Source organism: Oncorhynchus kisutch, linkage group LG4 (assembly GCF_002021735.2).
Source record: "Oncorhynchus kisutch isolate 150728-3 linkage group LG4, Okis_V2, whole genome shotgun sequence".
Classification (NCBI taxonomy): domain Eukaryota; kingdom Metazoa; phylum Chordata; class Actinopteri; order Salmoniformes; family Salmonidae; genus Oncorhynchus; species Oncorhynchus kisutch.
In genome coordinates, this window is record NC_034177.2 from 75,813,265 (window position 1) to 75,957,443 (window position 144,179).

The following is a 144,179-nucleotide window of genomic DNA, read 5'->3' on the forward strand; positions in this document are numbered from 1 at the left end:
TTGCAGATATAATAGAAACATATAGTTAATATGCAGTTCATAAACAGCACCAAAACTGAAGTGGTTTACAATGGATCACACCTACAAAATGTACCTAGACCCGGTGTGGATGTTGGTATTTACTACATGGTGTGTTTTGCCATCATCCAGACATGAAAATAGCATTGTGGTGGTTCATAACAAGGGGTGGGAGGTTGATAAGAAGAGATTCATTATTTTCTCTGAAATTCTGGTGGAACCAAAATACTATTTTGTTTCGTAACTACAAATAAAAATGATGTTGAACAGAGAACTCACTTCTGACAATAATAGGCAAGGAATTCTATCCAGACACATTGTTCCATCCAGTCTGTTCCAAGGAAAACAACATAATGACACCGATAAATGACCAAGGTCAAATAAAATAAAATAGTATTTGTCACATGCTCCGTAAACAACAGGAGTAGACGAAAGCCTCGTTCACAATACCCATAAGCACTCCGTTAAGTTGCACTGAATGTCTTGCATTTCAATGGGGACGTCCATAATGGAGTGGAAACACAACGCCACCTTGCGGTTGAAGGCTCTGTTGCGAAGACGGACGCGGCATAATTAGACATTTTTCAAACTTTGCGTCATCTCCAGTCCAGCCAGAGTCCGTCAAAGAACAGAAGGACATGAAACTATGTGGTTTTTGGTGATTGCTTTATGGGATAGCTAGCAACTTGTAAACAATTACCCATTCCTATAAGTGAGTACTATTTTAATAGTGATGTTAAATAATTCGCATTCTCTGTTAAGCCAATTATATTATATGACTGTTGCCTCCCGTTTAAGTTTATTGTGATGTCAATGATGTTTGTTTTTGATGATAATTATTAGGTGAAGGTCGCTAGCTCCAATGGCATCTCCAACCTAGCCTAGCCTTTAGCTAGCTAGCTAACTGCTCCGCAGTGCTAGCTAGCTTGACTTGCTTTAAAGATAGACAAACAAGTTGAGGAAAAAGTAACTAAACAAAACACGTTTTATTATCACCTGAAACAATATATTTATCCTATCTTGAATAAAAAAGGTAATATTTTGCAATCTCCCAAAATAAATGTGATCTCTGACAAGAGACAGGCTCTCCTTACAAACACTACACTTGTCCATTCAGTAGCGGGGCAAGACTCTGTGAAGATGACGTACGGTGTAATGAAACACGTCAAGATGTAAATGGGGCAAAACAGGGAAATGATTTTCAACAATGGGCACAGAGAAAATAGAAATATAGACAAAAAATAATAGAATAATAAATACACAATGATGATAACTTGTCTATATACAGTTGTAGTCAGACGTTTACATACACCTTAGCCAAATACATTTAAATTCAGTTTTTCACAATTCCTGACAGTTAATCCCTGTAAAAATTACCTGTCTTAGGTGAGTTAATATCACCACTTTATTTTAAGAATGTGAAATGTCAGAATAATAGTAGAGAGAATGATTTATTTCAGATTTTATTTCTTTCATCACATTCCCAGTGGGTCAGAAGATTACATACACTCAATTAGTATTTAGTAGCATTGCCTTTAAACTGTTTATAAAGTAAGTTGGGTGAATTTTGGCCCATTCCTCCTGACAGAGCTGGTGTAACCGAGTCATTTTTCCCCCTTGCTCACATACACTTTTTCAGTTCTGCACACACGTTTTCTATAGGATTGAGGTCAGGGCTTTGTGATGGCCACTCCAATACCTTGACTTTGTTGTCCTTAAGCCATTTTGCCACAACTTTGGAAGTATGCTTGGGGTCATTGTCAAATCAAATAAATTTATATAGCCCTTCTTACATCAATTGATATATCAAAGTGCTGTACAGAAACCTAGCCTAAAACCCCAAACAGCAAGCAATGCAGGTGTAGAAGTGTAACAGTATAGCTTCCCCCCCCTCCTCTCCTCGCCCCGAACCAGGGACCCTCCGCGCACATCAACAACTGACACCCTCGAAGCATCGTTATCCATCTCGCCACAAAAGCCACGGCCCTTGCAGAGCAAGGGGAACAACTACTTCAAGGTCTCAGAGTGAGTGACTTCACCGATTGAAACGCCATTAGCGCGCACCACCGCTAACTAGCTAGCCATTTCACATCGGTTACACTCACCCCCCTTATGACCACCTCCAGTACCGTAGCAACCAGTGATCCGGGTCAACAGCATCAATGTAACAGTTTAGCTTCCTTCCCTCTCCTTGCAAAACCACTGGAGTCTTTAAATCTCTGCCCTTTGCCCGCAGCTTTTGTGGAGTGATTGGTAACGACGCTTCGATCGTGACTGCTGCCTGGGTGCAGAGGGTCCATGGTTCGGGGCGAGGAGAGGGACGGAAGCTATACTGTTACAAAAGCACGGTGGCTCGGAAAGACTCCCTAGAAAAGCTGAAACCTAGAGAAGAACCAGGCTATGAGGGGTGGCCAGTCCTCTTCTGGCTGTGCCATTTGGCTTTGTCCATTTGGAAGACCCATTTGCGACCAAGCTTCAACTTCCTGACTGATGTCTTGAGATGATGCTTCAATATATCCACATAGATTTCCTCCCTCATGATGCCATCTATTTTGTGAAGTGCATCAGTCCCTCCTGCAGCAAAGCACCCCCACAACCTGATGCTGCCACCCCCGTTCTTCACAGTTGGGATGGTGTTCTTCGGCTTGCAAGCCTCCCCATTTTTCCTCCAAACATAACGATGGTCATTATGGCCAAACCGTTCTATTTTTGTTTCATCAGACCAGAGGACATTTCTTCAAAAAGTATGATCTTTGTCCCCATGTGCAGTTGCAAACCGTAGTCTGGCTTTTTATGGTGGTTTTGGAGCAGTGGCTTCTTCCTTGCTGGGTGGCCTTTTAGGTTATGTCGATATAGGAATAATTTTACTGTGGATATAGATACTATTGTACCTGTTTTCTCCAGCATCTTTACAAGGTCGTTTGCTGTTGTTCTGGGATTGATTTGCACTTTTCGCACCAAAGTACGTTCATCAGGTTAACTTGGCGTTCTTGGGCACAGGGACTATGGTGGTCTGCTTGAAACATAGACATGGTCAGGGAGAGGTTGAAAATGTTGGTGAAGACACTTACCAGCTGATCAGCGCATGCTCTGAGTACGCGTCCATTTAATCCACCTGGCCCCGCGGCCTTGTGAATGTTAACCTGTTTAAAGGTCTTACTTACATCGGCTGGGGCGAGCGAGATCACACAGTTGTCTCGAACAGCTGGTGCTCTTATGCATGGTTCAGTGTTAATTGCCTCGAAGCGAGCATAGAAGGCATTAACAGTGCCTTCAGAAAGTATTCATAGCTCTTGACTTATCCACATTCTGTTGTTACAGCCTGAATTTAAAATGGATTAAATATATATTTTTCCTCTCACCCATCTACAGTACACACAATACCCCATAATGGCAAAGTGAAAACATGTTTTTAGACATATTTGTAAACGTATTAAAAATGAAATGCAGGAATATAACATTTACATAAGTATTCACAACCCTGAGTCAACACTTTGTAGAAGAACCTTTTGCAACGATTACAATCTGTCACGTTCGTCTTAAAGAGGAGAAAAGCGCAGCGTGATTAGAATACATGTTATATATTTTATGGGCTCTGCACCAAAGGGCTCTGCACCATGAGAACTGAATGCCACAATTAATCTACCTACATACAGTGTTGGTTGAAATTTACAGAAGGGGCCCATGCTGTTAAGTGGTGAATAGCAGTCAATCTAAAGCCAAATACATTACAATAATGAAGTGATACAGCTGTATGATGAAGCATTCCATACCACAAATCTTAAAAGCCTGCACCTAACCCATCACATCTTTTAGGTTAGATTCTAGGTTTACCTTGCATTTACATTTTATTATCCAAAAACGGAGACACTGCAAATACCAATAATGTAACATTGGTTAACCTTGCAAACACGCTGTAAATATCCTGGCTGGGACAAGCTTCAGTGTTGTCTATTGCAGCCTGTTTGGATTTATAACCCCACAGTAAAAAATAGGTCAAATTTGAGTAAGGCCCGGGGGGGGGGGGGTTGTTTTTGCTCAACCATGTCACTCCCTCCCCTGTCTCCAGTCCCTGGACTGAAACTATTTGGAGTCCATCTAGAAAAAAGAAGACAAAAGAGGTATTGTTTCAGTAGTTGGTTCAGGCTATTTTGGCCAACACAGTAAAATGTGTTCAGGGTCCTCTGTGTATCTGATAGGTACCAGTTTAACAAGCCCAATGGAAACTAGTTCCTCTTAAGACCAAATGAACAGAAAAGGAAAAAGTGATCGGTGGCGGCTAGTAGACCGGCGACCACGACCGCCGAGCACCGCCCGAACAGGCAGGGGAGCCAGTACCCCCCTCCCCCCCCCCCCCGCCACCGGGCTCGAGGGCGACCCGGGGGGCGAGGCGCTGGGTGATCCTGGGGGAGGCGGTGGAAGTCCCTCAGTAGTGACGGGTCCAAAATGTGCCCCACTGGTACCCAGCACCTCTCCTCCGGACCGTACCCCTCCCAGTCCACGAGGTACTGTAGGCCCCTCACCCGGCGTCTCGAGTCCAGAATAGCACATACTGTGTATGCAAGGGACCCCTCAATGTCCAGAGGGGGCGGAGGGACCTCCAGCACCTCACCTTCCTGCAGGGGACCAGCCACCACCGGCCTGAGGAGAGACACATGAAACGAGGGGTTAATACGATAGTAAGTAGGAAGCTGTAACCTATAGCACACCTCGTTTATTCTCCTCAGGACTTCAAATGGCCCCACACACTGCGGCCACAGCTTCCGGAAGGGCAGGGCAGGGCAGGCGGAGGGGCAGGTTTCGGGTCGGGAGCCAGACCCGGACCACGGGGGCCTCACTGTGGTGCTGGTCAGCGCTCCTCTCTGCCGTCCACGAGCCTGTTTTAATGATTCCTGGACGGCTCTCCAGGTGTCCATTCCTCCACCGCAGGAGCCTCGGTCTGGCTCTGATGCCATGGAGCCAGGACCGGCTGGTAGCCCAACATGCACTGGAACGGAGACATGTTAGTAGAGGAGTGGGGGAGGGAGTTCTGGGCTAGCTCCACCAATGGGACGTACCTCGCTCACTCACCAGGCTGGTCCCGGCAATACGACCGCAGAAACCTACCCATATCCTGGTTTACTCTCTCCACCTGCCCATTACTCTCGGGCTGGAAACCCGAGGTCAGGCTGACTGAGACCCCCAGCCGTTCCATGAACGCCCTCCAAACTCTGAACGTGAACCTGGGACCCCGATCAGAAACGATGTCCTCAGGCACCCCGTAGAGATGGAAGGACTTAAAAAAACGATCAACAACAACCAGAATTGTGGTTTCCCTGAGACAGGGGAAGGTCGGTGAGAAAGTCCACCGACAAGTGCGACCACGGCCGTTGTGGAACGGGGAGGGACTGTAACTTCCCTCTAGGCAGGTGTCGAGGAGCCTTGCTCTGAGTGCACACCGAGCAGGAGGAGACATAAAACCTCACGTATTTTACCAACGTGGGCCACCAGTACCTCTCCCTAAGACTCCGCACTGTCCTCTTGATCCCAGGATGACCCGAAAAGGGTAGTGTATGGGCCCATCGAATCAACTTATCACGGACACCAAGCGGCACGTACTGAACACCTGCTGGACACTGAGGGGGTGCAGGTTCCAACCGTAACGCCCGCTCGATCTCCGCGTCCATCTCCCATACCACCGGTGCCATCAGACATGAAGCTGGGAGGACGGGAGTTGGCTCCACTATAAACGCCAAATAGGGGTCCGGATGAGCCAGCATAGGAGCGTTGGTGAACAACTCCTTCAGGCGACTGAAAGCTCTGCCCGCTTCAGCTGACTAGCGCAAGCGCGCCGGCCTCCCCTTCAGCAGTGAAGTAATGGGAGCAGCCACCTGACCAAAACCCCGGTTAAACCTCCGGTAGTAATTGGCAAACCCTAAAAACCACTGCACCTCCTTTACCTTCGTCGGAGTTGGCCAATTACGCACGGCCTTAACGCTGTCACACTCCATCACCGCCCCCAAGGTGGAAATGCGATAACCCAGGAAGGAAACGGCTCATTTGGAGAACACACATTTCTCAGCCTTGACGTACAGGTCATGCTCCAGCGGTCGCCCAAGTACCTTGCGCACCAGAGACAGAATAGATCAGTATGTCATTGATATACACTACCACCCCCTGCCCGTGCAGGTCTCTGAGAATCTCGTCTACGAAAGATTGGAAAAACGAGGTACTCATAATGGCCAGATATGGTACTAAACGCGGTCATCCACTCATCTCCCTCCCTGATACACACCAGATTATAAGCACTCCTATGGTCCAGTTTTGTGAAGTAACGCGTCCCGTGAAATTTTTCCACCACCGTGGCGATGAGAGGTAGCGGGTAACTAAACCCCACTGTGATGGAATTTAGACCTCTTTAATCAATGCATGGACGCAGACCTCCGTCCTGCTTGAGGAGACGGGTGACATGGAGGGCCGAATATACCCCTGTCCCAGAGATTCAGTGACTTATTTCTCCATAGCCACTGTCTCCTCCTGGGACAACGGGTACATGTGACTCCTGGGAAGTGCAGCGTTTACCAGGAGGTTTATCTCGCAATCCCCTCGTCAATGAGGTGGTAATTGGGTCTCCCTCTTCTTACAGAACGCGATACCCAAATCGGCATATTCAGAGGGAATGTGCACAGTGGAATCCTGGTCTGGACTCTCCACCGTCGTCGCACTGATGGAAACTCCTATGCACCTGCCTGAACACTCCTCTGACCACCCTCGGAGAGCCCCCTGTCTCCAAGAAATCTCCGGATTGTGATGAGCCAGCCAGGGAATTCCCAGCACCACTGGAAACGCGGGTGAATCAATAAGGAAGAGACTAATCCGCTCCTTATGATTCCCCTGCGTTACCATGTCCAGTGGAACCGTGGCCTCCCTGACCAGCCCTGACCCTAATGGTCGGCTATCTAAGGAGTGCACGGGGAAAGGTTGGTCTAACAACACCAGGGGAATCCTTAGTCTTAACGCTAGTCCACGATCCATAAAGTTTCCAGCTGTGCCTGAATCGACTAGCGCCTTAAGCTGTAGAGAGTGAGAAAAAAAAAACATATGGCCAACAGGGAGCTCTGGGTGAGTCTGGTGCTGACTCACCTGGGGTGAACGAGGTAACTCCAACCCCCTAACTCCATGGGGGTTGGAGCGGGAGGGCCTGGAGGTGGAATCAACAGAGCCCGTTCTGGACGCCTGCGGGCAGCCAGCAGGTTGTCCGGTCGGATGAACATGTCAACCAGTTCGTCGAGGGAGAGGGATAGGACTCCCTGCGGACGTCCTCCCTGAGGCTACAGTGATAGTGGTCCATCAAAGCCCTGTCGTTCCACCCCGCCCCGGCAGCCAAGGTCCGGAACTCTAGCGCAAAGTCCTGCGCGTTCCTCGTCTCCTGTCGCAGGTGAAACAGCCTTTCACCGACCGCTCGGCCCTTTGGTGGGTGGTCGAACACGGCCCGGAACCGGCGGGTGAACTCGGGGTAGTGATCCCTCACTGAGTCTGGGCCATTCCACACTGCGTTGGCCCACTCCAGGGCTCGGCCCGTCAGACAGGAGACGAGGACGCTCACACTCTCCTCCCCCGAGGGAGTCGGACGAACGGTAGCCAGGTACAGCTCCAGCTGTAGTAGGAACCCCTGGCACCCAGCCGCCGTTCCATCATACTCCCTGGGGAACGCCAGACGCAGGGCACCGGATCCGGACGCCGGAGGGGGGGTAGGTGGTGCTGGCGGAAGCGGAGCTGGGGGTGAGGTAGGGAGGCCACTCCTCTCCCATCGGTCCATCCTCTCCATCATCTGGTCCATTGCCGACCCGATCGGATTCTGTCAGAGTCCTTTAAGAACAGTGGGTTTGGAGTCAGGCGCAGAGAGCAGAGGGTTAGAATAAATGTATATTTTATTACCGGAAAAAACGGTCACGCCAAAAACACAAGGCGCATCAACTGACCGGCCCATACACAGGACCCAAAATGTCCGGAAAAATGAAATACAATCGAACATCCACAACTAATAGTAAAACAATCCCGCACAAACCTAGGCGGGCCTAACCGATTTAAATAGACAAAAATCAAGAAACACAATAAGGAACAGGTGCAACAAATAAGACCAAACGAACAGAAAAGGAAAAAGGGATCGGTGGCGGCTAGTACACCGGTGACGACGACCGCCGAGCACCGCTCGAACAGGAAGGGGAGCCACCTTCGGTGGGAGTCGTGACACCCAAAAATGGCCAAAAAGTTTGACTTTGTCAAAGCAACAAAATAACCAGGGCTTTGCAATTATGGTGAAAACTTGGAAAACTTGAAAACTTCCAAGAAGTCACAGAGGATGCACATGTCAAAATGCTACATTTTGTCAAATGAGCAAGTCTTTATTATATTTAAAATGTTCAATGTGGTCTATACTAAAGGGCACTTCATTTAATACAACAGGCTTTTAAAATTAAATATTGGTGCACAATATCTACTTAAAATATCAAAGGGACGCAACAGGCACTCATTTGGTGGAATGACCCATTACAATGGCCAAAGTCGACTGACATGAATCAGTGTTGAATCAAGTGTAAATAAATGAAGGTCCCAAAGGTCACAACAAATATCACATGCATGTGCACATGGCTTCTCAAAAGGCTAATCTATAGACAGAAGCAAAAATCCATCAAGCTGCTGATAGCTTATACTGTAATACTGGTATAAGTCTTCAAATCAAATAACATTGTATTGGTCGCATACACATATTTAGCTGGTGTTACAGTGAGTATAGCGAAATGCTTGTGTTCCTAGCTCCAACAATGTAGTAAAATCTAACAATTCACAATACACACAAATCTAAAAGTACAAGAATGAAAATATTAAGAAATATATAATATTAGGACGAGCAATGTCTGAGTCCAGAGTATAAATGCAGTGTATTTACAGTTGAAGTTGGAAGTTTACATACATTTAGATTGGTGTCATTCAAACTAGTTTTTCAACTACTCCACAAATATCTTGTTAACAAACTAGTTTTGGCAAGTCGGTTAGGACACATACTTTGTGCATGACACAAGTAATTATTCCAACAATTGTATATGGACAGATTATGTTTTACATCCGGCGCCAACAGAGATGGTCGCCTCGCTTCGCTTTCTCAGGAAACTATGCAGTATCTTGTTTTTTTATGTATTATTTATTACACTGTTACCCCAGGAAATCTTAAGTTTTATTACATAGAGCCGGGAGGAACTATTGGATATAAGAGCAACGTCAACTTACCAACATTACGATCAGGAATACGACTTTCCCGAAGCGGATCCTCTGTTTGGTTCACCACGCAGGACAAGGGATCGGATCACAGCCGGTGACTCAAAACAATGGCGCCGCAAGAGGGGCAGAAGAAGCGGTCTTCTGGTCAGGCTCTGTAGACGGGCAAATCGCGCACCGCTCCCGAGTTTACTACTCGCCTACGTCCAGTCTCTTGACAACAAGGTAGATGAAATCCGAGCAAGGGTTGCCTTCCAGAGAGACATCAGAGATTGTAACGTTCTTTGTTTCACGGAAACGTGGCTCACTCGAGACAGGCTATCGGAGTCGGTACAGCCACCTGGTTTCTTCACGCATCGCGCCGACAGAAACAAACATCTCTCTGGTAAGAAGAAGGGCGGGGGCGTATGCCTTATGATTAATGAGACGTGGTGTGATCATAACAACATACAGGAACTCAAGTCCTTTTGCTCACCTGACCTAGAATTCCTTACAATCAAATGTCGACCGCATTATCTACCAAGAGAAATCTCTTTGATTATAATCACAGCTGTATATATCCCCCCCAAGCAGACTCATCGATGGCCCTGAATTAACTTCATTGGGCTATATACAGTGCCTTGTGAAAGTATTCGGCCCCCTTGAACTTTGCGACCTTTTGCCACATTTCAGGCTTCAAACATAAAGATATAAAACTGTATTGTTTTGTGAAGAATCAACAACAAGTGGGACACAATCATGAAGTGGAACGACATTTATTGGATATTTCAAACTTTTTTAACAAATCAAAAACTGAAAAATTGTGGGTGCAAAATTATTCAGCCCCTTTACTTTCAGTGCAGCAAACTCTCTCCAGAAGTTCAGTGAGGATCTCTGAATGATCCAATGTTGACCTAAATGACTAATGATGATAAATACAATCCACCTGTGTGTAATCAAGTCTCCGTATAAATGCACCTGCACTGTGATATTCTCAGAGGTCCGTTAAAAGCGCAGAGAGCATCATGAAGAACAAGGAACACACCAGGCAGGTCCGAGATACTGTTGTGAAGAAGTTTAAAGCCGGATTTGGATACAAAAAGATTTCCCAAGCTTTAAACATCCCAAGGAGCACTGTGCAAGCGATAATATTGAAATGGACTGAGTATCAGACCACTGCAAATCTACCAAGACCTGGCCGTCCCTCTAAACTTTCAGCTCATACAAGGAGAAGACTGATCAGAGATGCAGCCAAGAGGCCCATGATCACTCTGGATGAACTGCAGAGATCTACAGCTGAGGTGGGAGACTCTGTCCATAGGACAACAATCAGTCGGATATTGCACAAATCTGGCCTTTATGGAAGAGTGGCAAGAAGAAAGCCATTTCTTAAAGATATCCATAAAAAGTGTTGTTTAAAGTTTGCCACAAGCCACCTGGGAGACACACCAAACATGTGGAAGAAGGTGCTCTGGTCAGATGAAACCAAAATTGAACTTTTTGGCAACAATGCAAAACGTTATGTTTGGCGTAAAAGCAACACAGCTCATCACCCTGAACACAACATCCCCACTGTCAAACATGGTGGTGGCAGCATCATGGTTTGGGCCTGCTTTTCTTCAGCAGGGACAGGGAAGATGGTTAAAATTGATGGGAAGATGGATGGAGCCAAATACAGGACCATTCTGGAAGAAAACCTGATGGAGTCTGCAAAAGACCTGAGACTGGGACGGAGATTTGTCTTCCAACAAGACAATGATCCAAAACATAAAGCAAAATCTACAATGGAATGGTTCAAAAATAAACGTATCCAGGTGTTAGAATGGCCAAGTCAAAGTCTAGACCTGAATCCAATCGAGAATCTGTGGAAAGAACTGAAAACTGCTGTTCACAAATGCTCTCCATCCAACCTCACTGAGCTCGAGCTGTTTTGCAAGGAGGAATGGGAAAACATTTCAGTCTCTCGATGTGCAAAACTGATAGAGACATACCCCAAGCGACTTACAGCTGTAATCGCAGCAAAAGGTGGCGCTACAAACTATTTACCTAATGGGGCTGAATAATTTTGCACGCCCAATTTTTCCGTTTTTGATTTGTTAAAAAAGTTTGAAATATCCAATAAATGTCGTTCCACTTCATGATTGTGTCCCACTTGTTGTTGATTCTTCACAAAAAAATACAGTTTTATATATTTATGTTTGAAGCCTGAAATGTGGCAAAAGGTCGCAAAGTTCAAGGGGGCCGAATACTTTCGCAAGGCACTGTACCTTGACCACTCTCCTGGCTGGTCCTGTCAATACGACTGCAGAAACCTACCCACCTCCTGGTTCACTCTCTCCACCTGCCCATTACTCTCGGGGTGATAACCAGAGGTCAAGCTGACCGAGACCCCCAGACGTTCCATAAACACCCTCCACACTCGGCACATGAACTGGGGACCCCGATCAGAGACGATGTCCTCTGGCACCCCGTAGTGCCAGAAGACATGGGTAAATAGAGCCTCCGCAGTCTGTAGGGCCGTAGGGAGACCGGGCAACTGGAGGTGATGGCAGGACTTAGAAAACAGTGGTGTTCCCCTGAGACGGGGGAAGATCGGTAAGGAAGTCTACTGACAGGTGAGACCACGGCCGTTGTGGAATGGGGAGGGGCTGTAACTTCCCTCTAGGAAGGTGCCTAGGAGCCTTACTTTGGGCGCACACCGAACAGGAAGAGACATAGAACCTAACGCCCCTAGCCAAGGTGGGCCACCAGTACTTCCCCCTAAGACTCCGCAATGTCCTCGCCACACCAGGATGACCCGAAGAAGGCAGTGTGTGAGCCCTCCGAATGAATTGATCACGAACACCAAGTGGCACGTACTTACGACCTGTAGGACATTGTGGAGGTGCAGGTTCCACCCGTAACGCCCGCTCAATGTCCGTGTCTACCTCCCATACCACCGGTGCCACCAGCCTCGAGGCTGGAAGGATGGGAGTAGGATCGATGGGCCGATCCTCCGTGTCATAGAGACGGGACAGCGCGTTGGCCTTAGTATTCAGGGAGCCTGGTCTATATGAGATGGTAAACCTAAATCAGGTGAAGAACATGGCCCACCTTGCCTAACGTGGATTCTGTCTCCTAGCTGCCCGGATATACTCCAGATTCCGGTGGTCAGTCCAGATGAGAAAAGGGTGCTTAGCTCCCTCAAGCCAGTGTCTCCACACCTTCAGAGCATTTACCACAGCTAACAACTCCCGGTCCCCCACATCATAGTTACACTCCGCCGGACCGAGCTTCTTCGAAAAGAAAGGGAGGAGTTTCGGTGGCGTACCCGAACGCTGTGATAGCACGGCACCCACCCCAGCCTCGGACGCGTCCACCTCCACTATGAACGCTAAAGAAGGGTCCGGGTGCACCAACACGGGCGCATCTGTGAACAGCACCTTCAACCGATTGAAGGCTCTGTCAGCCTCTGCTGACCACCGCAAACTCACCGGCCAAAACCTCGGATAAACCTCCGGTAGTAATTGGCAAACCCTAAAAACCGCTGTACCTCTTTCACCGTGGTTGGAGTCGGCCAATTACGCACGGCCTTAACGCTGTCACACTCCATCACCACCCCCAAGGTGGAAATGCGATAACCCAGGAAGGAGACGGCTCGTTTGGAGAACACACACTTCTCAGCCTTGACGTATAGGTCATGCTCCAGCAGTCTCCCAAGCATTTTGCGCACCAGAAACACATGCGTGGCGCATGTGGCGGAATAGATCAGGATATCATTGATATATACAACCATGCCCTGGCCCTGCAGGTCCCTGAGAATCTTGTCTACAAAGGATTGAAAGACGGCTAGAGCATTCTTTAACCCATACGGCATGACGAGGTACTCATAATGGCCCGATGTATTACTAAACGCGGTTTTCTACTCGTCTCCCTCCCGAATACGCACCAGATTATACGTGCTCCTGAGGTCCAGTTTCGTGAAAAACTGTGCCCCGTGAAATGATTACACCGCTGTAGCGATGAGAGGTAGCGGGTAACTAAACCCCACCGTGATGGAATTGAGACCTCTATAATCAATACACGGACGCAAACCTCCCTCCTTTTTTTCACAAAAAAGAAACTCGGGGAGACGGGTGAAATGGAGGGCCAAATGTACCCCTGTCTCAGAGGTTCCGTGAAATTTGTCTCCATAGCCAACGTCTCCTGTGGGTGGGTACACGTGGGTACACGTGACTCTTGGGAAGCGCAGCATTGACCTGGAGGTTTATCGCACAATCCCCCTGTCGATGAGGTGGTAATTTAGTCGCCTTCTTCTTACAGAAAGCGATAGCCAAATCGGCATATTCAGGGGGAATGCACACAGTGGAAACCTGGTCTGGATTCTCCACCGACGTGGCACCAATGGAAACTCCCATACACCTACCTGAACACTCCTCTGACCAGCCCTGAAGAACCCCGTCTCCACCAAATCCTGGGATTGTGACTGGCCAGCCAAGGAACCCCCAGCACCACTGGAAACACGGGTGAATCGATAAGGAAGAGACTAATCCGCTCCCTATGATCCCCCCGCGTCACCATGTCCAGTGGAACCGTGGCCTCCCTGACCAGCCCTGACCCTAATGGCCTGCTATCTAAGGAGTGCACGGGGAAGGGGGGGGATCTATAGGCACCCGCGGAATTCCCAGCTTGATGGCGAGTCCGCGATCCATAAAGTTCCCAGCTGCACCTGAATCAACTAGCGCCTTATGCTGGGAAGAGGGAGAAAAATCAAGGGGAAAAAATTATACAAACATGTGACCAACAGGGGGCTCTGGGTGAGTTTGATGCTGACTCACCTGGGGTGACCGAGAAGTGTTCCGCCTGCCCTCTCGACTCCCGGGCGGACTCCTCCAGCACCGGTCGGCCGTGTGTCCTCTCCGACCACAGCTGGTGCAGGAGGAGCCTCCTCCTCCAGTACCCCTCGAAGCAGCCCCCCCTAACTCCATAGGAATGGGAGCAGGAGGGCTAGGAGGTTGAATTGACAGGATCCTTGTTGATCCTTGGGAGCAATTTCCAAACACCTGAAGGTACCACGTTCATCAGTACAAACAATAGTACACAAGTATAAACACCATGGGACCACGCAGCCATCATACCGCTAAGGAAGGAGATGCGTTCTGTCTCCTAGAAATGAACGTACTTTGGTGCGAAAAGTGCAAATCAATACCAGAACAACAGCAAAGGACCTTGTGAAGATGCTGGAGGAAACAGGTACAAAAGTATCTATATCCACAGTAAAATGAGTCCTATATCGACATAACCTGAAAGGCCGCTCAGCAAGGAAGAAGCTACTGCTCCATAACCACTATAAAATCCAGATTACGGTTTGCAGCTGCACATGGGGACAAATATCGTACTTTCTGAAGAAATGTCCTCTGGTCTGATGAAACAAAAATAGAACGGTTTGGCTATAATGACCATTGTTATGTTTGGAGGAATAAGGGGGAGGCTTGCGAGCCGATGAACACCATCCCAACAGTGAAGCACAGGGGTGGCAGCATCATGGTGCTTTGCTGCAGGAGGGACTGGTGCACTTCACAAAATAGATGGCATCACAAGGAGGGAAAATTATGTGGATATATTGAAGCAGGAAGTCAGGAAGTTAAATCTTGGTTGCAAATGGGTCTTCCAAATGGACAATGACCCCAAGCATGCTTCCAAAGTTGTGGCAAAATGGCTTATGGACAACAAAGTCAAGGTATTGGAGTGGCCATCACAAAGCCCTGACCTCAATCCCATAGAAAATGTGTGGGCAAACAAGGATTTGCAAACAAGGAGGCCAACAAACCTGACTCAGTTACAACATCTCAGTCAGCAGGAATGGGCCAAAATTCATCCAATTTATTGTGGGAAGCTTGTGGAAGGTTACCCAAAACGTTTTCCCCAAACATTTAAACAATTTAAAGGCAATGCTACCAAATACTAATTGAGTGTATGTAAACTTCTGACCCACTGGGAATGTGATGAAATAAATAAAAGCTGAAATAAATCATTCTCTCTACTATTATTCTGACATTTCACATTCTTAAAATAAAGTGGTGATCCTAACTGACCTAAGACAGGGAATTTTTACTTGGATTAAATGTCAGGAATTGTGAAAAACGGAGATATGTAAACTTCCGACTTCAACTGTTTTTAGAGTAATAATCTGTCTGTAAAGAATTGTTGGATAAATGACTTGTGTCATGCACAAAGTACATGTCCTAACCAACTTGCAAAAACTATAGTTTGATAACAATACATTTGTGGAGTGGTTGTAAAACGAGTTTTAATGACTCCACCCTAAGTGTATGTAAACTTCCGACTTCAACTGTGTATAAACTCAGCAAAAAAAGAAACGTCCCTTTTTCAGGAGACTGTCTTTCAAAGGTAATTCTTAAAAATCCAAATAACTTCACAGATATTCATTGTAAAGGGTTTAAACACTGTTTCCCATGCTTGTTCAATGAACCATAAACAATTAATTAACATGCACCTGTGGAACGGTCGGTAAGACACTAACAGCTTACAGACGGCAGGCAATTAAAAAACACCAAAAGAAAGATGCCCAGGGTCCCTGCTCACTTGTGTGAACGTGCCTTAGGCATGCTGCAAGGAGGCATGAGGACTGCAGATATGGCCAGGGCAATAAATTATATTATTCGTACTGAGACACCTAAGACAGCGCTACAGGGAGACAGGACAGACAGCTGATCGTTTTCGCAGTGGCAGACCACATGTAACAACACCTACACAGGATCAGTACATCCGAACATCACACCTGCGGGACAGGTACAGGATGGCAACAACAACTGCCCGAGGTACACCAGGAAGGCACAATCCCTCCATCAGTGCTCAGACTGTCCGCAATAGGCGGAGAGAGGCTGGACTGAGGGATTGTAGGCCTGTTGTAAGGCAGGTTCTCACCAGACATCACCGGCAACAACGTCGCCAAACCCACCATCACTGGACCTGACAGGACTGGCAAAAAGTGCTCTTCAATGACGAGTCGCGGTTTTGTCTCACCAGGAGTGATGGTCGGATTCGCGTTTATCGTTGAAGGAATGAGTGTTACACCGAGGCCTGTACTCTGGAGCGGGATCAATTTGGAGGTGGAGGGTCCGTCATGGTCTGGGACAGTGTGTCACAGCATCATCGGCCTGAACTTGTTGTCATTGCAGGCAATCTCAACGCTGTGAGTTACAGGGAAGACATCCTCCTCCCTCATGTCTGTGCATATTTATAAACAACAGCTGGTGCATGAAATCCAAGGAAGTCTCTAGAATTTGCTCGCCTGAATTAGAGTATATTTTGATAAATTGCAAGCCACACTAGTTTCCTAGAGAGTTTTCAGCTATACTTTTTGTGACTGTTTATTTACCACCACAGACAGATGCTGGCACTAAGACCACACCCAGTCAACTGTATAAGGAAATAAGCAAACAGGAAACCACTCACCCAGAGACTTTAATGCAGGGAAACTTAAATCAGTTCTACCAAATTTCCATCAACATTTTAAATGTGCAACCAGAGGGCAAAAAATCGAGATCACCTGTACTCCACACACAGAGACACGTACAAAGCTCTCCCTCGCCCTCCATTTGGTAAATTCGACCACAACTCTATCCTCTTGATTCCTGCTTTCAAGCACAAATTAAAGCAGGAAGCACCAGTGACTCGGTCTATAAAAAAGTGGTCAGATGAAGCAGATGCTAAACTTACAGGACTGTTTTGCTATCACAGACTGGAACATGTTCCGGGATTCTTCCGATGGCATTGAGGACTACATCACTGGCTTTATCAGCCGGCATTAGTTGTAAAAACACTGCCAGTTAGTGTAATTCAAATGTACTTTTATTATGTCTTATTTTGACTTTTTTTTCTTCTTTATCTTTTGACCATCATTCTCTCTCTCACACAGCAACTACATTCCCACTTGTCTCCAATTCCACATACCAACCCTCAGCTTCCCTCAGCCCATCCCAACCCTCAGCTTCCCTCAGCCCATCACATCTATCTCTGCTGGCCACCCACTTTGTATTTCTATGCAACACATATCTTTCAACTATACTATGATGTTTAATGTACAATTTCAATCTATCTAATCGAATAGAATCTACAGATTGCATGTTGAAGATAAATACTTTTACTAAGAGCGTTAGTATATTAGTAGTTGACTGACCCGGTCTCTCCAGATCTCCTAACAGTACTATTTCTATGGTCAATTTTAGATCAATGCTATGCAATTTCAGCCATTCCTGAACCTGAGATGAGAAACAGGCTACCTGAGGGCAATACCAAAATAAATGGTCTATTGCTTCTGTATCCTCACAACAAAATCTGCAGAGCTTCGATGATTTTATGCCCCAAATATGCAACATTTTGTTGGTGGGAAGAATGCTATATAATAATTTTAACTGAAAAGCCAGAAGTCTTGAATCTTGCATTGTTTTATATATCAACTCATACAACCTGGAATCGGTACATAAAAAATCTCTTCCCAACTATTTTGCAATCTGTATGGCACAGTTGTCAACATCCTGGTCCTCAAATGAAACTTGTATACTTTCCTATTTATGCCATTTTTATTCCTCTGCCAGTTTGATCCTTTATATTGGGCAGACACACCAGTTCCCTACCTCCTCCTGCTGCCACCTGCCTCCTCCATTTTTGGGGCAATGCTGTAATCTTGGATTGAGCAGACCTTCCCCTACAATTCTGAACTCCATGAAGGACAAAACTCTACCATTACAATTTACAATATAATTTAAGAACAAAATACCCTTTTCAAACATCTTTCCCATAAATACAGGTATTTTATCAACCAGCACATTTGAGTTCAGCCATAATATTTGTTGTAATATTTGTTCTATCTTTTCAGGGGGTTGAAATTGTAGCCAGCTCTGCAATGCTTGTTTGAAAAAGACAGATACTTAAAAAAAATATATAATTTTCAAATAATTGAAAATGAGACATGGCAATCTGCACAAAAGGAAAAGCCATTTTTAAACAATGGATGAGCTTTTCTTATTAATCTACTTGAGAACCATTTAGGGTTCAAATAAAACTTTTGAATGAGTGATGCTTTTAGAGAGAGGTTTAGTGGTTTTATATTTAATAATCTCAACCCACCCAATTCATATTCATTATATAGATAGGCTCGTTTTATTTTGTATATGATTTAAAAACGAATCATCAGGAGTAGGCAGCTCCATAAGTAAGTGAGTAAAAGGAGTTAATCAGGGCAATTTTTCCATAAATAGACAGGCATTTACCTCTCCATGGTTGCAGGATCTTATCTATTTGTACACGTTTTCTATTGGAATTCATTGTGGAGAGCTTATTTATATCTTTTGTGATATGAATACTGAGTATGTCTACTTCACCATCAGCCCATTTTATAGGTAAGCTACAGGGTAATGTAAAAGTTGTATTTTTTAAGGATCCAATACGTAATGTTGTACACTTATCATAATTAGGTTTTAGTCCAGAGAGTACAGAAATGTTATCTAGATCTTTAATGAGACATTATGGGGATCTAGCTTGCTGACTTAACATAAAACTTGAGTCATCGGCATACATGGACACCTTTGTTTTTAAGCCTTGGATTTCTAATCCTCTAATGTTGTTATTGGATCTGATTTTAATAGCTAGCATTTCGATGGCCATAACGAATAGATATGGTGACAGCGGACACCCTTGTTTAACTGTTGACAATTCAAAACTCTCTGAGAAGTAGCCGTTATTTACTATTTTACACCTGGGGTTGCTATACATTATTTTTACCCATTTTATAAGAGAATTACCGAAATTGAAAAAATCCAGGCATTTATAAATAAAATCCAGTCTTACTTTATCAAATGCCTTTTCAAAATCCGCTATAAATACCATTCCTGGCTTCTTATATGTTTCATGATGATCTATTATTTCTAGTAGTTGTTGTATATTATCTCCAATGTATCGTCCATGTAAAAAACCTGTCTGATCAGGATGAACAATACCTGGTAAAACCCTTTCAATTCTGAGTGCTATGCATTTTGCTAGTATTTTTGCATCACAACATTGAAGTGTAAGGGGCCTCCAGTTTTTTAGATAGACTGGGTCTTTATATTTGACATCTGGGTCGTTTTAATAATATACCTTCCTGCTGAGTACCTGACAGACTACCATTTCCATAGGAGTAGTTAAAACAATCTAACAATAGAGCTTTGAGTATATCAAAAAATACTTGATATACCTCTACCGGTATGCCATCAAGCCCTGGGGGTTTACAAGCGTCAAAAAGTTATTCTTCTGTAATTTGGCCTTCGCACTGATCTTTCTGTACGTTTGTTAATTCTCCATTTTTTATATTATTTGAAAATAATGATTTACCGTAATCTTCATTCAGTGGGAGAGGATGAGACGGAAAAGAGAACATCTGCCTAAAATAATTAGCTTCCTCTTTTAAAATATAATTCGGAGAATCATAGATGACTCCATCTTCAGTAACGAGTTTCTGCAAATTCTTTTTGTTAGCATTCCTGTACTGGAGATTCAGGAAGAATGTTGTGCATTTCTCTCCATATTCCATCCAGTTTGCTTTATTTTTGTAATAGATTACATTAGATCGTTCTTGAATAAGTTCCTCAAGTTATTTTTGTTTTTCCTCTAACATATTTTGTATCGTTTTTATTGCTCTCTACCTGTACTATTAGTTCATGGATTTCACTTGTTAGTCTTGTTTCTTTAGCCAGAAACTGCTTTTTTATTATTGATGAATATTGAATTGAATGACCCCTGAAGGTACATTTAAAGGTATCCCAAACAATAAGGGGATTTGCTGAACATATATTATACTGGAAATATTCAGTTACAGTGGGGAGAACAAGTATTTGATACACTGCCGATTTTGCAGGTTTTCCTACTTACAAAGCATGTAGAGGTCTGTTATTTTTTATCATAGGTACACTTCAACTGTGAGAGATGGAATCTAAAACAAAAATCCAGAAAATCACATTGTATGATTTTTAAGTAATTAAATCCCCTTCCACGTGGAAATTCGATAAGAATTATGTGAATGCCAATTAGATGATTATCCGATCGCATTCTGTCTAAAACTTTTTTTTAGCTTTGATGCAAGAGAGAAAGAGACAAGAAAGTAGTCAAGACGACTAGCTTGATTAAGTCTCCTCCATGTATATTTCACTATGTCAGAGTTTTTTAGTCTCCAAATATCCACTATTTCTAATGTGTCCATAATATTTGTGATTTCCTTAAGGGCAAGGTGATGATAGTTTGTAGAGTGATTACCTTTACGGTCCATTGAGGATCGTGTTATAGTCTCCTACCATAATGATTAGATCATTTGTTGCCTGTAAGTTCAATAAACTGGTTTAAATGTTTTTGAAGAAGTGTGGATCATCCTGATTTGGACCATATAGATTAATGAGCCAAAACACTTTTCGTCCACTTTCATATTCAAAAGGACCCACCTTCCTTGCGAATCATTCCTGATTATTTGCACATTCAGATCAACATTTTTGTTAATTAATATCATCACAACCTTTGAGTTCCTTTGTCCATGACTGAAAATTATTTCACCACCATTCCTTTTTCCACGCAACGTCATCTAAGGATGTAGAGTGAGTTTCCTGTAAACAGTATATGTTATATTCTGGGCTATCTGCATTGTGTTCCACCCACCACTCGCCAACCCTTATTATACACTACTGCTACTCTTTGTTCATCATATATGCATAGTGACTTTAACCATATCTACATGTACATACTACCTCAATCAGCCTGACTAACTGGTGTCTGTATGTAGCCTCGCTACTGTATATAGCCTGTTTTTACTGTTGTTTTATTTCTTTACCTATCTATTGTTCACCTAATACGGTTTTTGCACTATTGGTTAGAGCCTGTAAGAAAGCATTTCACTGTAAGGTCTACACCTGTTGTATTTGGCGCATGTGACAAATAAACTTTGATTTGATTTATAAAAAATAAAATACCTTAGTTGCATAAGTATTCAGACCCTTTGCTATGAGACTCGAAATTGAGCTCGGGTGCATCCTGTTTCCATTGATCATCCTTGAGTTGTTTCTACAACTTGATTGGAGTCCACCTGTGGTAAATTCAATTGATTGGACATGATTTGGAAAGGCACAAACCTGTCTATATAAGATCCCACAGTTGACAGTGCATGTCATAGCAAAAACCAAGCCATGAGGTCGAAGGAATTGTCCGTAGAGCTCCGAGACAGGATTGTGTCGATGCACAGATCCGGGGAAGGGTACCAAAAAATGTCTGCAGCATTGAAGGTCCCCAAGAACACAGTGGCCTCCATCATTATTAAATGGAAGAAATTTGGAACCACTGAGAATATTCCTAGATTTATGTAAATAAGGTATTTCAGTTAATTCTTTTTTTAATAACTTTTTCTTCATTATGTCCAATTGGTAGTTACGGTCTTGTCTCATCGTTATATATCTCCCGTACGGACTCGAAGGTCAAGAGCCTTGCATCCTCCGAGACACAACCCAACTAAGCCCACTGTTTTTTGACACAATGCCCACTTAATCCGCACCAATGTGTTGGAGGAAACACCGTACACCTGGCGACCATGTCAGTGTGCACTGCACCCAGCACGCTACAGGAGTCGCTAGTGCATGATGGGACAAGGACATCCCTGCAGGCCAAACCCTCCCCTAACGACGCTGGGACAATTGTGCACCGCCCCATAGGTCTCCCGGTAGCGGCCAGCTGCGACAGAGCCATGTGTGTGTGTGTGTGTGTGTGTGTGTGTGTGTGTGTGTGTGTGTGTGTGTGATGCATTGAATGCATCGACATTATGGACAGTATGTGGATATAGTATTTAGTATACCGTTTGGATACACCTACTCATTCAAAGGTTTTTCTTTATTTTTGCTCTTTTCTACAAAACTATGAAATCACACATATGGAATCATGTATAGTAACCAAAAAAAGTGTTAAACAATTTAAAATATATTTCGTATTTGAGATTCTTCAAAGCAGCCACCCTTGATGATAGCTTTGCACACTCTTGGCATTCTCTCAACTAGCTTCATGAGGTAGTCACCTGGAACGCATTTCAATTAACAGGTGTGCGTTTGAGCCAATCAGTTAAGGTGTGACAAAGTAAGGTTGGTAATTAAAATATAGCCCTATTTGGTAAAAGACCAAGTCCATATTATGGCAAGAACAGCTCAAATAAGCAAAGAGAAATGACAGTCCATCATTTTAAGACACAAAGGTCAGTCAATCGGGAAAAGTTTCTTCAAGTGCTGTCACAAAAACCATCAAGCGCTATGATGAAACTGATTCTCATGAGGACCGCCACAAGAAAGGAAGACCCAGAGTTACCTCTCTCTTCATGGTCAAATTGCTGCAAAGAAACCACTACAAAAGGATACCAATAAGAAGAAGAGACTTTCTTGGGCCAAGAAACACAAGAAATTGACATTAGACCGGTGGAAATCTGTCCTTTGGTCTGATGAGTCCAAATTGGAGATTTAAGGGCTATTTGACCAAGAAGGAGAGTGAAGGAGTGCTGCATCAGATGACCTGGCCTCCACAATCCCCCGACCTCAACCCAATTGAGATGGTTTGTGATGAGTTGGACCACAGAGTGAAGGAAAAGCAGTCAACACGTGCTCAGCATATGTGGGAACTCCTTCAAGACTGTGGGAAAAGTATTCCTGGTAAAGCTGGCTGAGAGAATGCCAAGAGTGTGCAAAGCTGTCATCAAGGCAAAAAATAGCTACTTTGAAGAATTTCAAGTACAAAATATATTTATACTTGTTTAACACTTTTTTGGTTACTACATGTTTCCATGCGTGTTAGTTCATAGTTTTGATGTCTTCACTATTATTCTACAATGTAGAAAATAGTAAAAATAAAGAAAAGCCCTTGAATGAGTAGGTGTATCCAAACTTTTGACTGGTCCTGTATCTGTAGAATATGTAGGATATGTTTCTTGATATGAGAGCTAAGCCTAAACATTCATGAAAAGGTCATTAATTAGCTGTCCATCTGTAAATAGCCAAACTACCTCATCCACATACTGTTTTTATTTGATTTACTTTTCTGCTCTTTTGCACACCAGTATCTCTACTTGCACATCATCATCTGATCATTTATCACTCCAGTGTTAATCTGCTAAATTGTAATTATTCACTCCTATGGCCTATTTATTGCCTACCTCATGCCTTTTGCACACACTGTATATAGACTTTATTTTTTCTACTGTGTCATTGACTTGTTTATTATGTTATTGGCTTGTTTATTGTTTACTCCATGTGTAACTCTGTGTTGTTGTCTGTGTCACACTGCTTTGCTTTATCTTGGCCAGGTCGCAGTTGTAAATGAGAACTTGTTCTCCACTAGTCCATGACTGAGGATTGGTCCATGTGTTCACCATGGGAAGGTGAAACTGACTATAGCCATTCACTGTCCATGTGCTATGGGCATGATCACCCTCAAGCTCAGATGGGAGAGAGGGAGGGAGGGAGGGAGATAGCAAGAGGGAGAGGGAGAGAAGGAGGTAGAGCAAGACAAGGAGGGAGGTGTAGAGAGACACATGGTTCTTGCTATTCAGAAGCCTGTACACAGGCTTTGAAATTACATGAAAAATATCTACTGTACCTCCATCGTGTTGTCATTTGGAAATGACAACACGATGTTTTCCTTTCCATCAAGTACTGAGGAAAGTGGAATTTGGGGTAACCAAAAAAAACGGCCACGTGAGTCTCATAAACCAAGGGCCTTTCTGTGACAACAAAGACGAGAGGAGTGCACTCCTCACCCCAACCCGCCATGACAGCTGTTACCCCTCACCGGCTACATTCATCTAAATATACAAAGCACAATCGGTGTTCAGAACTTGGCAACATAACAAACATTCACCCATTCATTCTGACCCTACAGCCATTATTTTGTTTACATTCTGTCATATACCCATGCTCACCCCTCCTAAGAAAGATTCACAAGTCAAGATCCTTCCATTCAGCATTAAATTTGTCCCAAAAAACAATCAACATCATCTTAATGTGTTTGAACAGACACACATCCTCTGTGGTCCTGTTCACTACAGCAACTAGGACAGGCCTGGTGGCCTGTTGTATGAGAGGAGGATGAATCAACATGAAGAGCATGGCATGCTGCCTAGAGGGGAGAGGGGAAAGTCCTGCTCAGCCAGAACATGCTGTTGACTTGCTGGGTGCAACGTGACCACTCAGGGCTGTGTATAGTAATGGCACGTTTCCAACATGGTGGGCTAAGGTGACCGATCCCCTAGCATTAATGATGTGGTGTACAATGTCACTTACACAGTGAGCAACCGTAGATCCATATTGGCTGTATTCACCTTATAAACGAGTTATTTACTATCTAGTGTATCAAAATGTAGCCATATAGATTGAATTGATGCATGTAGAATATTTCCAGCTCTATAGCATGTAACCATGCACTGCATTCAGGCCCCATTGATACTGAGTTGATCATGCTTGGCAAGCTTACATGTTAAAGACACTAGGCTGGAAATGAGACCAATACAGTGCCAACTGACATGGTAAAATGTTTTCTCTCAATCCAACAGGCACCACATTTACCATTTTGGTACATATCGCAAGCTGTGATATAACAAGTTCCAGGTGATTTGATTCATATGGTTATATCAGGCATTTGATAAAATTCAGGTTTCTCTGGTTTCCAGAGATAGGCACCTGTTTTGGCAATATGAGTGTGTCCAGGGCAGGCTTATATAATAGTGTAGACCTACAGAAACACAGTCTTAAAATATAAGGAGTTGTGGGGATGTTTGACAGCCTATACATGTAGGTGCTGCAGACAGGACCTCTGTATTGTGATGAACTGCTTCATTCGGTATGTTTGCTGCTGCAGCTCGATCAGTGTGTCCCTCACAGGAGGGGTTCAGGTTCAAAAATAGCTTCCTGGCGTCATAATGATACCTTGATAACAACAGCTTTATACTAAACAGTATGACATTCTCACCAATCCAAATATATCCAGGCAGATTTGTGTTCTCTCTGTCTCTCTCTCTCTCTCTCTCTCTCTCTCTCTCATATATATATATATATATATATATATATATATATATATATATATATATAATGGAAACATGTGTTCACATTGCCAAAATAAGCAAAATACATCAAAATGAAATAAACAGTAAAATATTTACAGAAAACATTACACTTCCAAAAGTTCAAAAAGAATGAAGACATTAAAGTCAAATAATTGTCTTTTTGTTTTCTCATGTTTTGGTTGGGTCTAATTGTGTTGCTGTCCTGGGGATCTGTGGGGTCTGTTTGTGAACACAGCCCCAGGAACAGCTTGCTTAGGGGGCTCTTCTCCAGGTTTACTTCTCTGTAGGTGATCTTTCTCTCTCTCTCCGTATGCCTGTGTGTGTGTGTGTGTGTGTGTGTGTGTGTGTGTGTGTGTGTGTGTGTGTGTGTGTGTGTGTGTGTGTGTGTGTGTGTGTGTGTGTGTGTGTGTGTGTGTGTGTGTGTGTGTGATGAAACAGTATGCACCTGTGATGTTCCTCACAGATATGCTTACCTTTAAATAACTTTATCACCTACCACACCCTCCCCAGATGTGTGTCCCTAGCCCAAGGCCCGGTTCTGTTATACAGGTTCTGTGTTCTATATATTGTATTTGGACAGTGAAGCAATTTAACAACACATTTGGCTCTATTCTTCAGCATTTGAGATATTATTTTTAATATTAGGCAGCAGAACAGAATGAGAGTACTTTCATACATATCTGTTTTACTGTTTAGAAATAAAAACACAATGTGTCAAGTCCCCCATTTGAAAAAGTAATGTATTTGAACAAATTCACTTATAGTGTATTAAAGTTGTCAAAGTTTAGTATTTAGTCCTATATTCCTGGCACATTTCTATAAACTTATTGGATGCATTTGTGGTATGTTTTGGTTGTGTTTTGGATTATGTTCTGTCCAATAGAAACTGAATGGTGAATAATTTCTTGTGCCATTTTGGAGTCACTTTTATTGTAAGTAAGAATATATGTTTCTGAATACATACATACGTACGGATGCTACAATGATTATGGATAATCATTGATGAACCGTGAAGAATGCCTGTTCTCAAACTAGACACTTTAATGTACTTGTCCTCTTGCTCAGTTGTGCACCGGGGCCTCCCACTCCTCTTTCTATTCTGGTTAAAGCCGGTTTGCACTGTTCTGTGAAGGGAGTATTACACAGCGTTGTACGAGATCTTCAGTTTCTTGGCAATTTCTCGCATGGAATAGCCTTCATTTTTCAGAACAAGAATAGACTGATGAGTTTCAGAAGAAAGTTCTTTGTTTCTGGCCATTTTGAGCTTGTAATCGAACCCACAAATGCTGATGCTCCAGATACTCAACTAGTCTAAAGAAGGCCAGTTTTATTGCTTCTTTAATCAGAACAACAGTTTTCAGCTGTGCTAACATAATTGCAAGAGTGTTTTCTAATGGTAAATTAGCCTATTAAAATGATAAACTTGGATAAGCTAACACAAGGTGCCATTGGAACACAGGAGTGATGGTTGCTGATAATGGGCCTCTCTATGCCTATGCAGATATTCCATAAAAAAAACTGTAGTTTCCAGCTACAATAGTCATTTATAGCTGGAAGACCTCTGGCAGTCTCTATGGGGGTGCCACAGGGTTCAATTCTCGGGCTGACTCTTATTTCTGTATATATCAATTATGTCGCTCTTGCGTCTGGTAATTCTCTGATCCACATCTACGCAGACGACACCATTCTGTATACTTCTGACCCTTCTTTGAACACTGTTTTAACTAACCTCAAGACAAGCTTCAATGACATACAACTCTCCTTCCGTGGCCTCCAACTGCTATTAAATGCAAGTAAAACTAAATGCATGCTCTTCAACCGATCGCCCGCACCTGCCCGCCCATCTAGCATCACTACATTGGATGGTTCTGATTTAAATTATGTGGACACCTACAAATACTGGTTAGACTGTAAGCATCTCCAATCCAAAATTTAATCTAGAATCGCCTTCCTATTTCACAACAAAGCATCCTTCACTCATGCTGCCAAACATACCCTCGTAAAACTGACTATCCTACCGATCCTTGACTTCGACGATGTCATTTACAAAATAGCCTCCAACACTCTACTCAGCAAATTGGATGCAATCTATCACAGTGCCATCCGTTTCGTCACCAAAGCCCCATATACTACTCACCACTGCGACCTGTATGCTCTCGTTGGCTGGCCCTCGCTTCATATTCATCATCAAACCCACTGGCTACAGGTCATCTATAAGGTAAAGCCCCACCTTATCATCATAGCAGCACCCACCCATAGCACTCGCTCCAGTAGGTATATTTCACTGGTCACCCCCAAAGCCAATTCCTCATTTGGCCGCTTTTCCTTCCAGTTCTCTGCTGCCAATGACTGGAACGAATTGCAAAAATCACTGAAGCTGGAGTCTTATACAGTGGGGCAAAAAAGTATTTAGTCAGCCACCAATTGTGCAAGTTCTCCCACTTAAAAAGATGAGAGAGGCCTGTAATTTCCATCATAGGTACACTTCAACTTTGACAGACAAAATGAGAAAAAAAAATCCAGAAAATCACATTGTAGGATTTTTAATGGATGGAGTGGCGTCGGCCACTGAATGTCCATGAGTGGCCCAGCCAGAGCCCGGACTTGAACCCGATCTAACATCTCTGGAGAGACCTGAAAATAGCTGTGCAGTGACGCTCCCCTTTCCAACCTGACAGGGCTTGTTAGGATCTGCAGAGAAGAATGGGAGAAACTCCCATATACAGGTGTGCCATGCTTGTAGAGTCATACCTAAGACGACTCAACTGTAAGGTGCTTAAACAATGTACTGAGTAAAGGGTCTGAATACCTGTGTAGTTGTGATATTAGTTTTTTTTATTTTTAATACATTTGCAACAAAAAAAATGTAAACCTGTTTTTGCTTTTTCATTATGGTGTGTAGATTGATGAGGTGAATAAACTATTTAAACAATTTTGAAATAAGGCTGTAAAGTAACAAAATGTAAAAATGTCAAGGGGTCAGAATACTTTCTGAATGCACTGTAAATTATTTCGCTGATGGCTTTCAGAGTTCAATACAGGACTGCTAGCTAATTTACCTAGCTATTCCAGCTAGTGTAATAGTGTTGCTTCTGTCCCTCTCCTTTACCCAACCTGGGGTCGAACCAGGGACCCTCTGAACACATCAGCAACTGCCTCCCACAAAGCATCGTTACCTATCGCTCCACAAATGCTATGGCTAACAATGCCTTGTGGGAGGCAGTTGTTGATGTTTTAAGAGGGTCCCTGGTTCAAGCCCAGGTAGGGGTGAGGAGAGGGACGGAAGCAACACTGTTACACTAGGCTAGCTTGTGACTAATTGAGAATCATACATTTTGTTGTGAATAAAATAAATAATTAAAATAAATCAATGGTAAAATCAGCTGTCATCAAAATGTATTCCCCATCAGTTCAGCCAGAAAATCCCTCTGATAATCTTTGGTCACTCCATCAGTCTTGATAGCCGCAAACCATTGGCAGCATTGGGGTAAATCTCTGGTAGGTAAAAAGGTGAACGATAACCCATATTTTAGAGATTGCTGTGTGCTGTTTGTTCAATGTACAAGCCATCATCCAACTTTGTGGGCACGCCCCATCTACCTTAGCGGGCAGGAGTGCATTCGCTATGAATGCTGGAATTTGTGGTTCACTTTGAGCAGAAGAATACACAGGAAGTCAAAACTTCCTGATTCTACCAGTGAAATTAAAGTTTCTAGCTTGTGGTTTGGATAATTGTGATGTTTATGATAAAAACATAACGCTGTTAATATAGTAATGACTATATACTGTGGCAGAGCAAAAGTGTAATTCCCTTTTGATCATGGCATTATCAGGATTAATTTAGAAATGTTCAGAAATATATGCTCTACTCACTTAGAAGTTAAATTACTCCAGTCATCATGCTCCACTCAGTTACAATTGGGCAAAACATAACCCAAAACAAACTGCAAATATAGTCATGCAAATATAGTACAGTCACAAGCTGTAGTCATTTCTTGCAAAGAATATGGGACCAAATACTCAACTTTTGACTACAAGTGAATTTGTCCAAATAGTTATGACTTCTTTACTTGGGGCGACTAGACACATAAAGTGCCCTCATAAAAAAAAAGTAAAACCCTCAATTGAAAGATGACATTCTGTAGCGTCGCATCATGAATAATTTGGGGCTTGATTTAATCCGTATCGTTGAAGATCCGCACTGTAGCGCGGTTAAAATGTAAAGGTCATTTCCTATTTAGCCGACATATGCAGCGTTTACCGTGAACGCAGGAATATTGACTTTACATTTCTATTGCCTGCTGCGCCAAAATGCTGAAGTACTGAAGTATTGAGACACATTTTTAATTGTAGCTTCACTGTCCAAATAAATATGAAGGGGAGTGTAGAATAATACATGAATAGAAATACAGTATATGCCCCAGTGTGAAGGCCAATCCTAATCTCAGTACTGTGAGATTACAAAACAAGTGTGATCAACTGTGGTGAAATTACATTATTGAGAGAGCAGACTATTCGTTTTTACTTCAATTGGTATGCCTATATATGAGGAACATCATGGGTGCATATTGTGTTACACCGAACTCCTCTAAACGTCAATTTGGTTTGGCAGGAGATAGACGATGACAAGGCCATACAATGGCTGGATGATGTTTGTTTAGGGGAGGCAGGTAGCCTAGTGGTTAAGCATGTTGGGCTAGTAACTGAAAGGTTGCTGGTTCAAATCCTGGAGCAGATTACGTGGAAAAATAGGTCTGTACCCTTGAGCAAGGCCCTTAACCCCAATTGCTCCTGTAAGAGTATCTGTTAAATGATAAAAAAACAAAAATATGTATGATGATGTTGTGGTGTTCTCAAACTAGTTGACTGAAGTGGGCCTTTTGGGGTTGTGCAACAGTCAAGTGGACCTTTGATAAAACAAGCAGGATGATAATGTGAGAGGGCAGGACATTCAATGATCTGATGGACATACAGTGCCTTGCGAAAGTATTCGGCCCCCTTGAACTTTGCGACCTTTTGCCACATTTCAGGCTTCAAACATAAAGATATAAAACTGTATTTTTTTGCGAAGAATCAACAACAAGTGGGACACAATCATGAAGTGGAACGACATTTATTGGATATTTCAAACTTTTTTAACAAATCAAAAACTGAAAAATTGGGCGTGCAAAATTATTCAGCCCCCTTAAGTTAATACTTTGTAGCGCCACCTTTTGCTGCGATTACAGCTGTAAGTCGCTTGGGGTATGTCTCTATCAGTTTTGCACATCGAGAGACTGAAATTTTTTCCCATTCCTCCTTGCAAAACAGCTCGAGCTCAGTGAGGTTGGATGGAGAGCATTTGTGAACAGCAGTTTTCAGTTCTTTCCACAGATTCTCGATTGGATTCAGGTCTGGACTTTGACTTGGCCATTCTAACACCTGGATATATTTATTTTTGAACCATTCCATTGTAGATTTTGCTTTATGTTTTGGATCATTGTCTTGTTGGAAGACAAATCTCCGTCCCAGTCTCAGGTCTTTTGCAGACTCCATCAGGTTTTCTTCCAGAATGGTCCTGTATTTGGCTCCATCCATCTTCCCATCAATTTTAACCATCTTCCCTGTCCCTGCTGAAGAAAAGCAGGCCCAAACCATGATGCTGCCACCACCATGTTTGACAGTGGGGATGGTGTGATCAGGGTGATGAGCTGTGTTGCTTTTATGCCAAACATAACGTTTTGCATTGTTGCCAAAAAGTTAAATTTTGGTTTCATCTGACCAGAGCACCTTCTTCCACATGTTTGGTGTGTCTCCCAGGTGGCTTGTGGCAAACTTTAAACGACACTTTTTATGGATATCTTTAAGAAATGGCTTTCTTCTTGCCACTCTTCCATAAAGGCCAGATTTGTGCAATATACGACTGATTGTTGTCCTATGGACAGAGTCTCCCACCTCAGCTGTAGATCTCTGCAGTTCATCCAGAGTGATCATGGGCCTCTTGGCTGCATCTCTGATCAGTCTTCTCCTTGTATGAGCTGAAAGTTTAGAGGGACGGCCAGGTCTTGGTAGATTTGCAGTGGTCTGATACTCCTTCCATTTCAATATTATCGCTTGCACAGTGCTCCTTGGGATGTTTAAAGCTTGAGAAATCTTTTTGTATCCAAATCCGGCTTTAAACTTCTTCACAACAGTATCTCGGACCTGCCTGGTGTGTTCCTTGTTCTTCATGATGCTCTCTGCGCTTTTAACGGACCTCTGAGACTATCACAGTGCAGGTGCATTTATACGGAGACTTGATTACACACAGGTGGATTGTATTTATCATCATTAGTCATTTAGGTCAACATTGGATCATTCAGAGATCCTCACTGAACTTCTGGAGAGAGTTTGCTGCACTGAAAGTAAAGGGGCTGAATAATTTTGCACTCACAATTTTTCAGTTTTTGATTTGTTAAAAAAGTTTGAAATATCCAATAAATGTCGTTCCACTTCATGATTGTGTCCCACTTGTTGTTGATTCTTCACAAAACAATACAGTTTTATATCTTTATGTTTGAAGCCTGAAATGTGGCAAAAGGTCGCAAAGTTCAAGGGGGCCGAATACTTTCGCAAGGCACTGTATGGTGCTTGAGATGCTCATACAGACCAGTAGTTAATTATGTTTCTATTGCACTGGTGAGCATATATGTGAAATCACATTTCTGTCTGGCAGGAGATGACATGACCAAAGGGGTTGCATGTTTGTTTGTGATGTTGTGATGTCCTCATGAACCCGAACAAGGGTCAGTTGGCTATTCTGGGGCAATGAACAGCATGTTGAGCACAGCTTTGGGGATAGTCCCTTCTTGTTTTTATAGACACATACTTTTGTTTCAGAAGGGGATTTGGTATAATCTGAATCATACCATAGTCTGTATTATACCTAATCAAATTGAGTAATCAGGAGATTGATTAAATGACATTGAACCTTTTAAAGGTCCTAGAATTATTTACAACCATGATCGACCAGTAATATAATTCCATAAAAATAACAACCATTTTCTTTGCGTTCAAAGTGATTCATTAGTTTTTTTTATGCCTCTGCACCCTGCAAAGCTCAAGTGGAACCTAATAATGCATCTTGTAGACACTATTTACTTCCTCATCCATGTAAAACTCTCAGCAATGGTGGAGCATATGAAATATTCCTTGTATAGGAGTTCTCCCTGCCTGTCAACTTCATATTTCTGAGGTAGAAAGTGGTGAGTGGGGACAGGAATTATGCTGCTTTTGGTGTGTGTTTGTGTGTGTGAGTTTGAGAAAGGGGGGAGGAGTCAGGTTGGGTAGACTTGGTGCATACAAGGCAGGAAGAACAGTGTTATGCTATAGCAAACGTATTGCTCTACAGACATGGATTGTGGGTAGTTGCAAAGCTACTGGTAATTTACTGGAATCTTCAGTCATTTCAGTAATTCAGATAATCTATGCCATTTATTGTAATTTTGGTCATTTCTATTTGAATAATATACATATACTATTCATTTTTTAAAATCTGTGTCCATCTTGTCCATGCGTTTCTAGTAGATAAACTATATGGTTCAAGACAAAACAGCCTAATCAATGAAAAAAGCATCTAAATCAACAATGGCATTATTTTCAATGAACTCCGCAACTCTTTCAACTGTTGACTTTTTCCACAACTGGAAAAAGTCAGTTTGACACAAAAATATTGACAACAAATACATACTGACATAGTCAAATAAGTGTTTAAAAATTATTAAAGGATATTTCATGCTGAAACCCTCATATTAAACACCAATGGTATTCACTTAGTTCATGGTTTATATTTAGGATAATGTTTCACAGAGGGCCGGAGATAATTACAGACACCTGTGATAATCTGAAGTTCCCAAAAGGGTCTTGTGATAGATTACATACAATTCTTGAAAGATACCAAATTTCTGGTCGTTTACTGGTAAACTTAGAAAGTTTCCAGTAATATACCCTCCCTTTGCAAATCAAATTGTGGGTACTGAAGTTGGATATAATGTTAATACTGTCATAATGTCATATTAATAAGTACTTTTTTAATAAGTATTTTTTTGTTGTTGTTCTATGATTATTGTGCATAGTATGTGGTTATTTCAAAAGTTGTACTAAATGTTCCTTAAACAATGCGCCCTAACGTGTAAATGATTCATCACACCTCTGTCTGGCTCATTTCCCTAGGTCACCCTGTAAGCACAGATGGTTCCTATTCTGGTACACTTGATTTAAGCTGCTGGGACAAAGTGTTCTGCAGCGGATTGTGAACATTGTGTTGACAATGCTACTCCTTCTCATCACTTTCTCCCTTTCTATCACTCTCTCTTTCTATATATGACACTGGTTTACAAGCCACTCATCAACATGCTTTAAAGATCCAATGCAGCCATTTTTATCTGAATATCAAATCATTTCTGGGTAACAATTATGTACCTTACTGTGATTGTTTTCAATTAAAATGGTTGAAAAGAAACAAAAATAGCTTCTTAGCCAAGAGCAATTTCTCAAGCAAGAATTTTGCTAGGATTGTCTGTGAGTGGTCTGAGTGAGAGGTTTGAAACTCTTTCTTATTCTTCTATGTACTAATTTACTGCCTGGCCATGTCAAAACTCCATCCCACCAAAACAGTCTGACATTTAAGAATCTTTTGAAACCACTCCTACACTAAAAGGGCCTCATTTTCACAATTTTGCAGTATTATTCCAACCTCATACTATGGAAATATATATAAAACACAGGAAAATCACATTTGACTGCACTGGGCCTTTAATGATGTTTCTGTGGCCTATGACCCTGGCTGTGTATCAGTCAGCTGTCAGAATGCGGGACCTGACTTATTAGCCATTTCTGAAAATTACAGCATGTTTCTCTACCCCTCTCTTAGGGTGTCAAGTCCTCTGTGGTCCTCCTCTTCAGGCAGGCCGTTTTGACCTGTTCAATTACGACTTGTGGTAGTTCAAACTCAGATATGGTTGTGTGAGGCTGAAATATAGATATGGGGTATTAAGTTGGATGGAGCCACATTTGCCACAACAAACCAATTACAATATCTGTTTTGCAAAGCAACGCCTGATAACAGCTCAGAGATTCTGCCAAATGGAATCAACCTTCGACATTTAACCTGGCCCTGCACACATTGTCAGATCGTTCAGATTCACAACCAAAAAGATTTACCATCAGACAACTTCATTTCTGAGTGTAAAAACCTCAAAGATAAGTTTATTACTTGGGACTAGACAGTCATTTTTACAAATAAATAGAAACACAACATAACATCATCAACAGTCAGTTACATTACACATCATAGACTTGCTCTAAAGATATACATTATAAACTGAGTGTACGAAACATTAAGAACACCTTCCAAATATTGAGTCACACCCCCTTTTGCCCTCAGAACAGCCTCAATTTGTCGGGGCATGGACTCTACAAGGTGCCGAACGCGCTCCACAGGGATGCTGGCCCATGTTGACTCCAATGCTTCCTAGAGTTGTGCCAAGTTGGCTAGATGTCCTTTGGGTGATAGAAAGAGCAGGTGTTCTTAATGTTTTGTACATTCCATGTAGCTCTACAGTCAGAATAGAACATGCATTATTATTAATTCATGTGACAGACTATGACATTGACTTATGATTAGTTACTTTGTAAGACAAGAAAGTGATAGATTAAATTCTATAGGCAGATTAGTGTAGTAAAACATAAACAGAAATATGTTGGCAAGTTTTCAGTCTAATGAGCAGATGTAATCATTTTGAGCCAACGGGTTGAAGATACAAGTCTATCAGTCTTAGAAAGGGAGGCTTTCATAGTCACAGGCTACTTCTATGATAAATGTATCAAACATCTATTATTAGCTTCCTGAAAGTTGTTGAAGGCAGGATGGTGTGAAGATACTGAATTACCCAACCAATCTGGGTTTGACTTACATGTGATGCTCTGTTTGTTTAAATGATAACGCTAATGAGTGTGCCTTTTACTTTTCAGATTTATGTTGATAATGCTTTGTTTAACCAAAGAACGTTTCTGACCAAAGGATTCTCTTTACATTGGCAGTCTACCAGGCAGGCAGAAATAAGGCCACAAAGCTACTTACCGTAATAGTTAGAGAGATAAACAAACACACAACCAGACACAGTCATGGTTCCACTGCTACCATAGAAACAGGAGCTCACATTTCTTATTACTACCAAACAAGTGAAAGATTCTGCTGTGCCCATCAACAGGCAGCAAATACACATCCTGGACCTCACAAGACAATCTATATCTCATGACACAAGTAACATTCTTTAACCAGCAAAGCCTTAGTTTTGAATATTTATAACAGTGTAATACAAATCAAGCTAAGAAAATACACATTTTGACCTCACAAAAATACACTATCTATACACAAAAGTATGTGGACTCCCCTTCAAATGAATGGCCACACAAGCTCACAGAAAGGGACCGCCAAGTGCTGAAGTGCATCTCTCCTCAATTGCAACACTCACTACCGAGGTCCAAACTGCCTCTGGAAGCAACGTCAGCACAATAACTGTTCGTCGGGAGTTTAATGAAATGGGTTGCCATGGACGAGAAGCCAAACACAAGCCTATGATCACCATCCGCAATGCCAAGCGTCAGCTGGAATGGTGTAAAGCTCGCTGCCATTGGACTCTGAAGCAGTGGAAACATGTTCTCTGGGGTGATGAATCACACTTCACCATCTGGCAGTCCGACAGACAAATCTGGGTTTGGCTGATGCCAGGAGAACACTACCTGCTCGAATGCATAGTGGCAACTGTAAAGTTTGTTGGAGGATATATAATGGTCTGGGGTTGTTTTTCATGGTTCGGACTAGGCCCCTTAGTTTAAGTGAAGGGAAATCTTAATGCTACAGCATACAATGACATTCAATACGATTCTGTACTTCCAACTTTGTGGCAACAGTTTGGGGAAGGCCCTTTCCTGTTTCAGCATGACAATGCCCCAGTGCACAAAGCAAGGTCCATACAGAAATGATTTGTCGAGATCGGTGTGGAAGAACTTGACTGGCCTGCACAGAGCCCTGACCTGAACCCCATCAAACACCTTTGGGATGAATTGGAACGCCGACTACGAACCAGGCCTAATCGCCCAACATCAGTGCCTGACCTCACTAATGCTCTTGTGGCTGAATGGAAGCAAGTCCCCACAGCAATGTTCCAACATCTAGTGGAAAGCCTTCCCAGAGGAGTGGAGGCTGTTATAGCAGCAAAGGCAGGACCAACTCCATATTAATGCCCATGATTTTGGAATGAGATGTTCAATGAGCAGGAGTCCACATACTTTTGGTCATGTAGTCTATATCAAATTCTATTTTTGAAGGAATGTAATTCTAAAGTACATTTGGAAAGGAATCACCTACTCTCATCTTACTGTGAATCTCATAGCTGCAGACTGAGTCACTCTAAGCCAAAGCCCTCTGCGTTTGAGATGGCGATGGTTAACTTCTGCTTCAGTTCCTTCCTGCTTTTATAAGGTGGGAGGCAGATCTGGTTGAAGCAGGTGTGAGATATGGGTAACCTGAAACAGACAAGGATAACCTGTCTAAACAATTACTGTAAGGGCCCTTCTGTTGCCATTGCACTAAACCTGGCTGCATTATAACAGATTACAATGACACCACATAATATCTGTCCACTTACTACACTCTACAATACTGTATGCTGCTCCTCAACATATAGCATTTGCAGTCAACCAGTTAATTAAGTCAACATATAATAGCTGGTCTATTTAGATATTGTTCTATATGGTTGGATATATGTGAGAATAAGAGGCAATGAGTGATGAGATGACTGTACAGTACCAGTCAGTGGACACGTCGATCTTGGCGATCTTGAAGTTGAGGTCGGCCAACCCTCCCACGGGGACACGGTCACTTCCTGTGGCGAAGTGGAGCAGCTTTTTCTGCAACTCCAAGGGGAAATCCAGCACCACATCCCAAAAACAGCTAAACACACACACAAGAAAAAAACATAGCCAACGTGACTTTTCTGTAAGGAAAGGGGGGTGGGGGGTGCAGCTGGAGTAAACAGGCCTGGAAGGGAGCGGAGTAACTTACAGCTGTAAGGGGGCACTGGCTGGCTGCAGGCATCCAGAGAGTGGAGGAGGTATGAAGAGTTCAGCTCTAGGTTCCTCCAACAGAGTGAAAGGCCCTATAGCACTGCATGGGTGTGTCATAATGGCTTGTTGCTGTAGGCTTTGTGATATTGGATATTTTCTACTCCACAGCAGGATCAGGGGTTGCTGGCCAGGTGAAAGATGAAAAAGGTATGCAGAGTTGTATAGATTGGGTGCACTGGGTGTTTGTGTGCATGACCCTTACCGTACTGTGAGGTCAGCTTTGCTGTAGCCCTCGTACTGAGCTGCTCTCTGTAGGGCGCTCATGTCCAGCTCTGGACTCCCACACACCAGCATCTCCACCTCCTCTGGCCTCAGCAGCTGCACAACCACAACATCATCACTAAGGAGTGCCCTATAGTGTAAACCACAGGAGGCTGGTGAAGGGAGGATGACTCATAATAATCTCTACAATGGAGTGAATGGAATCAATCAAATGGAAACCATATGTTTGATGTATTTGATACCATTCCACTAATTCTGCTCCAGCCATTACCACGAGCCCGTCCTCCCCAATTTAGGTGCCACCAACCTCCTGTGATATAGAAATAACGTCTTACATTATGCCTACTGTAATTCAGTAACATCACATATTGTACTATGCATCCAGGGCTTAGTTTGAAACATAGCTTTAGATGAGGGATTTATATCACACAGCTGAGCGCAGAGCTTTGACTTGGTCCCTGACATGAGGGATTTGCTGACAATGCCAACAATACATACGATGAGCTCTTTTTAAGTTCAGTGCTTTATCTTGTCTATCAGTATTGTGTTTGAGTCAAAGCACATAAATTCATTGTGGCCTACAATGTGTGCTTCACAGTGATTAGCATATATTCTACATGACCATACATCTTGACCATACATCTTGGTGGTAATATTTGATCTTAGTTTAATATTTGAACTAGTTTAGGATTGGCTCAGACATACAGTAACTTGGCAGGGTGCAGACCATACCCACAGTGGGTGCGTGTGTGTGTGTGTACACTTGTGGACAGACCAACACTGAACATAGTCAACCAGCCACAGATCCTGGAGATGCACCAATATTAACAACGATCTTACTTATTAACTCAGTGTGTTACAATACAGATGAAGGATCTTCATTTAATTTGCAATGTAAAACTTGCACTGTATTTTGAGGTTTAAAAAAAAGCTTCTGAAGTTTGTAATTTCCCTTACGAAACATGTGTGAACCCCTACAAAAATGAATGACAATCCACATAATTATTCACATTTCCTCTTGCTGAGCATTATTTTCCTGCTGCAGCAAACTGGCTCAAATTAAAGATCCTACATCTGTAACTCCAAACTATTCTGTAGGTCATCAAGTTCTTCAGTGTCAGCAGGTTTTCAACCAATACTGAATGTCTATTCTAGGACGCTTTAGTGTCTCTGACAAACAGATATGTACCACCAACATTAGTATTTTGTTTGTTTAATTACCAGGCAGGTAACAAACACTAAATTACCTCTCTGTCAGGAGATAAATAAATTGACAAATCTATTGAGAGTTCACAATCTGAACAAAAATCGATTCCATTGTATTTTAGCTAAAGTATTTCAGGAATGTACAGTATGAGTAAGCATACACAGTAACAGTCGAAAGTTAAGACACACATACTCATTCCAAGGGTTTTCTTTATTTTTACTATTTTCTACATTGTAGAATAATAGTGAAGACATAAAAACTATGAAATAACACATTTTGAATAATGTAGTAATCCACAAAAATGGTTAAACAAATATATATTCTATAATTGAGATTCTTCAAAGTAGCCACTCTTTGCCTTGATGACAGCTTTGCACACTCTTGGCATTCTCTCAACCATCTTCATGAGGAATTATTTTCCGACAGTCTTGAAGGAGTTCCCACATATGCTGATCATCATTTTTGATTGCTTTTCCTTCACTCTGCAGTCCAGCTCATCCCAAACCATCTCACTTGGGTTGAGGTCAGATGATTGTGGAGGACAGGTCATCTGATGCAGAACTCCATCACTCTCCTTGGCCAAATAGCCCTTACACAGCCTGGAGGTGTGTTTTGGGTCCTTGTCCTGTTGAAAAACAAATTATAGTCCCACTAAGCGCAAACCAGATGGGATGGTGTATCGCTGCAGCCATGCTGGTTAAGTGTGCCTTCGATTTCAAAATAAATCACAGACAGTGTCACCAGCAAAGCACCATCACACCTCCTCCATGCTTCACGGTGGGAACCACATGTGGAGATCATCTGTTCACCTACTCTGCGTCTCACAAAAACACGGTGGTTGGAACGTTTTTGTTGGCCCAAGCAAGTCTCGTCTTATTATTGGTGTTGGTGGTTTCTTTGCAGCAATTCGACCATGAAGGCCTGATTCATGCAGTCTCCTCTGAACAGTTGATGTTGAGATATGTTACTTGAACTCTGTGAAGCATTTATTTGGGCTGAAATCTGAGGTACAGTTAACTCTAATGAATGTATCATCTGCAGCAGAGGGAACTCTGGGTCTTCCTTTCCTGTGGCGGTCCTCATGAGAGCCAGTTTCATCATAGCGCTTTATGGTTTTTGCCACTGCACTTGAAGAAACTTGAAATGTTCCGTATTGACTGACCTTTATGTCTTAAAGTAATGGACTGTCATTTCTCTTTGCTTATTTGAGCTGTTCTTGCCATAATATGGACCTGGTCTTTTACTAAATAGGGCTATCTTCTGTACACCACCCTACCTTGTCACAACACAACTGATTACCTCAAACGCATTAAGGAGGAAATAAATTCCAAAAATGAACTTTTAACAAGGCACACCTGTTAATTGAAATGCATTCCAGGTGACTACCTCGTGAAGCTGGTTGAGAGAATGCCAAGAGTGTGCAAAGCTGTGAAAGGCAAAGGGTGGCTACTTTGAAGAATCTAAAATATTTAGATTTGTTTAACACTTATGTTATTTCATAGTTTTGATGTCTTCACTATTATTCTACAATGTAGAAATAAATTAAAATATAGAAAAACCCTGGAATGAGTAGGTGTGTCAACTCTTGACTGGTACTGTTGTAGAATTACAGAAATTTCGGATGGAATTCCATCTATTGCAGAATGTGGATAGCAGGCAGACGCCATTTTCACCCAGATGAATTCCATCATTGACAAATTACCTCTGTTTTTTCCAAAAACAATCCAAATTGGCAACAAATGACGTGCCCAAGTCTTTAGAAAGGCGCATTAGCCATAGATGAAAAGACCACATACGATAAGCACGCTCCATACACTAAGGTTAGAGTAAAGAATAGATCAAACCCATAGTTTAAGTCTGACATTTCTGATGCTATTTGTAAAAGAGATGTAGCATGGGCTAAGGCTAGGTAAACTTATTATAGCTCTGACTGGTTGATTTTAAGGCAGCTAAGAAACCTGTGCATCAGACTTGTTAGAAGAACAAAATCGGATTACTATGTGACTAGTTTAAAATGACTGTTATGGGAATCCAGACCAATTCTGGAAAGTAGTTAAAACATTAAAAGAACAATATGCACTCTACACTCCCAAATCAGATAGGGTTGGATACGGGTCTCATTACTGATAAGAACGCCCATGCTAATGCCTTCAACAATCACTTCATTGCAGCAGGCAATCTCATTGAGAAAATGCCAACCACAAATGAAGGAAGAAAAGATACATATGCATTATGCATGAGTGCGGATACTGATGGTCAGGGTTTCTCACAAAGCCTCTTCACAGAGAAGAAAGTTATTGGTGCCTTGCTAGCCATAGACACTAAGAAAGCGTTAGGGGCTGACAAATTTGACCCAGAGTTGCTGGCTAGAGCTGCACCACTTATCTCTGGTGCTCTTACTCATATTTCTAACCTCACGTTGACCTCTGGGGTCATACCTAAGATTTGGAGAACTGCCTATGTGCTGCCTCTGCACAAAAGGTGGGGATACTGGTGATCTTGATAATGATCAACCAATCTCTAAGCGGTCTTGTCTTGTAAAAATGTTAGTCATTGGTAAATGTACAGCTGCGCTCTTTCTTGTCTAACAACTGCATACTGAACAAATTTCAGTCCAGTTACCATCACAGCCACCACACTGGTTATAAATGATATTGTAAGAGCTTTGGATAAGAAGTTGAACTGTGTTGCTTTGTTTGTTGATCTGTCAAAGGCTTTCGACACAGTTGATCATTCTCTTCTGCTGAAGAGGCTGACCTCATTATGGTTTCAGAATTATCTCAGTGATAGATCTCAGGCTATTATTGCAGATGAGGTCAAATCTGAGTTTGTCACTGTTCACAAAGGAGTCCTGCAAGGTTTGATTTTAGGTCCTTTATTATTCACTATATACATAAATGATATCTGTATCTCAGTGAAAAAAATGCTGCTTTAATTTCTATGCTGATGACACAGTACTATATGCCACAGCCACATCACTCACTAAAGCATTTGACTTTCAATTGCTTCAAGATGCACTTGTAGATCTTAGGCTGGTGCTTAATTCAAGTAAAACTAAGTATATGATATTTTCACGATCCAAAAGTATACAATTTGAATCTCTGAACAATGCTAACCATGATGGCTGTCTTTTGGAACATGTTCCCACCTATAAATAACTTGGAATTTGGTTAGATAATAATCTCTCTTTTAAAAGTCGTATAACTGAGCTGGTAAAGAAGCTGCAATTGAGAATAAGATGTTTTTGTAGAAATAAATCTTGTCTGTCATCACAGCACAGAAAGAAAATTGTACAGGCCACTTATGTCAGTGCTTGATTATGGTGATGTTTTATATATGCATGGATCAGCATCAGTAGTGAAGAAATTGGATGCATTGTATCATGCAGCGTTGCGCTTTGTTACTAATGAAAACTTTTGCACACATCATTGTCTTTTGTACACATTGGTTGGCTGGGACTCCCTGACTTTTAGAAGGGCCAGACACTAGTTGATACTTGTCTATAAAGCGGTCTTATAGAAATTTCCTAATTATCTTAACTCAAACATTCAGTGGTCAAACAGTATTTATCAGACTCGGTCACGGGACATGCTAGTGCTAGAGATACCCCCGATTCACCGAGTTAGGCAAAACGGCATTTGAATATCATGCTTCACACTCATGGAATGAATTTCAGAGAGAACTCCAGTTAGATGTTTTGGTGCCTGAAAGACAGTTTAAATGCACATTACATTAACTTCTTATTATAAACTGTGATTGCTTTTTGTAATGTGTTTTTCTTATAGAAGTAAATTTATTTTAATATTTTTAATCTCCATCTTGTACTTATGTTTTAATTTTGTTTGGTTTTAAATTCTTATTAATTGTTGTGTTGTTTTTTAATTGTTGTATCACAGGGCACAACTGTAAAAGAGACCTGATCTCAGCTTGTTTCTCCTTAAAATAAAGGTTAATAAATCAATCAATCAATAAATAAATATGAGGCTACCCTGCTGGCCAAGTCTGGGCCAGGGAGAACATAAGCTGTGCTGTGTCTCTTGCTGATCGGTATTCAATGGAGGTCAGCTGTGTTAGATTTGTGCTGCTGTAACGAGATACGTAAAAACATTCTTCCCAGGAGGCCCTAATCCCTATAGTCTGTCTAAATAACTAAATCAACTCATCACCTCTATTCTTGACCCACTTAAAACGGTCCTGTTTCGCAATATAGGGTGGCTACAGTATCTGAGCAATGTCAGTCAGTGCAAAATATACCCTAGCAGAGGGGGTCAGGAGGTGGCAGGTGGGTAGAAGTTGTGTATATTTACATTAACAGTCAAGAGAGACTCCTTCATACAATTGTGTATGTGTGAGACGCAAGCATGCACACCACAGGTGGCTAGTGGCACCTTACTTGGGGAGGACAGGCTCATAGTAATGGCTGGAATAGAATATATGGAATATATTCCAGCCATTATTATGAGCCATTCTCCCCTCAACAGCCTCCAGTGTGGTACACATATTGATATTAGCTTATCTCCTCCTCTTACTATAAAACCTGTATTAGAACTTTCATCTGGGAGGTTCTGACCATAGGGATGTGAATAACCTATTGTAATAACTTATTGTAACCCTCCAAGAACCTGGGAGCCGAGCCAACCTTAACCCCACAGAAAGCCCAGAGAAGTCCCGACTCACCATAAGAGCGTCTGACGCACACACACTGTGGAAGCCACGATAGAAGGCTGCAAACTGCTTGTAAATTGACTTATTAAGCAGGAAACCAGCATACAGCTGAACATACTCTGCAGAGAAAGAAAATCATTTAATAAATCACTCAAGCACCCATAAATTGAGACACATACTCAAACAAGTTTCAGTTTTTAAGTCTTGTGCACGTGACATTGAAGCATAAGTACAGTGTGATGCATTTCTTCAAGCTCCAAAACCAACAATGCAGTAATCGATATCAACGTAGAACTAAAACACAAGGTAGAACTAAAACACACAAGAAATAAAATAAGAAATAAGAACATGAGAAAGTAAGAAGCTACAGTTGAAGTCAGAAGTTTACATACACCTTAGCCAAATACATTTAAACTCACTTTTCACAATTTCTGACATTTAATCCCAGTAAAAATGACCAGTCTTAGGTAAGTTAAGATCACCACTAAATTTTAAGAATGTGAAATGTCAGAATAATAGTTGAGAGATTTATTTATTTCAGGTTTTATTTCTTTCATCACATTCCCAGTGGGTCAGATGTTTACATACACTCAATTAGTATTTGGTAGCATTGCCTTTAAATTGTTTAACTTGGGTCAAACATTTCAGCTAGCCTTCCACAAGCTTCTCACAATAAGTCAGGTGAATTTTGGCACATTCCTCCTGACAGAGCTGGTGTAACTGAGTCAGGTTTGTAGGCATCCTTGCTCGCACACGCTTTTTCAGTTCTGCCCACACATTTTCTATGGGCTTGAGGTCAGGGCTTTGTGATGGCCACTCCAATACCTTGACTTTTGCCAGAACTTTGGAAGTGTGCTTGGTAGGCATTTGTATGCATTTGCGACCAAGGTTTAACTTCATGACTGATGTCTTGAGATTTTGCTACAATATATCCACATAATTTTCCCTCTTCCTGACTTCATCTATTTTGTGAAGTGCACCAGTCCCTCCTGCAGCAAAGCACCCCCCACAACATGATGCTGACACCCCCGTGTTTCATGGTTGGGATGGTGTTCATTGGCTTGCAAGCATCCCCCTTTTTCCTCCAAACATAACGATGGTCATTATGGCCATCAGACCAGAAGACATTTCTCCAAAAAGAACGATCTTTGTCCCCATGTGCAGTTCCAAACAGTAATCTGGCTTTTTTTATGGTGGTTTTGGAGCAGGGGCTTCTTCCTTGCTGAGTGGCCTTTCAGGTTATGTCGATATAGGACTTGTTTTACTGTGGATATAGATACTTTTGTACCTGTTTCCTCCACCATCTTCACAAGGTCCTTTGCTGTTGTTCTGGGATTGATTTGCACTTTTCGTACCAAAGTACGTTCATCTCTAGGAGACAGAACGCGTCTCCTTCCTGAGAGGTATGACGGTTGCATGGTCCCATGGTGTTTATACTTGCATACTATTGTTTGTACAGATGAACGTGGTACCTTCAGGCTTTTGGAAATTGCTCCCAAGAATGAACCAGACTTTTTTTCTGAGGTCTTGGCTGATTTCTGTTTAAAGGCACAGCCAACTTAGTGTATGGAAACTTCTGACCCACTGGAATTGTGATACTGTGAATTATAAGTGAAATAATCTGTCTGTAAACAATTGTTGAAATATGTCCTAACAGACTTGCCAAAGTTAGAGTTTGTTAACAAGAAATTTGTGGAGTGGTTGAAAAAGGAGTTTTAATGACTCCAACCTAAGTGTATGTAAACCTCCGACTTCAACTGTATATACAGGGTCAGTTCCAATACCTTGTTAACAATGTGCAGGGATACTGGAGTGATAGAGGTCGATATAGTGCATTCGGAAACTATTCAAAACCTTTCACTTATTCCACATTTTGTTACGTTACAGCATCATTCTAAAAATTGATTAACTCGTTTTTTCCCCCTCATCAATCAACTCACAATACCCCATGATGACAAAGACACAAAAAAAGCAAATGTATAATATATATGTATATATATTTTAATATCACACTCAAGTACTAAAAAAAATGTTTTTTATACATTTGCTTTTTTTTGTTGCTTTGTCATCATGGGGTATTGTGAGTTGATTGATGAGGGGGGAAAAACGAGTTAGTCAATCTTAGAATGATGCTGTAACGTAACGAAATCTGGGAAGAATTCAAGGGGTCTGAATACTTTCCGAATGCACTGTATGTATAAGGGTAAGTTGACTAGACATCAGGTAGAGGAGAATTGTGACATAACATGGGGAACAGACAAATACACAGAAAGGTGAATTAGCTTAAAGTGAACGGCACATCGCCGACTTTCTAACAGAAATGTGGTCCCGGAGGCCCGACGTGTGATTTTATCGTGGTGTGGTCTAAATTGACGAACAGAACTAGTTCAATCAGCTGCGTTAGGGATGGAACAAAACAAAGCACATCTGTGGTCCTGTACATGTATGTCTACCCTTCATATATTAATCTACAGTATAGGCCTACTCACCCTTTCTGTTCTGTTTGTTGACTGGAATCTTGTCACCTCCAGGTTTCAGGTTATAGGACCTGACCACCCCGAGCTCCTCTTGGAAAACCTAGATATAATGATACAGTCACTAACTTAAAATGATGAGTGGATTTCTTGGGAAAGGCCAAAGCGTATTAGTTTATGGTCAACATTCACTTACGGTAAACATGTGGGCTTAAAAATAGCCTCTGTAATCAGAAACCAGAGGTATGGATAATGTATTTGCTCTGGTGTTGAACTCAGCTGATGAATAAAGGATATAGAACATATGATACAGTGCCTTCAGAAAGTATTCATACCCCTTGACTTATTCCACATTTTGTTGTGTTAGAGCCTGAATTCAAAATGGATTATATCGATTTTTTCCCCTCATCCACCTATACAAAATACCCCATAATGACAAAATGAAACATTTTTTGCAATTTTTGCAAATATATTGAAAACGAAATAGAGAAATCTCATTCACATACTGTAAGTATGCACACCGCTTTGCTAGAACACTTTAGCGCAGGTGCATCCAATTTTCTTTGATCATCCTTGAGATGTCACTACAACTTGATTGGAGTCCACCTGTGGCCAATTCAATTGTTTGGACATGATTTAGAAAGAAACACCGGTCTATATAAGATCCCACAGTAGACAGTGCATGTCAGAGCATAAAACTATACCATGAAGTCCAAGGAACTGTCCGAGTTATAACAATTCTAAGGCATACAGTACCAGTCAAAAGTTGACACACCTACTCATTCAAGGGTTTTTCCTTTATTTGTACTATTTTCTACATTGTAGAATAATAGTGAAGACATCAAAACTATGAAATAACACATATGCAATCATGTAGTAACAAAAAAAAGTGTTAAACAAATATTTGAGATTCTTCAAAGTAGCCATCCTTTTCTTCAAAGTAGCCACCCTTTGCCTTGCTGGCAGCTTTGCACACTCTTGGCATTCTCTCAACCAACCTTCATGAGGTCGTCACCTGGAATGCATTTTAATTATAAGGTGTGCCTTGTTAAAAGTTCATTTGTAGACTCTTTCCTTCTTAATGCGTTTGAGCCAATCAGTTGTGACAAGTTAGGGGTGGTATACAGAAGCTAGCCCTGTGGGGTAAAAGACCAAGTCCATTTTATGGCAAGAACAGCTTAAATAAGCAAAGAGAAATGACAGTCCATCATTACTTTAAAACTTCTTATGGCTTGGGGGCAGTATTGAGTAGCTTGGATGAATAAGATGCCCAGAGTAAACTGCCTTCAGGCCCAGAAGCTAAGATATGCATATTATTAGTAGATAGAAAACACTCTGAAGTTTCTCAAACTGTTTGAATGATGGCTGTGAGTATAACAGAACTCATATGGCAGGCAAAAACCTGATAAAAAAAATCCAACCAGGAAGTGGGAAATCTGAGGTTTGTAGTTTTTCAACTCTGCCTATCCAAGATACAGTGTAAATTTAGTCTGATTGCACTTCCTAAGGCGTCCGCTAGATGTCAACAGTCTTTAGAACCTTGTTTGAGGCTTCTACTGTGAAGGAGAGAATGAAAGCTGATTGAGTAAGAGGTCTGCCAGAAGGCCATGAGCGCATTCAGGTGTGCTCCCGTGAGAGGTAGCTGCTTTCCATTGCATTTCTAAAAACAAAGGAATTCTCGGGTTGAAACATTATTGAAGATTTATGTTAAAAACATCCTAAAGATGGATTCTATACCTCGTTTAACATGTTTCTACGAACTGTAAGGGAATATTTGACTTTGTCTGGCCTGCACGTCGTGAATTTGGATTTGTGAACAAAAGGCGTGAACAAAAAGGAGGTATTTGGACATAAATGATGGACTTTATCTAACAAAACAAACATTTATTGTGTAACATGAAGTCCTATGAGTGTCATCTGATGAAGATCATCAAAGGTTAGTGATTAATTTGATCTATATTTCTGCTTTTTGTGACTCCTCTCTTTCGCTGGAAAAATGGCTGTGCTTTTCTGTGACTAGGTACTGACCTAACATATTCAGATGGTGTGCTTTCGTCGTTAACAACAAGTTTATCTTTAAAATGGTGCAGCCCAAATAAATGCTTCACAGAATTCAAGTAACAGACACATCTCAACATCGACTGTTCAGGACTGCGTGAAATCAGGCCTTCATGGTCAAATTGCTGCAAAGAAACGACTACTAAAGGACACCAATAATAATAAGAGACTTGCTTGGGCCAAGAAACACGAGCAATGGACTGGTGGAAATCAAATCAAATTTATTTATATAGCCCTTCGTACATCAGCTGATATCTCAAAGTGCTGTACAGAAACCCAGCCTAAAACCCCAAACAGCAAGCAATGCAGGTGTAGAAGCACGATGGCTAGGAAAAACTCCCTAGAAAGGCCAAAACCTAGGAAGAAACCTAGAGAGGAACCAGGCTATGTGGGGTGGCCAGTCCTCTTCTGGCTGTGCCGGGTGGAGATTATAACAGAACATGGCCAAGATGTTCAAATGTTCATAAATGACCAGCATGGTCGAATAATAATAAGGCAGAACAGTTGAAACTGGAGCAGCAGCACAGTCAGGTGGACTGGGGACAGCAAGGAGTCATCATGTCAGGTAGTCCTGGGGCACGGTCCTAGGGCTCAGGAAAATCTGTCCTTTGGTCTGATGAGTCAACATTTTAGACCGCCATGTCTTTGTGAGACGCAGAGTAGGTGAACAGATGACCTCCACATGTGTGGTTCCCACCGTGAAGCATGGAGGAGGTGGTGTGATGGTGCTTTGCTGGTGACACGGTCTGTGATTTATTTCGAAATCAAGGCACACTTAACCAGCATGGCTACCACAGCATTCTGCAGAGATACGCCATCTCATCTGGTTTGCGCTTGTTGGGACAATCATTTGTTTTTCAACAGGACAATGACCCAACACACCTCCAAACTGTGTGGGCTATTTGACCAAGGAGAGTGATGGATTGCTGCATCAGACCTGTCCTCCACAATCACCTGACCTCAACCCAATTGAGATGGTTTGGGATGAGTTGGACCGCAGACTGAAGGAAAAGTAGCCAACAAGTGCTCAGCATATGTGGAAACTACTTCAAGACTGTTGGAAAAGCCTTCCAGGTGAAGCTGTTTGAGAGAATGCCATAGTTTATGTCTTCACTATTATTCTACAATGTAGAAAATAGTACAAATAAATAACCCTTGTATGAGTAGGTGTTTCCAAACTTGGCTGGTACTGTATGTAAATAAGATATTTCATTTTTTTTTTTTATAAATGTGCAAAAAAATTGAAAAACCAGTTTTTGTTTTGTCATTATGGGGTATTGTGTGTACATTGATGAGGAAAAACATTTACTGAATCCATTTTAGAATAAGTCTAACAGTGGAAAGTCAAGGGGTATGAATCATTTTCGAACGCACTGTATGTCTATATGATATACTCAGTGGCCAGTTTATTAGGTACACCCATCTAGTACCGGGTCGGACCCCTCTTTTCCTCCAGAATAGCATGAATTCTTCGGGGCATGGAATCGTTGCTTAATTTGTATCAAGGAACCTAATGTGTTCCAGGAAAACCTTCCCCACACCATTACACCACCTATACCAGCCTGTACCATTGACACCAGGCAGGATGGAGCCATGGACTCATGCTGCTTACAATCAACTCCTGACTCTGCCATCACTATGACGCAACAGAAATGGGGATTCGTCGGACCTGGAAATGTTTTTCCACTCCTTAATTGTTCAGTGCTTTTAGCTGATAGGAGTGGAAACCGGTGTGGTCGTCTGCTGCAATAGCCCATCCATGACAAGGACCGATGAGTTGTGCATTCCAAGATGCCGTTCTGCACACCACTGTCGTACCTGCACCGTTGTTTGCCAGTTTGTGGCCCGCTGGTTAGCTTGCACGATTAATGCCACTCCTGACCTCTCATCAACCAGCTGTTTTCGCCCTCAGTACTGCTGCTAACTGGATGGTTTTGTCGCACCATTCTCGGGAAACCCTAGACCAGGGATATTCAACTTTTACCCTACGAGGTTCGGGGGCCTGCTGTTTTTCTGTTCTACCTGACAATTATTTGAGCCCACCTGGTTTCCCAGGTAGAAAATCTGTCCCTGATTAGAAGGCAACAATGAAAAAGTGCAGTGGAACTGGCTTCGACGTGAAGAGTTGAGTTTGAGGGCCCTAGACACTGTCGTACATGAAAAGCCCATGAGGCGGGCCGTTTCTGAGATACTGGAACATTGTCACCGACGATCGTCCCACGCTCAGCGGCTTAGGTTACTCGTTTTGCCCATTCTTACATTCAAACGAATAGCAACGGAATGCCTCGATGCCTGTTTTATATAGCAAGCCACGGCCACTGTATGTAGGAGCAAACCATTTTATTGAAATTGTACCTAATAAACTGGCCACTGAGTGCATGTCTATATGATGTGATAGGTCTATAGATATAGCATAGAGGGGTAATGTATGGTGGTGGTCAGGAACTGAATACAGGTCAGTGAGTATATCTCTGCCTCAGTAAAAGGGTGAAAGACCCAGAAACCTTGGGCCTCAACTCAGAGGCCAAAATGCACAATTCCAAAATAATTATCTCACAATTTTATAATAGTTCATAGGTGTGACCACCTAACTCATGATTAGTGGTGATGGATTGATTTTGACCTCTGACGTTCTTCTATCTCTACCGCATATTCAGTCTGTTTCATGATCACTAATGATGAAAATCAAGGCCTTACCCAGATCCCACTCCTTCCAATGGCAATTCAGACACAGTGATAGTCACTGCTTTTCACACTGGAGTGTTAGTCTTGAGGAGGGCGTGAGAAAATGCATCTCCACAGCCTTCAGACCCTCCATACCCACACACAATGACACATAGCTCTATTACCAGTGACACACCACCTATTAACAACCATACTGTAATACTGAATTGATGAAGTCATGTAACTGACTCACTCTTTAAAATCATTAAACAGCTCCTGGTCATCTTTTTTTTTACCCCCGTTTCTCCCCAATTTCGTGGTATCCAGTTGTTAGTAATTACTATCTTGTCTCATCGCTACAACTCCCGTACGGGGCTCAGGGGAGAAGAAGGTCGAAAGCCATGCGTCCTCCGAAACACAACCCAACCATGCCGCACTGCTTCTTAACACAGTGTGGCTCCAACCCGGAAGCCAGTCGCACTAATGTGTCGGAGGAAACACCGTGCACCTGGCTACCCCGGTTAGTGAGCACTGCGCCTGGCCCACCACAGGAGTTGCTGGTGCGAGATGAGACAAGGATATCCCTACCGGCCAAACCCTCCCTAACCCGGACGACGCTATGCCAATTGTGCGTCGCCCCACGGACCTCCCGGTCGCGGCCGGCTGCGACAGAGCCTGGGCTAGCCTGGGCAGCTAGCTCTGCGATGCAGTGCCCTAGACCACTGCGCCACCCGGGAGGCCTAGCTCCTGGTCATCTTGATGGAGTCTGTAATTAAAACCTTGTGAGGCCAAAACCTTCTGAAGGTTTGGGGAACACTTTAGCCAAACTAATTGATCCTTTTCATTTTTTGATCTATGTACATTTGAACTTTTTAATTACATATTTCTCACTGGGGCAATTTGGTGAACTTGTCCTGTTGTGTCCTGTTCAATAGTGCACTGTTGGCCTTGCACTGTTAATACATAGGAGAGGTCCATACCTGGAAGGTCAGATAGAAGTCTTCTTCCACATTGCCCTCATAGCAGAGCAGCTCTCCAAGCCCATGAGCCAGATCCTGAAATAGCAAATACTTTGTCACTTTTATTATTTCCTTTCAAATGGACTGTACGTTGCACACAGTGTGACACGGGTCATGTATTACTGTGTGTGCTGCATGAATAAGCATGTTATGTTAGCAAGCTTCTGTTCTAAAGCTAATCAGCTGTTGTATTCAGCAAACCATTCAACACACGTGAAACACATGTAAGCCAGTGAGGGCAGTGGGAAAAATTAAGGTTAACAACAACAAAAAACTATTGGTTGGTTAGATAATTGAACAGTGCACCAGGGGTACTGTGATTCCTGAAATGCAGAGTCTGTTGGAATATTTTTTTAAATCTGAAATTATACTTTTGTTACATTGTTTGTTAGCTTCTCATTGACTACCCAACTTTGCTAACACTAGCTAGCTAGCCAGTTTTCTAAAAATGTGTGTTAGCTAGCTAAGTCAGCCATGTTATTAATACAACTCTCATCTGCTGTCGACATCAGGATACGATTTGAGAGCTTTAGTTAGCTCGAAAAATGGTTCGTAGCTTTGGCTACACGCGGACAATGAATTCCGAGACATTCAATGGCCAGACACACTACAAACGATTTTACCAGGTTCCCATTTAGCAATTGTAATGACAGTCCACCACAACATACCCGAGAGTTTGCTAATTAGCATGGGGTAATCTGTGTTTAATTTCACTATATACTAAAAACAGTTTCAGATTTCGCCAGTGGTTCATACGGGGAAATAGGCTTCCCATAAAAATTGTCAGAGATTGCAATAGTAATCAAGGGGGGCGGGGCTTAGCAAAAGGTCAATTGCCTTTGCAGATGGGACTGTACAGCAAAGCGACTTTCAACAGTCTTCTTGAATCAGCCCAGCTGCAAAGCAGTTACATAGGATGAAGGGACAGTCTCTGATCAGTGGTATAGTGGCATGGCTGTGCCTGCCTTTCATGCCCCAAAGGGAGCCAGGGCAGCATTACTGTGGCACTGGGAGTATGCCAGGTCAGCCACCTTGCTTCATCAAAGCCACAGTGTTATTAAAACAAGGACAGACAGGGCAGAGAATAACGCCCCACTCTTATGAAACTATGAACAAAGCCCCAAGAAAGTAGGAGGCAAACATCTGGCACAGTTTAACAATTAAAAGCAAATTCTTACACAGAGAAACACCATCTCAGCAATGGGTGTGTACATTTTAGAATAAGAGACCGTAGAGTTATTTCACATTGGACAAAATGAATGAAAGGTGTAAAATACTGATACATTTTTATGAATTCAGATGAGTTTCAGAGATTGGATCCAGCCCAAAGGAAAACATTTGGGAGTAAAGAAAGAAAAGCTCAACTGTGGTTCCCCCAGCTGGTTAAAAAGGGTATTGTGATCCTCACTGGTCTGACTGACCTACTGTTGAGGATGCCTATCCTTAATGAGTACATTTCTTACTCTAAATGCTGTGCTTCAGATGAACCAATCAGAGAAGACATACCGGCATGACCTGCTGCAGGTCGCCCAGGGTGGCGGTTGCCATGCCGATGGGAGTATTCTGGTCACATGGCACAATGGGTGGAGTCAAGAGCTTCTTGTAACAATAAGGAGGGAAGTGGATATCCAGAGCAATGCTGTTGTACACAGCGAGACCCATGAGCTGGCACAGAGTCAAGGACCAGACATTGATTCACAGACAGATCAGGCCATTTTAGGTGATCACTGTTCACCAAAGCAGGATCAGTGTCTTATATTAATGAATGTATTAGTGCAACACAATAACACAGGAAACTTGAACATAACGTACAGTACCATACGACTGTTTGGGCTGATGCCCAGAAAGCACACAGAGACCAGACTGCACGAAGAATGTTTCTAAATTACACCAAGACAGAGTAAATGACTACATTGTGTTATTGTGTGTGTGTTCAGACGACGTCAGCCACCGCCCCTTCCCCACAAAACCCAGCAGGTGGACAGGACATTTATCCCATTAATTCTCCATCACCTACGCACACACGCATGCACGCAAACACGTTCATAGATGCCTAGTCTCCATATTGCCTCCAAATGAGGAAGCTACTCTGGATGTATTTCAGAGTTAAAGCCCACACAAAGATCACTTTATAATGTGTTAACTGCAGGTGGAGTGGGTGCCTGGATTCAAGAGTACACACACAAACACACATGTATGCAAACTGCACAGACACGCACATCACTCTAAGACATGCACACATACACACTTGTGCACACGCTTTCACACTCACAGAACCATGAGAAATTCAACGGGGTTGCCGTAGTGAAGGAAAAGCTATTTTCTCTCAAATTCTGTGCACAGATTTGCTTACATCCCTGTTAGTGAGCATTTATTCTTTGCCAAGATAATCCATCCACATGACAGGTGTGGCATGTCAAGAATCTGATTAAACAGCATGATCATTACACAGGTGAACCTTGTGCTGGGGACAAAATGCCACTAAAATGTGCAGTTGTCACACAACACAATGCCACAGATGTCTCAAGTTGAGGGAGCATGCAATTGGCATGCTGACTGCAGGAATGTCCACCAGAACTGTTGCCAGATAATTGAATGTTAATTTCTCTACTAAACAAGTATCGGGTGGCCAGTACGTCCAATTGGCCTTACAACCGTAGACCACGTGTAACCAGGCCAGCCCAGGACCTCCACATCCAGTTTCTTCACCTGTGGGATCATCTGAGACCAGCCACCTGGACAGCTGATTAAACTATGGGTTTGCACAACCAAAGAATTTCCACACAAACTGTCAGAAACGGTGTCAGGGAAGCTCATCTGCATTCTCGTCATCCTCTCCAGCGTCTTGACCTGACTGGAGTTTAGCGTCGTAACTGAATTCGGTGGGCAAATGTTCACCTTCGATGGCCACTGGCACGCTGGAGAAGTGTGCTCTTCATGGATAAATCCTGGTTTCAACTGTACCGGGCAGATGGCAGACAGTGTGTATGGCAAGTGGGCGAGCGGTTTGCTGTCGTCATCGCTGTGAACAGAGTGCCACATGGTGGCGCTGGATTTATGGTATGGGCAGGCATAAGCTACGCACAACAAACACAATTGCATTTTATTGATGGAAACTTGAATGCACAGAGATACCGTGACGAGATCTTCAATGGGCTTCAGGCCCATTGTCGTGACATTCATCCGCAGCCATCACCTCATGTTACAGCATGATAATGCACAGTCCCATGTCGCAAGGACCTGTACACAATTCCTGGAAGATAATAATGTCCCAGTTCTTCCATGGCCTGCATACACATCAGACATGTCACCCATTGAGCAAGTTTGGGATGCTCTGGATCGACGTGTACGACAGCGTGTTCCAGTTCCCGTCAATATCCAGCAACGTCTCACAGCCTGATCAACTCTATGCGAAGGAGATGTCACACTGCATGAGGCAAATGGGGGGGTAATCAGAGAGGTAATGCCAAGACAACCGTGTGGCTCAGAGCGGTAATGCCAGTGGTCCCGTGTGGCTCAGTTGGTAGAGCATGGCGTTTGCAACAAGGGAACTGTAGTCCCTGTAGTCTCGTTTTGCAACACGTGTCTCTACCCATCCCATTGCAAGTTAAAGCAATATGCAGGCTCAATTCCAGCACAAGACTACTGCAAAGTGTACAAACTGCAAACAACATGCACAAAGTAGGAACAGCATGCAGTGTGCACTGTCTCTGCACCGTGCAAAACTCTAACATCATGGAAACACACTTTCAGTGTAAACAAATCTCAGAGGTAAGTGGCTGTGATCCACCATCCATATCAAAGTCTGTGAGCTATAAGAGGCTTCTTCCTCATCCATCTGGCTTTTATTTGACAGGCTGCCTTTTACTGCCTTGAGCTCTCGAATAGGAGAGGGATTCAGAGGCCTCAGATGTAGTCTCAGATCTATAATTCTTGGCCTGTTCTGCACGCAGACATACAAATGGTATCCATGAGTTCATCTGACTCTGGACAAGTAGAAAAGGGCTTAATTGCCAAAATCTCACACTATCCCTTTAAATCTAAACCCGGAACAGCCAGAAGAGGACTGCCCACCCCTTGGAGCCTGGTTCCTCTAAGTTTCTTCCTATGCTCTTTCCATGACCGCCTGACAGACTGCCAAGACTACGGGAACAGGTTGGCTAATTTAGCACTTAGCTAGCACACAGCCCCGCTAGGCCACTAGCCACAGACCAATGTTATGTAACACAGAGCTTTGACAAGCACCGGCTCACCTGTAGGTAGGAATAGACTGAATATGATCTACTTCGCAATGTGGTAATACATCACTCCCTTGAAACATACATAAGGGAAAACGTATTCCACTTCTTTTAACAATTTCTTTGTTCAGTCTGTACAACATCTGGGGCAAATGTTTAGTGAGAGACTCACTCAAAATATTAGATATGATTCCAACTACTGAGGTGAAAGTTAAAATATTAAATGGATAGTGAGATTTTTCCACTTATCCATGGGTTCATCCGACTCTGGGAACCATTTGTATGTCTCTGCATCCAGTTTGAGGGAAGTTGCTAACTAGCATTGGCGCAATTGCTAACTAGTGTTAGCACAATGACTGGAAGTTGCGCTAACACTAGTTAGCAATTGCGCCAACGCTAGTTAGCAACTTCCTTCAAACTGGATGCAGACATACAAATGGTATCCATGGGAAAAGTGCTTAATTTCCTAAAATCTCACACTATCCCTTTAAATCTCCACCCGGTAAAGCCACCCCTTGGAGCCTGGTTCCTCTCTAGTTCTTTCTAGGTTCCTGCCTTCTAGGGAGTTTTTTTCTAGCCAATGTGCTTCTGCATCTGCATTGCTTATTCTTTGGGTTTTTAGGCTGGGTATCTGTAAAGCACTTTGTGACAAATGCTGATATAAAAAGGGCTTCATAAAATATATTTAATTGCTTAATTGTAACATCCCACTAGGAGGCAGACGCCCAATAGGCCGGCCAATCACAGCACAGTGGTTTCTGTGTTAGCTCTGCAGTCACTCGTGATCAGTCCTAAAAGCACTAACACCACCACACCCATGGATTCCACTTCTGTATCGACAGTGTCTTCTTCAGGCACTGCGACCCAGTAGATCAAGTCAAGAGAGGACAATCCTAGGTCAAAGTTTGCAAGTCATGAGTTCTCCATGAGGTCTTTACAGACAAAGGAAGACTACCTACAGATAAAGGATATTGCCCACTCCAGGCTGTTTACAATATAAGTATATGTAATAAATATGTTAACTAAAACACAACAGGTTTAACATTCGTAGATAAATAGGAATGTACAGTGGGTTAAGTGAGGACAAGTTGTCAGATTACGTTGGCTTACACTGACATGACATATGAATGTAACGGCATTACTAGGTCAATATGATGATTCGGTGGCCGCTGGCATCCTAATATATAGACAAACCAGCTGTCCAGATCAGCTTTATCTCAGGAGTGTTAGGAATGTTATGTTCAGTGGTTTGAAATGCTACTTTTTCGTATCTCTTACTTATTGAATGCAGGAAACAACCTCATGCTTAACATTATATCATGAAGATTCTGTTATTGTTCATGTCTTGCAAAAGGGGTTTACATAATACAGTGAACATTTCATCTAAGTCCTATTAAATATAGATAATAAGCATATATTGCAATGGTTAGACTGATTTATAGCATCGCAAATACATTAAGTATCAGTTTCTCCAGTGTGGTTTTCCAGCACTGCCTCATCTGTGTGTGTGTGGTGCAGATTGCTGCATATCTGAAACCGTTGACACAGTAATTCCTGGGTTAGGAATGAAAGGATACAGTCCCGACCAATTGAAACTCTGAGTAGTTGTCACATTTCCAGCTGCTGAACCAATGACAACGGGAATCCTTCAAGTAGGTGAACATGCCTGAAAAAACAAACAAGTTTGATATATAATCCAGTGAAAGGAGCATAAATGGGACTGGGAAAACCCCTCCACAGGCCTAATGTAACACAAACATCTGTTCAATGTCTAGTCTAATAATATTATGTATTCTAAAAGTTGACCGAAAACATTCACAGGTGCATTCAACAGTTTCCTTAACCAGATGAAAACTCTGACCTTCAAACATGAAACATTATTGTGCCTTACATTAACTTTTTGACAAGAAAAGAAAACGTGAGTGTAGATGGGTTGGTTCGCGTTTTTAAATGAGCGGGCACAGTTCTCATATAGTCTAGGCAAGCAGCCCGCATCTCTGAAAATATAGCTATGGAAAGAATAACTGGGCTTGGAGGACTGAGAGAAAAGGAGAGACTGACTCCAAAAGCAACAAGCTCACGCCAGTGTTTCACAGTTATTAGGTTTTTATTGGGAATGTGAGAATGGCTTTATGGATAATATTCTAATTCTGCTGAGATTTAAGAAAAGCTGATTTGCTTTCCATTTCTTCCAGTATCTCAAATGAGAGGGAGAAACATTTGATTAATCTTGCATGGGTTTTAGGCAATATATGGATTCTATGTGAAAGTTTCTAAATGAGGCCAATATATTCTGTCCTGCATCCCATGTCTCACCATAGTCAATGTGGAAAATCTGTCGAACCAGCAGCAGGAACCACTCCTTGGTGAGGCCGCCCATGTCGAGCCCCGCCTCTCCTACGAAAGTGACCTTGAGCTTTTTCTTCAGGTCTGCTCTCTTCCTGCTCAGCTGGACAAGGCGAGGGAGGGGTGGAGGGGGAGGGGAGGAGGGGAGACACAAACTCTGCGTTTTACGGCCAGGAAGGTTTTCCAAATCAAGCCGTGGTGACAGAACCTCGAGCAAAATACCAGATGGGCTTTAGAGGGGGAAGCAATGGGTCCACTAACGGCTCTGTGCTGTAGTGTTATGTGCTTTCTATCACCATTAGAACCAGATAACTTAATAACACTTCTTTATAATTATATATATATATATATACATACACACACATATATATACACATATATACATATACACATACATATATACATACATATATATACACACACACGAAGTCAGAAGTTTACACCTTAGCCAAATACATTTAAAAACTCAGTTTTTCACAATTCCTGACATTTAATCCTAGTACAAATTCCCTGTCTTAGGTTAGTTAGGATCACCACTTTATTTTAAGAATGTGAAATGTCAGAATAATAGTAGAGAGAATAATTTTTTTCAGCTTTTATTTCTTCCATCACATTCCCAGGGGGTCAGACTTTTACATACACTCAATTAGTATTTGGTAGCATTGCCTTTAAATTGTTTAACTTGGGTCAAACGTTGCTTCAATATTTCCACATCATTTTCCTTCCTCATGAAGCCATCTATTTTGTGAAGTACACCAGTACCTCCTGCAGCAATGCATCCCCACAATATGATGCTGCCACCCCCGTGCTTCACGGTTGGGATGGTGTTCTGTGGCTTGCAATCCTCTCCATTTTTCCTCCAGACATAACAATGGTAATTATGGCCAAACAGTTATATTTTTGTTTCATCGGACCAGAGGACATTTCTCCAAAAAGTATGATCTTTGTCCCCATGTGCAATTGCAAACTCTGGCTTTACTCTGGCTTTTTTATGGCAGTTTTGGAGCAGTGGCTTCTTCCTTGCCGAGCGGCCTTTCAGGTTATGTCGATATAGGACTGATTTGCACTTTTCGTACCAAAGTACGTTCATCTCTAGGAGACAAAATGAGTCTCCTTCCTGAGCGGTTTGACGAGGTCCTGGATGATTTACAGTCTCTTATGTCTCTCTGGAATGCTACCCTTGCTTGGATTTCATCAACCTTGTTGTTAAGAGACTGGACATTGGCGGGTAGTATGCTCGGGAGCGGTGCGCGATGTGCCCGTCTCCGGAGCCTGACCAGAAGACTGCTTCGTCTGCCCCTTTTACAGCGATATTGTTTTGGTTCGCTGGCTGGGATCCGATCCATTGTCCTGGGTGGGGGCAAAACAGAGGATCCGCTTCGGGAAAGTCGTATTCCTGGTCATAATAATGGTGAGTTGACGTTGCTCTTATATCCAGTAGTGACTGGGGGCAAACTACCTGCCCTCCAGGACACCTACACCACCCGATGTCACAGGAAGTCCATAAAGATCATCAAGGACAACAACTACCCGAGCCACTGCCCGAGCCACTTCACCCCGCTATCATCCAGAAGGCGAGGTCAGTACAGGTGCATCAAAGCTGGGACCGAGAGACTGAAAAACAGCTTCTATCAAGGCCATCACTGTTAAACAGCCACCACTAACATTGAGTGGCTGCTGCCAACATACTGACTCAATTCGAGCCACTTTAATAATGGAACAATTGATGTAAAAATGTATCACTAGCCACTTTAAACAATGCCACTTAATGTTTACATACCCTACATTACTCATCTCATATGTATATACTGTACTCTATATCATCTGCTGCATTTTGCCATCTTTATGTAATAAATGTATCACTAGCCACTTTAAACAATGCCACTTTTATAGAGTACAGTATATACATATGAGATGAGTAATGTAGGGTATGTAAATATATATCATCTGCTGCATCTTGCCTATGCCGTTCTGTACCATCACTCATTCATATATTTTTTTATTTTTTATTTTTTTTAATTACCCCCTTTTCTCCCCAATTTCATGGTATCCAATTGTTAGTAGTTACTATCTTGTCTCATCACTACAATATGTACATATTCTTCATCCCTTTACACTTGTGTGAAATTGTTAGGTTAGATTACTTGTTGGTTATTACTGCATTGTCGGAACTAGAAGCACAAGCATTTTGCTACACTCGCATTAACATCTGCTAACCATGTGTATGTGACAAATAAAATTTGGTTTTATTTATTTTTCCCATGTTGTCAAGCAAAGAGGCACTTAGTTCGAAGGTAGGCCTTGAAATACATCCACAGGTACACCTCCAAATGACTCAAATGATGTCAATTAGCCTATCAGAAGCTTCTAAAGCCATGACATAATTTTCTGGAATTTTCTAAGCTGTTTAAAGACAGTCAATTTAGTGTATGTAAACTTCTGACCGACTGGAATTGTGATACAGTGAATTATAAGCAAAATAATCTGTCTGTAAAAAATTACTTGTGTCATGCACAAAGTAGATGTCCTAACCGACTTGCCAAATCTATAGTTTGTTAACAAGAAATTTGTGGAGTGGTTGAAAAAGTGTCGACCACACCCAACGCTAGGTGTGCTAGGTCTTACCTCATCCAATGAGTCACTGAGTAGCTGGGCCCGTCGTACCTTGATGTTGAGGAACAACAGGTTCATGTCCACTCTCTGCCTGCGAGAGACCTTGTTCACCAGGCTTTGCTGGAGAGAGAGAAAAAACACATAACGAAAAAGGTTTTAATATGAATGCAGGTCACTGTACATCATATGCATCTCAGTTCATGCACAGCTCAGGGACAACTGTGTTGATAGAGGAAGGTTGACAGAAGATAATAGGCTGTCTCTCACTCTGGCCATGCTTATCATCTGCTGTTCTGAGTCTCTCTGGATGATGGCTTTCTTCACCACCGTTGACAGGATAAATGGGAACTGGCAGAAAGAGAACCTGAGGAGGAGAAGATAGGAAGAAAAAATGCACTTGGGAAGAAGATTATAAAATATGGACCCCCTAGGATTTCCAGAAAGAGGAAGAGAGTAGCCCACAGTCTCTGGACTGTTCCACAATCAGTTCCATCTTTAGAAACAGGAATCATTGTGAAATATCCTTCTCTCTCCATAATATGTGTCCCTTGACGGTCACACCATATGGAGGCGTGATGTGCTCTGTTTTGAGTTTCGGCTCTGACTCACAGAGCTGTTCCACTGAGGGTTGTCACAGCGAGAGAAGAGCTGGGGAAGGCTAACCTTCAGTAGCGCTGCATTAGCACTTTTAGCTGTTCATATGATGTATGGCACACAAGAGGGAGCTGTATCATCAAAAACTTGGAACGGACACACAGGGAGAGAGGAAAAACATGTGCAGCTTATGAGAAGTATATCTAATGTGCCGTGTGTTCTGCTCTCAGTACCATGTGCTGTCAATCACTGGCTGATATGGGAAATGGGAAAACGACATGCTGTGGTTTACAATCTTCCCAGCAGGACTTCCTAACTATGTTCAGAATTGGAAGATGTTTAACCAATAAGTTATGGCCTATAAGAAGGGCTCAGAAAATTTCCTGATTAGGAAAAACACTGGACCCTGAATATGGGTGTTGATCCTGTAAACTGGGGACTCACTTGTTGGAGTTGCCGTGGCTCTGCCAGGTGCGGTACTGCTCCATGATGTCGATGTGGTCCAATGTGATGTTGTAGAAGTCCGTGAAGGACATGATAGGAGGCGTGGATATGCTGTTAGCTGCATCTGGTGGGGACAGGGTATACAAGGCATTAGAGTTTATTTACACATGTCTAAATTACTTTACACCTGAGATAGAATCTCTACCTAGATTCTATATGCATGAAAAACCACGTCACCCCTCCGGCCCTCCTGACAGCACCTGAACTTACATCCTCCCTTGAACAATGACACTTTCACTTTGTCTCTGGTATGTGTATCAGGTTTTACAGCACATACTGGATAACACAGGCTCATATTGTAGCACTGTGGGGTTACCCAGAATCCACTGATCAGCTCCAGGGGTACACCGGGTAAAATACCCTGTTTCTGATGTTGTGGACATGACTTACTGAAGAGGGCGAGGACCTTGGTGGCAGCAGGGATCCACCAGGAACACCTGGTCAGAGGGGGCAGTTCATCAGGAGGAGCAGGTAGCAGACGAGTGGAGATGAAGTGAAGAAAACGCTCCACCAGCTGCCTGAAACGCCTTGGAGACAGTCTGGGGAGGGGCGAGGAACAGGAAGCGCACACACACACACACACACACGTTTAGATTACCACAGGCCAGAGTGAACGTTAGGTAGTGTTTGGGTGTGACAGCGTGTAGGGAGAGACTGTGTAATGCCTACTCAAACTGGATACAGACTGGGTGTTAGTCACCTCTATGAAGATCAAATACTTCACTACTCAAACCCTATTCATAACTGCGGGCTGTGTTAATGTGAAACAAACACATGGTTTATAATAATAAATGTTTATAATCCATGCAGGGGTGAGGCTTTAAGACACACTTTACAGACTGCACTTACTTTTTAAACCAGTGCACTAGGAAATGGTGGTCAGCCTCAGACAGGCCAGCTATCTGTCTCAGTAGGTGGGCATAGATCACATAGGTACTGGTGCTGGAATACTGAGGGTTCTAGAAAACAAATAAACACATGTCATCTGTTCTAAAAATCCAGAATGTACTGCAAAATTACCTCGTAACAATACAGAGAAAAGAGAGGCAAGAGAAAGCTTTAAAAGCTGACTATAGTCCAGTCTATTTCATCGGTTTCTATGCACTGAACTTCAGTGAAAACCATAAAACATTCAGCCTCTCCGAAAGAACAGCATCACACAGGAAACCGACATTCCAGCAGTCCAGGATGACCTCACCCAGTCTCCATGGAGAACAAGGAACATGACATCAGGGATCTGGCTGATCAGACGTGTGCTGTGTATCTCCCGGTCAAACAACCACCCACATTCTTTACACAAACGTGTAACAAGAGAATAGGCCTACACTTATATAGAGGAAATTAAACAAAAAACAGAATTGCTATAGACAATCTTGTTTACAATTGTCCTACACTGTTAGTTACAGCAAGTACAGACTTACTCAGAGTATTTCAATGAATGACATCATTAGCATTTTCTCTCGACGGACTAGGGTTAATAGAGTTTATGTGAGGTGAAACAGGTGAAGTCAAATCAACGACTCTAGTCACACAGCTAGCTCGGGGCACAGAGAGTAGTTGTTGCAGTACTGCTGTGGACTGACTGCCTGACGTACGACTGGAGTCAATGGGGTGTATGGAGAGGGAGGAGGCCTAAGGATTCCAGCTGGTCTTGCTTAACCTGGCCACTGTACTGTACAGCTAGGCATTAGACCAACAGACAGAACTACTGCTGCAGTAAAAAGTGCCCAGGTGTAAGAAGAACAGAGACACAGTGTACTGTTGGAATAGAAGAACATCCACAGCACACTGAAACAAGACATACTGAACCAGCAAAACACACTACCATCTGATATAAGCATCTAGATATCAGACCAAAACCAATAACTACTGTCTCTCTATGAAAAACACAGACACTTAGACCACCAAAACAAACAGAGACTCACTGCACTACAGCCAGAACTATCTTCAAAACTGACGTGAGGGCAGAAAGAAGTCCTGCCACTGAATCCAATGAGCCAGAACGGCTGCCTCTGTATCACTTCACATGCGACTGCAGTGGGATATAATACCACAGGGGCTAGAGTACCACAGGGGCTAGAGTACCACAGGGGCTAGAGTACTACAGGGGCTAGAGTACCACAGGGGCTAGAGTACCACAGGGGCTAGAGTACCACAGGGGCTACAGTACTACAGGGACTAGAGCACCACAGGGGCTAGAGTACCACAGGGGCTAGAGCACCACAGGGGCTAGAGTACCACAGAGGCTAGAGTACCACAGGGGCTAGAGTACCACAGGGGCTAGAGTACCACAGGGGCTAGAGTACCACAGGGACTAGAGTACCACAGGGGCTAGAGTACTATAGGGGCTAGAGTACCAAAGGGGCTAGAATACTACAGGGGCTAGAATACCACCGGGGCTAGAATACCACCGGGGCTAGAATACCACAGGGGCTAGAGTACCAAAGGGGCTAGAGTACCAAAGGGGCTAGAATACTACACTGGCTAGAGTACCACAGGGGCTAGAGTACCAAAGGGGCTAGAGTACCCAAAGGGGCTAGAGTACCCAAAGGGGCTAGAATACTACAGAGGCTAGAATACCACAGGGGATATGGGACCCTAACAGTCCCTTTAAGCCTGTGGCAGTGGTGGTTTGGAAAGCACAAAATAACCCACTTTCCACAGGAAATGACAGGGATTAATGGAAACCAAGAATCTGATGACGGGAGCATTATAGCCATTTATTTCTGTTCTGAAATTAACTGTTTAACAACATGGGGATTTACTAAGCATTTACACCAATCCAAGATTTTTCACAAGGGAATTCAACACAAAAGACAAAGCATAAAACATAATTTATACCTTATAAAATGAAATGTTTACAAACAAAACATACTGGTGCATGTACTTAATAAGATGTTATCTTAAGAAGTAAATGTTACCTGAACTAAGATGAAGTATGCCCTCAGGTCATCTTTCGTTCTGGGACTGAAAACACAACACATTGTTTTCAGCAAAAGGAGGAAATCAAAATGTATACTGTCAGCCTAATGAGACATCATATTTCATCCAAACTAGCACAATGTGGCAACAAAAAATGGCAACAAATTTGAAAAGAAATGTTGTGTTTAATTAGATGCCAAACTGTATGAATGTCATTTAGTTCTCATAAGCAATGCTCTATTTATGATAAATGGTTGCTGCAGTGTAACAACAGGTAGCATAGTAACAGTAAATGGTAGTAGCGGTATAAATTGAAAGCAGCACTCACCCTTTCCACTCTTTTAATAGGCTGTTAATGATTCCCTTCAACACTGATTTCTGGATGTCTTGGGGCTAAAACAACACAAACAAACATGAGTTAACCTCTAAATTGGATGAAATTACCCAAATTCTGCTAGTTTCAGGAAGCACTTTCATGGTAAAAAAATCTGAATAGGACTTCATTTGTTTTCTCATATGATATCCTCTTCCATAGAAAGGTCACGTTGGCAGTACATACTGTGCAGAGTAAAGCATCATAAACAGCATTCAAAAATGTTGAGTTGACTCCAGAATCCTCAATTGTGTTAAATGGGGCGTTAGCTTCTCTCTAAGAAAGGAGGAAAAGGAACATTTTACATTTCTCATTGTTAAAATGTTTTTATTTCAGGCCTTTTTAACAACAGCTCAAACAACGGGCACTTGCTACAGCCAAACCCTGGGCTTGTCTGCAGTGAGGACATATAGTGTGTGTGTGTGTGTGTTAAACAATGGCAGTGTGTGTTGAACCAATCTTGCTCGATGCCAACTAAACAAGGTTCGGACCTTATAAGTGCATTTGGAAAGTATTCAGACCCTCCCCTTTTCCACATTTTGTTACGTTACAGCCTTATTCTAAAATGGATTAAAAATGCTCCCCCCCCCCCACATCAATCTAAACACAATGCCCCATTAGGACAAAGCGAAAACAGGAATGTAGACATTTCTGCCAATATATAAAAAATTAAAAACACCCTTTGATACGAGACTCGAAATTGAGCTCAGGTGCATCCTGTTTCCATTGATCATCCTTGAGATGTTTCAACAACTTGATTGGAGTCCATCTGTGGTAAATCCAACTGATTGGAGATGATTTGGAAAGGCACACACCTGTCTATATAAAAACCTCACAGTTGACAGTGCATGTCAGAGCAAAAACCAAGCCATGAGGTTGAAGGAATTGTCTGTAGAGCTCTCCTCAGTAAAAGGCACATGACAACCCGCTTGGAGTTTGCCCTTAATTAAGTCACCTAAAGGACTCTCAGACATGAGAAACAAGATTCTCTGGTCTGAAGAAACCAAGACTGAACTCTTTGGCCTGAATGCCAAGTGTCACATCTGGAGGAAACCTGGCACCATCCCTACGGTGAAGCATGGTGGTGGCAGCATCATCATGCTGTGGGGACGTTTTTCAGTGGCAAGGACTGTGAGACCCTCGAACGAAAGAAACAGAGCAAAATACAGAGATCCTTGATGAAAACCTGCTCCAGAGTGCTAATGGACGTCAGTCTGGGGTGAAGGTTCACCTTTCAACAGGACAACGACCCTAAGCACACAGCCAAGACAACGCAGGAGTGGCTTCGGGACAAGTCACTGAATGTCCTTGAGTGACTCAGCCAGAGCCTGGACTTGAACCCGATCTAACATCTCTGGAGAGACCTGAAAATAGCTGTGCAGTGATGCTCCCCATCCAACCTGACAGAGCTTGAGAGGATTTGCAGAGAAGAATGGGTGAAACTCCCAAAATACAGGTGTGCCAAGATTTTAGCGTCATACCGAAGACGACTCGAGGCTGTAATCGCTGCCAAAGGTGCTTAAATAAAGTACTGAGTAAACAGTCTGACTTCTTATGCAAATATGATATTTCTGGATTTTCTTTTTTATACATTTGCAAAAAAAGCAGTTTTTGTTTTGTCATTATGGGGTATTGTGTGTTGATTGATGAGTTAAAAAAAAAAAAAATAAGAAAAAAGAATAAGGCTGTAACGTAATGAACATTTGGAAGAAGTCAGGGTCAGTACTTTTGAGTGCAGCTTTTCTCTTACATTATGTACCGTTGATTTCCTCATGAATAACACTTTCCAGAACACATGCTCTGCATGCTTTCCTTAAGAGAATTCACAATGGAGAAAGAGGTGCTGCAAATAACAATCATTTAATACGAGGAACTAAAACAAAGGGTTTGGAATATTCTAAAATTGATAAGGTATGTTTGGGGAAAGCATAACTCACAATATAATAACAAAATGCCTGCATGAGCCATTTCAAGAGCCATTACCTTGAAGGCAGCATTGATCTCTAGAAAGGAGTCAAAGGTGGTTAGGTAGAAATCCCTCACATCCCTCCAGTCCCCTGAGGTTGTGGCTCGATCCATGTCTTCCCTGCAACACAGTGGAAGGAATCCATCAATAAATCATTGTCATAGCGAATCATAGCCCAGTGAGCAAAAACTGGTTGAATCAACGTTGTTTCCACGTCAATTCAACAAAAAAAATGTTATGTGTTGATGTTGAATCAAAGTGGAAAACTGATTGGATTTGCAAACAGTCAATGATTTTCACCCAACTTTGAACCTAAATCCAATGACATGATGTTATTTCATGTTGAATTTACGTTAGTTGACAACTCTACCAAATTGAAATCAAAACAAGACGTTGAAATGACGTCTGTGCCCAGTGGGAAGTCGTGACGATCATAAAGGTATGCTACTCACTGTTAAAAGGTCAAATGGGGGTCATGGGGAGAGGTGTTACTCACTGGAACTCTTTGATGGTCTTAGTGCGGAGGGGGATGACAGGTTCAGAGGGGAATGGGGCCTTCACCTCGGGGGGAAGTGTGTCGATGGAGATCCTCTGTTTCTGCCTCACGTCACTGCAAATAGGAGGTAGCTCCCTCCCTGGGAAATTACAAGACCCACATAGTTAGTTCCCTTTACACAGAGTATCATACACATGACTATTGTGTTGTGTGGCAGATATGTACATATATTTGTTACTGCTTGCAAAGACGGCACATAACTTCCACAATGGACATGATTCACAAGGCTTTGATTGCGAGATCCTTAGATTGCGACTTGCTCAGACTGGCTTCACTAACAACACTAATTAAACTCGACCCAATCAGTCTGTAATCACATAGTACAGTCACTGCATGACCTTAGTTAACCAAAGCCGGCTTTCCGTTAAGTATGGACACATTATTGCCTCTACCAATCTTTTTCAGGACCTAACAGGCCAGGACAACAGTGTATTCAGACTAATGACAGCATTCTCACAAGAAGACACAATGAAGTTGTTAAAACTATTTCTGCTGGCTGTTGCCAGGTCATAACAATTGATGACGTCCATCATTACCTCAGATAGCTGACCCATCTCATCTCATCCTATTCATGTTGCCCATGCTTTTGTTTTCCTATCAAAACCCTTTTATGCATAGACATCTCATTTAAAGATCAGAGGAAGAAAATCTTAAACTTCTGCCAAATATCATGTATTAATTTACATTGGTAACAGAGTTTCAATTTCAGTGAGGTTACAAATATCAGGTGATGGAACATATTGATTGCATAAATGGCTGAGCAATCATATAGTTTGCGCATAACAATAAATCAGGCCAGGAATCTAAACAACTACATTTGAAATGCCAAACGCTTGGAAATGCTTTCCTGCTGCATGGTTCCTCTCCACCAACATGTATACGCCATGAAAATAAGCCTTCATATGGCTTTCATTTGACAGAGATGTTCGCATAATTATTTTGGCATCAGTAGCAGCAGCGACTAAATCGATTTAGTGTGCACTGCAGGCCTGACAACTGTTCTTTAATATACTGTCATTTTGTTCATTTAACTAAATAAACAATGTCTCCATTGCTGTACAGTGGTGAGTGACATATTGTATCCAGTGGAGAGACCAGCTTCTGTGTGAATATAGGGAAGCCCATCAGGAATCAGGTTGGAAAGAGGAGAGATTATTGTAGGATACGCGAGGGCTACGTTTCTCCAGTGTCTTTGTAGACCACCACAGTGTGTGAATCTGCCCAGTGTTGTTAACTCACCATGTCGTCCACCTGGTAGACACTGGTTTGTGCCCACGCTGAACCGGCCTCCCGTCTCCCTCCGCTGGTTAAGGGAGGAGATGAATGTGCTGAGGGAGGGAAAGGGCTGTTTCGCACCACGCCCCAAATCCTGTCACAAGAAGATGACATCATTATGGGAGGAAAACTAAACTGAAAACAATATACAATTATGTATGTATGCCTGTGTGTTCTTGTGTGTTCTTGTAGTGGGCTCAGAGTTCAAAGGGCCTTTGAGTCTTACACTTTAACAGCAATGGAGTCATGGAACTCCTGCTACAGTTTGTGCTGTTGGGAAACGTTTCATATAGGAGTTAGAGGTTAACTTTGCTCAAGAATGACTTTGTGATGGTGACAGTCGTGTTCAAATTCAAGCCCTCCTCTCCCTTGTGTGCTCTTGACTTAAAGGCCCAATGCAGCCATTTTTATTTTAATATGAAATCATTTCTGGGTAACGTGGTACCTTACTGTAATATTGTTCCATTAAAATGGTTTTTAGCAAAAAACACTTTTTCAAGCAATAATTTTTCTAGGACTGTTTGGGAGTAGTCTGAGTGAGGGGCCTAAGGTAGTGAAAAGTATATGTTATTGGTAGAGAGGTTTAGAACTCTTTGTTATTGGTCTATTAACTTATACCGCCTGGTGATGTCCACCCATGCAAAACCTGCTGATTAGAAGATCCAGTGTAAATTGTATTCTAAACCTGCAAATATCAGGAATTAACACTGATAAAAAGTCACACTTTTACAGTGTTAGTGTCATCAGCAGTTGTACAATATGATACAAAACACAGGAAAAACCATTTTGACTGCACTGTGCCGTTAAGTCTGATTTGCCCCCATTTTCTTGATAATTGAATGTCTGAATCATGAGCTCTGTTGCTATTAAACTTCCCTCTTGTCCTTAGACTATGTTTGTTAATCAAGTGAAGTTATTTTCCTTCAGTTTGTGCATTTATTTAGGTTGATTACTGTGTGTGTTCTTGTTTGTTGCTGCTTCTCAGAGCTCCAATTGGACACACAGACGTGTGAATGTACACACACCTATGAATGTGATGCCATGATAGACTAGTTAGTCTGCTTTTAGAGTTTTCTATAGCCACAGTGTTGGCTAAATGATTGCACCACTGCTCATTATGGCATTATGTCATTATGTTATAGCCCAGGAAGTGGCACAAGGTATTTCTACCTGGCTCTGCCAGTGTTCTGTAAACTCTGTTGGGGAGAATGTCCCCAACAGTTGCCAACATTATTTATCCTAACAACTGCTACTACCGCTACCGTTATTTTGTGAATAGAAAAATAATAATTGCACTTTATCCTTTGCCAGAGGAAACCCTATGAGGCCCACACATTAGACTCATGAATCAACATGAATCATAGGGATAGAATACCATACCATACCATATAATTGGCATTTATTTCATTCAGTTAAGTGGCCCACGTGATTTTTCCACCCAAGGTGAATCCGACAACCAGTTTAGAAAATATATATGATATCAATTTACTATTTCTTGCTTGCTGCTCTCACCAATGCCTACAGCCAACTGTTCTGGTAGCCCAGACAGCAAGGAGGGTGGGAGGTAGGAACTGAGTGCAGTGGACAGATTGAGAGAGAGAGGAGGGCCAACTAACAGCATATGCACAGCAGCAGGTCCTGACACCTTAAGTCTCTCCACCGAACGAAGAGGAGGGGGAGAAAACACATGTCTTACAGATGACATGGAGAGAGGGAGAGAGAGAGGGAAGGGAACTTCTCAAGTCCAGACAATCCTAATGAGATCACGGAGATTAGATTTACATCCATAAAAATCTTCCCTGATTATGCCATTAGCACTCCACATGGAGTTACTCTGATACAGACAGTAATATTGTCTCCAATGTCTCATATTGTAAAAACTATTGTTTAGCACAATTTCAAACACATTTTCAGTTTGTGCTAATCAAACTGACATCGATAAAAATAAAATGTAAAAACCTGCACCTCAGTGGAATATGGTAGATGCTTCATTTCAGAGGGATAAAAGATATCTCCTCCCCCGTATCCCGTTGTCTAATTCGATCCAATGGATTCTATTCAACTAATTCAACATTCGTGTGTACAAAAAGGGCAGATCAAACAAACTCTTCATCCGAGACACAGACAGGAACAATATCTCCAAACAGCACACTCCATTAACATACAAAAAGAGGCTGCCACACAGATACACCTAGTATGTATTATCTCTCCATCTCTCATATTAAAACGCTCTTAAAGAAGTATGCATTTACATTTGTACATTCTAGTCATTTAGCAGACACTCTTATCCAGAGCGACTTACAGTACCTAGTGTTAAGACTATTGTTTTTGTACTGGTCCCCCATGTGAATCAAAGCCACAATCCTGGCGCTGTAAGTGTCATGCTCTACCAACTGAGCTACACTGGACACGCTCTTAAAGAAAAAAAAAGAACAGTACACGCATGCACACCACACATACATTAGACACACACAAACCTTTCAGTTGAGTTTAGTGTTGTAGTTTACCCATTGATCATGATAAGGACACATCTTCTAACAACATCAATAACCAGAAATGCCTATAACTTCTGGGTTATACTTTCCATGCGTTCGAATAACTGCTTAGTTTGTTTAAACTTTATTAGTGTTGCTTTTAGTGTGCCTTTGGTATTTGAAAAAAACAAACAGTTAAACATTTCCTTTCCCAAGCGGACTCAGAGGACCTAATAATGTTTTTGTTTACGGAGGGAAAAATAGGAATAATGTGTTATTTATGGTGAGGCGAGACACACAAGGCAGTTGCTGTGTTTAGCATTATGTGTAATGATACACAGGGCCAGGTTGGACTGGACTTAGTGTGTGTGTGTGTGTGAGTGAGAGAGAGATAACAGCATTACCAGATATTAGGCCTACATTAGTCTGAAAATGATGTGACACAATAACACATATTGTATCATGGGCGAAGTGATTCTTGGTGTGGCTCCTCTCCTCTGAATTACAGAATTGTTCTTTATATTACAACCCTAACTTCTGGATAAAAACATCACTCTCCTCCTTCCTCTTCTCCTCCCTCCCCCTCCCTCCCTCCTCGACCACTCCTGTCCTTCTATTCTGTTATTCATGGCTGTGCCAAAATGCAGCACTTTATGAGAGAATAACCGTCTGTGTCTGTGGAAAAGTCTGCCTCACTCCTAAATCTCTTCCCATGTTGCTCTTCCAGGACGTTTACTATCTAGATCACTACAATGATGCTACCGTGTGATGAGTGTGTTGGTGGGAATGTGTGTGTGTGTGTGTGTGTGGGTGAGAGAGAGAGAGAAAGAAAGAGAGCGAGAAGCAGCATTATGACATTTCCAGACATTATGCCTACATTAGTATGAAAAATGATGGGTTCCATATTGGATAGTTAAAGGGGGAATCCGCAGTCAAAACAATAACAAAGCGCTCCCACCCACCTCTATACGGTAAAAAGTTGAGGGATTGGCCTGGAGAAATATAACCACTCTTACATTCATAGACAAAGCTTTTGATGTAAGGACTGACCATCCAATATACACAAATTATAGTTAAGCATTTGTTTGTTTACATTTACAATGTTTACAAACATTGGAGTTAAACAAGCTTATATGTTGGGTTCTGATGGGGTATGACAGTTGAACTATGCCCATGAGGAATTTACAAGTTATATTCTTCAAGAATCAATTAATTTATAAGTCCAAAAACAGATGTAGCAACTGCGGATTGCCCCTTTAATTTAAAAAACTCTTCCAATGTTCCTCTTTTGAGGGGGACTGTTGGGGAACAAATGTCAATGCTTTTTCCAATGACAAATATCCTGGTTCATCAAACTGTGAAAATTATTGGTATAGGTCCTATTCTGATACTTTAAGTCCACTTACTTTGTGAATTAAATCACTAAGCATCTTGTTCCACAGGAGAATTAAGCAATAATGCCTGAGGAGGTGTAGTATATGGCCCATATACCACGGCTAAGGGCTGTTCTTTTTCACGACACAACGCGGAGTGCCTGGACACAGCCCTTAGCCGTGGTATAGTGGCCATATATCACAACCCCCAAGATGCCTTATTACTATTATAAACTGGTTACCAACATAATTAGAGAAGTAAAAATACATGTTTTGTCATACCCTTGGTATACGCTGTCAGCCAATCAGCATTCAGGGCTTGAACCACCCAGTTTATAATGCCATTTATAGTAGGGATGCTGACAATAACAAATTATAATAGTAGCCCATACTGCAAAATAAATACGTCACATTGTTTGACTGGGCCAGTTCAGTAATGTCTTTAGGATGTAGTTGAATAAAGGAAATATTGTGTAAGAAAAAACATTACAGAAAAGAGCTCAAATAATTAACTATTTTTTACAGCAACATGTTGTAAGCATTTTCTGATTGAATGTAAATAATTTTGCACTTACCATAGTTGGTGACGTATGGTATATTGGAGGGAGCTTTTCCCTTTCCACCTCCGATTGCGCACAATTCTCTTCATTCATTACAGTGAGCTTCTTCTTTTTTTAAAGAGATAGTTATTTATTGCACTACAATGAGTCTACGGAGACGTTTACGCGTTACCTCGCTGTCGAATAATATGCATAATATTGCAGGTCTCTATCAAAGGATATCGCCCACTATATTGTCAGGTTCAGGAGATTCATATTGGTCCACCGTCGTCACAGTTTCTCCGGCAGGTGGGCTCATGCGCAACCTGTCACTAACAAACTGTTGCTGCACGCAGAATTTTACATGAAAAAAAACACAAGTATTATTTATAAGAACTACGGTACCGTTATCCTTTTTGTAGTTAACTGTTACTTTCAATAATCATATTTTCCTCTTACGGCGCGGTTTTTGGCATCCCTTTGGAAGGCAGCACCGCTGTAAACTGGCGCCATGTTGTTAGAAGGCGGTGCATGGAAACGAGCTTGGAAACGGAGGCAGTCTCCAAGATGAGACATCCTGCGTCATCAGGCAATTTAACTAACATCCATAATTAGAGAAATAACCTAGATATTTGCTCCCTAAAAGTCATATCCTATTAATGGGATATTTAATTCGTGGCTCTCTGGGAAGTCCTGAATATGCCAGTTTCGCAGCAGTTTGCAGAACTCCCCTACCCAGCTAACAACAAACGTTTCCACAACTTTAGTAAAACTGTTCCCTTAAGAGTCTCATTAGGTCATCAACTAACGTTTTCATAGGAATGTTCCTGTGACGTGCAAGGATTGTTTCCAAGAGACCATTCCCTTAAAACAGAACTTACCCAGAACGTGGTTACCAAGTTCTCAGATATTAAGATATTGTTGAAGACACGTTTCATGGGAACGTGCCAAGAACATTCATTTTTCCAGTTTTCTGTGGGTTAGGAGAACATACCATCAACATCACACTAATCTTTGTTACCCAGAAGTAAAATTCTTGTGAAAGTTGTCACTTCCTGTTTACACTGGAATCTGTCCACAAGAGAATAACATCACACTCAACATACACAGAACATGGTTGCCAAGTTCTTAATATATAAGATATTGATGTTCTAGACACTTTCATGGGAATGTTGCAGGAACATTTCTGTGTATCAGTTGTCAGGACTTCACCTGATGGTCCCAAAGAAACATTCTCCCCCACACCTGGGATTTGAACTCACAACCTCTTTGTTCACGGTTAGGGTTGCAAAGCTACCAATAATTTACCAAGTTACTGGAATCGTCAGTAATTAACAGAAAATCTATGGCAATCTATCATAACTTTGGTAATTTATACTTGAATAACTTTTAAAAATTGTATTCATATATAATATTCATGTTTTTATATCTGTGTTCATATTGTCAATGAGTTTCTAGTAGACAGGCCATATGGTTCAAGAGGAAACAGCCTAATTAAGTATTATTTTCATTTACCTCTGCAACTCGTCCAACTATTTACTTGTTTCGCAACTGCCACTAGATTGACAACAAATAGATATTGACATGGTAAAATAAATGTGTGACATGTCTGTTGAGTATACAGGCCATGGAAGAACTGGGACATTTCAGCTTCAAAGAACTGTACAGATCCTTGCGACATGGGGCCGTGCATTATCATGCTGAAACATCAAATCAAATAAAAATGTATTGGTCACATTCACATGATGTCATAGCCAGTGTAGCGAAATGCTTCTATGAGGTGATGGTGGCTGATGAAGGGCACGACAATGGGCTTCAGGATCTCGTCACGGTATCTCTGTGCATTCAAATTGCTATAGATAAAATGCAATTGTGTTCGTTGTGTGTAGCTTATGCCTGCCCATACCATAACCCCACCGCCACCATGGGACACTCTGTTCACATTTACCCACTGAAGTCGGTTACGACACCGAACTGCTGTCAGGCCAATACTCTGGCGAGGACGACGAGCACCCAGATGAGCTTCCCTGAGACGGTTTCTGACAGCTTGTGCATACATTCTTCAGTTATGCAAACCCAGAGTTCCATCAGCTGTCTGGGTGGCTGGTCTCAGACGATCCGGATCCTGCAAGTGAAGATGGATGTGGAGGTGTTGTGCTGGTGTGTTTACACGTGGTCTGCAGTTGTGAGGCCGCTTGGACCTTCAACAATGATGTTGAAGGCAGCTTATGGTAGAGAAAGTAACATTTAATTATTTGGCAACAGCTCTAGTGGACACTCCTGCAGTCAGCATGCCAATTGCACCCTCCCTCAAAACTTGAGACATCTGTGACATTGTGTTGTGACAAAACTACATTTTAGAGTGGCCTTTTATAGTCCCCACTACAAGGTGCACCTGTGTAATGATCATGCTATTTAATCAGCTTCTTGATATGCCACACCTGTCAGGTGGATGGATTATCTTGGCAAAGGACAAATCCTCACTAACAGGGATGTAAACAAATTTGAGATAAATAAGCTTTTTGTGCGCATGGAACATTTCTGGGATCTTTTATTTCAGCTCATGAAACATGGGATCAACACTTTTGTTCAGTGTATGTTAATGTAATTATTTGGCAACAGTTACCACACACCATTATAACAGCAAAATCCTTAATTCTGTAACTAAACACACATATATTGATTAGACTACCAGTCTACTGTCATATTCTACAGCAGGGTGTCAAATTCCTTTTTCCCTGGGGTCACATTTGGTCTTAGCCCATTGGCACCCTGCAAATGTGTTATAATGGTATATGTTTGACACCCCTGTTCCAGAGAAAGATCTATCAATCTACACTATACAGTATATACAAAAGCAAATTAGTAGATTTGTTCATTTCACTGCCATGCAAACTCCATAGACAAACATTGGCTGTAGAATGGCCTTACTGAAGACTTTCAATGTGGCACCATCATAGGATGCCACCTTTCCAACAAGTCAGTTCGTCAATTTTCTGCCCTGCAAGAGCTGCCCTGATCAACCCGTAAGTGCTGTTATTGTGAAGTGGAAACATCTAGGAGCAACAACAGCTCAGGCGCCAAGTGGTAGGCCACACAAGCTCACAGAACGGTCCTGCCAAGTGCTGAATTGTATAAACATCATCTGTCCTCGGTTGCAACACTCACTACTGTGACATCCCTCCACCTATGTCTGCTGTGATCTCCTGTCTGGTAGTCCACTTGTTGCAGGAGCCCAGTGGGTAGAGCTGTGAGGATCGTCAGTTGATGTGGCACACCTAGGCAGGCTTGGTCTGCAGGCTATAAAGGGTGACCACATCAGCCAACATTCTCTCTCTTCCCTGACTGGCAGGCTTTTTTTCTCCACCCTATAACACATACTACTGGTCCTACAAATGTCTACAGCTTATGTTACATTTTTATATTTAGTTTAATAAATATATTCATTTTTACATTTAAGTCATGCACAATCTCCCTTTGTTATGAACTATGAGTCATGTCGTAACGCAGTGGGGGCTCGACCAATTGGAGATTTTGCTTATATGGCAGTTTTGATAGTACGTTATTTATAAAATTGGCTATTTTGTTTTGTTTGGCATTTGGTTTGGACTCCCTGTTTTGTGCATGGTTAGCTTGGAGCATCGTGTAGGGGTAGTAATTGGTGCTAAATTGGGTTCAGCTGTGTTGCTACAGTTCTTCAAGTGCAATATGGTGCTATTTGTTTGGCAGTCTTCGTTAAAGCCAAAGTTTGGGAGTATCAAAGCCGAAGTTTCTTTTTTCAGGGTTTTTCCTTCATTGTCTAGGCTTTAGGGGTTTTGTTTTGGCGGATTCTGGAAGGGAAGCAGCTTTTGTCCTCTGGGTGTTGCCCTACAAAGCAATTTGTTTGTACCTATTTCCTAATCACTGGGGTTTTAGGTGCTGTTACATTGACTTGGTAAGGATAGCCACTTCAGTTGGTAGGACCATATATCCCCTTGTAGGTTTCAGTGACCATTTTTGTTTTCTCTCTAGTATCGTGGAGACCGCAGGTAGAGCCAATTTGTGATAAATTGCCCCTGGAGCACTTCCTTGGATTCAGATCAGTCACTGGATTTACGGTTGTGTTTCTGTTTCTGATGGAACCAGTGCATACATACCCCCTGCCAGTATCTGCATGAAGACTAGGGTTGAGATTAGCTAGTCAGTTAGATAGGCATATTAGTTAGAATGGGGCCGGGGAGGTTCCATTTTGAATTGGTTGTCCTTCAACATTAGTGTAAACCATGTACCAGCCCAAGTTGTGTAGGCTTGTCTCAATCTAAATTGGTAATTCCATTTTTTATCATTGCTAGTAATCTAGACAAGTTTATTTAGTGCCCATTTGAAGCACTTTTGGAGCAGTGCACCAAAGAGCAGATGGCACAGATTACTGAACACTACAATATTGGATTGAAAGATATTATGAAAGCCAGTCTAAAAGCCAAACTAGTTGAGGAAGGAATCCTAACTGTTCGAGAGCCACAGTTTGTTACTCCATTTGCATCACTATGTGTCGCTTGTTTAAGTTTTGAGCAACGAGATAATGCTACAACTAGAAATAGAGCAGATGAATACAAACTGAGTTGGTAAAACGACAGATGGAACAGTATAAGCTAGACCTAGTCAGAAAGGGTCAGTATAAGCTAGACCTAGTCAGAAAGGGTCAGTATAAGCTAGACCTAGTCAGAAAGGGTCAGTATAAGCTAGACCTAGTCAGAAAGGGTCAGTATAAGCTAGACCTAGTCAGAAAGGGTCAGTATAAGCTAGACCTAGTCAGAAAGGGTCAGTATAAGTTAGACCTAGTCAGAAAGGGTCAGTATAAGCTAGACCTAGTCAGAAAGGGTCAGTATAAGCTAGACCTAGTCAGAAAGGGTCAGTATAAGCTAGACCTAGTCAGAAAGGGTCAGTATAAGCTAGACCTAGTCAGAAAGGGTCAGTATAAGCTAGACCTAGTCAGAAAGGGTCAGTATAAGCTAGACCTAGTCAGAAAGGGTCAGTATAAGCTAGACCTAGTCAGAAAGGGTCAGTATAAGCTAGACCTAGTCAGAAAGGGTCAGTATAAGCTAGACCTAGTCAGAAAGGGTCAGTATAAGCTAGACCTAGTCAGAAAGGGTCAGTATAAGCTAGACCTAGTCAGAAAGGGTCAGTATAAGCTAGACCTAGTCAGAAAGGGTCAGTATCAGCTAGACCTAGTCAGAAAGGGTCAGTATAAGCTAGACCTAGTCAGAAAGGGTCAGTATAAGCTAGACCTAGTCAGAAAGGGTCAGTATAAGCTAGACCTAGTCAGAAAGGGTCAGTATAAGCTAGACCTAGTCAGAAAGGGTCAGTATAAGCTAGACCTAGTCAGAAAGGGTCAGTATAAGCTAGACCTAGTCAGAAAGGGTCAGTATAAGCTAGACCTAGTCAGAAAGGGTCAGTATAAGCTAGACCTAGTCAGAAAGGGTCAGTATAAGCTAGACCTAGTCAGAAAGGGTCAGTATCAGCTAGACCTAGTCAGAAAGGGTCAGTATCAGCTAGACCTAGTCAGAAAGGGTCAGTATAAGCTAGACCTAGTCAGAAAGGGTCAGTATAAGCTAGACCTAGTCAGAAAGGGTCATTATCAGCTAGACCTAGTCAGAAAGGGTCAGTATCAGCTAGACCTAGTCAGAAAGGGTCAGTATAAGCTAGACCTAGTCAGAAAGGGTCAGTATAAGCTAGACCTAGTCAAAGGGTCAAATTAGTCATCAGTTTCGCCAGTAACCAACTATCCAACTGAGGACATTGTAAGAAATGTTTACTTTTTCGGTTTAATGAGAAGGGCCGGGAAACATTGTTCTCTTTGTTTGACTAGTAGTAGAATCTGGTCTGATGCAGATGGTACTTTACTGCTACAGTGTGTGTTAACTGGTAACGCTCGTCTATGAAATGGTGACACCAGCAGTGTTAAAAGCCTACAAATTGGTCCCAGAGGCTTGTAGGCAGTGTTTTCGCAATTGGAAATTAGGTGACAAGCAAACCTATGTAGAATTTGCACAAAATTTAGTGTTTCAGGTGCTCTGTCTCAGAGGTAGATGGATACATTTGAGAATTGTCTGATCCAATGGTACTTGAGCAGTTTAAATATTCAGTACCAGAGCGTGTTAGTGAGCACACGATAGAACTGCTGCCTGACTAGGAGTTTATCAGATGAGTATGTCTTGATCTATAAAAGCTTTTTTATAAAGTACTTTTTCATAAAGTACAGAGTACTTCTCCCCTCGCCAAAAATGTTCAATGTTGGGAGCAGATCAATGTTTTCCTAAGGTTGATCGTGGCATACGAGGTAGAAATGATCTAATTAGAGTTTGTAACTACTGTCAAGGTAAGGGACACGGGAAAAATGAATGTCCTGAAAGCTCAAAATTCTGGTGGCAACTAAAAAGTACAGTTCTCTGGCCTAGTACTTTATCTCAGCTTGAGAAGCATGCAGAACCTTTTGAAAAAGCCACTGCTTATGACTATGCTGCTTACATTCCTGAAGGTTATTTCTCCCTGGTAGGATGTGATGAGAAAGTGGCAGTCAAAATAGTGAGACACAGGCTCTGTGGAATCATTTGTTTGTGAATCTGTATTGCCATTCTCTTGAATCAGATACAGGCAGTGGCTATTTTAGCATGGAAATCTTAGTGGGGAAAACAACAAAACATGTGGGATGCATGCCAACAAAGCCACAACACTAAACAATATGTTAATTGCACTATAACGGTGACAAACGGTGCCCACAAACTGATATGGCCTACATAAAGCTGTCCCAACAGCAGATTCCCAAAGCCTTACCACTGTTACACCTGGCTTTCAGCTGAGCTTTGTCTGGCAGTGAAACAGTTCATTCAGCCTCATTTACTGCCTTTAAAAAAAACATAGCTGATATGGTAGACTTGCTTAAACAAATGTGGTTTCTACTGACAATTAAGATGTACAAACTATGGCATAGGGGGACGAGAAACAAATAAGAGGCAATCCACAATTTTGATTAAGACAATGAGCAAGCGATGACGGACATAGTCAATATAACTATTTGTTCAGCACTTTTGAACAGCAACAGAATTCAGAACCTGGGCCATTCTTGCAGTAGAAGTCAGAACCGTAGGATAAGTAAAGGGGGCATATAAACAGACAATGAAGGCTCTTACAATATTCGATGATTACATTTCTCTAAAACAGGTTATAGGCTAAATGTGCACCACCAAGATAGAACAGTAGGTGACAGTAAGAGGTGAAAATATACCAAATTATTAGGGTGGGACACATTGAACGCTGTTTGGGTCTTTGCGTGTCAAAAAAGATACCGTAATACACTGCTCAAAAAAATAAAGGGAACACTTAAACAACACAATGTAACTCCAAGTCAATCACACTTCTGTGAAATCAAACTGTCCACTGAGGAATCAACACTGATTGACAATAAATTTCACATGCTGTTGTGCAAATGGAATAGACAACAGGTGGAAATTATAGGCAATTAGCAAGACACCCCCAATAAAGGAGTGGTTCTGCAGGTGGTGACCACAGACCACTTCTCAGTTCCTATGCTTCCTGGCTGATGTTTTGGTCACTTTTGAATGCTGGCGGTGCTTTCACTCTAGTGGTAGCATGAGACGGAGTATACAACCCACACAAGTGGCTCCGGTAGTGCAGCTCATCCAGGATGGCACATCAATGCGAGCTGTGGCAAGAAGGTTTACTGTGTCTGTCAGCGTAGTGTCCAGAGCATGGAGGTGCTACCAGGAGACAGGCTGGTACATCAGGAGATGTGGAGGAGGCCGTAGGAGGGCAACAACCCAGCAGCAGGACCGCTACCTCCGCCTTTGTGCAAGGAGGAGCAGGAGGTGAACTGCCAGAGCCCTGCTAAATGACCTCCATCAGGCCACAAATGTGCATGTGTCTGCTCAAACGGTCAGAAACAGACTCCATGAGGGTGGTATGAGGGCCCGACGTCCACAGGTGGGGGTTGTGCTTACAGCCCAACACCGTGCAGGACGTTTGGCATTTGCCAGAGAACACCAAGATTGGAAAATTCGCCACTGGCGCCCTGTGCTCTTCACAGATGAAAGCAGGTTCACACTGAGCACATGTGACAGACGTGACAGAGTCTGGAGACGCCGTGGAGAACGTTCTGCTGCCTGCAACATCCTCCAGCATGACCGGTTTGGCAGTGGGTCAGTCATGGTGTGCGGTGGCATTTCTTTGGGGGGCCGCACAGCCCTCCATGTGCTCGCCAGAGGTAGCCTGACTGCCATTAGGTACCGAGATGAGATCCTCAGACCCCTTGTGAGACCATATGCTGGTGCGGTTGGCACTGGGTTCCTCCTAATGCAAGACAATGCTAGACCTCATGTGGCTGGAGTGTGTCAGCAGTTCCTGCAAGAGGAAGGCATTGATGCTATGGACTGGCCCACCCGTTGCCTAGACCTGAATCCAATTGAGCACATCTGGGACATCATGTCTCATCCACCAACATCCATTGCACCACAGACTGTCCAGGAGTTGGCGGATGCTTTAGTCCAGGTCTGGGAGGAGATCCCTCAGGAGACCATCCGCCACCTCATCAGGAGCATGCCCAGGCATTGTAGGGAGGTCATACAGGCACGTGGAGGCCACACACACTACTGAGCCTCATTTTGACTTGTTTTAAGGACATTACATCAAAGTTGGATGAGCCTGTAGTGTGGTTTTCCACTTTAATTTTGAGTGTGACTCCAAAACCAGACCTCCATGGGTTGATACATTTGATTTCCATTGATCATTTTTGTGTGATTTTGTTGTCAGCACATTCAACTATGTAAAGAAAAAAGTATTTAATAAGAATATTTCATTCATTCAGATCTAGGATGTGTTATTTTAGTGTTCCCTTTATTTCTAGTATATTCTAGTATAGAATGTTGTGTGTGCTGAATTTGCACTTGCAAGCCAAGTACCACCACTACTATTGTCACGCCCTGGTCGAAGTATATTGTGTTTGTCTTTATTTATTTGGTCAGGCCGGGGTGTGACATGGGTTTATTGTGGTGTGTTTTGTCTTGGGGTTTTGTTAGGTATTGGGTGTGTGGCTTAGTGGAGGTATCTAGCAAAGTCTATGACTGTCTGGAGTGGTTCTCAATCAGAGGCAGGTGTTTATCGTTGTCTCTGATTGGGAACCATATTTAGGCAGCCATATTCTTTGAGTGTTTTGTGGGTGATTGTTCCTGTCTTTGTACCAGATAGGGCTGTTTCGGTTTTCACATTTCATTATTTTGTAGTTTCTTCATGTATAGTTTTTTCCTTCATTAAAATATCACGAATCATCATCACGCTGCATTTTGGTCCGACTCTCCTTCACCACAAGAAAGCCGTTACAACTATCAGTAGCACTGTCAAAACTGTACAAAAAAGTAGCCAAACAAGCACACACCGGGCCATGAACAATGTGTTTACAATACCACGTTGGTGAAAATAGACCAAATTATTAGGGTGAGGTACATGGGCTACTAACAGCTTACTACAAAACATACACTTAGTATTACTTTCTTAGCTACAGTATACATTTCCCTTCTATTACATAATTTATGCAGCAGCATACAATACATTTTTGGACTCACCTTGTGAAGATTGCAAATTTAGTCATCAAACTTTGTCAACAAAGTATGTCTTTCTCTGGATTCATGGTGGGAACTCTGGGAAAAAAACACAGCCAATCCATTGAATAGCAGGCTAACTGTAGTGGTTTCTTTGCAACTCTTGCAGTTAGCCACTGACTCCTTCCAAACGACTCATTGTTGAATTTGCGATTTCCAACTTGTTTTGTAATCTTTATGTCCAATGGCCAATGAGCACCGATATGTTTTATCTACAATTTATCTTTGTTATTTCTCTTCATATAACAAGGATTAAAAAGGATTTGCCAGTAGATTGTCTACTTGATTTATGATGACTGCAAGCTAAGATTTTGAAAGTAAATCCAATCAGTCCAATCAAAGCTACTGCGATTTGAAATCATTTTATCTGTGGCCAACGACCTTGAGCCTTCTTGGAAGGGCATTTCTAATCTAAGTCTATGGCAGGACCCAAAGGGCTCACATTCTTGATGTCTACCCTTACTAAAGGCAGATGACATGTGTCCTCATGAGTGATAGAACATTGAGCCAATCACGGTGCAATGCTCCGATTTTCTGCTGACCAGCCCCACCACCACAGAAAGCACTGAGCTAGGCTGAAACACCTTCATTTTGGAGCTGCCTTACTCAAGACAACAAAAAGGGACCATGTTTGTGTGGCTTTATTAACTCAATGATATATATATTTTTTACATTGTTTGCAAACTGACATGTGACAAGTATTAATGCCAAAAAATACATATAATAAATATATATGTACATATTTATTTCCATTTTTTTTGGGGCAAAAAATGTAGGGTCGCCACTGGATACAGGTGATTCTACACTAATTCGTGGGATAGAGTTGTTTGTTTTTCCTGTTCCTGTGCATACAGTACAACTTGACTCAGATCTTATGAAAGGTGTGTTTTGTGGTGCGTCCTCATCTACCAGTGGAGGGTATTGATCTCATTATACAGGGCTTCGGTGCCACCACCTTATGTGGCTACACAGCAAACCCCTGTTCTCCCTGCTCCTGAGGAGTCAACCCCCTGTTCTCCCTGCATCTGAGGAGTCAACCCCCTGTTCTCTGAGGATTCAAATCCCTGTTCTCCCTCCATCTGAGGAGTCAAACCCCTGCTCCTGAGGATTCAAATCCCTGTTCTCCCTCCATCTGAGGAGTCAAACCCCTGCTCCTGAGGATTCAAATCCCTGTTCTCCCTCCATCTGAGGAGTCAAACCCCTGCTCCTGAGGATTCAAATCCCTGTTCTCCCTCCATCTGAGAAGTCAGAGAACTCTCCAGATAGTACAGTTATCTGTGCAGTGACTTATCTCAGTTCATCTCTGTATCATTCCTAAGGTGATTCAGAGTGACCAAGGCTCTAATTTTACCTTTCATGTTTGCACAAGTGCTACAGCAGCTTTGTGTCTAGCAGAACCAGTCATGTACAGTCCCAGGATGCGTTAGAGTATTTTCATCAAACCCTAAAGTCTCTCCTGCCTGCATACTGCATACAGCTAGATTGTGCTTGGGAAGAAGGTTTGCCATGGTTACTGTTGGCAGCTAGAGAAGTTGTCCAGGAGAGTGTAGGATTTAGCCCAAATGATCTGTTTTTTGGACATGCAGTGCGTGGACCTCTGGCTGTGTTGCATGACAGCTGGGGAACAGTAGAGCCACCACTAAATTTACTTGGTTATGTTAATGGTTTTCGTAATTGTGTTCTTAGCTGGTGAAATGGAAAAAGAGAAACTGGAAAGTGCACAAGTAAAGATTAAGCATATTTATGACTGTTGGACTGAACGGAGACAATTTAGCCCTGGTGCTAGGTTTTTAGCTCTGTTACCAATTGTAGGTTCTTCTTTTTATGCTAAGTTCACTGGGCCTTTCATAGTGGTGTGCAAAGTGTCTGAACAGAACTATCTGGTTGCAACTACTAAGAGCAGGAAGGCCCCCAACTTTTTCATGTGAATTTGTTGAAACCTCACTACCATCGTTCATCGGCATCGACTCCTGTTAAGTCAGGTGATAGTTAACTTAGTTCTGCCCTTTCCGCATTCTCAGTTGCCCTAGACTCCTTTTCGCCTCATACTTTGTATGAAGAAGGTAGTTTGAACAATTCAGAAGCAATGGGGATTCCTTTCCTCTACCTCATATGGAGGATTGTGTTGATCGTATTGAAGAGGGTTCTGCAAAGTTTCGGAGCAAGTTCAATTTCCTTAAAGGGTACTGGCAGGTCCTCTTGTCTACTAGAGCAAGGGAGAGTTGTGCTTTCATCACAAATTATTGGACTGTATTCTTATACAGTTATGCCTTTTGGTTTGCATAATGCACCTGCAACGATGTATGGTGTACTTGGATAACTTTTATTTTATTTATTTATTTTACCTTTATTTAACCAGGTAGGCAAGTTGAGAACAAGTTCTCATTTACAATTGCGACCTGGCCAAGATAAAGCAAAGCAGTTCGACAGATAAAACGACACAGAGTTACACATGGAGTAAAAACAAACATACAGTCAATAATGCAGTATAAACAAGTCTATATACAATGTGAGCAAATGAGGTGAGAAGGGAGGTAAAGGCAAAAAAGGCCATGATGGCAAAGTAAATACAATATAGCAAGTAAAATACTGGAATGGTAGTTTTGCAATGGAAGAAAGTGCAAAGTAGAAATAAAAATAATGGGGTGCAAAGGAGCAAAATAAATAAATAAATTAAAATTAAATACAGTTGGGAAAGAGGTAGTTGTTTGGGCTAAATTATAGGTGGGCTATGTACAGGTGCAGTAATCTGTGAGCTGCTCTGACAGTTGGTGCTTAAAGCTAGTGAGGGAGATAAGTGTTTCCAGTTTCAGAGATTTTTGTAGTTCGTTCCAGTCATTGGCAGCAGAGAACTGGAAGGAGAGGCGGCCAAAGAAAGAATTGGTTTTGGGGGTGACTAGAGAGATATACCTGCTGGAGCGTGTGCTACAGGTGGGAGATGCTATGGTGACCAGCGAGCTGAGATAAGGGGGGACTTTACCTAGCAGGGTCTTGTAGGGTCTTACACCAAACTGGAAGTCTTCCGACTAGCTTGGAAGGACGGTACCGTGCAGTACCGTAGAGCCCTTACTGCTGCTCGATCATCCTATTTTTCTAACTTAATTGAGGAAAATAAGAACAATCCGAAATTCCTTTTTAATACTGTCGCAAAGCTAACTAAAAAGCAGCATTCCCCAAGAGAGGATGACTTTCACTTGAGCAGTGATAAATTCATGAACTTCTTTGAGGAAAAGATTATGATTATTAGAAAGCAAATTACGGACTCCTCTTTAAACCTGCGTATTCCTCCAAACCTCAGTTGTCCTGAGTCTGCACAACTCTGCCAGGACCAAGGATCAAGAGAGACGCTCAAGTGTTTTAGTACTATATCTCTTGACACAATGATGAAAATAATCATGGCCTCTAAACCTTCAAGCTGCATACTGGACCCTATTCCAACTAAACTACTGAAAGAGCTGCTTCCTGTGCTTGGCCCTCCTATGTTGAACATAATAAACGGCTCTCTATCCACTGGATGTGTACCAAACTCACTAAAAGTGGCAGTAATAAAGCCTCTCTTGAAAAAGCCAAACCTTGACCCAGAAAATATAAAAAACTATCGGCCTATATCGAATCTTCCATTCCTCTCCAAAATTTTAGAGAAGGCTGTTGCGCAGCAACTCACTGCCTTCCTGAAGACAAACAATGTATACGAAATGCTTCAGTCTGGTTTTAGACCCCATCATAGCACTGAGACGGCACTTGTGAAGGTGGTAAATGACATTTTAATGGCATCGGACCGAGGCTCTGCATCTGTCCTCGTGCTCCTAGACCTTAGTGCTGCTTTTGATACCATCGATCACCACATTCTTTTGGAGAGATTGGAAACCCAAATTGGTCTACACGGACATGTTCTGGCCTGGTTTAGATCTTATCTGTCGGAAAGATATCAGTTTGTCTCTGTGAATGGTTTGTCCTCTGACAAATCAACTGTAAATTTCGGTGTTCCTCAAGGTTCCGTTTTAGGACCACTATTGTTTTCACTATATATTTTACCTCTTGGGGATGTTATTCGAAAACATAATGTAAACTTTCACTGCTATGCGGATGACACACAGCTGTACATTTCAATGAAACATGGTGAAGCCCCAAAATTGCCCTCGCTAGAAGCATGTGTTTCAGACATAAGGAAGTGGATGGCTGCAAACTTTCTACTATTAAACTCGGACAAAACAGAGATGCTTGTTCTAGGTCCCAAGAAACAAAGAGATCTTCTGTTGAATCTGACAATTAATCTTAATGGTTGTACAGTCGTCTCAAATAAAACTGTGAAGGACCTCGGCGTTACTCTGGACCCTGATCTCTCTTTTGAAGAACATATCAAGACCATTTCGAGGACAGCTTTTTTCCATCTACGTAACATTGCAAAAATCAGAAACTTTCTATCCAAAAATGATGCAGAAAAATTAATCCATGCTTTTGTCACTTCTAGGTTAGACTACTGCAATGCTCTATTTTCCGGCTACCCGGATAAAGCACTAAATAAACTTCAGTTAGTGCTAAATACGGCTGCTAGAATCCTGACTAGAACCAAAAAATTTGATCATATTACTCCAGTGCTAGCCTCTCTACACTGGCTTCCTGTCAAAGCAAGGGCTGATTTCAAGGTTTTACTGCTAACCTACAAAGCATTACATGGGCTTGCTCCTACCTATCTCTCTGATTTGGTCCTGCCGTACATACCTATACGTACGCTACGGTCACAAGACGCAGGCCTCCTAATTGTCCCTAGAATTTCTAAGCAAACAGCTGGAGGCAGGGCTTTCTCCTATAGAGCTCCATTTTTATGGAACGGTCTGCCTACCCATGTCAGAGACGCAAACTCGGTCTCAACCTTTAAGTCTTTACTGAAGACTCATCTCTTCAGTGGGTCATATGATTGAGTGTAGTCTGGCCCAGGAGTGGGAAGGTGAACGGAAAGGCTCTGGAGCAACGAACCGCCCTTGCTGTCTCTGCCTGGCCGGTTCCCCTCTTTCCACTGGGATTCTCTGCCTCTAACCCTATTACAGGGGCTGAGTCACTGGCTTGCTGGGGCTCTCTCATGCCGTCCCTGGAGGGGGTGCGTCACCTGAGTGGGTTGATTCACTGTTGTGGTCATCCTGTCTGGGTTGGCGCCCCCCCCCCTTGGGTTGTGCCGTGGCGGAGATCTTTGTGGGCTATACTCAGCCTTGTCTCAGGATGGTAAGTTGGTGGTTGAAGATATCCCTCTAGTGGTGTGGGGGCTGTGCTTTGGCAAAGTGGGTGGGGTTATATCCTTCCTGTTTGGCCCTGTCCGGGGGTGTCCTCGGATGGGGCCACAGTGTCTCCTGACCCCTCCTGTCTCAGCCTCCAGTATTTATGCTGCAGTAGTTTATGTGTCGGGGGGCTGGGGTCAGTTTGTTATATCTGGAGTACTTCTCCTGTCCTATTCGGTGTCCTGTGTGAATCTAAGTGTGCGTTCTCTAATTCTCTCCTTCTCTCTTTCTTTCTCTCTCTCGGAGGACCTGAGCCCTAGGACCATGCCCCAGGACTACCTGACATGATGACTCCTTGCTGTCCCCAGTCCACCTGGCCATGCTGCTGTTCCAGTTTCAACTGACCTGAGCCCTAGGACCATGCCCCAGGACTACCTGACATGATGACTCCTTGCTGTCCCCAGTCTACCTGGCCATGCTGCTGCTCCAGTTTCAACTTCCACCTGACTGTGCTGCTGCTCTAGTTTCAACTGTTCTGCCTTATTATTATTCGACCATGCTGGTCATTTATGAACATTGAACATCTTGACCATGTTCTGTTATAATCTCCACCCGGCACAGCCAGAAGAGGACTGGCCACCCCACATAGCCTGGTTCCTCTCTAGGTTTCTTCCTAGGTATTGGCCTTTCTAGGGAGTTTTTCCTAGCCACCGTGCTTCTACACCTGCATTGCTTGCTGTTTGGGGTTTTGGGCTGGGTTTCTGTACAGCACTTTGGGATATCAGCTGATGTACGAAGGGCTATATAATAAATTTGATTTGATTTGATTTGTAGATGACATGGAGCCAGTGGGTTTGGCGACGAGTATGAAGCGAGGGCCAGCCAACGAGAGCGTACAGGTCACAATGGTGGGTAGTATATGGGGCTTTGGTGATAAAACGGATTGCACTGTGATAGACTGCATCCAATTTGTTGAGTAGGGTATTGGAGGCTATTTTGTAAATGACATCGCCAAAGTCGAGGATTGGTAGGATGGTCAGTTTTACAAGGGTATGTTTGGCAGCATGAGTGAAGGATGCTTTGTTGCGAAATAGGAAGCCAATTCTAGATTTAACTTTGGATTGGAGATGTTTGATATGGGTCTGGAAGGAGAGTTTACGGTCTAACCAGACACCTAAGTATTTGTAGTTGTCCACGTATTCTAAGTCAGAGCCGTCCAGAGTAGTGATGTTGGACAGGCGGGTAGGTGCAGGTAGCGATCGGTTGAAGAGCATAACGCGGTCGGTTGAAGAGCATAACGATAACGTGGTCATTTATAGTGACACCTGCTCTCAGTATGTCCAACGTATACAAGCACTGTTTGATAGGTTGGCTTGGGTACGTTTGACATTTAATCTTAGTTTAATAAATGTATTCCTTTTACCTTTAATGTATCATGCACAGTCTCCTTTTGTTGTTACGAACTATGAGCCAGGGTTCCAAACTGCCTCTGGAAGCAACATCGTTGGGAGCTTCATGAAATGGGTTGCCATGGCTGAGCAGCCACACACAATCCTAAGATCACAATGCCAAGCATTGGCTGGAGTGGTCTAAAGCTCTCCGCCATTGGACTCTGGAGCAGTGGAAACGCTTTCTCTGGAGAGATGAATCACGCTTCACCATCTGGTAGTTTGACGGATTAATCTGGGTTTGGCAGATGCCAGGACAACACTACGTGCCCCAATGCATAGTGCCAACTGTAAGGTTTGGTGGATAAATAATGGTCTGGGGCTGTTTCATGGTTTGGGATAGGCCCCTTAGTTCCAATGAAGAGAAATCTTAACACTACACCATACAATGACATTCTAGATGATTCTGTGCTTCCATCTTTTTGGCAACAGTTTAGGGAAGGCCCTTTTCTGTTTCAGCATGACAATTTTTTTTTTTTACCTTTATTTAACTAGGCAAGTCAGTTAAGAACACATTCTTATTTTCAATGACGGCCTAGGGACAGTGGGTTAACTGCCTGTTCAGGGGCAGAACGACAGATTTGTACCTTGTCAGCTCGGGGGTTTGAACCAACACTCTAACCACTAGGCTACCCTGTCACCCCAAATGACAATGCCCCAGTGCACAAAGCGAGGTCCATACATAAATGGTTTGTCGAGATCGGTGTGAAAGAAGTTGACTGGCCTGCAGAGAGCACTGACCACAATTCCATTAAACACCTTTGGGATGAATTGGAACGCCGACTGCGAACCAGGCCTAATCGCCCAACATCAGTGCCCGACCTCACTAATGCTCTTGTGGCTGAAGTGAAGCAAGTCCCCACAGCAAAGTTCCAACATCTAGCGGAAAAGCCTTCCCAGAGGAGTGGAGGCTGTTGTAGCAGCAAAGGGGGGTACCAGCTCCATATTAATGCCCATGATTTTGGAATGAGTTGTTCGATGAGTATGTGTCCACATACTTTTGATCATGTAGTGTATCTATCTCCCTTTCACTCTCTCACTCACTCTCACTCTCTTCAATTTCACTTTTCAGGACACACTTTTGATTCAGGCCTCTCTCTGACATGTGGACTGTCCATATTGACCTCTCGTCTCCCTTTATGCCTTGTGTTGCATAACTGCAGATGTGCCCGGTCGTGAGTCGTGCCTGTTGACTCTGCTGTGCAGGTGTGGAGAGAAGGGAAGGGCCACCGGAAGGAGATCCCAAAACCACTGTGTCCAAACGGGTGAGTCTGTGGCAGGGTTCCTACTCCATCCTTCCTCCCTCGTTCCATCCCTCCCTTCCCTCCCAAAACCACTGGCTCCTGACTGGGCCACTGTTTGCGGACCAGGTGTGAAAACAGTGCAGGCATAGAACCAATCAACAGCAGCGGCAGCCCCGGCCATACCTACAAATATATCACAGTTTGAGCATTTTCTCTCATACTTTTTTTTTTTTACTCCTCGTTCATATACTGCTGAATAAGAGAGATTATATGGAGGGAGAATTAATCATTTAAGTACAGTGTATGTTTGTCTAGTACATTTTAGGGTTGATTTATTTGACATAAACTAAGTTAATCACCAATTGCCCCCCACCAAAAAAAAGGTTATGTCACAATGTTTTTTTTTGCAACTCTCATACATGGAAGTCAAATACATATAAACATTAATTGGATAAGTGGTTTGAAAATAGACTATAGTTACTATAACTAATACTATAGTTATACCAAATGTGAGTCGTACAATAGTTACATTGGGGAGGGATCAATGGACATCCACCCACTGCAGATGGAAGAGGTCCTCTACCTAGTTTAAATTGATCGTAAATGCTATACTTTCACCTCTACTCCTATTGTTGGAGCACAAACTACAAAAATATAGAAATACTATTTTTTTCTCTTGAATACTTTTACTGACATCAAGCTGATTTGTAGCTTACATCATTAGACATGGTCCAAGCATGACAGTGATACAGATACAAAGCAAGGCACAGGAATGTAATAGGTTAAGTTTTGTGGAGGAGAGTATTAGCTCTGAAGTTAAATCTATCATACTGTTGTGAGAGTTATACCCTAGTCTCTGCGGTCTTTTATTGATGGTTAGAAGGTGCACTCCACTCCTGGGTGGGTGGGTGGGTTGGTTGTTAGGGGTAATATTTAGTTTGATTCATAGCAACCCAAAAAGCGTGGGAGCTTAGTCTGTTCACAGAGCCTGCTGTGACTTTTTCTTACAGCACACTTTGTTCATTGTGTAGGGCAGAGAGGTGCACACAGAAGCACAAGGTTACTCCAGTTCATAGCCTGGTTGTGCCTGTTTGAGTAATTAAGCCGGCATATTATGTAATGGTTATTACTAACATAGTACAAGAAAATGTGATGCATTACATCCACCATCATGAAGAAAACTGAGAACAGTTGCTTTTAATAATGCACAAATATAGAACCAGACTGAACTATTCTAATGAACCTCAACCATTTTTGTGACATTTCTGGGGGAAATACTAAAAAAGCCTCACATCTACTTGGACCACTATAGATCCTTAACCCGACTCATTCCAGTCCCATTCTGCTATGCATTGTCCTCAGTAAATCATTTTTTTAAGAAACAGCTACACCTGCTGAATTATTGCTGGCATTACCGATATAATGTAGGCTTTTGCTGACTCAAGTCTCAAAAAGGCACATAACAAAATGTTGAATCAAATCATAAAGAGTGAGTGATGTCATAGAGTAGGCTAAATCCATTGGAATTCAATCTCTTTTTGACAGCATCCATTTTGATATAAACCAAACATTCCATACATGTTTGCCAATGGAGGAAGTTGTCAGGAAGTGACTTTTTGGATGTGAAACATTCAGGAGATAAATATGCTCAAAGTTGACACATTTCGCATACCCCAGATATCCATGTCAGTTAAGAAGTTTCGGTGGCTGGCGGGCTGGTTGAATAAAGACGAAACAATACCTTAAACGCATAAATGTGTCATTCTTGTGCAATTTATATTTCTGGGCTACATTGAGGTTTTTTTTTCTCATTATTTTAGGGTATTATTTAAAAAAAATGTTATTGCATTTTATTCCCTGGTCCTTAAACATCTTTGCTCTGCGAAAGAAGCAGAGATGACAGAACACTTGACCGATGTCAACTAGATAGAAGCATTCATTCTATAGATTCATAACATCATTATTTTGAACAAGGGGTTACGTTTATTTCGTCTTCTAGGGCAATATATAATGACAGAAGAGAAGCTGCATGTATCTAATTATAGACAAGTTGACTTATAAATAGGCTACTGAAATGTCGGAAATTATATGCAGAAACATGTCTAATTCAGGCAACAACAAAATAAATCCTGCTCCCCCTGTCAGAAAATCGTTCTGCTGTCTCTGACTGTAGCTAGACTACAGCGTATTTTCTATATTAGTGTTAAAGCCAATTTATGCTTGATCTGCAAATGTGGTCAGAGACTCCATTTGGAGGATGTGACGCAATTGCGGAGCCTTCAGAGGCATGAAGAGGCCAAATTGACCTCTGTACCGCATCGCTATGACCCTCCCAAATTGTGTAACAATCTGGAGGCCTCCATATAGCTCAGCATTGACATGATTGGTTGATGGTAGTTGGGGGCAGGAGGTCCTGTATAAACACAAACTCACCTCCTTGGCAGCTTCCTTCACAACAGCTCTGTGCTGCTCCACAAAGCACAATAATTATGAATGCCCTCACTTCTGCAGAGGCCTTATCAGCGTAAAGGCTGCACGGTCAATGCAGATGTCGATTTGACCATGCAGTGCTTTTTAGGGTATGGTGCAGGCCTCACATTTTCACTTTATCACATATAGTTAGGCGGTTGCAGATGGGTTACTAGTAGTGCGGGCAGGTGCAGGTAAACGGCACTACATGGTCAATCCGAGGTCTGCATTGGTCATGCAGCATTTACGGTGATACAGCCTCTCCCGAAGTCAGGGCATTCACACTTCTTGCTTCGCGGAGCAGCGTAGAACTGTTGAGCAGAGCTGTTGTGAAGGAAGTTGTAAAGGAAGTGAGTTTGTGTTTATACAGGACCTCCCACCCCCCCTACCATTACCATTAACCAATCATGTCAATGCGGGGTTATACGGAGCCCTCCGCATTGTATAAAAAATGTGTAAGCGCACAGACTCCACAATTGCGTCACACCCTCCATACGGAGCCTTCGAGTACATTTCCAGATCAAGCATAAATTCGCTTTAAACAAACAGGTGACTTGTGCACCACTAGCAGGCACAACACAAAAACCTCAGATGATGTAAAATAGGGTCTAACTGCAACATATGCTAACATGAAGAAAATCTGACTTTACAAGTTTTTATATAGGCCTAATCATTTTTACAATTTATTTTCAAAAAATTATAAATAGTTTGGCAACCCTGTTTGTAAGCATTTAAATTATAGCAATCTCAAGAGTTTATATTTTACACTGATGAAGACATGGATGTCTCATGGTAAGGTGGGCTATGCAAAATAGGTCAACTTTGAGCACCTTTGTCTCTTTGAATGTTTTGGCATTTAGGTCCAAAAAGTCACTTTTTGAGCACTTCTACAATGAGCAAACACGTATGGAAGATTTAGTTCAAATCAAAAGGGGTTCTGCAAAAGGGGTGTTTTTTGCAAAAGGGGTGTTTTTTGTGGTCTTGCATTAGACTCTTGGCGTGTGTGTGTGTGTGTGTCATTTATTGACCAACATATATAATGCCATTTATTAACCATATTCATTGGTGATGGGGCTATCTTTGAGGATATTTTATATTTCCATAAAGTTAAAGAGATGTGTTTAAATAGATTATTACTCAATCAATTAACAATTCAAGTTCTGACTTCTAACTTTGTAACAATGACTAACAACATAAAAACAAACTACTTTTAGTTTTTATGGTTGTCTAGTGGTTAGAGCGTTTGGCCAGTAACCGAAAGGTTGCTTCAGCAGTGATAAATTCATGAACTTCTTTGACAAAAAGATCATGATCATTAGAAAGCAAATTACAGACTCCTCTTGAAATCTGCATATTCCTCCAAAGCTCAGTTGTCCTGAGTCTGCACAACTCTGCCAGGACCTAGAATCCAAGGGAGACACTCAAGATATTTAATACTATACAGTATCTCTTGACGCATTGATTAAAATAATCATGGCCTCAAGCTGCGTACTGGACCCTATTCCAACTAAACTACTGAAAGAGCTGCTTCGTGTGCTTGGCCCCCCTACATAATAAATGGCTCTCTATCCAACGGTTGAGTACCAAACCCACTAAAAGTGGCAGTAATAAAACCTCTCTTGAAAAAGTCAAACCTTCACCCAGAAAATATAAAAAAGTATCAGCCTATATCGAATCTCCCATTCCTCTCAAAACAATTTGAAAAAGCTGTTGCGCAGCAACTCACTGCCTTCCTGAAGACAAACAATGCATACGAAATGCTTCAGTCTGGTTTTAGACCCCATCATAGCACTTGTGAAGGTGGTAAATGACCTTTTAATGGCGTCAGACCGAGGCTCTGCATCTGTCCTTGTGCTCCTAGACCTTAGTGCTGCTTTTGATACCATTGATCAGCACATTCTTTTGAAGAGATTGGAAACCCAAATTGGTCTACATAGACAAGTTCTGGCCTGGTTTAGATCTTATCTGTCGGAAAGATATCAGTTTGTATCTGTGGATGGTTTGTGCTCTGACAAATCAACCGTAAATGTTGGGGTTCCTCAAGGCTCCGTTTTAGGACCACTATTGTTTTCATTATATATTTTACCTATTGGTGATGTCATTCGGAAACATAATGTTAACTTTCACTGCTATGCAGATGACACACAGCTATACATTTAGAAGAAACATGGTGAAGCCCAAAAATTGCCCTCCCTGGAAGCCTGTATTTCAGCCATAAGGAAGTGGATGGCGGCAAATGTTCTACTTTTAAACTCAGACAGAACAGTTCTAGGTCCAAGAAACAAAGAGATCTTCTGTTGAATCTGACAGTTAATCTTGATGGTTGCACAGTCGTCTCAAATAAAACTTTGAAGGACCTCTGTGTTACTCTGGACCCTGATCGCTCTTTTGACGAACATATCAAGACTGTTTCAAGGACAGCTTTTTTCCATCTACGTAACATTACAAAAATCAGAAACTTTCTGTCAAAAATTATGCAGAAAACTGTATCCGTGCTTTTGTCACTTCTAGGTTAGACTACTGCAATGCTCTACTTTCCGGCTACCCAGATAAAGCACTAAATAAACTTCAGTTATTGCTAAACACGGCTGCTAGAATATTGACTAGAATCTTGAAATGTGATCATATTACTCCATTGCTAGCCTCTCTACACTGGCTTCCTGTTAAGGCAAGGGCTGATTTCAAGGTTTTACTGCCAACCTACAAAGCATTACATGGGCTTGCTCCTACCTCTCTTTCCGATTTGGTCCTGCCGTACATACCTACATGAATGCTACGGTCACAAGACGCAGGCCTACTTACTGTCCCTAGAATTTCTAAGCAAACAGCTGGAGGCACGGCTTTCTCCTATAGAGCTCAATTTTTATGGAATGGTCTGCCTATCCATGTGAAAGACACAGACTCTGTCTCAACCTTTAAGTCTTTATTGAAGACTCATCTCTTCATTAGGTCCTATGATTGAGTGTAGTCTGGCCCAGGAGTGTGAAGGTGAACAGAAAGGCACTGGAGCAACGAACCACCCGTTCTGTCTCTGCCTGGCCGGTTCCCCCTCTCTCCACTGGGATTCTCTGTCTCAAACCCTATTACAGGGGCTGAGTCCCTGGCTTACTGGTGCTCTTCCATGCCGTCCCCCCCCCGGGTCACCCCTCATAGCCTGGTTCCTCTCTAGGTTTCTTCCTAGGTTCTGGCCTTTCTATGGAGTTTTTCCCAGCCACCTTGCTTCTACACCTGCCTTGTTTGGGGTTTTAGGCTGGGTTTCTGTACAGCACTTTGTGACATCAGCTGATGTAAGAAGGGCTTTATAAATACATTTGATTGATTGATTGGTTGCTGGATCAATCCTTGAGCTGACAAGGTAAAAATCTGTCGTTCTGCCCCTGAACAAGGCAGTTAACCCACTGTTCCCCGATAGGCCGTCACTGTAAATAAGAATTTGTTCTTAACTGACTTGCCAAGTTAAATAAAATAAAAATGTGTTAGTCATTGTTACAAAAAGTCTTAGGAGACATTTTTTCGCCACATCCAGTAAGGGGAGCAGGCCACACCCGGACAAATTGGGCGTGGCTTCCTGCCCTTTCGGGAAGTCGAGAAATAAGTCTCCAAAGAGTTTTTAAAACTCAGCCAAGCCAACAAAGCGGTGAGTGTTGAGATAGCGACGAAGAAAATAAGTATTACGAATTGATTAAATGTAACGAGTTTGCTAGCTACAGTAGTTATAAAAAAAATATATAGTTAGCTAAACAACGAAGCTAGCGTTAGCTGACTCCTAGTCCATGGCTAGCTAACTTAACGTTATCTAGCTAAATTAATTAACGTTAGCATCTAGCAAGGGAACATTAGAGACTTAGCGGCATAATTATTGAATGGCACATGTTTAACTTTCCAATGAATCACATTTATGTCCCGGGAAGCCACCATGGCTAGTAACGTTAGCTAGCTTGCTAAGTTAGCTGTGTTTACATGTAGCTACCATGTTATCTAGCGATAGTTAGCCGCAGTATAAATTGTTTGTCTTGACCGTCTAACGTGGTAGCCAGGTAAAGACTAACGTTAACTAGATTGAAAATGGTAAACTGACGTTTAGCTAGTTAGCTGGCCAAATAAGTTTTAAAAGCTAGTTTGGGTCTGGTCAATAATCAGTTGTAGATAACTTACCATTATGTGTTTCAGTTGCGCTAACTAAACATGTATGTTGCTGACCTTTATGGACATGCAGCTGGATTATACACAAAGCTAACTAGGTAAACCTTTCACATCCTGTTATATCCGTGCCACCTAGCTAAATGTTATGTCTCGTCTCTCAACAAAAGGGCAAAGATGCACTACTATCGTTATGAAAATGAAGAGGTCAGCTGCTGCTACAAGTACCTCATGTTTAGCTACAACATAATATTTTGGGTAAGTAGCACTAGCGGTAGCCCTGTAAACCTTTTAAGGCAGGCAAATGTTTAGCCTCTCTTTAGAACCCGAGAGTGTGATCCTTACTCATCTCTAACATGTAGGCTCAGCATTCCCGAACAGTCCTATTACAAGTCAGAATGTTGAACAGACTTCACTTCAACTTACTTTACCTATTGTCTGCTGCTTTTCTCTGTTTGAAGTAATCCGAGACAAAATATCCGCAGGGAAGTGTTATCAACCAGACTGAGTACGCTGGCTTGTATTTCTGGTTGTGTTTTCAATACTGACAAAACAAACACATGCATAATATGGCCGAACCACAGACCGAACCTGTCCCATCCCAATCAGCTGGCAAACTTCACAAACACTTCAAACTGATTGTGAGGAAACGTGCTTTGGTTGACTACATTCTGGTAAATTCGGCTATTGGTTACATATTGTGCAATGTGTCAGGAGATTGAAAATCCAAGCGACAGATACTACCGGCACCGCAAAAAGTTGCGCTAACAACACTTTCCTGTGGATCCCTTATCTCTACCACCTACCGTCAAAAGCACAGACAACCGGTTAAGTAAGTGTAAATATAATTGTATTCAACATTCTGTCTCGTAGACCCCTGCTTCTTTTTTAGGCAGACTTCTTTCCTCTTGAATATAGGCATACAAATACTATGACACCCCCATGTCTCATTTGGTGCTAAGCAATGAATGTAGCTATGAATATACTGTTGGCCATGAGCTATGAGTCATCCATGAGCAGTACCTAAATCAGATACTAGAATACTGCAACAATAGGGTGGTGCCCATTGTTTTCTTTTCATGCAAGAATTTATAGGAATCCCATGTAGGAAACACATTGATTCACTTCAACCATTTTCTGCCTTGGAGGCCAGATGGCAGCCTCTGCAGGCTGACCCGGTGCCACTGACTATCTACACAGAGTACTTTTTCCAAAGCCTCTCCCTCTGATAAAATCCTCCACTGGTAACAGCCATGGCTTTGGTTTATTTGGTCAATTAAAGAATTAGTGCAAAATATTGCTTTGTGCTGTCACTTTACACATTTCTATCAATTCCCTGCCAACATCGAGTTGAGAATGAACATTGACAGCCCATACTTCCTGCTTTAGAGTGAACAGGACTCAGTCTGATGGGTGCTAGTTTCCTCTCTTGGTGTCAACAGGAAATGTAGAAATGTTTCAGTTTGTTTTCTGGTTAAGTGTTACTTCGTCTCTTGATAGGGAAGGGGGTGTGGTAACCATTTGTGACTGCTCATCCTGTTTTAAAAAATGTATTATGTTGCTCCCCCTTTGTAATTAAAGTGGTTGTCAGTGTTTTCAATGTTCTTTAGTGTGCAGAGGTCTACCTAATGCCCTGGTTAAATACAAGTAAACACACCTGATGTAAATAAATGAACACACCAGAAAAAATAGTTTCTATGCTTCTTTCCTCAGCTGGCTGGAGCAGCATTCATTGCCATTGGGTTCTGGGCCTGGAGTGAGAAGGTGAGTTAGCAGCTTCTCCCATGGCCCTGTGAATGTTTCACCACTGGACAGAGACAAATGACTGTTTGTATAATTGTGTTTGAGATTGACCTTAAACACACAGACTGATTGGCTGTATAATACTTAAGCAAGGATTATCCAGTCACTTCTCTTCAGATTTTGAAAGCTTCACAATTATCAAATTCAAATGTAATTTCCCCTCTTGTTACACATGGCTTAACTTTAGCTGATAAGGCATTTTAATGTAAATGTCTGTTGTCTAGGGTCAAACTGCTTGACTACATTAGAGGTTATTCCAATGCGTATTGGACCTATTAGTTTTACTAGGTAACACATCAGCTTTTAATCACAGGTACGCTGTGATTTATTCAATGTTTGAAGTAATGCCTGCATGTTGATGCTATTCTTGAAATTATATCAGTCTCTGTGTCATCAGTGTTTAGTGCTGAGCAATTAGTGCTTTTTTAGGCCTGTTTCAGTTTGATTATTAAAAATCTTTTCAGTTTCTATTGAAAAAAAGTCATTGTGTTGAATGCTGTCCCATCACAGAATAAAACAATTCATAAAATTCCAATGATGTTAGTGACTGCCCATTACTGCTTATCACTTATGAATGATTTATTCACTTTAATACAATATTTCAATTGTGTATATTACACTTGTTGGTCATCTAATCTCAATAGAGCTGCTGCCTATGCTGTTTGACAAAATCACTATTGTTTTAGTTCTTTAAAGTAAATAAGGCAAACTTGTCACTGCTGGATACCAACCATGTATTTTCAGGTAGAGAGACCTTGTGAAGCAACTGCTCTCTACCCCCTCGCACATTCTAACCTAATTTAGCAGTCCTAAAAGAGAAACCGGACAAGTAGATGGATTGTAGTTAATTACAACATTTTCTGCACAAAGCTATATAGGATATTGGCTTGTTGGAAACCATTACTCCCTACTACATCGCACAGTAAAGGCTTGATATGATTTATATCTAGAGAAACTGCAATATGCAAATTGAGCTCACTGGGAAAAAAATTAGCAAAATAGATTTCAAATAATTGACCAGACTTCAGTCCTGTGTCGCCATACACAATAGCCTGGATGTCTGTTGGCTCAACTGTTAAAGGTCTGATGCAGCTGTTTTATCTCTAACAAATCCTTTCCGTGTACCAGTTATAAGTACCTTACTGGGATTGTTTTTCAATTCAAATGGTAAAAAAGAAACCAGCCTCCCGGGTGGCGCAGTGGGCGCTGTACTGCGGCGCCAGCTGTGCCACCAGAGACTCTGGGTTCGCGCCCAGGCTCTGTCGTAACCGACCGGGAGATCCGTGGGGCGACGCACAATTGGCCTAGCGTCGCCCGGGTTAGGGAGCTTGTCGCCCGGGTTAGACACCAGCTTGTTAGCAAAGAGCAATACTTTTGTTAGGGCTGTTTTGGGAGTGGGGGAAAACTAGCTGTTATTGTAAGATGTTTGGAACTTATTTGTCTAACTAATTGTCACCGTTGAAGGCCAAACCTCCATCTCACCAAAACAGGCAGTCTTTTCAAACAGCTCTTGGACTTAAAGAGCATTATCATTTTTGCAATACCACAGTATTATTCCAACCTCATTGTGTGGCTATATCTATATTTTAGAAATCTCGTCTTTGACTGCACTAGGGCCTTTAACTTGACTGCTCTCTTACCTATAGGGTGTGCTGTTGGACCTGACCCAGGTGACACGGCTGCATGGCTTTGACCCTGTGTGGCTGGTGCTGGCTGTGGGAGCGATCACCTTCATCCTGGGCTTCGCTGGATGTGTAGGTGCACTCAGGGAGAACATTTGCCTCCTCAAATTTGTGAGTACCGCACCCCTTCAACAATCCTTTTTCTCTGTGTCTCATAGCAAACTGGTAAATATATTTTAGCTGCCCTTACAAACATGCACCTCTGTTGGCCCAGCTTGTGCTCCATGAGTCAGACATGCTCCACAGTTGATTCCACATCCTATGACTAACAAGGGATGTCTATCTTATTGAGTGGAAATCTATGAATAAGGGATTCCTTCATTCACCACATCCTGCATTGCAGTACTGCACGTAAATATTACAGTATCAAAATATCACGATACCAACTCTTAAGAAAACCGTAGTAAAGTTTCATGTGACAGTACCACATTTTTCAGCCCTACCAATCTAAAGAATCTGCTGGCGCCTGTTATAAAATGTTAAGTGTTTTAAAAATTCAGTCAGATTTTTTTAAGCAACGCTAGTCTCTTGAATGCCCCAGTCCAGTAATATCCACTTCACTTTCATGCATATATCAGGTGTGGGAGCTGTAATCAGCCAGCCGGCAGCCACATCCCCTTCCAGCCACCACTCACATGCTTCTCTCAGTCCGCTCTGTCTGCGCATCTATTCCGCAATCAGTTTTTAAAATAGAATTTAGCTGTGATGGCGAGTGGGGATGCACACCCTGATGAGTCTTCTGTTACATTGTATCAACTTTGCTTGCACTGCTCCAATGTATCATTTCATAAAGCACAGGCCAGTCTGGGTAGGCTGTGCAAGTTCACTGTCAAGCAGCCTTTGAGAGCCAGAGGACAAATACAGCTTAGTGACAGGCATACTTGCAGCTTTACAGCAGAGAGATTCTTTTCTCTAGCTCAAATGGCAATAAACCATTACCCGTATTACCGGAGCGACCTTTTTTAATTTTCTGCTCGATTTAATGCATATTTGATATACACTGAAAAAATATATATAAACACAACATCCCAGAAACTTTCTATACGCACAAAAACCTTATTTCTCAAATTTTGTGCACAATTTTGTGTAATTGGAATGCTGACTGCAGGCAATGTTCACCACAGCTGTTGCTAGAGAATTTAACAGGTAGGCCTAGTGTGTGGGAGACTGAGGGAGCATCTGTCTGTTTTTAATGAAGAGGTAAAGGTTTCATGCCGCGTTTTCCCCCTTATTGCCACAATGATATGCAGATCATTATGCATGTGTATTCCTCCAGCCAAAACACAGGTAGGCCCTTGAAAATGTGAGAAAATCAGCTGTTCTATCCAGTATTATGTTAGTGTGATGTTGAATACTATATGTGTTGAGTGGGAGTGTGAATATCAGTGAAAGGTTGTTGATGTAGCACATGCGCATAACGTTTAGAAAACAGGAACAAGTATCACAGGGACTTGGATGAACCGGGTGCTAGGCCACTCAGAATTGTTTTCCTCTGTGGTATTGCGATTCTTGGCCTGCTATCAAATCATTAGTAAAATTTTGGTATTGTGATAACACTACTCTTGATAGGGGTATGCAATTATTTATTTTTTTGTCTGCTCGTGCTACCACGAACACGACTGTCCTGTCTTTGTGTCTGACTCGGATGCCCCTCTATTAGTCTCTCACCACGGGTAAATGTCTTGTTTCTGTCCTTCAGTTCTCAGGGGTCATCGGGTTCATCTTCTTCCTGGAGCTGACGGCAGCCGTGCTGGCGTTCGTCTTTCAGGACAACGTCAGGGAGTGGATCAATGACTTCTTCCTGTCCAACGTCAAGGCCTACAGGGAGGACATCGACCTGCAGAACCTTATCGACTCCCTGCAAAAGATGGTAGGAGAGAGGGCGAGCTATGCAAGGTCTGGCTGTGGGGGTGGGTAATGGGATATAGAGGCAGAGAAAGGGATTGTGAGACACAAGGTGATGTTTTAACCAGTGTCTCTTTCCCCTCCCTGATAATGTCTTGCTGCTGTTTTGTTTCATGCTGTCTCTCACATCCTTTCTGTCACATTGTTTCCTTTCCTCCTAACCGCTCAGAGATTGTTCATACATTCCAGTGTTAGTGTGTGCTTGTTTTCACAAGTCTTGCTGCAATGGCCTGTTCTCTGGGGACCTGATGAGACTTGAACTGTTGTCCTCCTAATGTATATGTACTGTATGCTCAGTCCTACACTGTCAGATGTGTGGTATGAAGATGCTTCAGTGTGTTTGGTTAGTTAGAACCATCTCTGACTCAAACTCCCCTCTACTGTCTGTCCTAGAACCACTGCTGCGGAGCCAAGGAGCCTGATGACTGGAACCTGAATCTTTACTTCAACTGCACCGTCAACAACCCAAGCAGAGAGAGTTGTGGAGTGCCCTTCTCCTGCTGCCTCAGTGACCCTGCAGTAAGTACTCTGCCCGTCTCTCCATGTCTCTTTTGTGCTGCTTTTCCACTGTTACACTAGTGTATACACCCTTATGTTATACTAGGGAAAATGTGTTTGTATAGCTAGGGCTGACCGTGAGGACTTGTGAAGAGCAGAATCAACAACCTCTGCATAATCAAAACAGCTGCTTTGTGAGATGGTGTTAAAGTTCAATTAGCCATTATGTAAATGAAAGCTGAAAAGTACCAGTGGCCTGGGCTTTGGCCCCAAGTGTGACACCGGGTGCTGTGCTGCGTAGGTTGAAACCGAAAAGCCAGATTTTATTTTGGGTGAAACACTGCTCAAATCCGTAATGGAAATACGCCATTGGTGTCATTGCTCCGTCCGTATTCGTCTCCTCTGAATATGTCACTCTGTTCTCGAAGTTACAACTCCCACTGTCGTACTCATTTTTAGGTATGCTTCTTATTAGTCCTTGACACTGCCGGTACTAAATCGGACTGTTTCTCTCTCCTCAGGACACCGTTTTAAACACCCAGTGTGGATATGATGTCCGTAATGGTCCAAAGGTAAGACCTTATCCAGCGCACACATCACATACATGTGTTCATACTATATGCTATTTAGTAGATGCTTTTATCCAAAGCTTTTTCTCTTCATTATATCATACTGCATGTCTTTTTAAAGGGATACTTCAGGATTTTGGCAATGAAGCCCTTTATCTACTTCCCCAGAGTCAGATGAACTCGTGGATAAAATGTTTGTCTCTGCGTTCAGTTTGAAGGAAGTTTCCAACTAGCGTTACCGCAATTGCTAACTAGTGTTAAATATCCCAAACTGTCTTTATATCACCTATATATGCATCCGTGTCTACTGTTTGTGACAATCTGCCTCTGTACTAGCTGTATTAAAACTACTGCTGTGAAAGGAAAACATTTTGTATTGTGAGTAAATGTTTAAGCAATTTCAGTGCAGAAAGAGAACTTCCATTTCTTAAGGGTAGATGATACAGGCTTTAGTGGCAGGTCATTTAAACTCTGTATTGACGGTGTCTTTTCTCCCCATTACCCAAATGGGATAAACGCATGTCGTGGTTGGCTCCCTTCTGCCCCTGTGAATCTATATCACTACGGAGAGCGGCAGGCTGAAAATAAATTCTTCTTCATCTATATTTTGGCCTAGTGTTTCAGTGGTCGCTCTCCAAGTTGGGGTTTAAATTGGTGCTTTTCACATTCACCCTGTTTTACATTGGTTCTGGTCCCCTGGCTCAGAATGAACTATTTGTCTTCATTGTTATTAGTTTGGGTGACGGAAGAACCATACAGGGGTTTACAACAAGGTTTCAAGGCAGACTTATTTGTCTTCTTTGTTGATCAGGAAGGACGTCTTAGACACTGCAGATGCGCATAGATAAATGTTTTATTTTTATGCTGAACATGGAAGAGCTGAGTTTTGTTTTTCATCATAGATTACTCAATTCATTGCAGAAGAACCAAATATTTGCCAACATTGACCTTTCCTCTGTCCTCTATGGTGCTCTATCAATTTCACTAAGATTGTTTCATACATAGGCTGTCATGGATGAAGGCTACACAATAGCAGAAAGTACTTTTTTGTTCAAATTCTGGAAACTTCTTGACAACAATCTGCAAGCAATCTGTTGGATCTAGCCTTTATAAGATGCATTAAGTGCACCAATGGTTGTAGTAAGGTGATTTGAGTAAGCCGGTATATACGAAGGTATGGAAGAGCATTCTATATAGCTGTCATTTCCTGTTGCAGGGGGTCTGGAGTAACGCCATTTACGTCAAGGGCTGCATCCCAGCCTTGGAGGAGTGGCTGCCTCGGAATATCTACATAATAGCTGGAGTATTCATCGTTATATCTGTACTCCAGGTAAATATAAGTATATCCACGTGTTAATGACAGACTACATGTGGATATGTTCTAAGCTAATGCTATGAATTTCTCACTTCTCAGATGATGGGCATCTTCTTTGCTCGGACACTGATCGGTGATATTGAGAAGGTCAGGTTTAACTACTACTGAGTGGTGTGGTGAAATGCATAGGCCTACAGAGGACAGTACTGGGACTATCCACCATACATTCCTCCCTATCTCTGATCTCTCTCTCTGAGGCATGGCAAGCGACAAGAATACGTCTATACCCGTGGCTTGTTATCTTTGGACTGTTCTGTCAGTCTCTGGAGATGGGATACCTCTGCAGAGCCTGCACAGTGGACATTAATGCGCCTTATTCAACTCAAGACTCTTATGTGCCTTCTCTCACAGGATTGCAGTCGGACTTAAAAATGCACCCTGGGTTTCCCTTTGTTTTTGTAATTAGATACATTTTTGTATGGTTTGCCTCAGACACAGTGAATGTTTTCCTCTTTCCCGGCGACAGTCTTAACCAATAAACCCAGGTAGATTCCTGGGTCAATACATCATACCTCAATGATCCAAAAACAATTTAAGTTGCCGCACAGGTTTAAAGGTGTGTTCTCTAGCCTTCAGCGTTTCATGAGTAGAATGGTAGCATATCAGACTGGGGGAGGAGGAGTAGGAGTTTACCATGTCAGTGCAGCTGCAATGGCTCCGATATAAGACCTCGCCCTAGAGCTCAATCTGAAACAACAGGATTTCGGCACTGTTATGTGACAGGCTTTCAACTGGCACCACCATTGTCCCTTACCTCAGCTAAACATGAGAGATGCAGCTCTATTTTAAAGGTAGACTCAATAGATGCAGACAGTAAACTGCATGGTGGGTCAATTTCCACAACAAAGTGTGAGCCTCAACTTCTCTTTTTTTAATTTAAAATTCTCTACCTACAATGCTGTAACAGAGTGAAGCGAACCCGTGCAGATACTGTTGAGCGCAAAGTATTGCATCTTGCTCATCTCAATATCTGTGGTGCTGCTCGTGGCAGTCATCTAGCGGAGTCTACCTTTTAAACCATTAGAATCAGTCTGCAGCCGGTCAAAACCAAAAGTTCACAGCTGAACCTCTGACCAATTGTCCATCATGCCTTGTCTTTTCTAGCAGTCATGTGTCTCTCAACTTGTCATACATACTTGTCATTCCACAATGTGTACTGCATCATGCCATCTAGTGTTGCGTATCGGTCATGTAGACAACTTAAGGGAAACAACTGTTGACGCAATGTGTGTGTAGATGACATGCTTTATTTTGATCAGTCTTAGATGACCCCTAAGTGAAGTATTAGTTAGCTTGTTGACTCAAGAGTAGCTGAGTTAGATTATTTTACTGTTGTGTTGACTCCAGCCAAGGAAGCTTGGGCAAGTGCAGCAGTGGAGACCGAGCCCGGTGTCTCTCAGACAGACAGACAGGGAGACATCCAGAGCCCGGTGTCTCTCAGACAGACAGACAGACAGGGAGACATCCAGAGCCCGGTGTCTCTCAGACAGACATCCAGAGCCCGGTGTCTCTCAGACAGACAGACATACAGAGCCCGGTGTCTCTCAGACAGACAGACAGGGAGACATCCAGAGCCCGGTGTCTCTCAGACAGACAGACAGGGAGACATCCAGAGCCCGGTGTCTCTCAGACAGACAGACAGACAGGGAGACATCCAGAGCCCGGTGTCTCTCAGACAGACAGACAGGGAGACATCCAGAGCCCGGTGTCTCTCAGACAGACCGACAGGGAGACATCCAGAGCCCGGTGTCTCTCGGACAGACCGACAGGGAGACATCCAGAGCCCGGTGTCTCTCGGACAGACCGACAGGGAGACATCCAGAGCCCGGTGTCTCTCGGACAGACCGACAGGGAGACATCCAGAGCCCGGTGTCTCTCAGACAGGGAGACAGGGATACAGGGAGACATCCAGAGCCCGGTGTCTCTCAGACAGACCGACAGGGAGACATCCAGAGCAGCATGGGCCACTTGAACCACAGGTGAGATCTGATCATAGCGCTCATATCCCATCAACCTATAGCCGGGATCGTGCTGTGATCACATCACTAGACCTGGTTATCTGCCTGCATGGTGAAAGTTTTGATTGAGAGATTGTATTAACCTATAATGTCTTGAATAATTTTTACTGTCTTATCTTGATGATGATCTGTTTTTCTAAACACATTCACAAACGCAAACCCAGTCGGCGCCTTTTTAATTTTAGCTTGAAAATGTGCTGAGCTGTTCCACTCTGCTCTTGTTAGATATTAAATACAATGCTGTCTGATCGGGCTGCCCGGAGGCACTTTATGTAGAAAAGATACAATTACAACTGTACGGGATGTCTTGATGCCCAACTCGTGTCTCCTCTGCTCAGCCTTTACACCTCAACAAGACACCCAGCCCACATCCAAGTGACCTCTGGCCACAGAATGAGCACAGACTTCCTGAAACATTACTCCAAGCCTTCTGAAAGTGTTTTCAGCGGTGGTGTTTTCTGCAAGCTAGATAACTGCTTGAGCTTGCTTTACCTTCATCCTGTCCAATGATGCCCTGCTCATTCCCCCTCCGCTGCTGTCCTCATACCAGAATGGGGTGTGTTACAGAGCCATCTATGGCAGGTAGCCTAGCGGTTAAGAACATTGGGCCACTAATCGAAGGGTCACTGGTTCAAACTCCCCAAGCCTGCTAGGTGAAAAATCTGATGTGCCCTTGAGCAAAGCACTTAACCCTAATTGCTCTGTGTAAGAGTGTCTACCGATTGACAATGTAATTGTTGAATGAGGATATCTTTACAGCTGATGAATGCTATACTTGAGCTATATGTCATACATTACAAGATCAAATTAAATGACTTTCATTCAGGCCTTCAACTTCCATTTACACATCTGATGGTCTAGGTCTTTTATGTAGTTCAACAATTTTGTGTGCTTGTGTTAGATTGCTTCCATGTGATCATGGGAGTGTTTTTAACCAAAAGGGACTTTTTTTCCATATGTAGATGTTCTGTTTTACCAAATGACATTTTGTAAATGTGAATTTTCTTAATTCTGGATAGGTTTTTATAAGCAATAAAGTATGTTGTCCATTTTTGTTAAATTTCCCTGTGTAATTAATCATCATCACAGATTAAAATGGCTGCATTTACACAGACACCCCAATTCTAATATTTTCCTCCCACTATTTGATCTTTTTACCAATCAGATCAGCCTTGGCAATAATTGGGCAAAATGTCAGAATTGGGCTTCCTTTATAAACACAGACATATTGGCTTTGCCCCAAAAAAACTAAGGTAACTTTATTCTAAAAAGTACTGACTTAATTGTGTTTTAGAGCCCTCTTGTGTTCATAATGGGAAATTACCAGAAGTCCTGAACAGCCTTCATTTATTTTTGGAATCTTGCAACATTTTAGACTGTAGATATTACACTATAAATTGATAGTCATTGTGATTGTTTTGTTCAAGCCCTAGAATTAGCTTGTTATCTTTAGGGTGTTGGCAACTACTTAATTGTGGCAATTATGTAAAATGTGACTACCATAATTTTGGTAATTGATTCCCTGCAGTTAAGAAATTCTCTACAAGTCAAGGCAGTATACTATTCACAAAGCAACATTTATACAATGTATATAGTCTATCCTTTATCTCAAAGAAGATGAATGTAATTTATCGCATGAAAGAACAGATCTGTGTAATTTGCTGGTGACAGTGTCACTTGCCAATTTCTGTTTCTGACAGTTTGTGTTTTGTGTCATTTCTGTAGAATGTGCTGTGTAAAAACAACGGCCACAATAGTACAGGAAGGACAGTCCAAACAATTTAGAGCAGTCTGGCAGTAACTCCATATACAGCTATTGCCTAATTGGAAAAGGTGTTGCCTGATAGGAAAACAAAATCCCTCTATATTAGACAAGGTGTTTTATTGTTTTTGGGGCAAAGTAGTAGGAACAATTCCATCTTTGATCCCTCCCTTTGATGCCCACGGGACCTTTTTTCTCTGTTTTCCATAGGTTGATGAGTGACAGACACTGATGAAGTTGATATTCAGTGTAGCTTTGTGTGTCTGTGACTGACCACCTAGCTCACTGATTAATGCTGGACCTACTGCTGAGAAACTGACACCTAAAGCTGGACAAAGGCTGCCTGCCACACAATCTCTCCTGCTGCGTTACTACAGCAGCCTATCTATACTAGCCAGGAAAATGCTGCGTCCCAGTGTTGTGGAAACCTGAGCTTATAATTGACTGTGTGTTTGCGGGGTGGGTGGGAGTGTGTGTTGATTATGTTAACTGGGGGGTGGCGGCATTAGCATAGTGCTGTTTAGTATAGGCTGTTCTAACTGCCGAATGATTCTGGCCGTTGGAAAAGAAGAGCTCTGGTTACCCACTCGGGTCCAGTGAGGCTATCACTTGCATGGAAAAAGCTGTCAGTGCTTCGACAGCACTAGTCTTGTATCATGAACAGGAGGGCAGTTGCTCCATTCATTTTAAAGATGGGTGGACCTCAAGGAATTATGAATATTTCCTTCTTATAGTACCTTTAACTGGGAGGAGGATGTGCATTCATTCGGTATATGTAATTTCTATGTCAGTGATTTCTATGCAAATTTTCTCCTTCAACTGCATTATTGCCCAGGAACAAAGCCCAATCAGGATGACAACAGATTCCCAATAGGAATGAGTGCATAAAAACAAGTCCTCTATGACTCCACTTTGAAGCTTTAGTACTCCCTAAAAGCATAACATCTGAGACAACCTTTGTTTAATCTGAATGTGTTTTGTGTCTCAAGTGGGGAAGTAGCTCTTTCTCTCTTATCATAAGTTTGCATAAGTACAAAGTGAGAATCTTTGTCTTCAACAAGAAATAGTGTCAATAGGAGTGTTTGACAGATGCAAGACACTTTGAACAATCCACCTCTGTTCCTTGTTGCCTCTGGTGTCTGGGTTTCTGTCTGCTTACCCGCGTACACAAGTCTGCTCTTTCCCTAAGAGCTTGATCTTGTCCTGAATTGCACTGTTGTTCAACATTTGTGTAACTTCTCAGTTAGAAACAATGTCTATCCCAATGGCTCACTCTTCTCTCGTGTTAGACAGTTTCCAAACAGCTTGTAGCAGCAATTTGTTTACCAATAATTCCCCACTGCAACACCTAGTGGGGAGGCGCATGCAAGATGCTACTGGGGGAACGGATGTCTGTAGACAGTCCTGTGGAATGGTTAGAGTCTGAAGACATGGCGCCATGCCTGGAGAAAGACGGCTCACTCGGTGTGAATCCAGGTGGGGGAGGTCAAAGTAACATTGCAGGGAGCAGAAAGGGGTTCATAGTGACCTGACAGGGTGTGTGGTGGGGGGGGGGTCATTGGAAGAGCCCCCCATAGTCCGTGGCTGAGACTGTACGTTTACATGCCTCCTGCAGAAGCTCTCCTCCTGATGTGGTGATCACCTCCTCCTAGAGACAGTCAGACAGACAGACATCATCAGAACAAACCCTACAGCAGTGTTACTCACTATTTTTTTGTAAGGCGGCCACTTTGGGTTGAGACAATCATTCAGAGGGCCGCACAGATCTTTAATTTGTTGTACTTTTTCTTCCATTATCATCAATTGAGAGCAAATTCAGAGCAATAGAGCACTTGCAATTGATTTGATGTACAGCACATCACATAGGCTACATCACATGTATAAGACCCATATTAAGGGTTATCTCATTAGTTGGATAAGCGAAAATGTCCCTTCTGCTCCATGACTGAATTCATTCTACATGTATAGTCTGTAGTTGCTATCCTTGTGAGGCAATCCAGGTGTGCATTGGTCAGACTGTTTCTCTGTTTTTGTTTCACAATTTTCCATGTTAAAAATGTTGATTCACATGAATAAGTGCTGACATAAAATGTCACCTTTTGCACACACTGCTTCAGAAGTGGATACTGTGTCTGACACAAGGCTCCAGAAATGGGTAACACCTGATCTTAGTTCACCTTGCAATGTGTCATTTGCCTGCAGCTCCACTATCTCACTGTATTCCAGCACTGTCAGGACAGAGGGCTGTGATGACTGGGGTCAGAGATGACACTGGCACATGAAAGGAGTTCTCAATGATGTTGAAAAACTCCTTGCACTCCATTATATCCTTGAATCTTGACTCAAACTCCTCCAACACACGCACAAATGCATCATAGCTAAAATGTTGCAGTATGTCTGGGTTGGATGTGGTGACTGCTGAGTTTGGGGAAATGAACAAACTGTCTGTCAGGTATGAACAGTGTGGTGATTTTATTTTGAAATGCTGTGACCACATGCAGCATTTTGCCCAGAGTTTTAGCTTTCCCTTGGAGCTGGAGATTCACCGTATATCATCCAGCTCTGCCTCCTCTTTTCAAAACTCTGCCACGAGACAGCCATCTCACCTCATTGTGAAATATCAAGTCACCATATTCTGTCTGGTATTCCTCCAGCAACTCGCAGAATTGCAGGTGATTCAGTACCCTCGCAATAATAATATTCACCACGAGTACGACTTGCTGCATCACATTCTGTAAGTCTCAGTCTTTGAGTTTAGCCACAAGTGCTTCCTGATGAATGATACAATGAAACGTAACAAATTCGGGAACATCCTCTCTCTTTCTCATCAGGCCTATGAGTCCCTTCTCATTCCCTAACATGTTTGGGGCACTGTCAGTGTACACATATGCCCGATTTGACCAGTCAATATTATTATCAGCAACAAATGTAACAAGGGCTTTCAGAATATCCTCTCCTCATGTTTGCCTTGAAGGGGCAGTAAACATAAAAGTTCCTATCCCAACGACTCCTTTTGAGGGAAACGGACCTAAACACATACATCAACGCTTTCGTCAAGCGCAATACTAAAACACAGCGCCACGGATGTCAGTCATCAATGGCTTGCCGATGTCTTTTATGCGTCTTGATTTCCAAGATGGCGTAGCAGTAAGTCGTCCTGTCGTCCTGTCGTGTCGTGTCCCTGTATATTTAGTTTATTTTTAGTTTATTTGTCGTTTTTTTACATAGCTATCCCTTTAAAAACATTTTGCTAAACCTAAGCTTCCAAATACGCTGGATCTTCACAACTAGCTATCTAGCTAAACCGCAACCCCGGATGATTACTCCTGGCTAGCGTTTCCACCCACTTAGCTTGAAGCTAGCCCGGGCTGCGCTACCACCGTAGCATACTCCTGAGCTACAATACCCGGGCCCACGACCGGTCTATCGATGTCACCGCATGAAGAGGAATAAACAGACTCACCCCATCGCGACGTCCCCCAAAGGCTAACTCTCTAGCCCTCGCTATCTCCCTGCTTGCTAATTCGGCCTGCTAACTGCTAGCTTGTCCAGCTCCGGTCCGCTAACTGCTACCTTGTCTAGCCCGGGCCTACAAACTGTTAGCTTGTTAGCACAGGCCTGCTAACCGCCTGAATCGCCGCGTCCCAAACGCCCACCGGACCCATATTTACTTTCTATCTCTTTCGACTTTTAATTTGTTTATACCTTCCGGAAACCTGCCTCACCCAATGTGATACGGAATCGCTATTATTTTTTATTTATTTTTAGAACACACTCAAGAACCTCCAGAAGCTAACCAGCTAACTAGCTACAAGCTATTTAGTCATTGTTAGTTTTTTAAAACCTGGATAACACTCGCCAGTCCAGCTTCCCTGCCCCATCCACCGCTGCCCCCTGGACACTGATCTCTTGGCTACATAGCTGATGCACGCTGGACTGTCCATTAATCACGGTACTCCATTCTGCTTGTTTGTTTTATCTGTTGGCCCCGTTGCCTAGTCTACGCCATTTTACCTGCTGTTGTTGTGCTAGCTGATTAGCTGTTGTCTCTCCTACTGTTTTAGCTAGCTTTCCCAATTCAACACCTGTGATTACTGTATGCCTCGCTGTATGTCTCTCTCAAATGTCAATATGCCTTGTATACTGTTGTTCAGGTTAGTTATCATTGTTTTAGTTCACAATGGAGCCCCTAGTTCCACTCTTCATACCCCTGATAACTCCTTTGTCCCACCTCCCACACATGCGGTGACCTCACCCATTACTACCAGCATGTCCAGAGATACAACCTCTCTCATCATCACCCAGTGCCTGGGCTTACCTCCGCTGTACCCGCACCCCACCATACCCCTGTCTGCGCATTATGCCCTGAATATATTCTACCATGCCCAGAAACCTGCTCCTCTTATTCTCTGTCCCCAACGCTCTAGGCGACCAGTTTTGATAGCCTTTAGCCGCACCCTCATACTACTCCTTCTCTGTTCCGCGGGTGATGTGGAGGTAAACCCAGGCCCTGCATGTCCCCAGGCACCCTCATTTGTTGACTTCTGTGATCGAAAAAGCCTTGGTTTCATGCATGTCAACATCAGAAGCCTCCTCCCTAAGTTTGTCTTACTCACTGCTTTAGCACACTCTGCTAACCCTGATGTCCTTGCTGTGTCTGAATCCTGGCTCAGGAAGGCCACCAAAAATTCGGAGATTTCCATACCCAACTATAACATCTTCCGTCAAGATAGAACTGCCAAAGGGGGAGGAGTTGCAGTTTACTGCAGAGATAGCCTGCAAAGTAATGTCATACTTTCCAGGTCCATACCCAAACAGTTCGAACTACTAATTTTGAAAATTACTCTCTCCAGAAATAAGTCTCTCACGGTTGCCGCCTGCTACCGACCCCCCTCAGCTCCCAGCTGTGCCCTGGACACAATTTGTGAATTGATCGCCCCCCATCTAGCTTCAGAGTTTGTTCTGTTAGGTGACCTAAACTGGGATATGCTTAACACCCCGCCAGTCCTACAATCTAAGCTAGATGCCCTCAATCTCACACAAATCATCAAGGAACCCACCAGGTACAACCCTAACTCTGTAAACAAGGGCACCCTCATAGACGTCATCCTGACCAACTGGCCCTCCAAATACACCTCCGCTGTCTTCAACCAGGATCTCAGCGATCACTGCCTCATTGCCTGTATCCGCTACGGAGCCGCAGTCAAACGACCACCCCTCATCACTGTCAAACGCTCCCTAAAACACTTCTGTGAGCAGGCCTTTCTAATCGACCTGGCCCGGGTATCCTGGAAGGACATTGACCTCATCCCGTCAGTTGAGGATGCCTGGTCATTCTTTAAAAGTAACTTCCTCACCATTTTAGATAAGCATGCTCCGTTCAAAAAATGCAGAACTAAGAACAGATACAGCCCTTGGTTCACCCCAGACCTGACTGCCCTCGACCAGCACAAAAACATCCTGTGGCGGACTGCAATAGCATCGAATAGTCCCCGTGATATGCAACTGTTCAGGGAAGTCCGGAACCAATACACGCAGTCAGTCAGGAAAGCTAAGGCCAGCTTCTTCAGGCAGAAGTTTGCATCCTGTAGCTCCAACTCCAAAAAGTTCTGGGACACCGTGAAGTCCATGGAGAACAAGAGCACCTCCTCCCAGCTGCCCACTGCACTGAGGCTAGGTAACACGGTCACCACTGATAAATCCATGATTATCGAAAACTTCAATAAGCATTTCTCAACGGCCGGCCATGCCTTCCGCCTGGCTACTTCAACCTCGGCCAACAGCTCCGCCCCCCCCGCAGCTCCTCGCCCAAGCCTCTCCAGGTTCTCCTTTAACCAAATCCAGATAGCAGATGTTCTGAAAGAGCTGCAAAACCTGGACCCGTACAAATCAGCTGGGCTTGACAATCTGGACCCTCTATTTCTGAAACTATCTGGCACCATTGTCGCAACCCCTATTACCAGCCTGTTCAACCTCTCTTTCATATCGTCTGAGATCCCCAAGGATTGGAAAGCTGCCGCAGTCATCCCCCTCTTCAAAGGGGGAGACACCCTGGACCCAAACTGTTACAGACCTATATCCATCCTGCCCTGCCTATCTAAGGTCTTCGAAAGCCAAGTCAACAAACAGGTCACTGACCATCTCGAATCCCACCGCACCTTCTCCGCTGTGCAATCTGGTTTCCGAGCCGGTCATGGGTGCACCTCAGCCACACTCAAGGTACTCAACGATATCATAACCGCCATCGATAAAAGACAGTACTGTGCAGCCGTCTTCATCGACCTTGCCAAGGCTTTCGACTCTGTCAATCACCATATTCTTATCGGCAGACTCAGGAGCCTCGGTTTTTCGGATGACTGCCTTGCCTGGTTCACCAATTACTTTGCAGACAGAGTTCAGTGCGTCAAATCGGAGGGCATGCTGTCTGGTCCTCTGGCAGTCTCTATGGGGGTGCCACAGGGTTCAATTCTCGGGCCGACTCTTTTCTCTGTGTATATCAATGATGTTCCTCTTGCTGCGGGCGATTCCCTGATCCACCTCTACGCAGACGACACCATTCTATATACCTTCGGCCCGTCTTTGGACACTGTGCTATCTAACCTCCAAACAAGCTTCAATGCCATACAACACTCCTTCCGTGGCCTCCAACTGCTCTTAAACGCTAGTAAAACCAAATGCATGCTTTTCAACCGGTCGCTGCCTGCACCCGCATGCCCGACTAGCATCACCACCCTGGATGGTTCCGACCTAGAATATGTGGACGTCTATAAGTACCTAGGTGTCTGGCTAGACTGCAAACTCTCCTTCCAGACTCATATCAAACATCTCCAATCGAAAATCAAATCAAGAGTCGGCTTTCTATTCCGCAACAAAGCCTCCTTCACTCACGCCGCCAAGCTTACCCTAGTAAAACTGACTATCCTACCGATCCTCGACTTCGGCGATGTCATCTACAAAATGGCTTCAAACACTCTACTCAGCAAACTGGATGCAGTCTATCACAGTGCCATCCGTTTCGTCACTAAAGCACCTTATACCACCCACCACTGCGACTTGTATGCTCTAGTCAGCTGGCCCTCGCTACATATTCGTCGCCAGACCCACTGGCTCCAGGTCATCTACAAGTCCATGCTAGGTAAAGCTCCACCTTATCTCAGCTCACTGGTCACGATGGCAACACCCATCCGTAGCACGCGCTCCAGCAGGTGTATCTCACTGATCATCCCTAAAGCCAACACCTAATTTGGCCGCCTTTCGTTCCAGCACTCTGCTGCCTGTGACTGGAACGAATTGCAAAAATCGCTGAAGTTGGAGACTTTTATCTCCCTCACCAACTTCAAACATCAGCTATCTGAGCGGCTAACCGATCGCTGCAGCTGTACATAGTCTATTGGTAAATAGCCCACCCTTTCTCACCTACCTCATCCCCATACTGTTTTTATTTATTTACTTTTCTGCTCTTTTGCACACCAATATCTCTACCTGTACATGACCATCTGATCATTCATCACTCCAGTGTTAATCTGCAAAATTGTAATTATTTGCCTACCTCCTCATGCCTTTTGCACACATTGTATATAGACTCCCCCTTTGGTTTCTACTGTGTTATTGACTTGTTAATTGTTTACTCCATGTGTAACTCTTTGTTGTCTGCTCACACTGCTATGCTTTATCTTGGCCAGGTCGCAGTTGCAAATGAGAACTTGTTCTCAACTAGCCTACCTGGTTAAATAAAGGTGAAATAAAATAAAAAGTCATTACATGACTGTCTCATGTCTGCGCTATACATTTTTATCAACAGCTGTTGTTTGTCTGTTGGTGTTTACTGCTTGCATATTACTTATCTACAGTGCTTTCGGAAAGTATTCTGACCCCTTGACTTTTCGTTAATCCATTCTAAAATGGATTAAAAATATATATTCTCATCATTCAAAACACAATACCCCATAATGACAAAGCTAAAAACAGGTTTTTAGACATTTTTGCTAATTTATTAAAAATTAAAAACAGTAATACCTTATTTACATAATTATTCAGACCCTTTGCTATTCGACTTGAAATTGAGCTCAGTTGTATCCTGTTTCCATTGATCATCCTTGAGATTGTGGCAGACCAGGGGGTTGGGTCAAAATGTTTACACAGATCAGACACGGACAGAGTAGGATTAGATCCTGCTCGATGACCTTCCGCAGCATTTGTTTGAGCATTTTATTGAACTGCTCGACAAGCCCCTCCGTCTGCGGGTGGAAGACAGAGGTCCGGATCTGCTTGATCTGCAGGAGAGCACACAAATCTTTCATTAGGCGGGACATGAACTCAGTACCTTGGTCTGTCAGGATCTTGTTTGGGATTCCCACACGGCTAAAGAGGTGGAACAGCTCCAAGGTGATTGCCTTGGATACCTCCGCCTGTAGGGGAATGGCCTCGGGATACCGGGTGGCATAGTCCACTATTACCAGGATGTACTGGTGTCCTCATGCTGTTTTTACCAGGGGTCCCACTATGTCCATGGCGATTCATTCAAAGGGCACCCCGATGATCGGTAGGGGGACCAGTGGGTTTCGGAAGTGTGCCTTTGGGGCAGTCATTTGACACTCCGGGCAGCTGCGACAGTAATCTTCCACGGTCCTCCTCATCCTGGGCCAGTGGAACCGGGCGGCAATCCGTTCCCAGGTGCGCCCCCAACAGGTGGGGGTGGGACAAGAAGAACGGTTCCCACGTACCGGTTCCCACGTTCCCACGTACCGTTGGGGCAGCAACAATACCTCTCGAAGTTCCCCCTGTTGGCGCGACACCTGATACAAAAGGTTATTCTTGATTTGGAAATGGGGGTATCACCAGTCACTCACCCCTGGAACTAGCTGTCCATCCACTGCTATCATTTGGACTGCGGCGGCTTTCAAGTTAGGATCCTCCCACTGGGCCGTGCCGAATTGTCGCCTCAGTTGGCCCCCAAGGGGTATCTTGACTGGCCCCTCGAAATCGAGGAGGGGGAGGCTGGGCTCTTCCTCCCGTGGTTCCCCAGGGGGGTCGGGTTCCAGCCCCCCCTCTGACTCTGGACCCGTAGATACAGGTTGATTAACCGTTTGCTTCAGGGCTGCACAGGTGATGGGTTGTCCTCGCTCTCGTCCTTGGACGGCTCGTACCTTCTTCCTCAGCTCGTGTCCCTACAGGGCCACGAACAGAGGACAATCTCGTCCCACTAGGAGAGGTATCGGCAACTCTGGTACTGCACCCACCATCATCTGGCAGTTCCCTTGTGGCGTCACGATACGTCACGATACGGTTGGATACCGCTTTGTGAACCCAGGAAATGGACATCTCCCTACCATGTTTGGTATCCTGGTCCAGCAGGCTCGTGGTTATGAGGGTAACCATACATCCGGAGTTGTCGTGTCCGTCAACCTTCACTGGGACCATGGGTGCAGTTGATTCGTGGTGTGCCCAACAGGAGGTGACGTAGTTCCCTGCGTGACCCACCTTGCCTCCGTGGCTTGCTGATGGCATCGACTCCTCTCGAGTCGGGTAATTCCAGGCAGTGTGCCCCCGGGCACCACACTCAAAACACCTCCTTTGGTCTCCATCTACCTGGGGTCATCGGTGGCGGGTCGACCCTATCCCAGCCGTCACTCCACGGGTTTGCGGTCCCTTGGCCCTGCTGACTGTCGGTTCAGGGTACACAGCATTGGGGCTGTCCTTCCGACTCCCCGAACGGGTCGCCGACTCGGCCTGGCTCCCACTCAGCTGGGCCTGAGTGTTCTGATGTATCTCCACTGCTTCCAGGAGGCCCTCCAAGGTCTGGGGTGCACCTAGACTCGCTGCCCTCTTCATGTCGTGGGGTAGTGCCCGGAGGAAGCGATCCAGGAACACTTTGTCTAGGATGGAGAGGGTGGATACGTCGGTTAGGCTGGTGACGCGCAGTGGGTCGCTCATCTGGGCTCGGGGGGATGCGTCGGCTATGAACCTCCATTCGTGAGTAGTTGAGCCCGATGGGCCAGGCTGTACCCGTAGCGGCTGAGTATCTCCTGTTTGAGTCCGTTGTAGTTAGCCGCCTGTTCATCGTTCAGGTCCCAATACGCCTTTTGGGCATTCCCAGAGAGGAACGGGGCCAGCAGACTGGTCCACTTCTGCCTTGGCCATCCTTCCCATAGTGCTGTCCATTCAAACGTACAGAGGTAGGTTTTGATGTCGTCATCTTCTGTTAGCTCCTCCTTGTAGCTTCCTGTTTTCCTCATTGAGGTGGACTTTTTGTAGCTGCTGTAGCTGCTGGGCTTGTTGGGCCCGGATGAACTGAGCTATCAACTCGTCCATGCTGATGCTGCAAAAAGGTTAACCCTGATCTGACCACATTATCAGAATGCCCACATTCTCCACCACTTGTGGCAGACCAGGGGGTTGGGTCAAAAGGTTTACACAGATCAGACACGGGCAGAGTAGGATTAGCTCAGTTTCAAAGGTGTTTATTAAAATAAAAGTCCAAAGAAAAGAATAGGTATCCCCCAAGAAACCCTCTCCGGGATACTGTCTTCTGGGCTCCGGGTCTTGCTGTATCCTGTGGGGATCAAAAACTGAACTCCCTCCTGTTACCTCTGGTGCCGTCCCCAACTATACGGGAGTCCTTTCCTCCCCCAGTCGCTCCCCTGTGTGCTGCCCTTCTGGCAGCTTTATGGGACTTGTACAGCTGGTGAGCAATCAGCCCTTGATTACTCACCAAGCCCCAATTAGTCCTGGCGGGAGAGCCCATCGAGACCTGGCATGTCCAGCAGATGGAGACATCGCCTCGTGATGTATACTCCGTCTGTTACCAGGCCTCGACGAGTCTCCCCCTGGTGGCTGACCTGCTGTGCGCCACAAGATGTTTCTACAACATGATTGGAATCCACCTGTGGTAAATTCAATTGATAGGACATGGTTTTGGAAAAGCACACAACTGTCTAATATAAGATCCCACCGTTGACAGTGCATGTCAGAGCAAAAGTCAAGCCATGTGGTCGAAGGAATTGTCTGTGGAGCACCAAGACAGGATTGTGATGAGCCACAGATCTGGAGAAGGGTACCAAAACATGTCTGCAGCATTGAAGGTCCCCAAGAACACAGTGGCCTCCATCATTCTAAAATGGAAGAAGTTTGGAACCACCAAGACTCTTCCTAGAGCTGGCTGGCCAAACTAAGCAATCGGGGGAGAAGGGCCTTTGTCAGGGAGGTAATTGCTGCCAAAGGTGCGTAAACAAAGTACTGACTATGGGGCCTGAATACTTCAGTAATATTTCCGTTTTTAGATTTTTTTGTAAATTTGCAAAAACTGCTAAACCTGTTTTTGCTTTGTTATTATGGGGTATTGTGTGTAGATTGAGAGGGGGAAACAATTTTATCAATTTTAGAATAAGGCTGTAACGTAACAAAATGTGGAAAAGGTCAAGGGGTCTGAATACTTTCCGAATGCACTGTATATAGTAACAGAAAGGTTTAATGTTCCGTTTTTACAGATTCAATGTGATGATCTGTGGTGAATCATATTCAAACTGTTGGTCAGTATGTTCTATCTGATCTGATCAGTATACAGTGACTCCATGTTATACTCTATGTGTGTGTAATGCCAAAGAGACATGCAAATTCCTGAAGACCAACGTGCACCATTTTCACATTAGCATATAACTAATGTCACAGATAAACAGTTCACACATTCAGTTCTGTCAGCCTCCGCATCTGAGAATATGTTTCCATGGTAAGTAAGTCAGTGTTATTGAAGATAACACAGTTCAGCCGTGCTTGTGATTGGTTGCTAAAATAGTTTGATGTGATGTGAAAAGATCACGGATGTATATCATGGAGCATTTGATTAGACTTACTCCCAGATGTTTGCTGGCTGTCACTTTGATGTCACATTTAATCTGATTTCCACATGGAGTCTCTATGCTGACACTGACATTACTGATGTATATAGCATGCTAAGTGTCTGACCCAACCCCTGCAGTTCACTGTGTGAAACCCTGTACATACTGTAAACTGCCTGCCCACCTTGTGGAAGTCGATGAGGTCAGCCAAGGTGGCATGGCGGTTCTGGTCCACACCCAGGAAGCTGTAGTAGTCTCCTGATGCGTCGATCAGGAAGTGTTTGAAGCCGTCGGCCGTGCGATAGGACAGCGTGTATCCCCAGATCCTGTCACTCACCCTCACCAGGAAGGAGCCCTCTGCTGTGTTCATCAGCAGGGTCTCTGACTCCTGTCTGGAAATCAGACCTGGGGAGGGGAGCGGGTCTGAGTGGTTAAATCAGACCTTAGGTCAGGAGGAGGGAGAGTCTGACAGTAGTTAAATTAGATCTGAGGAGGAGGGAGAGTCTGACAGTAGTTAAATCCAAAGCAAAGAGAAGCCCGAGGTCCTTGTACAATATTCTTGAATTTTGCCCTAAATGATTAAAGGAAAAATACACCTGAAACTACACATTCCTATAATCAGGGTTGGGTAGGTTACGGTCTAAATGTAATCCGTTAGTTACTAGTTACCTGTCAATTTTTTAAAATCAGTAACGTAACTTTTGGTTTACCCAAACTCAATAACGTAATCTGATTACATTGTTACTTTTAGATTACTTCCACTTTGAGGCATTAGTAGAAGACAAACATGTATGTTACCAATTAAACGACATCTATTGCAGGATAAATCAATGTTGAACTTTACATAGCTGGCCATATATGGATGTTAAATTTACTTTATGGCTTGGTAATGTAGGCTTCTTTCAACCCATCGCTTTCTACTACATATAATACGATTAAATTAGCCAAATTGTTTACTTGAGCATAAACCTAAAACTAAGGACTTATTAGCCAGCCCTATACTGTTTATGATTTTGTTGTCATAGACTTATTGGGCTCATTGATTCATTGATTTCTCAAGTTAGGAATATTGCAAATATATGATCAATGGCTCATTCGAGACAAGACCTCCCACGTTATGACATCAGACAGTATTGAAATCTGACCTGTATGATAGATGTTTTCACAATCTAAAAGTAATCTTCCTATTAACTTCCCGTGTAGTGAGAGCAACTTTTCACAATGCCACGTCATACCGGCTGTATGTCTGCCTGCGTAAATGGAAAGAGTTCAGATACACATGAAAACATAGTTGACCCCGGGAATCGAAAGAACCTTGCTCGGAGATGCAGAAATACTAACCTTTTAAAATGCGTGAATATTTCCTTTTAATGTCTTGTAACGTTGTTACTGACAAAAGTAATCTCAGTGACAGAGAGATGATGACAGTTGCCTGAATGCATGATTTGGGAAAACGGTATTAAACTGGCATCTTTTCAATATAAAGAGTGGGTTTGGGTGTGCTCACATTGTTTAGATGCCTGATACCCTGTCTCTGCATGATAGCATGAAGTGCATGTTGCACCCCTCTTTCCAGTGGAGTGTGCCACTCATAGGCCCATTCATCTGGGCTTTTGTCACTTAACCAGGAGCTACACACTGTGACCTATTATGGAGAGAGTTAGGGCTCAGGGCCACTTGCCAGTAATTAGTCTAGGGTGGCCTATTTATTATTGAAGAGCCTCATCCCTCCAGCCACACACCCTAGCATGCACGAACATACTAAAACTTCCCTTCAATGCTCAATTCCTGAGAATACTTTTTAGTTAGATAGTTTGCATGTGGCAGTGGTAGTGAAGAAAAGTAGATTGGTGCAAGAGGGGAAGCTTGGAGGGATCCACGATTGATCAAGATAACAACTCAGCACTGACCGTGGAACCAGGGGGCGATGGTGGTGCTGTTGCGCTCATAGCCAGCCTGTTTGGGCGTCTGCTCTTCTTTGAACCACAGCAAAACACACTCTCTGGAGCTGGGCCGGGGGGCTCTCACCCAGGCAGGACTGGAGAAGACAGAGAGAAAAAAGAGAAGGGAAGCAAGACATAAACACATCATATACCATAATAAGCATTTAAGACATATTATAGCACAGATTGCCCTCAGCTTTTTAATGCTGCCATGATAAAGCCAAGTCAACAAACAGATTACCGACCATTTTGAATCTCACCATACCTTCTCTGCTATGCAATCTGGTTTCAGAGCTGGTCATGGGTGCACCTCAGCCACGCTCAAGGTCCTAAACGATATCTTAACCGCCATCGATAAGAAACATTACTGTGCAGCCGTATTCATTGATCTGGCCAAGGCTTTCGACTCTGTCAATCACCACATCCTCATCGGCAGACTCGACAGCCTTGGTTTCTCAAATGATTGCCTCGCCTGGTTCACCAACTACTTCTCTGATAGAGTTCAGTGTGTCAAATCGGAGGGTCTGCTGTCCGGACCTCTGGCAGTCTCTATGGGGGTGCCACAGGGTTCAATTCTTGGACCGACTCTCTTCTCTGTATACATCAATGAGGTCGCTCTTGCTGCTGGTGAGTCCCTGATCCACCTCTACGCAGACGACACCATTCTGTATACTTCCGGCCCTTCTTTGGACACTGTGTTAACAACCCTCCAGGCAAGCTTCAATGCCATACAACTCTCCTTCCGTGGCCTCCAATTGCTCTTAAATACAAGTAAAACTAAATGCATGCTCTTCAACCGATCGCTACCTGCACCTACCCGCCTGTCCAACATCACTACTCTGGACGGCTCTGACTTAGAATACGTGGACAACTACAAATACTTAGGTGTCTGGTTAGACTGTAAACTCTCCTTCCAGACCCATATCAAACATCTCCAATCCAAAGTTAAATCTAGAATTGGCTTCCTATTTCGCAACAAAGCATCCTTCACTCATGCTGCCAAACATACCCTTGTAAAACTGACCATCCTACCAATCCTCGACTTTGGCGATGTCATTTACAAAATAGCCTCCAATACCCTACTCAACAAATTGGATGCAGTCTATCACAGTGCAATCCGTTTTATCACCAAAGCCCCATATACTACCCACCATTGTGACCTGTACGCTCTCGTTGGCTGGCCCTCGCTTCATACTCGTCGCCAAACCCACTGGCTCCATGTCATCTACAAGACCCTGCTTAGGTAAAGTCCCCCCTTATCTCAGCTCGCTGATCACCATGGCATCTCCCACCTGTAGCACACGCTCCAGCAGGTATATCTCTCTAGTCACCCCCAAAACCAATTCTTTCTTTGGCCGCCTCTCCTTCCAGTTCTCTGCTGCCAATGACTGGAACGAACTACAAAAATCTCTGAAACTAGAAACACTTATCTCCCTCACTAGCTTTAAGCACCAACTGTCAGAGCAGCTCACAGATTACTGCACCTGTACATAGCCCACCTATAATTTAGCCCAAACAACTACCTCTTTCCCAACTGTATTTAATTTTAATTTATTTATTTATTTAGCTCCTTTGCACCCCATTATTTTTATTTCTACTTTGCACATTCTTCCATTGCAAAACTACCATTCCAGTGTTTTACTTGCTATATTGTATTTACTTTGCCATCATGGCCTTTTTTGCCTTTACCTCCCTTCTCACCACATTTGCTCACATTGTATATAGACTTGTTTATACTGTATTATTGACTGTATGTTTGTTTTACTCCATGTGTAACTCTGTGTCGTTTTATCTGTCGAACTGCTTTGCTTTATCTTGGCCAGGTCGCAATTGTAAATGAGAACTTGTTCTCAACTTGCCTACCTGGTTAAATAAAGGTAAAATAAATAAATAAATAAAAAAGGTGCATAATGCTTTAGATGAGTTCCAGGCACAAAAAAGCATGGCGGGCCTATCGGGTCTGCTTCTGTGTATCACTCAATATACAGTATTCCATATACATTTGTTCTACTTTAACACTCTATGCATCTGATCTGTATATTGATTGGTTCTGGCATGCTATATCTATCCCTATACATATTCATGAGTAGTAGGCGTGGTGTATTCGCTGTGGTATATTGGCCATACACCACAAACCCCCAAGGTGCCTTATTGCTATTATAAACTGGTTATCAACGTAATTAGAGCAGCCAATCAGCATTCAGGGCTCAAACAACCCAGTTTATAACTATCCTTATATGCATTCATGAGTAGTAGGCTAGCTCTATATCTGTACCTGTCCATCAGTGGCTGTGTAACAATGGTGCTGTGCCTTTGGCTCTGTCTACGGCGGTACAGTGGAGGAGTAGCAGGCTGGAGGCCGGGGCGGTGGGTGGTGGAAGAGGAGGACTCTAGCACGTTGCTGTATCTTCTGAAGGGGGCTGCTGTTGGTCCGTTCCCCACCACTGGGCCCTGCTGGAACAGCCCACTGAGCCCTGCCACACGGCCCTTCTCTATAGCTCGCAGGGACTGGCGCTTGTACTCATCCCGTGCCCGCCTTGCTTTTCTCTGCATCTCCTGGTCAGCCATCTTAGAGCGCCGCACTGGAAGGGGCGAAATGGAGGAGAGAGAGGATTTGAAAAGGAAGTGACTTTGCATTGGACTTTCATTCTCAGATGTGTCCTGTAGTTCCACGAGAGAGCTTAACTGTACAAGTTTGAGAATAAACAACAGAAGTTTTGGGGTTGATATTTAGGGAGGGACAGGGGAATACAAGAGGATGATGTAAAAGGAGTAAAAATGAGGGGTGTAGAATCGAAGGAGGTGATCACTGGAAAGGAAAACGGTTGTAGACAGAAAAGGCAGGGAAGACTTGACTTACGTTGCTCCTCCCATTCCTTGTCATCCTTCTCACTCCTTCTCTGTTCCTGCTCTAGGGAGATATACAGCTCCCTCGCTCTCTTCTCCTCTGCACGTTTTATCTCCTCCTCACCTTGCTGTCTCTCCTCCTCCTCTCGTTTCTGTCGGAGAAGAAATGTGTGAGGAATGGAAAACAAAAGACTGGCAGGCATACAAACCACACATCCACGTAGGTACACACACCCACACACACACACACCAGACATCCACGTACGTACACACACACACACACACACACACACACACACACACACACACACACACACACACACACACACACACACATCCACGTACGTACGCACACCCACACACACACATCCACGTACGTACGCACACCCACACACACACACACACACACACACACACACACACACACACACACACCCCAGACATCCACATACGTACGCACACACACACACACACCACACATCCACGTACGTACACACACACCCACACACACACACACTGCAGAGTTATTTGCATATAATTTTGTAATTAGACACATCAGTAATAATTGTCCTGAGCCCACTTACAGTAAGACAAAGTTAATCGTAAGAACCTTCGTAGGAGAATTGTTAAATCTGTAAGCTGTTTCCCAAAACCATCATTACTAAAGTTGCACTTGAAAACACTCGTTATTTACCGACTGCCTCAGACCACTCTTACACCAGTAGGTGAGTCGTTAGGTCGAACCAAGTTGACTACAAATAGAAAGTTGCCAATGTCTTTGCAATTGTTACAAATAAGCGAATGAATAAATTATGCTTCAAATGAACACTGAGATGACTTAAACAAAAGTTAAATACAGCGGGCTACATAGTCCATATTTCAATCATATTGAGTTCTATTTAGCTAAGTGTAGGCTACAATCCATTTCATGGTATGTAACAAAATGTGCGGAATTATGGGCCAAATCTAAGATTTTGTACATTAAGCCTATTGTAAGGTAGGCTAAGAAACCTATTATAAGGTAGGCTGAGCATTAGCACAAGCCGCCTCAATATTTTCACGTTTTAATGTCACGTGCACAACTACAGTATAATGCCTTTCTTGCTAGCTCAAAACCCAAGAATGCACTAATCAATATCAATGTAGCTCTAAAAATAACATAAGGTAGAACAAAAACACAAAACAAATAGAAATAAGAAATAAGAACATGAGCAAGTAAGAAGCTATGTACAGGGTCAGTTCAAATACCGTATTAACAATGTGCAGGGATACTGGAGTGATAGAGGTGTATATATATAAGGGTAAGGTAACTAGGCATCCGGATATATGATAAAAAGAGTAATAGCAGCGTAAATTATGATTATATGTGAGTTTGTGTGTGAAGGACAAACCTAGCTTGTGGCAAAACTGAATGACTTCAACCGAAATGTGTCATTCGCATTTAACCCAACTCCTCAATCAGAGAGCTGCAGGGGGCTGCTGCCTTAATCGACATCCACATCATCGGCGCCCGGGGAGCAGTTGGTGTTAACTGCCTTGCTCAAGGGCAAAACAACAGATTTTTCCACCTTGCCGGCTCGGTGATTCGAGTTACTGGCTCAACGGTTACTGGCCCAACACTCTTAACCGCTAAGCTACCGACCGCCCCCGTAGAGTAGAGTCAGAATAAACGTGTGTGCATGTTATATGTGTGTTGGATGAGTGCAGTGTAGAGCCCTGTGAGTGTGCAAAGAGACAGTCATTTTTTTCATCTCAGATAGTCTGTTAGCTGTTTAGCTGTCTTATGGCTCAGGGATAGAGCGGTGCTGTTGTCATACCAAGAAGTGATGCAGCCAGTCAAGATGCTCTCAATGGTGCAGCTGTAGAACCTTTTGAGGATTTGAGGGTCCATGCCAAAACTTTTCAACCTCCTGAGGGGGAAGAGGCACTGTCGTGCCTTCTTCACGACTGTGCGCATGTGAGTAGACCATTTTAAGTCCTTATTGATTTGGGGACGAATAACCTGAAACTCTCAACCCGCTCCACCGCAGCCCTGTTGATGTGGATGGGAGCATGCTCGCCCTCCCGTTTCCTGTATTCCATTATCAGCTTGGTCTTACTGACGTTGAGGGAGGTTGTTGTACTGGCAACGCACTGCCAGGTCACTGACCTCCTCCCTGTAGGCTGGCTCAGTGTCGCCAGTGATCAGGTCTACCACCGTCATGTCACTAGCTATCTTGATGATGGTGTTGGAGTCGTGCGCGGTCATGCAGTTGTGGTGATCAGGGAGTACAGGAGGGGACCAAGCACACACCCCTGTGTTGAGGATCAGTGTGACAGAGGTGATGTTGCCTACCTTCACCACCTGGTGGCGGCCTATCAGGAAGTCCAGGATCCAGTTGCATAGGGAGGTGTTCAGTCCCAGGGTCCTAATTTTGGTGATGAGCTTGGAGGAGACAATGGTGTTAAACAGCATTCTCACATAGGTATTCCTCTTATTGGTGGGTGAGGACATTGTGGAGTGCAATTGAGATTGCGTCATCTATGGATCTTTTGGAGCGGTATGCAAATTGGAGTGCGTGTCTGGGATGATGAAGTTGATTTGTGCCATAATTAGCCTTTCAAAGCATTTCATAATTACAGATGTGAGTGCCACAGGGTGGTAGTCATTTTAAAATGAGGGGATTAAAGACTGGGACAAGGAGAGGTTGAAAATTACTGTGAATATTTCTGCCAGCTGATCTGCACATGCTCTGAGAACCTGCCCTGGAATACTGTCCGGCCCGCGGCCTTGCGAGATCACCCAGTCCTCTGGGTTGGTGGGGGCCCTCATACACGGTACGGTGTTGTTATTGTAGAAGCGTGCATAAAATGCATTGGGTTCGTCTGGAAGAGAGGCATCATTGGGCAGATCACGGCTGGGTCTTCCTGTGTAGTATGATCCCACCTTATTCCTACATAGTCCTTGTAGCGGGACTTCTTAAACATGTTCCTGTCCTTGGCTGTAGCCTCATGGTTGTATGCAAGACCCTGTATGCAGTAGCCCTGTCCTCTAGTTTAGCGCCAACCTCTGTTAATCCAGGGCTTTTGATTGGGGAAGCAGCGAACCTTCACTGTGGGGACAACGTCACGGATGCATTTCCTTACGAAGTCGCTGACGGAGGCGGTTAGCTCGTCGACGTTATCAGCAGAGTCTCGGGACATATTCCAATCAGCAAATGTGTCCTGTAGCATAATCTCTGATTCTGATATTTACAGCCATAAAGATAATAATGTATCTACAGGAGATGATCCGTCTTCACTTTTGTATTAATGAAACCGGACCCTTATTTACACAATAAGAATCTAGTCTTGCTAACACCAACCTCTCTACGTCCTTAACGTCGCGCATTAGCCAGGCTAATAGTAATGCACTAAAATCACAGATGGTGCACATGTTACACATCATAAAATACACTACATGAGCAACAATACGTGTACACCTGCTCGTCGAACATTTCATTCCAAAATTATTGGCATTATTATGGAGTGTGCACGCCTTCGCTGTTTTAACAGCCTCCACTCTTCGTGGAAGGCTTTCCACTAGATGTTGGAATAATGCTGTGGGGACTTGCTTCCATTCAGCCACAAGAGCATTAGTGAGATCGGGCACTGATGTTGGGTGATTAGGCCTGGCTCCAGTCAGCGTTCCAATTCATCCCACAAGTGTTCGATGGGGTTGAGGTCAATTCTCTGTGCAGGCCAGTCAAATTCTTCCACACCGATCTCGACAAATCATTTCTGTATGGACCTTGATTTGTACACTGGGGCATTGTCATGCTGAAACAGGAAAGGGCCTTCCCCAAACTGTTGCCACAAAGTTGGAAGCACAGAATTGTCTAGAATGTCATTGTATTTTGTCATGTTAATATTAAGATCTCCCTTCACTGGAACTAAGGGGCCAAGCCCAAACCATGAAAAACAGCCCCAGACCATTATTCCTCCTCCACCTAACTTTACAGTTAGCACTATAAATTGGGGAAGGTCGTATTCTTCTGGCATCCGCCAAACCCACATTCCTCCGACGGACTGCCAGATGGTGAAACATGAGTCATCACCCCAGAGAATGTGTTTCCGACGCTCCAGAGTCCGATGACGGCGAGCTTTACACCACTCCAGCCGACGCTTGGTATTGTGCATGATCTTAGGCTTGTGTGAGGCTGCTCGGTTATGGAAACCCATTTCATGAAGCTCCTGACGAACAGTTCTCGAGGTGACGTTGCTTCCAGAGGCAGTTTGGAACTTGGTAGTGAGTGTTGCAACCGAGGACAGACGATTTTTTACACGCAACGCACTTAAGCACCTGGCAGTCCTGTTCCGTGAGCTTGATTTGTGTGGCCTACCACTTTGCGGCTGAGCTGCTGTTGCTCCTAGATGTTTCAACTTCACAATAAGCGCACCTACGGTTGATCGGGGCATCTCTAGCAGGGCAGAAATTTGATGAACTGACTTTTTAGAAAGGTGACATTATATGATGGTGCCACGTTGAAAATCACTGAGCTCTTCTACTGCCAATGTTTGTCTATGGAGATTGCATGACTGTGTGCTTGATTTTATACACTTGTCAACAATAGGACTAGGAAATGCTGGAAATAGCTGAATCCACATTTGAAGGGGTGTCCACATACTTGTGTATATATAGTGTATGCTGAGGCAAACAATCTGTAACCTACAATTAGCAAAATAGAACTCAATTGACTGAATAAGAAATTGATTTCAATATTATTTAAATATATAAATGCCTATGTAAATAGTAATAATATTTTAGTCATCTAGGTTTTCATTTGAAGCATATTTTTAAACCACGTTTGTTTGTAAAAATTACAAAGACATTGGCAACTTTGTTTTGAAGTTATCTGCAGTCACAGAGAAACCAATAAGCATCTTGATTCTATGTTAAGCACAGATCGTTTGTGTGTAAAGTGATGCAGAAGGGCAAAAAACACCTAACAATGCTTTTTTACGAGTGGTCTGAGGCAGTCGGTAATAACAAGCGTTTTCAAGTGCAACTTTAGTAACGATGGAGTCTGAGATGAAACGATGCTCATACAAAGGTTCTTATGATGATCTTGGCCATTAAGATGCTTTTGGGAAATCGGGCCCAGTATGATATTCCATACATAAGCATTCAGCTCATCATCTGTACTGATGTGGTAATAATTTACTGAATAATTTATTCCCAGGGACAAACACATGGCATTGTGGTAATTTGAACCACTTTAAGCCTTGTAATTAGTTGCATGGAGTAATTGCCATTGAATTCTGGAGTGAAAACAGGCAGCTTTTGACCGGGACCATTGTTAGCTGTTGTGTTTTGTTCTAGCTAAAAGGATTTTTCCCCCTGCTGGAGAGTGGTGATGTGTCTGACAGTTGTGATGCGGAGATAATTGGTGTTTGATACCTTGGAAAGAACATACAGTGTATAGAACCCCAGTGAACATATTCATAGTTTCAGACCACACAGGGTTCTGCTTCAATACCACGATTGGGTTTCTCAAAGAGGTCAAAGGCTACTCTGCTGTGAATGTAACCAACAGGGGTTCAAACCAGGGTTTTCAGCACAATGAACCCATCAAACAGGATAGTTAAATGGTATTTTTAGACATTGTAATGGAAGCCAGGGTTCTGAATTGAAAACTGAATTGGTGGAAGACTAATGACCTAACTCTGCTATACATAGTCTAGTGATACGACTTTAGCGTCTTCTATATTTTATATTTTAGTCCCAGAGGTTCAGACAGGAAAATGTTTAATGACTCAGCACTTTCCTTCAGGCGAGCTCAACAGAGGACAATGATAAACAAGCTCTTTAATATTTCACGAGTTTCTTAAGAAGGTCTCAGTCGTCCGGGTTCTACATCACCCAGGACTGCTGATGCTCCAACAGGGCCCTATGGGACAGCAGTGATCGAATGTGCAGATGTGGTGCTGCCGTCCCCCCACAGATTCCCCCTTATTTCCTCTTCTTCTTTGAAGGTATAAAGATGATTCAATTTGATAAATACCAAACCCTTTTCCATGATCAATCCTCATATACATATACGGTATCTCTACACCCACCCACGCACACAGGGTTGTTCTGTGCAGTGCACTCCCTGGAAAATACTTCACCCCTGCCCTACAGATCCCTCTAATAAGGCTGATTCTCCCTCTGCTAGTGTGCTTCCCAGATTGAGTATCGATCGTCCGATCCCCCTCTCTCATATTTCTCCCTCTACTGTAGAGCAGGGACTGTGGGGATGTCCTCTCTCTCTAACAGCAGTGTGGCATTGCACCATGCAACTTAAAGGCTGAAATATTTAATGGGACTGTTCTGGCAAGGTAGTCCAGCAAAAAGAATGTATGCCCTGAAGGCGGGCATCAACACAATCCCTGTAGATCACATTGATCACTTGGATTGTATGGGAAAAGTAATCCGACTCGCATTTCCAAATTGCAACCAAAGATCCCCATCACTCACATACAATCAGACACACACACACACACACACACACACACACACACACACACACACACACACACACACACACACACACACACACACACACACACACACACACACACACACACACACACACACACACACACACACACACACACGTTGCCTTTGCCCTACCTTGAGAGACTCCTGGATGTGTTCCTCTTCCTGCTTGGCAGCCTTCCTGTCCTCCGTTTCTTCTTTCCACTTCCCTGCCACAAAACGGGCCTTCTCCTTCGCCATAGCATCCCGGAACTTCTCCTCGATCTCAGCCTCTTTGGTTCGCCTGAGCAAGAGGGTTGTTGAAAAACACTTTGTTGTGAAAGGAAGGGGTGAGAAACCTACCTAAAGCCCAATTTGACATGGGTTGCATCAAAGATGTCTTTGGAGAGTTTAAATCTAGCTCTGGCACTATAACACACAAATCTCCCTATCTACCCATCTCATCCCTCATACAGTATAATCTCTCTGACACATTTTCCCTTGCTTCAATAACATTTACCATTTACAATGGTTTATCCTTCCCCACTCACCAGAGCTCCTTGGCCTCCTGCTGAGCCTGCCGTCTGGCTTTCTCCCCCATCAGCTCCTTGATGATGTCCTCATAAGGCTTATCCCCAGGAGAGTCGCCCATCACCCACACCCACACATCCCCATCGCAGCCCTGCAGCCACTGGATACTTCTGCTGCCTGAGCGGGCACAGTGGGGATAGCATGTTAGCATCACCTTTGACTGTCTGTGTCTGTGACTAATAAAACCATTCCAAACACAACATCTACAGTCTCCATTTTATTTAGCGAAACTTACCAGTAACAATACAAAACATCCCTATTAAAAGAATCATGTAGACACCGTTAAAAGCATTTCTAAATCTACACTCCGCTTGTCAAAAAAGACTAAGTAGAGTACACCCAGACTCACCCTTCTTTCCCTGGTCCTGGTCCTGGTTCTCCTGGTTCTCTTGGTTCTCCCTCTCATCCCAGCGCCTCACCTGCTCCTGGCGGATCTTATAGAATAGGATATGCTTCTGCTCCTCGTTGAGCTCCGCCAGCAGGTCCGGATCGATGTACATGTCCCTCAAAATCTGCTGCATCATCTTGGCAACACAAAGCTTCCAAACACCCAAGAGATCTGTTAACCAAGGTGGGGTTAGGTGAGTGTTAGGGGGCCATGAACCCCTTTTATCAGTTCACTTCATATTGAAGACAAGTGTCATTCCCTCCATCTATGTGTTCATACAGTCCTCAGAGACTCTACTGGGCTGTAGAGTTCAGATCCTTGTTCCTTTTCCCTGTTCTCTCACCATCATACTGGATCCAGCATCAGAACAAAACGCAGGTGCCATCTTCCTTCCCTCTGCTCCATGTGCTTTGAAGCGAGGGGTTTAAACCTGATCTCTGGTGCGTGTGTGTGTGTGTGTGTGTGTGTGTGTGTGTAAGCACAGATCCCTTTACCTGATGTGCAACATGATAGTCTTTAGTGCAGGAGTGGGAAAGAATGAAACTCATGCCCATCTTCCATATACAGCCCATGGAAATGTTTCACATTAGTGTTGTTTTCTTTCTACCCTTCCTGCTATCTTATCATTCATTTATTCAGAGCTAAACAACAGGTAATTCAGTGTTATAATGAAATTATATAAACCGCCTAAAATCCAGTCAAATACCTGATTCATGGAAGTCATTATTCCATCCATGTCCACTGTAATGCGCCTTTTAGATTTACAACAATCTCTTATAATGGGACTTAGTTCCATCATCTCTTCTCCCTCCCACCAGCTAAATGAACCATCCACAGTACAGTAAATAGGGCATACATAAAGTTTACCTCTCCCCTAGCTCGGTTCTGTTGCACAGTGATGTCATTGGGAGAATGACTTCCTCTACCATTCCCTGTGCTGTTGTTTGTCTGCCTACCTGTCCCACTCACACATAAAGTGAATAGGGACCTGTTCAGGGGAGGACAGGTTGGTTTTACCTTCACAGGCCAACACTGAAAATGGATACTACAGCAAACACCAGGTGGCCATGGCTGTCAGCTGTGTGCGTGTCTGTCTGTCTGTCTCTCTGTTTCTCTGTCTGTCTGTCGTCTACCTCTCTCTCTCTTGCTCTCTTTATCAACATCTCTCTTTCTCTCTCTCCTGCTCTCTTTATCAACCTCTCTCTCTGTCTCTCTCTCTCTCTCTCTCTCTCTCTCTCTGTCTCTCTCTCTCTCTCTCTCTCCTTCTCTCTCTGTCTCTCTCTCTCTCTCTCTCTCTCTCTCTCCTGCTCTCTTTATCAACATCTCTCTTTCTCTCTCTCCTGCTTTCTTTATCAACATCTCTCTTTCTCTCTTTATCAACATCTCTCTTTCTCTCTCTCCCTGCTCTCTTTATCAACCTCTCTCTCTCTCTCTCTCTCTCTCTCTCTCTCTCTCTCTCTCTCTCTCTCTTCTCTCTCTCTCTCTCTCCTGCTCTCTTTATCAACATCTCTCTTTCTCTCTCTCCTGCTCTCTTTATCAACATCTCTCTTTCTCTCTTTATCAACCTCTCTCTCTCTCTCTCTCCTGCTCTCTTTATCAACATCTCTCTTTCTCTCTCTCCTGCTCTCTTTATCAACATCTCTCTTTCTCTCTTTATCAACATCTCTCTTTCTCTCTTTATCAACCTCTCTCTCTCTCTCTCTCTCTCTCTCTCCTGCTCTCTTTATCAACATCTCTCTTTCTCTCTCTCCTGCTCTCTTTATCAACATCTCTCTTTCTCTCTTTATCAACCTCTCTCTTTCTCTCTCTCCTCCTCTCTTTATCAACATCTCTCTTTCTCTCTCTCCTGCTCTCTTATCAACATCTCTCTTTCTCTCTTTATCAACACCTCTCTTTCTCTCTCTCCTCCTCTCTTTATCAACCTCTCTCTTTCTCTCTCTCCTGCTCTCTTTATCACCTCTCTCTTTCCTCTCTTTATCAACCTCTCTCTTTCTTCCTTTATCAACATCTCTCTTTCTCTCTTTATCAACCTCTCTCTCTCTCTCTCTCTCTCTCTCTCTCCTCTCTCTCTCTCCTGCTCTCTTTATCAACATCTCTCTTTCTCTCTCTCCTGCTCTCTTTATCAACATCTCTCTTTCTCTCTTTATCAACCTCTCTCTTTCTCTCTCTCCTTGCTCTCTTTATCAACACCTCTCTTTCTCTCTCTCCTCCTCTCTTTATCAACCACTCTCTTTCTCTCTCTCCTGCTCTCTTTATCAACCTCTCTCTTTCTCTCTTTATCAACCTCTCTCTTTCTCTCTCTCTCTGTCTCTCTCTCTGTCTCTCTCTTTCTCTCTCTCCTGCTCTCTTTATCACCATCTCTCTTTCTCTCTCTCTCTGTCTCTTCTCTCTCTCTCTCTCTGTCTCTCTCTTTCTCGCTTCTCCTCCTCTCTTTATCACACATCTCTCTTTCTCTCTCTCCTGCTCTCTTTATCAACATCTCTCTTTCTCTCTTTATCAAACCTCTCTCTTTCTCTCTCTCCTCCTCTCTTTATCAACATCTCTCTTTCTCTCTCTCCTGCTCTCTTTATCAACATCTCTCTTTCTCTCTTTATCAACACCTCTCTTTCTCTCTCTCCTCCTCTCTTTATCAACCTCTCTCTTTCTCTCTCTCCTGCTCTCTTTATCAACCTCTCTCTTTTCTCTCTTTATCAACCTCTCTCTTTCTCTCTTTATCAACATCTCTCTTTCTCTCTTTATCAACCTCTCTCTCTCTCTCTCTCTCTCTCTCTCTCTCTCTCTCTCTCTCTCCTGCTCTCTTTATCAACATCTCTCTTTCTCTCTCTCCTGCTCTCTTTATCAACATCTCTCTTTCTCTCTTTATCAACCTCTCTCTTTCTCTCTCTCCTGCTCTCTTTATCAACACCTCTCTTTCTCTCTCTCCTCCTCTCTTTATCAACCACTCTCTTTCTCTCTCTCCTGCTCTCTTTATCAACCTCTCTCTTTCTCTCTTATCAACCTTCTCTTTCTCTCTCTCTCTGTCTCTCTCTCTGTCTCTCTCTTTCTCTCTCTCCTGCTCTCTTTATCACCATCTCTCTTCTCTCTCTCTCTGTCTCTCTCTCTCTCTCTCTCTGTCTCTCTCTTTCTCTCTCTCCTCCTCTCTTATCAACATCTCTCTTTCTCTCTCTCCTCTGTCTCTCTCTTTCTCTCTCTCTCTCTCTCTCTCTCTCTCTCTCTCTCTCTCTCTCTCTCTCTCTCTCTCTCTCTCTCTCTCTCTCTGTCTCTGTCTCTGTCTCTGTCTCTGTCTCTCTCTCTCTGTCTCTCTCTCTCTCTCCTGCTCTCTTTATCAACATCTCTCTTTCTCTCTTTATCAACCTCTCTCTCTCTCTCTTTCTCTCTTTATCAACCTCTCTCTCTCTCTCTCTCTCCTGCTCTCTTTATCAACACCTCTCTTTCTCTCTCTCCTGCTCTCTTTATCAACCTCTCTCTTTCTCTCTATCAAACTCTCTCTTTCTCTCTCTCCTGCTCTCTTTATCAACCTCTCTCTTTCTCTCTCTCCTGCTCTCTTTATCAACACCTATCTTTCTCTCTCTCCTGCTCTCTTTATCAACCTCTCTCTTTCTCTCTCTCCTGCTCTCTTTATCAACACCTCTCTTTCTCTCTCTCCTGCTCTCTTTATCAACCTCTCTCTCTCTTTCTCTCTCTCCTCCTCTCTTTATCAACCTCTCTCTTTCTCTCTCTCCTGCTCTCTTTATCAACACCTCTCTTTCTCTCTCTCCTGCTCTCTTTATCAACCTCTCTCTTTCTCTCTCTCCTGCTCTCTTTAACAACCTCTCTCTTTCTCTCTCTCCTGCTCTCTTTATCAACACCTCTCTTTCTCTCTCTCCTGCTCTCTTTATCAACCTCTCTCTTTCTCTCCTGCTCTCTTTATCAACCTCTCTCTTTCTCTCTCTCCTGCTCTCTTTATCAACCTCTCTCTTTCTCTCTCTCCTCCTCTCTTTATCAACCTCTCTCTTTCTCTCTCTCCTGCTCTCTTTATCAACCTCTCTCTCTCTCTCTCTCTCTCATGCTCTCTTTATAAACATATCTCTCTCCTGCTCTCTTTCTCTCTCTCCTGCTCTCTTTATCAACCTCTCTCTCTCCTGCTCTCTTTATCAACCTCTCTCTCTCTCCTGCTCTCTTTATCACCATCTCTCTCTCTCCTGCTCTCTTTATAAACATCTCTTTCTCTCTCTCCTGCTCTCTTTATCAACATCTCTCTCTCTCTCTCCTGCTCTCTCTCTCCTGCTCTCTTTATAAACATCTCTCTCTCTCTTTATAAACATCTCTCTCTCTCTCCTGCTCTCTTTATCAACATCTCTCTCTCCTGCTCTCTTTATAAACATATCTCTCTCTCCTGCTCTCTTTCTCTCTCTCCTGCTCTCTTTATCAACCTCTCTCTCTCTCCTGCTCTGTTTATCAACCTTTCTCTTTCAACCTAACAGTAATTGATCTTTGTTGCCTCAAAGACCATTAAGAAGTTGTTATATTGTTGATCACTTTGTCCTTAAGTATAGTTTTAGGATAGATAATTAGGCATAAAGGGATAAAGGGATAAAACACTCTAATTGGGTGTTCTTACTGGTGATGGGGGAACAATCAATACAGTTACTTATGGGGGTATTATTTAAACGATGTCTCGTTTTGACAATATCTCAACAATATTTTTGTACTAGTTTGCTGTACCTCCAGCACAACTCCAGTATTTTTGTACTAGTTTGCTGTACCTCCAGCACAACTCCAGTATTTTTGTACTAGTTTGCTGTACCTCCAGCACAACTCCAGTATTTTCTCTTCATCGCTTGTTCTCCATCTTATTTTTAAATATGGAGCCAATTTGTTTTCAGCTATTTTATTTCCATGACTGATCAAAACTAATTTTCTCATGGTATTCTCTTGTCTCTCTGCAGCAGACATATGGTCTGCAATATGTTTGGAACATTGAATCACAATACAAATCAGTATCAAATGTCAGTACATACTGTATAGAATTGTGGAAATCGTGAGAATCGCAATACATATTGTATTGGCACCTAAGTATTGTGATAATATCGTATTGTGATAATATCGTATTGTGAGGTCCCTGGCAATTCCCAGCCCTAGTTCTTACTGTGAAAGCCTCTCAACAGCATAGTGATAATGGAAATGAAAGGCAAAACCTCTTCATACCGGAGTAGGAAACCATTTATTCAGAAATGTAATTAATCATTGTTATATGAATAGCTATAATGAAAACTAACCAAGGTTGAACTGGTGAAATACATACTTTATCACAAGATGAAAATATACTTTAGAAAGCAATCAGACTGAACAGAAATAGTATCATCCTATATTGAGAGTTAATTACAGTCTTAGTGTCTACTAATAAACGTCTCTGATGTCGTTGATTTCTGTTTGCACGTCTCTCGACTTGATGTCATTGGAGAGGTAGTTTTATACTCACGATAAATACATGCTTTCCGAAGTCTGTCTGACAGTCAAGTAAGCTGCCAACAACCGGGCTGTACAATACGTCTATTTGGTACATTTCAGCTCCATCTGCAAGACTACCACAACACCAGACATCACTTTCTCTCTCTCTGCTTAGCGTTAATGAGACTTGAGATAAAGACTGCTGTGTGTGTTTGTGTGCATGTCCAACTATCCGTGTGTGTGTGAGTGTGTTTCTGTCCCCCAAAGCCTTACACTCTCCACACAGCGTTGACTGATGGAGTATTATTGGTCTTGTGGGCCGCTACGGTCCACATCAACACGGGTTCTTAACACAAAGAACTATGAGTTGAAATCCCTCGTTCTCAGGAATCTTTATTTCTCCCTTTCATCCTCTGCCTGAAGCACATGACACACAGAACATTAGGCAGCTTGATTTATGAATGCATCGGGGGCTGTGAATATGGAGCCATCTCCCCAAGTGGCAGGCATCTGCAGCATAATTCCACTGCGGTATAATGAATCAAACTGTGGATTTCACCCGCCATTTTAGTGTGGAAGAAGCTGCTGGTGTGCATCCATAAACACTTGAATATGTGATAACACACTGAGATATACATGGCTCACAATACAAGAATACATACTCACCATGGGTGGTGAAGCATGCACATACGCACACACACACATACGCAATTTATTGTAAAACTTTTTCACTCAAACTTGAATTCCCAGACAGAAAATACAGCTTCCTTGTTTCCATAAAGTTTTGTAAAAACCGCTTGTTATTGTTAACGCTGGTTGACTTCTCATAGGCCAGCTGAAAATTCTAAATTGTATATATTGTAAAAACATTTTTGTTGTCTTAATTTAAGGTTAAGGTTTCACATTAGGGTTAGCAGTTTGGTTAGAGTTAGGCTTAAAATCAGATTGTATGACTGTGGCTGTGCCAACTAGTGACCACTCTGTAGAGCTGCCATCAGACCAAGTTTCATGATGAAAAACGCTAATCTGCGTTGTTAACTGTATGGACAGAGTGGTTTTTGACATGAGTGGAAAAGATAAGTGTCTGTGTGTTGATGCACCGTTGCTGTAAAGAACTTGCCTCGGTGACAGATCTGCCAGACAGGGGGCAGTGTTGAGCTGGGATTCTGAAGCCGTGGTGAGCCAATCATGACCAAGGTTTTCACATGACTAGAACCAATCAGGGCCAAGGCTGCAATGGCCTGGTGGCACTACCTGCTGGTCACAGTCTGGTGCCAGAGTTTGAGTAATGATGTCAGTCTGGCTCTACTTGCTTCTCTCTTGCTCTCTCTCTCTTCTGTGTCCTATTCCCCTCCTCCTCTTCGAGCTTGGATTCACACGCTTTTCCATTCTCCACCTGGCTTAGCCATTTAAATCTAGAATCGTTAGTTGCTAAATCCATTTTTGGACTTATTAATTACTGATATATACCCATTGATTATTGAAGAATATAACTCATAAATGCCCCATGAGCTTAGTTTATCTAACCCATCAGAACCCAAAATATACGCTTACTCCAATGTTTGTTGGAACGTGAATGTCCTTGCATTCATAGCTATGAATTTGAGAGTGGTTACACTTCTCCAGACCCCATCCCCTAGCTTTTTAGAGAAACTGGGGTGGGGAGTATGCTTTGTTTTCTTTCAATACAGGATTATAGCTTTAATAAAGGATTGTGCAGGCTATGTATAATACATTTATGGGGAAAAAGCAGGGAGTTGGAGAGATGTGCTGGTGTGGAGGTGCCCCCTCCAAACATTATTGCCTTATTATATGAGAGAGAGAGAGAGACGAAGAGAGAGAGACGAAGAGAGTGAGACGAGGAGAGAGAGAGAGACAGAGAGAGAGAGAGACGAGGAGAGAGAGAGAGACAGAGAGAGAGACAAAGAGAGAGAGAGAGACAGAGAGAGTGAGACGAAGAGAGAGAGAGAGAGACGAGGAGAGAGAGAGAGACAGAGAGAGAGATAGAGACTGAGAGAGAGAGATAGAGACTGAGAGATAGAGACAGAGACTGAGAGATAGAGACAGAGAGAGAGTGATGGAGAGAGAGAAAAACTTGAATCAGTCATAGCGCCCATTGCCCTTTATGGTTGTGAGGTCTGGGGTCCGCTCACCAACCAAGACTTCACAAAATGGGACAAACACCAAATTGAGACTCTGCATGCAGAATTCTGCAAAAAATATCCTCCGTGTACAACGTAGAACACCAAATAATGCATGCAGAGCAGAATTAGGCCGATATCCACTAATGATCAAAATCCAGAAAAGAGCCGTTAAATTCTACAACCACCTAAAAGGAAGCGATTCCCAAACCTTCCATAACAAAGCCATCACCTACAGAGAGGAACCTGGAGAAGAGTCCCCTAAGCAAGCTGGTCCCGGGGCTCTGTTCACAAACACAAACAAACCCCACAGAAGCAAATCATGAGAAAACAAAAAGATAAATACTTGACACATTGGAAAGAATTAACAAAAAAACAGAGCAAACTAGAATGCTATTTGGCCCTAAACAGAGAGTACACAGCGGCAGAATACCTGACCACTGTGACTGACCCAAACTTAAGGAAAGCTTTGACTATGTACAGACTTAGTGAGCATAGCCTTGCTATAGAGAAAGGCCACCATAGACAGACATGGCTCTCAAGAGAATACAGGCTATGTGCTCACTGCCCACAACATGAGGTGGAAACTGAGCTGCACTTCCTAACCTCCTGCCCAATGTATGACCATATAAGAGAGACATATTTCCCCCAGATTACACAGATCGACAAAGAATTTGAAAACAAATCCAATTTTGATAAACTCCCATATCTACTGGGTGAAATTCCACAGTGTGCCATCACAGCAGCAAGATTTGTGACCTGTTGCCACAAGGGCAACCAGTGAAGAACAAACACCATTGTAAATACAACCCATATTTATGCCTATTTATTTTCCCTTGTGTACTTTAACCATTTGTACATTGTTACAACACTGTATATATATAATATTACATTTGTAATGTCTTTAATTGTTTAGAAACTTCTGTACGTGTAATGTTTACTGTTAATTTTTTATTGTTTATTTCACTTTTGTATATTATCTACCTCTCTTGCTTTGGCAATGTTAACACATGTTTCCCATGCTAATAAAGCCCCTTGAATTGAATTGAATTGAATTGAGAGAGACGGAGAGAGAGCGACAGAGAGAGAGAGACGGAGAGAGAGAGGCCGAGAGAGAGGCGAGAGAGAGACAGAGAGAGAGACAGAGAGAGAGACAGAGAGAGAGACGGAGAGAGAGACGGAGAGAGAGACGGAGAGAGAGACGGAGAGAGAGACAGAAAGAGAGACAGAGAGAGAGACGGAGAGAGAGAGACGGAAAGAGAGAGATGGAGAGAGAGAGAGAGTGATGGAGACAGCGAGAGAGAGACAGACAGAGAGAGAGAGACGAAGAGACGGAGAGAGAGACGGAGAGAGAGAGAGACAGAGAGAGAGAGAGAGACAGAGAGAGAGAGACAGAGAGAGAGAGAGACAGAGAGAGAGAGACAGAGAGAGAGACAGAGAGAGAGACGGAGAGAGACAGAGAGAGAGACGGAGAGAGAGAGAGAGAAAGACGGAGAGAGAGAGAGAGAAAGACAGAGAGAGAGACAGAGAGAGAGACAGAGAGAGAGACGAAGAGACGGAGAGACGGAGAGAGAGACGGAGAGAGAGAGACGGAGAGATGGAGAGAGAGAGACGGAGAGAGAGAGACAGAGAGAGAGAGACAGAGAGAGATGGAGAGACAGAGAGAGAGAGACAGAGAGATGGAGAGAGAGACAGAGAGAGAGATGGAGAGAGAGAGACGGAGAGAGAGACAGAGAGAGAGAGACAGAGAGAGAGAGATGGAGAGAGAGAGACTGAGAGAGAGAGAGAGACTGAGAGAGAGAGAAGGAGAGAGAGACAGAGAGAGACCCCGAGAGAGACCCCGAGAGAGACGGAGAGAGAGACCCCGAGAGAGACCCGAGAGAGACGGAGAGAGAGACCCCGAGAGAGAGAGACCCCGAGAGAGACCGAGAGAGAGGAGCCAGTGAGATGAAGAGATCAATGTAAGAGCAGTGCCCCTTGGAGAGATGTGCTGGCGTGGAGGCGCCTCCTCTCAACATTATTGCCTTATTATTATGGTGGCTTAAGTGAGGAGGCGGTATGTATGGCTCGCCTCTCCCACAGGAACACACTCTGTCCACACCCAAGCCCAGATTTGTGTTTGCGTCAAAAAGATGCATGGCCCTCAGCGGAGAAGCACGAACACACACATTTACACACACAAACACCCATAAACACACACACACACACACACGCATCCACACGCACTCAGAACTAACTAACTAACTAACTAACAGTCAACACTGCTGTTGTATTCGTACTGTAGATTCCATTGCGTGACCAAGTCACTACCCACTGTCTATTGTACATACAGTGTAGTCCGGTCCATTATTACAATGGACCGGACTACACTTATTGTTATTACTGTTATTGATTCATGTACTGCATTGAAGCACGAAAGCATTTTACTGCACCTTGCTGTAAACTGTGTACGTGACGAATAACATTTGATTGGACTAAACCATGATTTCTGCCTGCATATGAATAGATGCCTATACACACTCCCACATGCACACAGTGTTTTCTAACGTCTTAATGCTCTACCACCTATTCATCATGTTCCTGTAAACACCATGGTTTACAGTAACATTTGAATGACTCAACCTCTCTAGCAGTCAGATAGAAGACCCATATAATTATACCCAAGAGCTGTCTGTGGGAAGACCACTCAGTGAGATTACATAGCAACAAACATACCCACAATGCTCCAACACTCTAGGAGGCTAGAGGGTTATGTTGCCCTCCTGCAAAGCCAACCTGCACAAACGGCAGTCTGTAACAGCAGGTTCAGTCGTCTCCAACCCCAACGTCTATGGTTCTCATCAATTATTTTATACAGTATGATTCTCATATATTATAGTGTATGATTGCTGCCTATGTAAACCAGCAGCACTTAGTCAGCACTTTGATCCAGCTCCCCCTCTCCTCCCCTCTCCTTTCTCCCTCCCGTGGCACACAAACAGAATGAACAGATCGACATAAAGGAGGAGACTAATGAGAAGAACAGATCACCACCATCTCCCCAATGTCTGCAGGAAATCAGAACACTTCATTGCATATCAAATCTCTTCCATAAAGGAGTGTTTTATGTAACAATAATTTGTTTTTAACCCATCGGGAGCTTCTTATGAAAGTGAGGAA

At 43.1% G+C, this 144,179-nt stretch overlaps 3 protein-coding genes across 4 annotated transcripts; 1 reads left to right on the forward strand and 2 right to left on the reverse strand.

The window, feature by feature from the left end:
- Positions 1 to 35,164: 35,164 nt before the first annotated feature.
- Positions 35,165 to 74,278, reverse strand: LOC109890010 (probable E3 ubiquitin-protein ligase HECTD2). Of its 2 annotated transcripts, none has more exons than XM_020481954.2 (21): positions 73,629 to 74,276; positions 69,171 to 69,300; positions 67,872 to 68,010; positions 67,393 to 67,495; positions 65,596 to 65,685; positions 65,365 to 65,429; positions 65,036 to 65,081; positions 62,964 to 63,073; positions 62,505 to 62,653; positions 62,055 to 62,178; positions 61,284 to 61,380; positions 61,029 to 61,136; positions 58,374 to 58,506; positions 57,635 to 57,723; positions 53,326 to 53,484; positions 51,781 to 51,855; positions 46,094 to 46,181; positions 43,617 to 43,723; positions 37,713 to 37,828; positions 37,194 to 37,337; positions 35,165 to 36,910 (listed from the first exon to the last, which is right to left on the reverse strand). In XM_020481954.2, exons 1-21 carry the CDS (start codon positions 73,704 to 73,706, stop codon positions 36,790 to 36,792), a joined length of 2,271 nt encoding a protein of 756 aa, XP_020337543.1. In that variant the 5' UTR covers positions 73,707 to 74,276; the 3' UTR covers positions 35,165 to 36,789. The 2 variants fall into 2 exon arrangements, 1 of the variants encoding a protein (XP_020337543.1); XR_004209848.1 differs by lacking the exon at positions 35,165 to 36,910 and adding an exon at positions 37,449 to 37,633 and having other exon boundaries at positions 37,227 to 37,337; positions 73,629 to 74,278.
- Positions 74,279 to 97,152: 22,874 nt separating this feature from the next.
- Positions 97,153 to 108,666, forward strand: LOC109890011 (tetraspanin-14). Its single transcript, XM_020481957.2, has 9 exons — positions 97,153 to 97,253; positions 97,927 to 98,014; positions 99,470 to 99,520; positions 101,206 to 101,352; positions 102,941 to 103,111; positions 103,540 to 103,665; positions 104,166 to 104,216; positions 105,430 to 105,543; positions 105,628 to 108,666. Exons 2-9 carry the CDS (start codon positions 97,934 to 97,936, stop codon positions 105,694 to 105,696), a joined length of 810 nt encoding a protein of 269 aa, XP_020337546.1. The 5' UTR covers positions 97,153 to 97,253; positions 97,927 to 97,933; the 3' UTR covers positions 105,697 to 108,666.
- Positions 108,667 to 119,324: 10,658 nt separating this feature from the next.
- sh2d4ba (SH2 domain containing 4Ba) lies at positions 119,325 to 133,594 on the reverse strand. The gene is made up of 8 exons (XM_031821863.1): positions 133,387 to 133,594; positions 133,022 to 133,178; positions 132,627 to 132,774; positions 126,006 to 126,144; positions 125,421 to 125,727; positions 123,113 to 123,240; positions 121,387 to 121,607; positions 119,325 to 119,639 (listed from the first exon to the last, which is right to left on the reverse strand). Exons 1-8 carry the CDS (start codon positions 133,583 to 133,585, stop codon positions 119,325 to 119,327), a joined length of 1,614 nt encoding a protein of 537 aa, XP_031677723.1. The 5' UTR covers positions 133,586 to 133,594.
- Between the last annotated feature and the right edge of the window lie 10,585 nt (positions 133,595 to 144,179).

What these genes read in the sequence shown, in the direction of transcription:
- LOC109890010 (XM_020481954.2), bottom strand. Translation starts at nt 73,706, where the DNA reads ATGAATGAAGAGAATTGTGCGCAATCGGAGGTGGAAAGGGAAAAGCTC. An exon ending in CAACAAACAGAACAGAAAGG is followed by an intron (nt 43,724 to 46,093) that starts GTGAGTAGGCCT and finishes CTTTCTCTGCAG; the next exon opens with AGTATGTTCAGCTGTATGCT. An exon ending in ATCGACGTGTCCACTGACTG is followed by an intron (nt 36,911 to 37,193) that starts GTACTGTACAGT and finishes TGTCTGTTTCAG; the next exon opens with GTTACCCATATCTCACACCT.
- LOC109890011 (XM_020481957.2), top strand. Translation starts at nt 97,934, where the DNA reads ATGCACTACTATCGTTATGAAAATGAAGAGGTCAGCTGCTGCTACAAG. An exon ending in TCTGGGCCTGGAGTGAGAAG is followed by an intron (nt 99,521 to 101,205) that starts GTGAGTTAGCAG and finishes TCTTACCTATAG; the next exon opens with GGTGTGCTGTTGGACCTGAC. An exon ending in TCGTTATATCTGTACTCCAG is followed by an intron (nt 105,544 to 105,627) that starts GTAAATATAAGT and finishes CTCACTTCTCAG; the next exon opens with ATGATGGGCATCTTCTTTGC.
- sh2d4ba (XM_031821863.1), bottom strand. Translation starts at nt 133,585, where the DNA reads ATGATGCAGCAGATTTTGAGGGACATGTACATCGATCCGGACCTGCTG. An exon ending in ACACAGCCACTGATGGACAG is followed by an intron (nt 123,241 to 125,420) that starts GTACAGATATAG and finishes TGTCTTCTCCAG; the next exon opens with TCCTGCCTGGGTGAGAGCCC. An exon ending in ACCTCATCGACTTCCACAAG is followed by an intron (nt 119,640 to 121,386) that starts GTGGGCAGGCAG and finishes GGGCCCAACAAG; the next exon opens with CCCAGCAGCTACAGCAGCTA.